We start from the raw sequence: 144179 nt of genomic DNA on the forward strand, positions 1-144179 counted from the left end.
TTTCAAGAGTTGAAAATGCATCATGACTGATAGCATATAAAGGGTGGTCAACTGATGTCCCTAAAAGCTGCCTTTGGCTCAAAATGCAATTTAATCTAACCCTGAGAGCCATTCCAAAAGTTTGCTTTCAAATAAAAAAAATGCCCAAAGCTTTACTCTGAAGAAAATGATATTGTTTTGAAAGGTAACTTGGGAAAGAAGAAAAAATAGATACCATTCTTTATCTTAATTTTTTTTCTGGGTTTATATATGTAATGTTCTAACCATGGCTGAATGGATTTGTTCCATAAATATCAAATCATTTCTATTCTATTAAAAAGCCTGGCTCCCCATGGAGGAGTGAAAATGTGTGTTAAAATAAATTTCCATTTTCAGACCCCTGCCAGGAAATCATAGCCCCTCCTCGATCCTCCAGCCAAATTCATAAGGTAGCCGTAGAAGGGGATGGAGTGGAGTCTACTCAAAGCCTGCTCAAATCCTTACCTGCCCCAGAAAATGTATCCTTCTTTTAATTGCCAAAATCCACTTTTCTCTCAGGGAAATAAATCTATTGTTACTGTGTTTAATCCTGGAGAGTAGAGGTAGGAACTTAGATGGCACAGTCAAGAAACAGGATCTTAAAGTTCCAAAAAGATCAAAAAGTTTCAAAAAGATCAACTTCATAAGACAAACTGGGATTGGGGATTTTTTAGCTTCCCATAGGAAAATGAGAAAAGAAGGAGGAACAGTTATTGGTCCAGCATCAAAGGTAGAGTCTGAATTTTATCAGAAAATCGTGGGGATGGAGGAGGAGAACTGGGAGGGAGAATTTGATGAAACTGAATCATGGCTGACAACTAAGATGGATCTTAACATCAATGATTGTTGAAGATTGGTGTCAGTTAAGGGAAGCACACAGAGGGTTGCTGATAGTGAAGATGATCAGTGCTTTGTTCCTGGGATGTTGGGATGGTAAAAGATACACACCACACACACGCACTTGTGCTGCATTCAATCCAAACTTGTGAGATGTCCATCCCCATCCCGTACATGTAAACTACTTAAAGCAAGGGTGTCAAACTGAGGGCCACATCAGGATTGTGCTTGACCCCTTGGGGCTGGGGGAGGGGCATGGCTGGGGTAGGCATGGGCAGCTTGACATCACTCCTGTTAGAAGTGCCTGTGGTGGCCCAGATGGGGCTGGAGGGATCAATTGTCTCCAGCAGAGGAAGGTGAGACCAGGGAGAGGGCCACACCCTTGTCCTCCAGAAGAGCCTCACCGTCCCTTTCATGCCATGCAGAGGACCCCCTCAGATGGCGATGCAGGCTGTCCAGAGCCATAGGCAGTGGAGGGCAAGCTCCCAGCACAATCCTCAAGCTCCTGGGACCCCAGGACCCCACAGCCCAGTCCAGCCCCACTTCCCTGAAGGGATGCCTGGCTGTGCTTACCTATTCCTCAAAGCTGCTGCTGCTGTCTTCGCTCTCCTTGGCCAGGTTGCCCATGGTGTTTGCAGGAGGGCAAAGTGTGTGGGTCAGAGGGAGGGCCATTCCCTTTCCACATGAGGAGACCTGGCTGTGTAACCAAACAATCCTCAGCAATAGGATGGGAGACCACCAGGAGAGGTCAGGAGGAGGAGACATGTGAAAGGTCAGCAGGGCTGTTGGTGGCCAGGACTTCCCTCAGACCCTCCCTCTCTCTGATTATAATCTCTCTTCCTTCCTTCCTTCCTTCCTTCCTTCCTTCCTTCCTTCCTTCCTTCCTTCCTTCCTTCCTTCCTTCCTTCCTTTTTCTTTTTCTTTTCTTCTTCCTTCCCCTCTTTCCTCTTTCCTTCCTTGCTCACTTCCCATCTTCCCTTCTTTTTCTTTTCTCTTTCCCTTTCTTCTTTCCTGTCCTTCTTGGATGCTCAAATGCAAAAGGGGAAATATTTCTTGATGTCTCCTTGCCTTGTGATCAAATGCTACTTTTGCTAGTAGTTTGTTTTGCTAGCACTCTGCCAGCAAAAACTGAGTTCAGAAAGGGTGCAGGCGGCCCTCCCCCAAGCTCTGTTTTCAGCTGTGACAGCCTCCTACAGCAGTCTGCCAGCTGCCACCAGGTTATAGATCAGCAACTGGTCAGCCTGGGCCAGGCCGAGGCACCGTTGACCAGTCCTTTGCTGTTTCCAGGGTGGCTCCACAGGCCAGATCTAAGCACTCTGCAGACTGTGTCCGGCCCATGGGCCTTGAGTTTGACACCCCTGACCTAAAGTATCCTTGTAAGAGAACAGTCACAGCAAGTTAACCAAACCTGAATAGCAATGGGAGGAGGTCTCAGTCAGAAATCTGTGGTAAGTAAACCAAATTGTTTACAGTCACTGATCATTGGTCAGAAATAGTATAACAGCTATGCTGACCTAGGAGGAAGGTCACTCAGATGGGATTATCAAAAATATTATAATTTCAGGCTGCCCACCTTACACTATATCTGCCTTTCCTTTTGTCTTGCCTTTGCAATGAAGTAAGCCAAGGGTACATGATCTTCCTTTGCTCAGGGGTTTGCAAACAAGCTGCAAATGCTTTGAGGAGACCCAATGTACATTGATATATTGTTTGCACGCTAATAATATTATGTTGCATCCTCAAAGTATTTTTGTTGCTTTAGGAGAGGTTTAGGGTTTGGGACAACATGCTGGTTCAAGTGGATTTTGAAGATTTCTGAAGTGGAAAAGGGCATAATCCAGAGAATTGTGCCAATGAAAAGGGGGATCCGTCAAGGGACCTGGTTTATCCTTTGCAGACGATCCTTAGATTGTTAATTATGGGCCATCAAGTCATTTTTGAGTCCAAGTGAGCACATAGTTTTTTTTCCATGACAAAGATGATCTTTAGTAGAGGTTAGAGATACAACTGCTATCTGCTAGGGTGACTAAAGGAAGTTGCTGGCTGGTATTTTTAAGCCCTTTCTGAAATCAAGACAATAGTGACTGAAATATTTAGAAGACTAGAAGGTCAGCATATCTCACAAAAACTCCTATGTACTTTCAGAAGTTATACTGCAGAATTCTCTGGAAGGGTGAAAAAAATGAGGCATTTTAGATACCAAGCTGAGACTGCACTCTCTTTTCTGAGTCTTATCAGCAGAAGAACCAATAGAAGACAGGAGACCCCAGGCTTGGTTTGAATAGCTGTAAATCAAGTTCCCAGGGAATGTACTTGAAAATTAAACTGCCTGTTTTATAAAGAGGAACAGTTTCTGAGGGGGGGAGGTGTTTTGAACTGACTTATCTATCAAAACTCGAAAATCCACAGAAAGCCCTAGTCATAAATACATGATGCCTTTCAGATCCACAGCAGCTACATCTTGAAAACTGGACTTTGTAACCAAGATTTATTTTAGATTATTCTTAAGATTGATATTGTTTTAGGTCCAGATAACAAGTCTCCATTAAATAGCCGGGAACAACTAGCCATTCTATGACTAGTTGTATGTCTCGGCATGTCACACTACCACAACTAAAATGGTGGGATATTTAAAAATGTGCCAGTCTGTCTCAGGTTAAGATAAAAATCCCCTAGAAAATGGAATTTTTAAAAACATTCCTCCTGAAAATACATTTTTTGCTTTCTACTCTCCATCTCAGCTATATTTACAAGCTGAATGAAAGTTGGCATGGCCAATTAATTATGCATGCTTTTCTTTCTAACAAGTTCCTTCCTGAAAGATCTTTTGCATTGTTTCTTGTGATGGGAGCACACTTTTCCCCAAATGATGGAATTGTAATTAATCTCCTGAGAAAAGTATTAACTTCAGTTTTTTATTCTAGTGCTTGGTTTTTATTAGAGCTTAGTCTGGTATTTCCCATGAACTTACTTACGTATTGTGAACTTACATATTGTGCTTGAACCATAATATGAATTGTTTCACTTTAGTTTAACATATGCAGTGCTAACCATTGTGATTACTGTAGTCAACCATGGGAAATTCCAGGTAATGATTTATTCATGGTTCATGAAGCCATGACTTACTAAATGTGTGAAGGCATTTTTTCATCTGCTGCTTCCTGATGTTTGATTTCCACCAAACCCAACCCAACCAAATCAATAAATTAATTCAGCTTATGGGTAGCATTCATCCCCCCAGGGACTGCTAGAATGGCAAAACTCCCAAATCCACTCAGAAATTCATTTCAGGAAATTGTTTACATCCCTCTTAAAAGTCTCTTTTAAAACTAATATAAAAAGGAGACACAGTTTAAATTAATTACCTTTAGCTTTCACGTATTTTGGTAGTAGATAAACATTTAAACACTCTCACTAAACCCAATCAGGTTTAGACATTCTGTATGTAGATATTTGATATTTTTACTTATTTGCATGCTTGGATTGTATGAAGCTTGAAAGGAGGCTGTGCTTTGATGAATCTTTGAATGAAATGCCTTCAAGCTGCTTCATTCATTTTTAAGGAGAAAGCCAAGGTGCTTGGTTTTTCTCTACTTCAGGGACCCTCACAGCCTTCTTCCACAGCACCTCAGAAGTCTGAGAGGGATCCAAAGCAGGGGCTGAAGTGGATGAACCACTACCTCCCTGAGGCTCTCCCTTCTTCCCTACCAGGAGGCTTCAATATGTGCAATCACTAGTTTGCCTCTCAGAACACGCCAATGTTCTTTTAGGCTTGGTGATTTTGACAAGACTTCTGCTGTGGATTGTCCACCATGATGCCACAGCCTCGTAACAGGAAGTCTCCTTTCTCCAACCAGGCAACCACACTGTGGGGAATCCCCAAACTACTCAGCCTGGAAGCACAAGGACCTTCTCTTCCTGTAACTGGTTTGAAACAGTTGAAACCCACCCAGCCCCTCCCCCACTGTTTATTGCGGTAAGTCATGTGGCCTCTTCACTTTGGTGGGATTGCATGGCCACTATGGCCTGGATTGCTTCATCACTCTCTCTCTCTCTCTTTGTGTCAGTTACTTCACATAGTCCTGTCTGAAATTTCTGCAAACTCTGTAGAGATGTGAGCAGAAATGAAGATATACCACAAGGCCACACAAGAAAGTATCCCAAAGCCAAAATACCATAAAATAGATAAAATTTAAAACTTTGGATAGGAGGCGTCAAATATCAGTATATCTGATCTTTAAAATAATCTCCAATCATTGGGCAGTAAATCTCTTTGGAGGTTAATATGCATTTGTTTTACCAGCTTATTTATGAATCTGACACTGTATGGGCTTATTGTGATTGAACTGTGCTGAGAACTGAAGTATTTCTTTAAAACCAAAATCTGATAAGTAAATGCAGCTCCAGTTAGAAATTCATTACATTTTTTTTGTCCTCTTCGGTTATGCAAGAATAAATCTATAAACCTGAAGAAGCCAGCATTCTCTTTTGTTCAGATAAAATCCAGATACCTACCTTGTACTTCAATTTCTGGAACAAATTAAATAGAAGATACTTGTATTAAAGATTCAATTTATCACACAAACCCAAACCAAGTTGCTCATTAGAGCCTTTATTTCTACAACACAATCAAGCCCACAGGACCTTCAGCTCAAAGCCACATGGCAAAGAACTTTGTGTAATGAAGAAACAGAGACTGAGCTCACACAAATAATGATGTTCTTTCACAATGAGAGTCATTTTATATGTAATATACAATATATAATTACAATTGTTCCAAATGAGAATGACTCAAATTTTCCAGTAATCTTTCCTGTTGGTGGTGTGTAGAATGTAATTCTAGTCATTTTTTCCTATGACTTTGGACTTTAGAAACAATAATTAGCAGAGTCAGCATGTTATTAACTTTGTCAGTAACCTTTCCCTTACCAGGCATCTAATGTGTTTGGACACAGATTCAGAACAGTCCTGAAAGTTTGCTTCTGCTGTTTTTCAAATGACGTGAAAAAAAGGACATATGTCACAAAAATGGGTGCAAAACATTTGGTTTAAGTATTTTGTATGTTATCCTCTTAATCCGTTGGTTTTTCAGTAGCTAAATGAGGAACTTCTCCTCTTTGTAGACAGAAAGGGGAAAATATTAAATATAAGCCTTACTAAAAGTATGTATTAAACATATCTTAAATAATTAAATAAGAAATACATAGAATTAAGTGCTGATAATTACTGTAGTGAAATAATGTAACAGTTGTTTCTCTTCTGGCTTCACCCACTTGCTAGTTGTTATCCAAGTCATTCCACTTGAAGGTCAAATCAGAGCAGTTCTTGGTCCAAAAAAGATTGCGTCTCATTCATATATAGTCTAAAACTTTTCTTAATCTGAAGAAAAGCAATGGAAAATATCAGCATATTTTGCATTCCAGGGCAAGCTTCTGTGAAATTCTAAAAAGAGTATTTTTGAGAATGTGCAGAGTATACTCCCTTTGCACAATGCAATCATACTTGGTATCCATGATAAAACTTAGGACATTGCAAATCAGTATAAGAAACCACTAGATCTAAGATAAGATAACCACTTGGAGAAGTTGATCTATTTAAACTGGATTAATATACCTGACAGAAGGTCAGATGTTCACCATCCTAATTTTGTTGAAAAAATATTTCTGTAAGCATGGTTATTTAATCTAATGAAATAGATTACTTGATAAATAGAAATAGATGTCAGATTTGAATGGATTTACATACACTGTTTTCAGACCCAACAAATGAGTTTAATGGTAGCTGGTAATGTTGAAATACATTTTATACTTGTTTAAGTCAGATAACAGATAATCAGAGTTGGAAGGTTATGTGACTATAACTAAAAATCTCAGTTACCCCAGTGATAGCCCTGTTGTGATCATTGTGGCACCAGTCATGGATAAGATAGAAAGGTCTGCAAATGAACAAACACATTTTACAGAAGAAATCCTAACTGGGAGAGGTGCCACAGATATAGCCCAGGAAAGACTGAGTATATACTCAGTGAACACTGAATGTTAAAAACTGCATGGGGAGAAAAAGAAAAACTGATGGAAGGAGAGGTAATAGAAAAACTGAGATTCTAAACATGACTATTGTTAAGTTTGGGAAAAGAGAGGCTGAACCAGAGCATGAGTGCAACAATACTTTATTATAACAATAAAGGGCTGACCGTGCTTGCCACGCCTGGAACTGGCTCGCAGCGATCAGCAACAGGTTGGACCCCGCAGCCTGCTTTTATAGCTGGCTGCTGGGGAGAACCAACCAATGGGTGAAGGGGAGAACGCCCCCGCAAAGTGAATGGACCTGAGTGAGAACTCCTAGAGTCCTCAGGACATAACACCCCTTCCCCCCAGATGCGAACACGCATAGTCTTTGAGGTAGGCAGGAGGTTTATGTTGGCGCCCGGAACGGCGCAGCTCTGGAACGCTGACTGTCCGTTCAGAGTCTGTCTGGGAAGGCAGAGCCGGGTAAGTGTCACCAACGTGCCCCTCGGTTCGGGCAGGCCCGGGACTCGCAGGGTTGGTCACTGGGGACGTGCTCCCGTAGACTGGATCGGGCTGGTCCACCGTCTGGGCGCCGCTGTCCGTGTTCGGGCTATCTGGAATGACTGTTGGTGTGCACTGGTTGCCGGGAAGGATGTGGATGTGGGGTTGATGCTGAGACCTCCCGTCGCTTTGTGATTCTGGGCCCCTGCTAGTGTGGGTGCTGAGGCGCCTGCGCAGCTGGTCCAGGTGCCTTCTCCAGACCCGGCCGTCCTCCAGTCTGACCCGATACGACCTTGGTCCGGTGATGGCCACGATCTCGCCCAGGATCCACAGGGGGTCTCCCACGAAGTTCCTCGCGAATACTGACTCCTGTAAGATAAAATGTCTAACCCCCGATGTGGAAGCGAGGGGAGAGTCAGGGCAGTATTGTGGGTGAAGTCTGTCCAATACAGTCCTCAGACGCCTGCCCATCAGGAGCTCAGCTGGGGACTTGTTGGTGACTGAACATGGCGTTGAATGCTGGCTCATCAGGAAATGCGAGAGTTTGTGGTGCCAGTCATCCTTGCTGAACCTAGCCAGGGCTTCTTTAGTGGTCCTGACAGCCCTTTCAGCCAATCCGTTACTGGCAGGATGAAATGGGGCTGTGAAAATGTGGCGGATACCCAGGTTGGCAGCGAAACGGCTGAACTCGGTTGATGCGAACTGTGGGCCATTGTCGGAGACAATGGAGTCGGGTAGCCCGTGTGTTACAAACAGGCGTGTTAATACGTTGGTGATTGCCTGTGTGGTGGTCGTGGATAGCTGTGCAACGTCAATCCATTTAGAATAGGCGTCCACGACCACTAGGAACATTTTCCCATGCAAGGGGCCGGCTAGGTCGATGTGAATTCTGGACCACGGAGCGCTGGCGCTCTCCCATTTAGTAGGGGTGGCAATAGGAGGAGCTGGACGGGATTCCTGGCAGGGGTTGCAGGAGCTTACCCATCTAGCGATGTCCTCGCCGAGGCCCGGCCACCATACGTAGCTGCGTGCTAATGCCTTCATTCTCACGATGCCAGGGTGTCCCTCGTGCAACGCTCCAGGACTCGGGACGCAGTAAGGTCGGGATGACCACTCGAGTGCCCCACAGTAGACAGCCCTGCAAACTGGACAGTTCCTGCATGCGGGTCTTGAAAGGTGAGAATTTGTTTTCAACATTGCCACCCGGCCACCCCCTCCTCACCCAGTCGAGCACCTGGGCGAGCGTTTTGTCTGCCTTGGTTTTAGCAGCAATGTCAAGGGCAGTGATGGGGAGGTCCAATTGGGTTACCTCGAAAATAGCGTGGACAGGAGCAGGGTCTTCAGCCGGAGCCGGCAAGGGACAGCGGCTGAGAGCGTCAGCGTGGGACAATGTTTTACCTGGCCGGTGTATGAGTCTGTAGGAGTAGGCTGCTAGGAAGAGGGTCCATCTCATCATCCTAGGGGAAAGGACTTGAGGGGTCTGTTTGTCCCCAGCTAGTAGACCCAGGAGGGGCTTGTGGTCTGTGACCAGCTCGAAAAAATGGCCAAAGAGAAATTCGTGAAATTTTTTCACTGCTGCAACAGCTGCTAGAGCTTCCTTATCGATCTGGCTGTAATTACGCTCTGTTGCGGAGAGCGTCCTGGAGAAAAGGCAATGGGAGCCTCGGCGCCATTGGGAAGCCTGTGGCTTAATACTGCCCCAATTCCAAAGTGGGATGCGTCTGCTGCCAGCACTAAAGGAAGGTTGGGGTCGAATTGAATAAGTACCGCCTCTGACGTGAGTAGTGATTTCACGGCGTGAAAAGCATGGTCTTCTTTGTGCCACCAGTGCCAAGGTGACTTTTTATCCAGTAATCTGTGTAGGGGTTCAGCTACTGATGCTTTATGGGGCAAGAAAGACGCGTAAAAGTTTAATAGCCCCAAGAAGGCCTGTAGTTCAGTTTTGGAGGTTGGAGTGGGTGCCTCGTGAATTGCCTTAACCTTGGACTCCAGGGGGTGAATGCCTGAGGCGTCAATTTTATAACCCAGAAAGTCCACCTGTCTAGTGGCAATGGCGCATTTTTCTTTTTTCAATTTGAGGCCATGCTGTCTGAACCTCTCTAACACTGCTCGAACTCTCTGGAAGAGTTGGGGTCTGTCCCTGGCCGAGACTAAGATGTCGTCAAGTAGGGTACTACTCCAGGAGGCCCTGTAAAATCCGCTCCATGAGGGATTGAAAGATACCCGGGGCAACACTTACGCCAAATTGGAGACGCTTGCATCGGAAAGCACCCCTGTGAGTGACAATGGTCTGGAGTTCCGCTGTTTGGTTGTCAACAGGGAACTGTTGATACGCTTGAGACATGTCCAATTTGGCAAAAATGCTGCCAGGTTCAAAAGTGTGTAATAAATGCTGAATGACGGGCACTGGGTAAGCGCTAACTTGTAGAAACTTATTGATTGTGGTCTTGTAGTCCGAGCAAATTCTCAGGCTACCGCCTTTTTTGAGGGTGTGACAATGGGCATCTCCCATTTGGCGAAATCTGTTGGCTCAATGACCCTTGTTTTAATAGTTTATCCAATTCAGCATCTAGTTTTGGCCGAATAGCGAATGGGACCCTCACGCGGTTTTAGCCTGATTGGGACTGCCTGGGGTCGACTGAGAACGATATTGGGGTACCGTTATAACACCCCAGCTCATCGCTGAATACATCTGAGTAATCAGCGAATAAGGAGTCAGTGTCTGAGGTTGAGACAGCATGGACTCCTGTTAGCCCTAGGCCGAGATGGGGAAACCAATCGAGCCCCAATAAGGTAGGGAGATTGCCGTTAACTACCACTAGAGGTAGGTGACCTTTAAAAGCTCTAAAATTGACAAGGAACTTGCCTCTGCCGATTACAGGAATGGTCTTCCCCTGGTAGTCCTTCAGGCTAAAGTGGCACTTCTGGAGCCGGCTAGTGGACAGGCTGGGCTGGAGCCTCTTGAGGGTGTTCCATGAGATAATTGAGAGCGCTGACCCTGTGTCAACCTCCATGCGGCACGGTTTACCTTCTAGGGAAACGGAGAGAGAGATTTTACTAACAGTGTGGCAAGTATGCTTGGCACGGTGGTGCGTGCGACAGTTCAATACTTGCCTCTGCGGCCCGAGTGTGAGAAGGGGGGTGCCTTTGTGTTGAGCTTTGAGGGGCTTGGCAGACTCTCGCGATGTGCCCCTTTTATGGCAGTTATTGCAGGTGGCTCCTTTAAACTTGCAGGTGGCCCTCAGATGAGATCCACCACAGGCTAGGCACAGGGTGATGTGCTTGGGTGGACCGATGTTTTCTTGTTTGGCTCCTACCTGTGGCCGTCTGTCGTTGGAGAGGCGGTGGATGTCGTTTTCATCACTCAGGGATTCCTCTGCTACCACCTCCTCGGAGTGGACTGGAATTGACGTCAGCTTGGCAGTCGGGCCATGGATTTCGGTGGCTGAGTGCACTGCCAGTTCTGCTGCTAAGGCCTCCTCGACTGCTTGTGCGAGATTGAGGTCTTTTTTCGCGAGGAGGCGCCTTTGAAGGTGTAGGTCCTTGACCCCGCAGACTAGTTGATCGAGGAGCATGTCCTCCAGGTAGGTTCCAAACCCACAATGCAATGCTGCTGTTCTGAGAGCGGCCATATACTGATTAATGGTTTCCTTGTCCGCTTGCTTCCTCATACGGAAGGTGAATCTCCTGGCAATCTGTGAGGGCCTGGGAGAATAGTGGTTAGTGAGGATTTCAAGTAGCTCTGACCAAGGAACGTTTTTCAACTCACGTGGAGCCACGAGGGCTGTGGCAGTATCGAAGACGATGGCTCCACAGTAGATCAGGAAATACGATTTTTTCCGATGCTCTCCAGCATCAGCCAGCCCAATTGCATCGATATAATGGTTAAAACGGTTCTTGTATGATTCCCACTTCTCCTCATCCGGTTTGAACGCTGGGAAGACTGGATTGGAGTTCATGGTGATGGGGCCGGTAGAACAACCTGTGGACAAAATCTCTCTGGGACAGCAGAAAAATGTTCTAGTGCCTGTGGCAGGCAAGTGATTTCAGCTCTGGAGAGGCTTTTCGCAATCCTCTCTCTCTCTCTGGGTTAGCCATGTTTGGCCGTCAGCCGTTGGCGGCGTTTGCATTCGCGCCTGTGTGGGCGTCAGTGACTTGACTACAGCACCGTGCTGTGCCTTTTAGGTTTGAAATTCAAATGACAGCCGTTTGAATTTCGCGCCTAAACAATGAGCGGCTGCGGCTCGCAGCGCTTCACTTTCCCTGTAGCTGGGCTAACAAGCGGCTACAGACGCTTCTAACTTTTCGTTCTGACCGCTCTCTCTGGCTGCGGATCAGTGTTCGCTTCTATTGCTTGCTGGCCGCTTCTCTGTCAGCGGACCAGCGTTGCTCTTTTGTTTGCTCTTTTTGCTTGCTGACCGCTTCTCTGGCTGCGGATCAGCGTTGCTCTTTATTGCCGGCCGATCGCTCTCTCTGGCTGCGGATCGGCGGCTAGTGACTCAGCGGTTGCATGGTGCTTCTGGTAGCCATCCCATCCTCGTCGCCAGTGTTAAGTTTGGGAAAAGAGAGGCTGAACCAGAGCATGAGTGCAACAATACTTTATTATAACAATAAAGGGCTGACCGTGCTTGCCACGCCTGGAACTGGCTCGCAGCGATCAGCAACAGGTTGGACCCCGCAGCCTGCTTTTATAGCTGGCTGCTGGGGAGAACCAACCAATGGGTGAAGGGGAGAACGCCCCCGCAAAGTGAATGGACCTGAGTGAGAACTCCTAGAGTCCTCAGGACATAACAACTATATTATGGCTTCTCCTTCTTGTAAATCTCACATTGCTTCCAAATTCAATTTACCTGTCAGTTTTGACTTTAAAAAGAAAGCAAAAAAAAGTCATATGCCTTTTAAATATGTACTTGCATTGTTTTAGGGTGATTTTTCTTTCCTTTTTGTGTCATTAAAAACAACTTAATACTCTTATTGTTATCTTTTACTAATGTTTTATTGAGCAATACTTTAAAAAAATAATTTTATTAAACTTTTCAAAGTATAAAATACAAATGAAAATGAAAATAATAGGAAATGGGGAATGGTAAAGGGAAGAGAGAAAAATAAGGAAAGCATTGACTTCTGACTCTTTTTAGCACAGTAGAATAAATAACATTACAACTTTTTACTTTTGCATACTTGGTATGTATTAGCCCTTTCTATAACAACAAACTTATCTAATAAGCAAAACTCAAAGTCAATATTTCTTCTTTTTTCCCCCATCTCAAGCAGAAAATCTAGAAGTGATTTCCAGGTAAAAACAAAGTTGGATGTGTTCTTTTCTTTGATTAGAGCAGTTAATTTAGCCATCTCTGCTAGTTCCATCAGTTTTTCCAGCCATTCACCCATTGTGGGAATTAAAGTATCTTTCCATTTTTGTGCATAGTGGTACATGATTATTAATGTTCAGATCTGTTAGTGCCTTGCTATTAAATTGGAACTGTTAAATTTTGATCTTGCTGCTGTCAACATATATAACAGCAAGGTTTTTTCCCCAAGTTCTTAAACTTAGAAAAAGATTTCTAGTTTAATTTTTATATTCATTTTAATAATCTTCTGTATTAAAATATAAATCTTACCCCACACATTTCTTTGCTTTATCACAAGTCCACCAAAGATGAAAAAGTTCCTTCTTTGCATTTGCATTTGCAACATACATTTGAAATACCTTCATCCGTCTTGGACAATTTATTAGATGTTAAATACAGTGGAACATCATTTTATAAAAAAAACGTTTTTCCATTGTTCAAGTACATTATACCCAAAATTCTTTACTCATTGAATCATGCAATCTTCACAGATTCATTCTCCAAACAAAATAACAATTGTTTCAATAGCAATTCATCATTGCCATGTAATACAATTCATTTTTACAAGGTCAAACGCATAACTATTTTTTATCTAGTTTAAGCATTTATTTCAGTTGTAAATATATAAACCAGTAACAAACACACCCTTATCACTCCATCTCTTGTATGACTTAAGGATAGGTTCACCTTGATTAAAAAGTAGTTTTTGATCAATCCACCAGTCTGGCCTCACCATTGTTTGTCTAAAAAAGGCTTTATGTCTCTAAAAAAAGAGACACTTTCATCAGTGGTGGAATTCAACAAATTTTGCTACCGGTTCTATGGGTGTGGCTTGGTGGATGTGGCAAGGGAAGGTTACTGCAAAATCCCATTCTCTCCCCAGCCCACTAACCTGCTCTCCAGCTCTGTTCTCCTGTGCAGGGCAACAAAAGAAGACCCAGCAGATCAGCTAGGACTCGGGAGGCAACAAATAGATGAGGATGGGGCCAGTCAGAGATGGTATTTGCTGGTTGTCCGAACTACTCAAAATTTCTGCTACTGGTTCTCCAGAACCGGTCAGAACCTGCTGAATACCACCTCTGACTTTCATAGAGAACATTGTTTTATATTTCATCCAAACAGGTGATTTTCAAATACATTTTGCTAGCCTGTTCCAGGGCAGATATAACTTTCTTTTTAAACAGATGAGATAGTTGAAATTCTTATATTTACAAAATTATTTCAATATACTTTACTCCTTATCATAGACTGACCTCAAGGAAGAGTAACACCATTGGACTTAGTTCCTATGAGCACTTGCCCTGCTTTGGGTCTGCTGGAAGAGACACTCACAAATTTGGCTCCCTAAGAGATCTGTAGCAGGATATATTTTACTCTCAAAATATCTCAGAATAATCCATTAGCATGTAGAGATAATCAGTTGGGACTGCTAATTCCCTTGGCTGTTAAAAGCATTGAACCACTGCTTATAAAACAGTTGGCAGGACAATACTCACAATTCACTGGGAACACCAGTGTGTGCTCTTGTGATATGGAAAAAGGCTTATGTAAAGCTGTCTGATCCCTTTATGTATCAGTGTTTGTGGTACCACAATCAAGTACTTTGAACTATGTCCTCAAATAGTTCATTTTATTGTTGATCATTGACGATGGGGCCACAATTCAAGGCATTTTTATAATAAAGTGACAAAATGTTATTTATATAAAAAGGAATGGATTATTCTTATTTGGCATTTCTCCTATGTAACACCGAGAAGTAAATTCAAGAGGATGTTTGCATCTGTCTTTTCAAAGGAGAGTACTGTACTGTAGTTAAATTCTACCTAAGTGCAGCAATAAAGCCATTGACTGCTAGGGCTGCCCACTGATCTTGAAGGATGTACTTTGCTTTAACAAAAGGTCAAAAGAGGGATTTGATAAAAGCTGTTTTTGCACAGCAGTGTTGACCCCTTCATAAACAAGAGCAGAGAACATAGAATAATAGCATTGGAAGAGAGCTTGGAAATAGTCTAGTCCATGCCCCTACTCAAGTGGGAGACCCTATGCCATTCTGGATAAATGGCTGACCAGTCTCTTCTTGAAAAGCTCCATTAATGGAGCAGCACAACTTCTGGAGGTAAACGGTCCACTGATTACTTGTTCTCATTGTCAGGAAATGTCTCCTTAATTTTAGGTTGGATCTTTCTTTCTTTCTTCTTCCTTCTTCAACCTCTTCTTGTCCTGGCTTCAGGCACTTTGGAGAATAGGTCAACATGTACCCCCCTTTCTCTATGATAGCCCCTCAAATACTGGAAGATTGCTAGTTACCTGTAGCTCATTAGACTAGACACACCTAGTTCCTTCAATTGTTCATTATCTGGCTGAGACTTCAGAACCCTCCTCATCTTTGTTGCTCTTCTCTGCACTCTTTCTAGAATCTCAACGTATTTTCTGTATTGTGTTGACCAAAACTGGATGCAGTATTCCAAGTGTGGTCTCACCTGTGCAGTATAAAGTGGTGCTATCACTTTTGATTTTGAAACTCTCTCTCTATTATTGCAACCCAGGACTGTGTATATACATATGCATACACACAAATAAAATGAAATAGGTAACCTGTTGCCCTTCAATGTTATTAATCTCAATCCTGCCTGTTAGCCAACATAACCATACACAATGGATTGTGGTATCTGTAGTCTTAAAAAATACATACAAACACAGGCAGAAGCAAAAAGTAGGCATATCTAAGCAGTAGCTTATCAAATGAGCTGCAAAGGTAATGTTTTGTTTGGGAGAGATCTCAAGAATATTTGGTATTTTTCTAGAGAAGAGGGAATGGAACATTATGTTTTGCATAACAAAATTGAGAATTTATCATGATCTGTTTTGCAGTCTCACAGGATAATAACAATTGCCTGAAGAACACATGAATCCATCACTGAGTCTCCACAAAAAGTCCCCAAGGCAAAAGAAAAGATGTAAGAAATATGAATCGGTTACTGCCTAGTTAAACTACTTTCACAGGTCTAGCATATAAATAGTACAAAATAAAGCTCTTCCATTTTATTTGTCCAAATTGAAAAGAAAATGAGGGATTATTCCAGAATGCCTTGATGCTTTAATACTGTATCCAGGCTGCCACAATTCTCTTACCACTTGTAACAGCCTATTCTTGCAGTTTGTAGGTCACTGTGTATCACCCATACATTGTGCATAGGTTGTGGTAGGTTTATCTGCCCACAAATTTTATAGTGACTTTCCCTAAACTGGCACCTCCCTACTGTATTAAGTCTGAAAACTTCCATGCAGCTTGGTCAGTTTCTAGGAGTTGCAGTCTCAACATAACTGGATTGAGGTAGATGTAAGCTGCTTTGTAGCATAATCTATATCTTCTCTTGTGGAAAAATATGTCTCGTGCTATAAAATCATCATGAAAAGGAATATCTCATACTAGCAATGGGTTCTGTGGCTCAAGAGTCATAACAAATGGAAACATTGCTGCTGTACTTGGTCTCAACAGTCTTCTTCTATCAAAAACTAGAGAGCATAATTTACACTGCTTAAAAAAATTAAGGGAACACTTAAACGATACAGTGTAACTCCAAGTCAATCACATGTCTGTGAAGTCAAACTGTCTACTTAGGTAGCAACACTGATTGACAATCAATTTCACATGCTGTTGTACAAATGAAATAGACAACAGGTGGAAAGCAGAGGCAGTTAGCAAGACATCCCCAATAAAGGAGTGGTTCTGCAGGTGGTGACCAGAGACCACTTCTCAGTTCCTATGCTTTCTGTCTGATGGTTTGGTCACTTTTGAATGCTGGCGGTGCTTTCACTCTAGTGGTAGCATGAGACAGAGTCTAAAACCCACACAAGTGTTTCAGGTAGTGCAGCTCATCCAGGATGGCACATCAATGCGAGCTGTGGCAAGAAGGTTTGCTGTGTCTGTCAGCGTAGTTTCCAGAGCATGGAGGCACTACCAGGAGACAGGCCAGTACATCAGGAGACATGGAGGAGGCCGTAGGAGGGCAACAACCCAGCATCAGGACCGCTACCTCCACCTTTGTGCATGGAGGAACAGGAGGAGCACTGCCAGAGCCCTGCAAAATGACCTCCAGCGGGCCACAAATGTGCATGTGGCTGCTCAAACGGTCAGAAACAAATTCCATGAGGGTGGTATGAGGGCCCGACGTCCACAGGTGGGGGTTGGGCTTACAGCCCAACACCGTGCAAGACGTTTGGCATTTGCCAGAGAACACTAAGATTGGCAAATTTGCCACTGGCGCCCTGTGCTCTTCACAGATGAAAGCAGGTTCACACTGAGCACATGTGACAGACGTGACAGGGTCTGGAGACGCCATGGAGAATGTTCTGCTGCCTGCAATATCCTCCAGCATGACCGGTTTGGCAGTGGGTCAGTAATGGTGTGGGGTGGCATTTCTTTAAGGGGGCACATAGCCCTCCATGTGCTCGCCAGAGGTAGCCTGATGGTCATTAGGTACCGAGATGAGATCCTCAGACCCCTTGTGAGACCATATGCTGGTGCAGTTGGCCCTGGGTTCCTCCTAATGCATGACAATGCTAGACCTCAGTGGCTGGCCTGCCCGTTCCCCAGACCTGAATCCAATTGAGCACATCTGGGACATCATGTCTCGCTCCATCCACCAACACCACATTGCACCACAGACTGTCCAGGAGTTGGGGGATGCTTTAGTCCAGGTGTGGGAGGAGATCCCTCAGGAGACCATCCGCCACCTCATCAGGAGCATGCCCAGGCATTGTAGGGAGGTCATACAGGCACGTGGAAGCCACACACACTACTGAGCCTCATTTTGACTTGTTTTAAGGACATTACATCAAAGTTGGATCAGCCTGTAGTATTTTTTTCCACTTTAATTTTGAGTGTAACTCCAAATCCAGACTTCCATGGGTTGCTAAATTTGATTTCCATTGATAATTTTTGTGTGATTTTGTTGTCAGCACATTCAACTATGTAATGAACAAAGTATTTAATAAGAATATTTCATTAATTCAGATCTAGGATGTCTTATTTTTGTGTTCCCTTTATTTTTTTGAGCAGTGTATAATGCATAGATTTGGGTTTCACCTCAGGAAGACTGTAATACTATCCAATCTGTGATGGAAAAAATCCACTCCTACAGAGAAACCCAGTACAAAGTGATTAAATTACCTCAATACTACTTTCAACCATTTGAATGCACTAGGACTTATTATTATACTGTAAGAGTTAATCGGACAATGCTCAACTTAGGTTAAAACCATTGGGAGACAATGGTTTTTATATTGACAGAAAAGATAGCAAATTCTATGACCCTCAGCTAAGGAATGGGGAAGCCAATATCCCAAAACAGAGCACATATAACCCAGCAGAAATAGGATAGACATGCATCATCATCCCATGGCCAAGGAGAAATATGAACACTTCCCACCAACCAGAGACAAACTAGCAATTATGTTGGTATTACAACATAGGATGCCAAAATAATTGGGATATTTGTCGGCATGTAAGCCTCTATCCCCACAAACTATATATTACAGTAGTGTTTTTACTCTATCAATTAGTAACAGAGATGGTATTCAGCAGGTTCTGATCAGTTCTGGAGAACCGTTAGTGGAAATTTTGAGTAGTTAGGAGAACTGGCGAATACCTCCTCTGACTGGAGATTTTACAGTACCCTTCCCCTGCCACACCCACCAAGCCACGCCCACAAAACCGGTAGTCAAAAAATTTGAATCCCATTACTGATCAGTAACCCACTCCCTAGGGCATCGGATTAGGAGTGGGGCAATTCCAATAGAGCAAAAGCCATCTCTAACAATTATGTGCTCCTGATACAATAATTATAATGTGGTCAAACAAAAGAAAGCCCACATATGCCTCAGTCGAAAGAAGCATTGCCATGCCCACTGGAGACTTCAAATATTTTTACACTTCTTCAGCTTGATGACCTCCTCAAGAACTGTTTGATCCCAATTCTCAATCAAGTGGCTACTGGCCAAGGTGGACAACAATGATGAGAATAGTTGTCCAGCATATCTGGAAATCACCAATGTTGCCTTACTGTTCTTTTGAATTGTTTCCTGTCTTCTACCTAGGTTTGAAAGGCCAGTGTAAAGTCATGCATTAATCAGAGGAAACTGCTTGGAATATGATTTACTTGTGGAAGGGAGGAATGATTTAATTTTAGAGAACAATAAAGTTGCACACATGAAGAACCTTACCAATAGCAGGAAATGCTATGCATGCAAGAACATATTAAGCAGTACAGGCTGAAGGAGGAAGTACAAAAAATACAGCCAAAGAATTGGTGAGATTTTCTCGTGCTCCACTTGACATCCTCTTCTTTATGCATGCTTCACTTCCTTAGTTGTGTTTATCAGATGAAGCTGGTGGTTTCTGGGTACATTCAGGGTGAGCTTGCAGCTCAGAGGTCTGTTTTACAGAGTAAAATGTGCAGTACACACTTCCTTTGTGGCTTCTTTCCTCCCTGCTTTCTTTCCTATGTCGGTCTCTCCTCTTCATGACCCACAGAAATAACCTTTCATAGAAAATAAAGTTCCATCGTCAACTTTTGGATTTTTGTTTTCTGAGTTTAAAGAGCAAGACTTCTGAGTATTGTTTTTTTCTCCAGCTGAACTTGCTAAAGAGGAGTAGATGTATCTAAGCCTTTCCTATTCTGTGACATGTTTTATTCTGGGAATTTAAACAATCACTCATGATTTGATTACTAATTATGCACATCAGTTTGTTCATAGATACAGCTTCCCAATGAACATAAATCAAGTTCTCCATATGTTCAATCATGGAACACCTGTAAAAGTAGTCTAACCCATGTTATTATTCATTTATGTCATAAATTTAATACTTAAAAGTGATTGTAGACAACTGCTCTTCCAACATCATATGCAAAGAGTTAGAATATTAGGGGAAACATATTTGGACTGCAAAACTCTAGTAGCGCTAGTTGGCACCTAAGAAATATTCCTATATAATACCTTTGAATTTGGTGGTCCTTTGAATTTTTGCAGATCAGACATGGTAGATTTACTGAAGATAAAAAAAAATCTTTGAAACTGATAAAAGTTCAAAATGATCATTAAAATGGTTCAAGTAGCAGAGGTAGGGAATGGGTATCCCTTCTTTTTTGGGAGCAATTTTAAAGTATCCTCTAATCATAACTGGTAAAAGCTAACATTACAATTAGCTTGGGAAACGAATAAAATAATAAAGAATATCCATTATCAGAGTTAAAAATAGCCATTATCACAGCTAAAAAGCTAAAAATTCCTACAGCTTGTAGCTCCCCAAAAATGTTAAAACTTAGTCCTGGTCTAACAAAATATTGCCTGTCATTTAGTAATAAAAAAGATCAAGATGGCATATTTACAGCTGCAATTTGTTTTTGATCATTGAAAAAAGGTATTAAATATATATATATCCCTAATGAGGTCATTTTTTGTTTTTGTTTTAAAAGACATCCATATTTACTTTTTCTACTCAGCGTAAATAATTTGTATTTTACAGAATCTGTATTTGTGGAACGTGGGAATAAGTTTTCAATACTCTTACATTCAGAATAACGTGTGTGTGTGTGTGTGTGTGTGTGTGTGTGTGTGTACAGCTGCTCCTCTGCAGTAGCGGTTAGGTGGAAGGAGAGAATGGCAATTGAACATACCAGAGAAGGCTTGGAACTGACCCATAATTCCTTGGTGAGGAAAATGGCTTCACTGTTGTGAAGAGGGAGTTTTGCTGTTTTCTACAGGCCCACATTTATGCAATATCTTTGGAAATATCAGCTAGATTGACACAAAACATAAAGTCCTTGTGATGGGGTGGAGAAGAGAAGCTAGCTAGCTAATTTTTGTTAACCCAGTATTATGTAGCAACAATTCCTAGTAACTAACTGAAAACAAACAATACCTCTTCCCACTTTACTTCTAGAAATACTTAAGAGTCAAGTTTCTCTCACAAGTTAAGTTTTATTTGTAATGATGGTCTACTACAAGTATAATATTCTTAATCTTAACCAAAAGCTTTAACTTAAAGACACCATTTGGGGACAGCATTTAGGGTTAGGCCAAGGAGGCAGCATTTAGTGTCCACACTTCATCTATGGATCAAGCAGAGTTAATTTATACTTCAGAGTCTACTCAAAAGGGGAAACTATGGGGCCTTCTGTGCAAAGCAGTGAAGCTCCGCTTCATAATATCTTCCTGACTTGGGGCCTTGAGATGATACTCAGTAAGAAAGAACAAGATGGCTTTCTTCCAGCCAAGGAAATTTGCAGAAATGTCTTTTTGTGTGTGTACATGCAGAAAAATTGACAAGTGCCAAACTGGTGGATAATTGGCGATGCCCTACTATTTAAAACCAGCTCTCAAGGACGGCAAGGCGATGCCCTAACCCCACTTCTGAATGTTTTCATCTGCTTGCTCTAGATTAAAACTATTCCTGAAATGCCTTGCTTGCTATATATTTGGATTTATATTTACGATGCTAATGTGCAGCTTTGGTTGCATTCGTACTCTCCTGGGAAACTAGCTAAGGGAACAGTGCAAATATTGCTCCGGCAGGAGCCCACAATCATTCTGCCATCGCACGTTTCTCACATGTCATAAGAGTTGTATAGCATAATTGCTCGGCATGAGATGCAGGAAGGTAACAGAGGTATACTGTGTTGGGATGAGATTCAAAGGCCTATTATCCTGGGACATGTCTACAGAAATGGCTTTACTTATCAACACAGGGTGGGCACACTGTCACTACCTCCATTGTAGAGAATAGTCAAAAGGATTTTTTTTAAATAATAATCAGATCCTCCTGGCTTTGGTGAAAGGGAGGAAAGTGAATGTGCTGTCACTATACCAATGAATCTTCTCTCGCCATCTTTGCCATAAAATGAAGCTACTATTTAGCTCTTCTCAGTGAGATGATTCCACCTTCATCCAAATGTGTGAGATTTATTTATTTAAAAGGCTGTGGGAAAGCCAAAGCTTTAAATAACGTAAATAAATAGGACACCTCTTAAGAATTTGGAAAGCATTTTCAAACTTTATTTACAACTGTCACAGTGACAAAAGTAGTTTGAAAAAAATGCTAGCTTTTTCCCTGAGGCTCAAAAAAGAATTTTACAGAAATCTAGAATGTAATAATATAACAGGAAAAGTTCCACTGGAGTGCTTTGTTCCTCAGACACATTCAGAAGTGACAGAAATACAAGCAACAATTCTATCTTTTAAAAAAGCAGAAAAATGATATGCAAATATTCAAAGACAAACAACAACCACACTCTGTCCTTAAGCATTAAGGATTTTTGTTTTTCTGAATCTGGGTGGTTAACATTTGACAACTTCAAACTGGGACAAAAATGGAGAAACAAAAAGTGACCTTTGAAGGAAAAAAATTGGGCAATTCAGGTTGGGTGCAAGTGTGAAAGCTCATTGTACTGAACAGCAAGACAAGAACAGGTTCAAGGATACAAAAATAACACCTGGATCCATCCATTTTAAAGCAACCTTGACAAGGCAAGGGTGCAAGACAAATTTCAGTGATGCCAAAATATCCACCAAGACAGGTAGTATATGTGTTTTACAAGTTCTTGGCTGAAAATCACACACACAAGAACAGCCAACTACATCCCTACAATCTCACATCCACATGTAACAATGATTCACAGCTGTTAAGTTATTGCCATTATGTGGAAAACACATGCGAGACGAGACTGAAAAAAGTAACCTTGCTGATTTCAACAAGCAACTCTAATCCATTACCAGCAATTTTACTACTCATGAGGTATCAAAAATAAGTGTACGTGTGTGTATGCATGTGTCTTTTATATATAGCACATATATAGAGTTCCAACGAAGTAGGAAAGGAATGGAAAAGATCATGGGAAACTAAGGATTATTTTGACTATCTTGTTAAGGCTATAATGCTTATACATTACAAAGTTTTAGCTTCTGCAAAATTAATATGGAATCATTGACTTTTAATATCTGAAAGTCATATTTGAAATTTCAACTTTGTGGAACTTCCTGCCAAGAAGTCAGACACTGTTTTTCTTTTGAACTTGAGGCTGTCAATTTAGCTTATCCGATTATTTGTTTGCCTTCTCGGAAGAGAGATATATGGGACATGAAGAATGAGATTATAATGGGGAATTTAGAACCTGTGAACAAGGTAAGTAAATTAAAAAAAAATCCTTGGTTCAAAAAAGTGTTATCTTTTCTACAATACTGAGATGCTGTAATACCTTTTGTTTTTGAAGATAAGCCCTGCTTTCGCCATCCTGCTTTTAAATTGTCTTAAAGTCTTCCTAGTTAACAGCCTTGGTTGGCCTTATACTATAATCATGAGCCCTTCATCCAGCATTTAACGCATGACTAAATCATAAATCAGTCCTGATGAAAAAGCCGTATTCCACAGCAACCAATGCATTGCTAACAGAGAAAGTTAAACAGCAGCTTCTGTAGCAGGAAAGAAAATATACTTTTTTCCATGTCAAATTCTCCTTTCTGAAAAAGCATTTCTTCCAATTCCACCTCCCAAACAAAACAAAATGTGACCTTTTACAGCCTAAACAAGATAACTGCAGAACAAGTAGTAAAGGCCATTTCTACAGTCAACAGCACAATGGCCATACAAAGCTATTCACTGCGATGTTAAAATGCATGCTTAAAGAGGTGTCAAGAAAGGAAAAGACAAAAAAATATAGTTTATGTGCAACAGGTGAGCAAGCCAATGCCAGACCCTGAAGCCTGACAAAGATGGTGCGACTTTAAGAGGGCACTAGGCTGCAGAAGGCCAACCTAGTTATTGACCCATGGCTCCTCTATGTTGTTCTGCAGAAAGGCTGCCTAACGTGTCATAGGAGCATTTCAGTGGCTTGTCTTCCAGCCTCTAAACACATGCACACGTAAAACCAGAAAAAACACTATGAGAAGGCAAGGTTTTGAGAGATGAACACTATTCTCATGCATTTTTAGCCAGAGGCAGTCCCTTACAGAACTTAGCTGCATTTATACTTGCAGTTATTTCTTCTGATACCACACACTTCAGAAGAAGCATGCTTCCTGCTGGCCTATTCCTCCACCAAAGCGCCCTCTAATTTCCTGGCTGCCCCAGGCAACCACCACAGAATTCAACAATGATCGTGAGAAGGGCAATCATTTTTGGCTTGCTTTGCCTGCCCAAACTTTCTTAGTTTTAGCTGGAGATTGTCACGTCAAGCGCTTCAGTTCTCAATAGAGAATATGAAAAAAAACTAAGATCTTGCAGGTGCAAAATTGAATGTCTTTTGTAGAAAAGACCCTTCAGAAAGCTGTTCTCTCTCCCTCAAGATGACCTAACATCCTGAGTAGAACAGAAGATCTTCGGTGCTTTTACTGCTCCTTGCTCTCTTTCTTTGCTTCATCACAGTTCTGTTCCTCTTCTTCTTGAACCAAGAACTCCTCAGGTGGCCATCTTAATTCTCCACTCTCTACATCTCCTTCTGTTGGCTCCACCACAATGGAAGGGAGGCGGTGCTTCAGCTTACAATAACGATCAAAATCCGAAGGGTCAGGGAAAATCTGAAATAAGAGATTTATAATCATCAATGTCTCCAATCCAATGTATTTTCAGTAGATTTTCATTTATTTACAGCTATCCAAGTAGCCCCCTCTAAACTTCAAAGTTGAAAAATGTTTTAAACTTAGGCCCATTCATATCCAAAATTTATATTATTATAATGAAACTGATATGATCCCTTATTGTAAGATTTAGAGCATAATAAGCAGCTGAGATTCTCAGGCATTTTTTTGTTGCTTTCCCAAAGTGATCATTTTAAAGCCCTCCAGATGTTATTGATCTACAACTTCAAGCAGCAGGCATGAATACTGGTAAGGAATGCTAGCGGCAATGTCTAGGGAGCCAGAGGTTCTCATTAGTTTATCTCTTTCCTTGCATTTACTAGTTGGCTGGCAGGTAAAAGGAGATCATTTTATCCATTTTGGCACTAATGTCAGTCAAAAGATCACCACATCATCCCAAGGGAATGCAGTCTTCACAGCCTGGTCTGAAGTCAATGCATCTTTGACTGAAAACCTTTCATGCAACGGTTACAGTTTGGACAAGATCTATCTCTAGTCTATGGGCAGGTTACAAGCTGTCAATGACATTCTTCACATTCAGGCTTTTTAAGTGACATACTCTGTTATAACAAGGGTGTCAAACTCGCGAGCCAGATGCGTCATGTGCTGGCCATCCCCATACCCCCAGTTTAATGAAAGGGGAAAAAGTTATGATACGTCATGTGACGACAACTTTTTGTTGCGAGTTTAACACCCCTGCTGTACAGGCTGGCCTTGAACAACATTTGGAAACTGCAACTGCCATGATGTAAGAACACATCATGATATCCCCATTCCATGAACTGCATTTGCTTACAGGGAGAGTTTTAGGTGCAATCTAAGGTTCTGATTACTTATGAATCCCTACATGATAGCATAGGTTATTTATGGGAGTGCTTGCCTTTGCTCATTTGACTAGACCCAATAGAATTGGTAGGTTCCCTTCTACAGAGCAATGCCACCCATAGCAGCAGGATACAGATGATATGCCTTCTCAATCATAGCACCTGCCCTCATGGAAAAAAAAACATTCCTCTCAAAGTCTAGACAATCCTGATCCTGTCAGACTTCCCCAAGGTGCCAAAGGTTTTGTTTTTCCTCAACTCTGGTGGGTTATTAGTCTGCTATTTGATAGGCAAAATAGAAGGGACTTTTTTTGGACCTCATGAACTTTGCACTTGATTGTTAATAGATTTTTTTTAAAAAAAAATGTTTATTCTCAGCTGTTGTATTTGTGAAATATTGACCATACAAATGGTTAAATAAGGAAGGCTCTTTGTACATTTTGTACACAAAGGACATTCAGAAAACTGATCTTCAAGTTACTCTAATGTCTATAAATAAATAAATATCAAATGTGATTATAGTGTACAAAGGATCCAAAATGCAACAGATGTCCTGCCCATCAACTTCCTGAAACATCATTATATATAGTTCAGATCTGGAGCTAGGGCTGGGTCAGCCATAATTTATGAATTATGGCAATGCTTGACTAACTGAATATTGTTATCATCAATCAACCCACTATATTATGATTCAAATTCTCCTCTTGGAAGGGTTGTTCATCTCTATTCTTGATAGTCCACTGGGTTCTTGCCAACATCAGATCATACACAAATACAGTTTCAGCCATTAAGTAACCTGGCATTTTACTCTGGCCTGGTTAGTACTGCCAGATGTTACTGTTGCTCTTGACAATTCCACTGTCCCACTGCATCTTGACAATTCCTTTGTCCCACTGTCTGAGCTCTTTGAAGATACTCAACAGATATCATTTCCTTAGTCAGCTTTTGCCACCCTGGTGTCTCCAGATGTTTTAGACACAAGACAGCACATGTATTTGATCTAGAAATACTGAGAGCTGAATTTCAACAAATCTGAATATTTAAATATTCAACTACTATGCTAGGTATTTTTCAAAACAGTCTTCAGATCACACTAATATCTAGTAAAACTAATATGAAAATAACTGCAATATTAATGTCTGATCTATTCCATCCTAGGTATTTTATAAAATAAGTTGGAGTTTCCATCTCACCATTAAAACACATCAGATGACCAAATGCACCCTGTATGGATTTTACAGGTTGTATATAAAGCATCAAGTTTGTATCCCCATTCAAGAGGGGGGAAATGTTGGCATTTATTAAAGGTTGCTTTCCTTAGCAGAGCATTTCTGAATTGTTCAGCACTACAATTCCCATTATCCTTAACCAACAGAATCAGGTGCCTTTGAGGGAAGAGATGAGCTGCATCCATGCCCGAAGTTCATAATTTGGATAAGCCAATATGCATCCTCAGTAGGGGAACAACATAACTCCTTTATCTACAATGAACAGCAGCACAGGACAGAATAGCATCAAACCTTCTTTGTTATGGTAAGAACATTAGGTCAAAGTGGAATAGCCGTTTTGAAAATATGCTGACCTATCCCATTTTAAAGTAAGGAATAAATAATTTCTTTAAATAAACAGCCCCCAAATATATATGTTTGTGTGTGTGATTTAAATAGCTTGAAGAATCTTATCTGTAACAGCTGCAGAGATAGAAGGGGTCAGGATTTTTCCACTAAGTCATGCTTTTTTAAAATAATCAAGGAAGCATAAAAATGAGATGTTGCAATTGCACTCAAGGATTATGGATGGCCCAATGGAAAATAAATGAAGTCACATTTCCCAGCACATGACAGAGAAACAAGGATAAGCTGTCAAATAGAAGCAAAGAAACAAGAGCCTTTGCACAATGACATTTTAATCCATGAAGATATTCAGCTGAATACTGCTTGCACTCCTCGCTTTATAAGAGGAGGAGATAGACTTAAAAACTGTCTCTGTGGTTTTCAGAGCTGAGCATTGGAGTCAACATTGTCTTCCTCTCTGAACGTTAACTGTACAGGTAGTCCTCAAATTATGACCGCAGTTAAGCCCAAAATCTATGCTAAGTAAAACCTTTGTTAAGTGAATTTGCCCCATTTTACAACTTTTCTTGCCACCGTTAAGTGAATTGTTGCATTTGTTAAGTTAGTAACATGGTTGGTATGGGATTCCCCACTTGCTTGTCAGAAGGTTGCAAAAGCTGATCACACGACCCTGCAACCGTCATAAATGTGAACCAGTTGCTAAGCATCTGAATTTTGGTCATGTGCCCACGGGGATGCTGCAACGGTCGTATGTGTGAAAAGTGGTCGTAAGTCACTTTTTTCAATGCCATTGTAACTTTGAACAGTCACTAAATAAAACTGTTGTAAGTCTAGGATTACCTGTACTTGAACCTAGCCTCTCCTGTGGCTATGGTAGCAGTAACAATTTTTTTATATAAAACTAAACATTTAACAAACTCACTCTTGGGGCACAGAGACATAGGAAGCAGACTGGTGCATTGTGAATGTGCTCTGTGGCTGCCGTAAGGAGGAAGAACCAAATGTCAGATAAATCACTTAACTGTCCAAATACAGTAACAAGTAACCATTATTTTTATTGTTGTTGTATTTGGAATATTCATAGATAAGAATTCTTATTTGCTAGGCACCTCAAAGAGGAGAGAAAAATAAAACTCAAAACTTGCAGATAAACATCTTTTCCGGTGCCAAGTGACACCCTACCCCCTTCCTCTAGAATTGACTGAACTTAGCCCCAGAATGGAAAAAAAAAAAGCTTTACCGAGCCTTGCTAGAAAGGAAACCAATACTACTGAGAAGAGTTTTTAAGCATCTAGACCGTGTCCTAGTCCATACAGCCTACAAGACCTTTACTGAAACTAGCAGTAGTCAGCAGGGGCATATTTAGTCAGTGCTATCTGAATGCAGCCTACCAGAGACATATTGAGGCTACTTTTTGCCACCCCATTAGAATGACAAAGGCAGAGGGGCCCCAGGTCACCTAGCTAGTCCATTTTGGGTTTGATGAACACCAACGGTATTAATGGTTCAGAAGTTTTGGTGTGGTGAAGAATCTCAGAAAGATTAGTCCTTAACAGCGCGTAAAACACCACTTGCAAAGACAGCCCAAATCAAAACAAATGTGTTGTGCAGTCTAAATCATGTATACCAGGATTGCTTCTCCTTCAACAGCCGATAGATAAGAGATAGAGAGATCTCACTGCAAGACATTGCCCTGACTTCATTTGCAAACAGAAACTTATTCTGGGGTACTATTTTGACAGACTTCCAATTCACTGCTGCTTCACACAACAGCTTGGGGTTGCTTTCGCATCAGCTTTGAATGCCTGATGTCATAGGGATCAATGCACACACTTACCACTTCTTCATAGCAATTTCAATTTATACATCTAGGAAAAGAATACTTGCCTCTAAATGTTGTTTATTCAACCCAATGAGAGGCTGCCTCAATGGTCATCACTTCAGATTCTATTCTGAAGGTTTTTTTATTATTGTTTTTAAAGGAATCTCAACACATTATTTTGACAGCAGAGTAGGGATATTTTAGTCCTAAGTCAACTTCAGTTTCAAAGACTATGATTAGTGCTAGAGTCAATCGTCATTAACGATCAGCTTGGGAAAAAAAGGATGTAGTCCTTTCCAGGTAGAAAGGAAAATAGGAGAACATAATGGATACGATCCCAAATTTAGGCTAAAAACTAGCATAGCCTTTGTTTCAATATTAAAAAAACATGTAAAGAATAAAAAATCACTGAACAAGATATCTACCCATCATCAAATATTTTTGCCATTTTGCTACTTTCAGCTGTATGTTGATATTAATAAAATGTAGAGGGAGAAGAGTTCCCATACATTAACATTATTACACAGTCCCAAACTTCTTGTCCTTCTTCAAATGAAGAGAGCAAAAGTCTATATATATTTTGGATGTATTTCCTGGCTTCCATTTGCTGTTTATTTAGCAAAAGAGGCCTTCTCTGACCTGGCACTTTCCTGACTGTTGGACTAAAGTCTCCAACCAGCATTGGCAATTCTAGCTGAGGGATGGCTGGAAGCAGTAATCCAGGATGCCTGCAGTTTGCCAGGCTAGGGAAAGCTCTGCTAAAGGACTGCTAATTTTAACAGTTAACATTAGTCACCTTCAATAATAGAAAAGAAATGATGTCTGTTGAAAAACTCTTTCATAGAAGAAAAGAAATAACGTGTGTTAGAAAAGAAAGCTGGGCTAGTTTCTATGTTCAGTGCATTGGGTTGGGAGTTGCTTGCGAATTTTAAATATGCAAAACCACAGCCGCTTGCCCGAAATGGTACCACTCAAGAGAAGCTAAAACTGGATGGGGGTTCCAATTTAACAAACAAAAATAACTAGAAAAAAGCCTAAAGGTTCTATTGTAAAGACAAACATTTTTATGCACTCCAGATGCTTTGGGCTACAATTCCTCATTCTGGATAAGGCTCATGAGAATCAAAATCCAACATCAAACCAAGTTATAGTCCCCAACTTACAACCACAATTGAGCCAAAAATTCCTGTTGTTTAGTGAGGTATTTGTTGAATGGGTTTTGCCTGATTTTGCAACCTTTCTTGCCACAGTTAAGCGAATCGCTGAATAAACTGGTTGTTCAATGAATTTGGCTTCCCTATTGACTTTCCTTGTCAGAAAGTTGCAAAAGGTGATCATGTAACCTTCAGTCATTGCAACAATCATAAATATGAACCAGCTTCCAAGCATCTGAATTTTGATCACATGATCCTGGAGAAGGCTGCAAACATCACAACTGTGAAAAACAATCATAAGTCACTTTTTTCAGTGCCATTGTAATTTTGAACGGTAAACGAACTGTTGTAAGTCAAGGACTACCTGTACCCTGTTGTCTTATTTGTCTCTTTCTCCTTGAAAGAGAGAAAAATAGAACAGGGTTGCTGACACATCCTCTCTCTATATGTGATTAAGTGAATTTATAATTAGTTATCAGTAGTTAATAATTAATAACTATTAGTTAATAGTTATCAATAACCTTTTTCTTTGAAAAACAATGCAAAACTTCGAATCAAAGATGCTTGTAAAGAACCAAGCCAAGATCAAGCAATAGAAAGCTTGGAGAGAAACAGAGGACAGCTTCAAATACAATCCGTCTGGATTGCTTCTTTTCTCTTTTTATCCCATTCCAGGTTATCTAAAATGTGATCCAATAGGTTCAAGTGACATCTATTTGGTAGTTTCCAGAGCGGGCTTCTAAAAAATAACAGTGTATGGCAGGGATCCCCAACCATTGGGCCACAGCCCACTACTGGGCCATGACCTATTTAGAACCAGGCCACGTGAGAGGCGGGCCAGCGCACATGGGTGCATGCACAGCTTGACTTGCAGAAGTGACCAGATTCCCCTTCCTCCACCAGGCTGCCAAGCTGTAAAGGTTGGGAACCATTTGGTAATTTCTAAAATATGCCTCCACCAAAATTGGGATTGGGGTTTAAGGGGTAAAATGGATAATTTTGCAGATTCTTAAAGCAGCCATTTCACCTTTTAAAACTTCTAAAAATTCCTGCCTGAATTGGTCCTGGCTCCACCCACTTTTAGGATACAGCCCCAGGCATGGCTTGCAAAGCCTGGCATTGTTTCTTCCTGGAGTTCTTATCCAAATCTTGAAGATAGATGCAATTCTGCAGCTTTGCTTATTAATAAATGCATTACTTAGCAGCTGATTGAGAACTCAGAACAGGAGGGAAATAACTCTCTAGATCACATTTGAGTTGTGCACTTCCTGATTTGATTGGAGCGGGCAGCTGTTACTTTGGGGAATGCTGACATTTGAAAGCGCACAAGGCAATACAATTTTTAGTAGGAGTAATAAATTAGGATGAGCAGATTTTTTCTTCTGCCTATCCCAGAAACAAAATAATGACCTGGAGAATTATTTATGTAGAATTAGAAATCATCAGAACAATACAGTACAGTACAATACAGTAACCTTCTAGAAAAGTGAAATTCTCTCTAGCTTCCAGTGGCTTCCTCTTTCAGTTTCAGAAAGAGAAAAATGCTCCTCTAACCACTGAACCAGGTGTGCGTGTGTGTGTGTGTGTTGTGTGTACTTGTGAATGCAGATTAGTATCTACCCTCTGATGTATCTCTAGATTTTTTCCAAGAGATAACCAGGAACCTACAGGTCCTAATTTTATAGCAGCAGAAACTCTGAAGATCTAAACTGGACTGCAGATTTATGTTCAGATTCACCAAGAAATTTATGTTCAGATTCACCAACCCATTTGGCATTTTCAAGTCACGTACTGTATGCCTAGAGTCATAATGGTTTCACCAGTTTTATAAATTTATATTGTAAATTTAAAAAATAAATCTGGATGTTCAGCTTTCTTTTCAATGGTAAGCAAACTTTTCAATTTAATTTTAACTTTTTAAATGTAATTTGCCCCTATTATTTAATCAGGTAAGAGTTAAAATGCAGACAATATTTCTATTTAGAACAGGTGTCCCCAGCCCCCATTTGTGGACTGGCACCAGTCTGCAAAATGCGAACAACCCAGGCTGTACAAACAAGCAAAAACCCCATCGGCGGGATGCAAGCAGCATGTGAAACCACGCCCCCTCTGGTCCATGGAAAAACCTCCCTCCACGGAACTGGTCCCTGGTGTGCAAAAGATTGGAGGGGCTGTGATTTAGAACACAGAAAGTACTATGCATACACAGTATTACTCTAAAGAATACTAGCATCCAATGATTTTGTCTTGCAAATATGTAGACAACCAATGAATCCACACTGTAGAATTTTAGATAACTATTTTAGCACCCTGCAATGATCTGAACTAATGGTTACAGGCTAGCACAAGGGAGGATGAGATCAAAGCCAAACTTCTAATCATTCTAAATGGTGATTTTTGCTAATACAACAAATGAGTTTCACAGGTTTATCTCCCTTAAATCATTGAATTCTAACTTCTGGTTTGATGAGTTATCAGTTAATGGCCACAAACTTTTTCTAGAACATGTTCAAATTACATACATACTAGTATACTTATAAGACAAGAGACTCTGCCATCTAGCTTGACCTTAGAATTGTTTTTGTTCTGTGAGATAGAGATTAAGAAAACATTCTTCAAAAACACTTTAAAATCTGAACTGTTGGCAGTTTGGGTGATTTATGAGCCAAAATATAGTCATAAAATCATCCCAAGTCCGAACATTGCCAAGTCTTTGCAGGCAGGAATAAGCAAAAAGCAATGTCCTTAAGGCTATTGATTTAACAGTGCTTCTGCTTCACTCAGTAGAAGTTGCATTGGTAGTCTAAACACACTGAACTCAATCCAGCTGGCTAAAATTATCTGAAACACAAAGTTTACTTATTCTAATACAGGTCAGTCTCAAAATAGTTAAGACCCTTGAGCCTTACACTGGAAATTCATGTGGCTTTTTTCAGTTCTGATGCAATATTTGCTAACTGTATTTTTCCATTGGGATTCATTCCAAAATCAAGCTAAAAAAACATTGTTAAAATTAGACCGGAGTAACAAAGATTCCTTGCACTACCATTCACCTAAAGGAAATTTTCTGAGATAATTGAATGTGAAAGGTAAATCAGAAGTGAACTACACACCTTCCATTCAAAAGACAGATCAGAGTTAAGAGCTGCTGAGGGGGAAAATCCTAATGGGGTTAGAAAATGTTTAAGCAAAACCTGCTATCACTTTACAAAAATCAAAATTCCACTTTATGCAGCACAACCTACATATACAGATAGTCCACAAGTTACGACCACAATTGAGCCCAAAATTTATGTTGCTAAGTGAAACCTTTGTTAAGTGAGTTTGCCCCATTTTGTGACTTTTCTTGCCACCATTTTAAATGAATTGTTGCATTTGTTAAGTTAATAACATGCCTGTTAAGTGAATCTGGATTTCATATTGATTTTGCTTGTCAGGAGGTCACAAAAGCTGATCACATGACCCTAGGACACTGCAACCATCATAAATATGAACCAGTTGCCAAGCAACTGAATTTTGATCATGTGACCATTGGGATGCTGCAGCAGTCCTAAGTGTGAAAAATGGTCATAAATCATTCCTTATGTCAGTGTAACTTTGAAGATCACCAAATGAACTGTTGTAAGTCAAGAATTATATTGAAAAAACTCAAGTAGTATTCAATTAGATCAAAGCCCTATATATTGTTAAAAACAACAACAATAACACGTCATAATGCTTTATAGCCCTCTCTTTTACAGAGTCATCATATTGCCCCCAATAATTTAGGTCCTCATTTTATCATCCTGGAAGGATGGAAAGGCTGAGTCAACTTTGGGACGCTGAGAATTGAACCCTTGGCCAGTGAAAAGTGAGTTAGCCAGCAATACTGCATTCTAACCACTGCTCTTAAACTAAAGTATACTACTAAAGTATAACAAGGAAGGCTTACTCAATGTCAAATTTATTCCCTGTTCTAAGAGGCAATATGAAAAAGAGCACAATTAGATGTTCTTTTTAAATATATCAATGGCCGGCCAGCAATGTAGTTGCTGTTCAGCGAGTGATACAATGCCTTCACCCTCTGGGCTGGTGCATCCTGGGCCAGGTGCAACCTTAGAGTCATCTTCAAGGGCCAATGGAGAGACTACAGTAATCCAACCTTGAAGGCCACCAAAATATGTATCACCAATGCTCAATTTTTCTTCTCCAGGATTAACACCAATTTATTATCCAAGGGTGATAAAATACCTTCTTGCCAATGATCTAGATCAAGGGTCTTCAAACTTGGCAAGTTTAAGATTTGTGGACTTCAACTCCCAGAATTCCTGAGCTAATTTGACTGAAGGAGGAATTCTGGGAATTGAAGTCCACAAGTCTTAAAGCTGTCAATTTTGAAGACCCTTGATCTAGATCCAATAGAACACACAAGAGATCCAACAGGACATCTAGTCCTTAATGGAAACTGCAATACCACCACATACACCCAGATTAAACCTATCACCCATATTCTGAATGAACCTAAATAGTCAGTATTGAGAGACATAGCCATAATGTTTAGTACCACTTATATCTTACAAGAAGCAGATCTTATCCTTCATGAATTTACCTGCTAGACTCATCAATAGAACTTTTTCTTTAAACTGTTTATAAATTTACTTGTAAGTCCATCCAAGATCTCTCCAACCCAAAACATTCCTTAGCCCAATTCTGTGCTTTCTAACTGCTCTTGCCAAGGAAGCATCACAAATAGCTTTGTAAATTTTAAAATATTAAGAACTAATTCATCAGCCTTTTAAAAAGATTACTATCTAATCCCAATTGAATCTATTAGCAACTTGCAGTTAGTTAGCTGCACTAAAGTTTTTTGCATGGCAGTGAACTTACCTGATAGGATAGGCCATCCTTGCGGGGGCTTAAACCAATCTCATCCATAGTTGGAGCACTCATCACTTCAGTCATGTCAGCTGATCTCAAATAATCAGGGCTGGAAACAAAGGCAAAGAGACAACTTCAGCAATTACTCTTTTATTCAGTTGCATTTAATAATAGACAAGCAAAGAAGATCTAGGACTCCATATTGATAAGGAATTCTAGTTACGGATTAAGAAACTTAACCATTTCAATGCATATATCCAGTTTTAATTCAGAGTCACCCTGAACTGTGAGATGCAGACAGCAAATGAATTTGATAAAAAATAGTTATTTTGGAAAGAAAGTACTTCAACCTATTTTGGAACAGGTTGAAAAACATGTCCTATAGATCCTGTAAAGGCTTCAGAGTTAAAAGTTTAAACCACCTAAGTCACCAAAAGGTTTCAGATTGATTCATTCTATAGCTTCAGTTTCAATTTCAGCCTTACACTCATTTTCTCCAGTATAATTTATTTTGAAAGCAAAAGTACATTTTACATTTACAAGCAATTTGTTATTTTAGCATGTACTAATTCCACCTTTCTTTAAAGTTTCATGCAACCGCTTAAGTTTTAATAGAAATAAAAACAATGAAGCATAAGGCTGCCATAAAGAAATAGCATTGAAAGGTCATTGGCTGTTCTACACAGAAAGGCATCTTTTAGAAAAGGGGTCTCCAACCTTGGCAACTTTAAGCCTGGTGGACTTCAACTCCCAGAATTCCCCAGCCAGCTGGGAGTTGAAGTCCGCCAGGCTTAAAGTTGCCAAGGTTGGAGATCCCTGTTTTAGAATACTTACTCCTGATAATCGCACACAAGAATGTCAATATAAAGAATGTGCACCCATCAATCACCAGTGGCTAAACCATAATGGGTAGAAGGTTATATTGTACCAGTCAGTCATGAGACTGGCTTTTATTCCTTGCTTGCTCTTACAACACCTGTTGCTTTTCTAAATTAATACTTTAAGTGCAAATACTGAAGGTCCAGCATCAGCTTTGCTTAGCTTAAAAACAGTAAGCCAGATCATCCCAAGAAATCACTTGCACAAGTAACAATTGTATCATTACAGCATATTATAATACTATGGTGCATATCATATTTTTAAGTTAGCTCAAGAAAATTCTGCTGCTAAGAGCTTAGACTTTATATTTTGATCAGACAGACTAAAAAAAATAAGAAAACATTACTGGAGACATCCAGAGTTGTCTACATACATATTTTAAAGAAAGAACCCCTGCTGCATTTTAATTATATATTCAAGGGAATATAGTAGAGTCAGTCTTCTTTTGCATATTCTAGATTACATAGACTGAAAACACAATTGATTTCTTTCTTCATCAATTTCTTTCCTTCCCACTCTTTGTCCCTTGGTCTTGCCTATCTTAGGGAACAAGATTTGCATATTGTCCATAGAATACATACACATCTTACTTCACTCCCACCTTTCTAATGGGGTGCCACAACTCTCTTCACAGCAAATTCAAAGAAAAATATCCCTTGAGCATTAAACAGTTGGTGAAGAAGCGACAAGTGGGTCAGAATTACCAATGAGAATGATTTAGAGCGATCAGTAACAGTGGTAAACCTTCCAGCGTCTTTGTTTGCAAGAAAATGGGGAAATAACATTGTGATAGAGATTTGAGGTCAGCCAAACAGCTAGACTTTTAAAACAATCAGAATAGAAAACAGAAAAAAATGTTGCAGCTAAATGGAACATTGATTTCTTGAGGGTTCTTTTTAACAATGTATATAAAGGTTAGTTAACTAGCCAGGAAACCATCCAAGTTACAGTGTCTGGCAACAGAACTATATATAGAGCAACAAGAAAATTTATCAAATAAGATAAGATACATCAGTTGCAGAAGATCTCAGCATTTCATCTCACAGGTTGAGAGAGGAAAGTTCACTTTGCTTACAACTGTTTCTTCACTAGCTCTTTCAGAAGAGATGCATATTTTGTGTCATACCTGCCACTTGTACTCAAGACTACTGGATTCTGCTAAAACTGCTAAGAATTTACTATCTGTCTGCTAAAAGGTATTTATTCTTCTAATGACATTTGTCAAGGGAAGCAGCAATATACAGAGACAGTAAGGATATATGCACAGCAGGGCTTAATATCTGAAGGGGGAGCTATTTCTCCCATCGTGCTCTCTGTCAAAAGGCAAAAATACTTTAAGCATCCTTACTTACATCAAGCCAGCCTTTCTTGAAAACATTCCAGGAAGGCGGTTATACAACTTTGCCGCAGCTCATTCCTCTTCTAACAACAAAGAAATCGGGCTGCACTCAGTTCTAAAGTGCAAGCCTAACCCATTGGGTGCACCTGCCATGAAATGCACATTTGGAGCCCGAGTTTTTGTGTAAGTCCAAATTTTCAAACTCAGGGATAAATCCAACAGAAACAGGAGTTTCTGAACTTCTTTCCAGAACCCCTTGCTCTCCAGTACAGCTTACTGTACCGTGTTTGGGATGATGGATCGGGGCTTCTGAGTCAATTTAAACACTCAGAAGGCAAATGACAAAATCTTAAGTTCATTTTTCTCTCCTGCCTCCATCAAGGTTGCTATTTCTCAACCAGAAGAATAATTTGGTCTAGTGATCAAGACACTAGGCTAGAAATCAGGAGACTGGGAGTTGACCTGCAGCGTTATCCATGAAAGCCAGCTGGGTGACTTTGGGTCAGTCACTCTTTCTCAGTCCAACCCACCTCACAGGGTTGTTGTGGGGAATATAGTATGAGGAAGATGTGTTGAATAGGTTTGCTGCCTTGAGTCATTTGTAAAAATAATAAAGGCAGAATACAAATAAAAAGCAGCAATTGTAGTGGGTTCCATTCCAGAATAAAGTCTGCAGCCTTTGTTGATCCGTCTTGAAAGCAGCTGTTTAGCAGCAAACTTCCTACTGCGGTTAAGTTTTCTTCAGCTTGAAATAGCGTCCCCCAGCTGGTGAGGGGAACAGGACCCCCCCCATAAGGAAACAAAAAATCTCTGGGGATCTTCATTGCTATCTGCAGAATTCTGCTAACAGGCCAGTTCTTTTGTTCGGACTCTAATAACCCTGATGCCCCCCCTCTTCCGTCCACTCCCCATCGTTGATGGGATAGTGCCCTATAGATTAAAAACAAAACCTGGGGAGCTAAACAGTTGCAATTAGGAATACCGGAAAGGGGGTGAAACAGCTGTGGTGCCGGTTATTTTTTCACCGAAACCAAAGCCAGTGGTAGTAGCCGTTTTGTTTTCTCCATGGAGCTCCAGCTGGAAGAAATTAACACTTGCTGACAAAAAAAAAAAAAAAATCCCCCCTGGGACATCATCGCAAGCAGGCAGCCTCGATCCAGACACCACCACCAACCACCACGCGAGGAGAGCTGCCGCCTCGCCCCGCAACCGAGTCTTCCACCACAGCCTCCCCTCTCGCAGGAAGCGGAGGACAAGCGACGGATTTTTTTTTAAAAAAAAGAACAAGCGCTTCGGAAGCAACCCCTCCTCTCTTCCCCCCCCCCCCCAACACCCTCAAGCAATAGGACGTGCCGAGACTGCTTAAGGAGGGTCCCCGGAACGCCACCCGCAGTTTCCGGGTAGACTTCGGGCTCCCGAGAGCTCAGCGGGACCTGCTTGCGGGATAGGATCGGACCGCAGGCGCCGTCCCCGTTTTGCGCCGGATTGGAAGGACGCGCCCACGGCTTGTGTTCGTGGCGCCCCTCTTCTTCCCCCTCCCCCGTCCTTTCTTTGTTTCTCCTTCCCGCGCCTTCACCCTCCTCTCCAACATTCCTTGAAGTTCTCCGTCCCGGCGGGCTCTCGCCAAGGTGGCGCAAAACCCCTCTCCCCATTTCACACCTCTTTTAACACCCACCCAACCGAGCTCCGCGCACCTCGCCAGCCACACCGCAGAGCCTCGTCCAGGTTACTCACCAACGAATGGAGAAAAATACAGACATGTATGTAGTCCTAACAAAGAGGTCGACCCAACGTCCTTTTGTAGCTCAGCACAGGAGTAGTACAGGAGGAGGGGGGGGGGTGACGAACTAGAACTAAGCCAGCAAAAAAAGAGAGAGCGCTAAGTTTCCCCGTGAGAAACTCTGGCCAAGAGATCTCTCAGAAGATTAAAAACGCCCCGTTCGGTTATATATACACACACACACACACACACATATATATATTGGGGTTGAAGCTGCTCGGTGAAGCGCCTTTCTCCCACACGCCGCAGCTACAGGTTTACCTCCACCACTAAAACTGACCAGCACAAAGAGTTTGAGAGCTATTTTTATAGACGAAGGGGGCGTGTCTAGGCTGACAAAAGCCCGCCCTCTCCCTCCGATGATGTCACAAAACTCATGAATGGTTTCGTGCGCGTTCGGCCTGGAAAGCAAAGAGCCCCGCCACGCAAGAAAAGCGGCGGGACTGCGGGGCGCTCCGATTGGACGGCCCGCTCTGGCATCATTCTTCGGCACGAGCCCGGCTGGCCGCTCCTGCGCCTTGTTACCTAACGCTGATCTCAGTCGATCCAAGTTTGGCCATAAACCCACCTCTGATTTCTGCGTCCTGTCTCTACCCTCCCCAACCCGTGTTTTTTTTTTTTTAAATGCGTGGCTACGGGCTTAAAGGGAAAAGTATTTAAGGCATCCCACTCTTGTGAGAAATAATTCTTTTGGGAAGGGGGAGGGGAGGGGGGGGGAGCCCTTGCCGACACCAGAGTCTCCTGCAGAAGCAGAACACGATCCTTGAGGAAAATCACCGGAAGGTGCATTCAGTTACGGCGTTTCATTCATAATAATGGATTTTACAAGCGCTCGCCGTAACCTGCTTTCGTACACTCGGAAAAGGCGGACCTTTCGCCTCCGTCAGAAAAACCCGTTTATTTCTCCCACCAGCTGCGTTTAGCTTCCATTAAAAAAAAAAAAAAACTTACGCAAATACACGCGCGGATGCGCACAGACTGCAAGGATGGAAGCGATCGTTGTTGATGCGCTGCCTTAAGGAAGGCGATGCTTTTAAACATTTTTATTTTATTTTATTTTATTTTGGTCTGGATCTGCGTGATATGGGTCAGGGCTGGTTCCTATTTTTAGTTTCCTAAACCGGGAGAGGAAAACGTCGAAATAATCCCTGGGAAAGTGGGCGGAGTTAGCAGCGTTGCAGGGCCATCAATAGCTAAACCGGGTGATTTTGTTTGGCTTCCGTCTCTTCAAAATAAGAATTATTTTCAGCGTTTGGGAGAAAAGGAACAGGGTGTGTTTTGCATGTGTGCTTTGGTGCTGCCGAATTGTTTTCCCACGAGAGGGACAAAAGGAACAAAAGAGTTGCTTTTTATTTATTTCTCAAAGGTGAAGTGGGCAGCTCTGTATTGATATCACCATCGGGCAGCGGTTTTCAAGAGCTCTTTTTCTTCCCTTCAGAAACTGAATTTGTGGGACCTTCTGCATATACGTCTGTTAGTCTCATCTGCTTTATTTTTTTATCCATTCATACATACTTTATATCCATGGATGTGGGTATGCTTATTTTCACCAGATGAGGGAGTTCACAGATCCCGTTGAGGGCGCCACCCTCTTTGGCTGTGTGCACTTCAGTTCCTAGAATTCTCAGCAGTGGGGTTTGGGGAATTTGGCGAGCAGAAGTACATGCATCTGGAAAGCTTACCTATGCTAGAGAAACTACATTGGGTGTTTTTAAACAAGAATGTTAAAATGGGCACCTAACATCAAAAACGTCATTAAAAAAGCACAACAAAGAATGTTCTGCACCAACTCAGAAAGCTCAAACTGCCCAAGGAGCTGCTGATACAGTTCTACAGAGGAATTATTGAGTCTGTCATCTGCACCTCCATAATTGTCTGGTTTGGTTCTGCAACCCAGCAGGACAGACACAGACTTCAGAGAGTAATTAGGACTGCAGAAAAAGCAATTACTACCAACCTACCTTCCATCGAGGACCTGAATACTGCACGAGTCAAAAAGAGGGCTGTGAAAATATTTACAGACTCCTCACATCTCAGACATAAACTGTTTCAACTCCTTCCCTCAAAACGACACTATAGAGCACTGCACACCAGAATAACTAGACACAAGAACAGTTTTTCCCCCCCGAAAGCCATCACTCTGCTAAATAAATAATTCCCTCAACACTGTTCAACTATTTACAAGGTGTACACTACTATTACTGTTAATCTTCTCACCACTCCTTATCACCCATCCCCTCCCACTTGTGACTGTATAACTGTAACTTTTGTCACTTGTACCCTATGACTATTATTAAGTGCTGTACCTTATGATTCTTGACTCTTGACAAATGTATCTTTTCTTTTATGTACACTGAGAGTATTTACACCAAGAAAAATTCCTTCTGTGTCCAATCACACTTGGCCAATAAAGAGTTCTATTCTATTCTAAACACAGCGTGAGATTGAACTATAATGATGGTGTTGCACCAAAACTAACTTGCAGGTTTTACAGCTGTTGATTAACCAGAATCTGCATTTAAATGACTGAAGTTGAAGTACTCAAGAGATGGTCATTTCTCCTTATCCTGGAGCTAAACTGGTCAGGTCTTGCTGCATCCTGGGTGGGAGACATTTCAGTGATGTGTAGTAGAATGGGCAGTGAAGTGTCCTGGAAAAGGGAAACACTTACGGAAACAACTGCATAGCATTTTCTCTTGGTCTCCACATCAGCCTTCCTTTAGCAAGAACAATCACCAGATTCATTTCATTTTTAGAATTTGCAACCAGAGTAGCTATTACAGAAAAAGTACACAATTCCCTCCAGTCTTGAATGGCATGTTGGAATTGCCATGCAAAAAAGAAAAGGCGGGGGGGAGCGTGGATGGGCAAAGGAAGAGAATAAGCTTGGGTTGATGCAGTCTGGTATTAAATATTAAATGTAATATAATTATTTCTACTCATGCATTCAATCAAATTACAATTTCAAATGTAATCAGGGTTGTTATTTTTTTTAGAAATCTTTGCTGCACTTGTGTAGTATTTGCCGCTCTTGACAGTATATAAATACAGGTAATCCTCAATTTACAACCTGGTTTAGTGACCATTCAGAGTTACGTCACTGAGAAAAAAAGAACTTGTGACTGGTTTTCACACCATTCCTATGGTCATGTAGTCAAAATTCCTGCACTTGGCAACTGGCCTTTATTTTTTTTATTTATTACATTTGTTTGCTCCCCATCTTGCTTAGAGGCATGTTTTTATGACAGTTGCAGTGTCCCATGATCAGGTGATCATCATTTGTAACCTTCACAGCTGGCTTCCAACAAGCAATGTCAATGGGGGATGCCAGATTCCCTTAACAATAGCATGATTCACTTATCAACTATGGCAAAAGGTCACAAAATGAGGCACAACTCACTTAACTGTTTTGCTTAGCACTGGAAATTTGGAAACTGGATGATTTCCTCACTATAGCAAGAATACTATATCTTTTGTGACATGAGCTAATCAATATTGAATAAGAAGGATGGGGGAGGGGGTGTCAGTTAAATAGTATTATGAATGATGCCATGCAAGAGATGAACATCGTTGCAAATCTTGAATAAACCATTTTTTCTGTGCCTGGTAGGAAGGTAGATTCAGAATTAAATAGGATGTTGGGACAGTTAATTCAATAACATAGAGCGGTATGTCAATCCAAACTATCAAAGTGTCAAAGAACTGATTTACTGCAGATTTTCATCTATACCTTATAAAAAGGTGCTTTTCATTCAGCTTGTAGCGATGTATGAAAAGGTGCATTTGCATTCACAGAGTCCATAAAACACCAAAGCCAAAGAAGATACTGCTTGCCAGGGTTTATGACTTTGCACATACAATTTCGGTAGTGCAATTTGCACGTCTGTCTGGTATACTTTTGTTTCTCTGCTCACCGATACGACCATGAACATTTAGCCTCTTTCCTGAACAATTTGCTATCAAAAATCCAGGCACACAGAACCAAGACTATAAGCTGATCAGAGTTGCTTCTTTATTGTTGCTTGCTTTATTCTTGCAATCTTGCCAGACTTACTACAGATAGTCCTCAACTTGCAACAGTTTGCTGACTGTTTGAAGTTACAACAGCACTGGAAAAAGTGACTTATTGCCATTTTTCACACTTATGACCTTTACAGCATCTCTATGGTCATGTGATTTACATTTGGATGCTTGGTATAACTGGTTCATAATTATGACAATTGCAGTGTTCCATCATCCACATTTGCAACCTTCTGTCAAGTAAAGACAATGGGGAAACCACTTAATCATGTTACTAATTTAACAACTGCAGTGATTCACATAACTGTGGCAAGAAAAGTTGTAAAATGGGGCAAAACTCACTTAACATATTTCTCACTTAGCGACATGAATTTTAGGCTCAATTGTAGTTGTAAGTTGAGGACTACCTATAAATTCTCTTGGAAACAGCCAGATAAAGGAACCAGAATTTTTTTGGGGGGTGGGGGGAGGAGGCTGCCTCCATTGCTTTCTTTCCTGCAAGGATTCCAACCTTTCTAGTCTTTTGACTCATCTCTGATTTTAGCTGGAGATTCCACCACAAATTTCTCTCCTCATTTTAAAAATGAATCTTTGAGACTGAGGTGGTTATTTCCCATACCTGGTTTGAAACAAAACAAGCAAGCAGCAAATGTTGATTGGCTATCATTTCTGGCCAACAGTTTACTCAATGATGCAGATTATTAATGTAAAAATATGCCTGAAAATCATAAATCTTACCTTTTGAATAATAAAAAGTGAGGAATTGTAGTAGACTTCTTTCCAGTTGTATCATCTATGCAGCATATCTCTGTTTTGTTTTTTAAAAAAGGACATCATGACAAAGTTGAATTCTTTCCTCCATATCATCTTTTTATGCAGAACTTCCATTTCTGGCTGAGCATCCTATATGCAGATTGTTTGTTAGGCATGCTTGTGTGTAGGAAAGGAGGCAGATGGTCCAATAAATCTTTTCATACCTGGTTTTCCAACTCTAAATACTCCGTTAAACTAATGAAAAATCCTGGATCACCCACATCACTAAGCTGGAATATGGTTTAATATTATGGCTTCTTTATTGCCATTGATTCCTGCATCAAACTAGATCAATCTTTGCAAGCAATAAAAGGATGGCTTGAGTCTACTTCTCAGATGCATCTTTTTCCAATTCAGTAACTGAAACTTCCTTGCTATGTGGAGTGGAAAACTCCCCACTATGACTTATGTTTAATTAAAAGTCATGAGCTGTCATTTTTGCCATATATGTATCTTCACAGAGGGTCTCCAGAATGGTGATTTATTTCCTCCTTCAACAGTCTCTGTGACAAACAGATGTAATCCAATCTATCATGAGCAGAGATCACTTTGTGCTTAATGAATAATGAGAAACAGGGATATTGGCAAGATACCACATTTACTTACATTTATTTTTAGAATTTGCTAATACTTCCTTAAGCCCAAATAATTTTATTTCAAAGTGAGGGAGAATATGTTTGTCTAGTTCAAAAGAGGTAAATAGGAGGTATGCACTTTATTTCCATTAAAAAATACATTGAACTGTTCCCACCTACATATTTTGATTCTGACAATTATGTGAGCCGGATTTCATGTGCATAGCTATTGTCCCTCACTTCCTGTGTGTTCTGGAGGGACACAAATGTTTCAGTTTAATTAGCCATGAAACAACTAAAATATATGTCAGAATGCATAAACTGGTGTCACTTAGGATTTGTGGGTACATATGAAAGATGAAATCCATTTGCTGGTGACAGCTGCATGATACGCTCCAGTGAATGGTGATAATGGGGGGGGGGGGGGGAGATGAGCTTTTCAATCGTGCAAGTTTATGAAGAAATGCAAAGGAAAAATTATTCTGTTAGATGACATGAATGGATGGGTGGGAAAAAGATGACAGTGCAGAAAAAAGGTGATTAGGCCATTTGCAAACCCTTAAGTGAACAAGAAGAGTGCCCTTTGGTATTTTAGATAAAGTACATGTTTGTTTCAAGTATATGATTTAAACATATACCCAGGAAACAAATGAATTTAAATCTAAAAATATGATGTTGCAGTTGTTCACATTGAAAAATATAGAGAATTAATGAAGAACGCAAGGGTAATGAGAAATTCTATGACCATTATTGCTAACATCATACCATAGATTCTCTTCGCTGATGATGTAAAGCTATTCAATACCACAGACAATACTGCTACCCTTCAAAAAGACCTTGACTATGTATCAGAATGGTCAAACAAATGTCAATTTCAAATCTCAACAAATAAATGCTCTGTCTTACATATTGGCAAAAAAAATATATCAGAAAATAAAATACAGGCTGAATAGTTAAGACCTTGTTGATGATCCAAACTCTGTCAAGGATCTTGGAGTGCTCATGTCTAATGATCTAAGTGCTAGAGCCCACTGTAACTACATAGCCAAAAAGGCGTTACCTAATCTTACGTAGCTTTTTCTCTGGTAATATTACACTAATAACTGGAGCATACAAAACATTTGCTAGATCAATACTCGAATACAGCTCATCAGTCTGGAACCCACATTATGTATCTGATATTAACACTGTTGAGAAAGTCCAGAAATATTTCACAAGAAGAGTTCTCCACTCCTCTACTCGTTGCAGAATACCTTATGCTACCAGACTTGAAATTCTAGACCTAGACAACCTAGAACTATGCTGCCTTCAGTTCGATCTTAGTATATAAAATCATACATTGCAATGTCCTACCTGTCAATGAATACTTCAGCTTCAACCATAACAATACAAGAGCAAACAATAGATACAAACTCAAGGTTAATCGCACCAAACTTGATTGCAGAAAATACGACTTCAGCAGCAGAGTGGTCAATGTCCAGAATACTCTACCTGACTGTGGTTTCTTCCCCAAACCCCAAAAACTTTAACCTTAGACTGTCTACTATTGACCGCACCCCTTTCCTAAGAGGTCTGTAGGGGCGTGCATAAGCGCACCAACACGCCTACCGTTCCTGTCCTATTGTTTCTTTTATTTTTTTATTTTTCTTATATGTATCCATGTATTCATAACTGTTTTTACTTATACCTATTATATTGTAAGCAATTGACTAACTAACTAACTAACTAACTAACTAACTAAATAAATAAATAAATAAATTTTGGGGGAGTGGATTTGGAAAAAAAAAGGACTGAAAGAAACTGAAATAAGAGTCATGCAGAAAGAGGCAATTTGAGTCCTGCATGAAAAGCTAGATAATGTAAGACAAGAGCAATGTTTGGTAGTAGAAAGTCACAGGTCTGTTGGCACCTTTTCTGACTAATAAATAAAAAATATTTTATTTATAAATGTTAGTGGCAAAAGTTACTAACAGATTCCTGTTGAAGCTTCTGTCTCAACAGGTTGAATAAAATGAGGATGCAAAGAATGTTGAATGCAGGTGGATAGATACAAAAGACTGAATAGTATGAAAGAAATGGGTTGGGTCACATATAAGGAATGAGGATTAAATCAGAAAATATCTGAAGAAAAATTGAATGGATTGAGGGGAAAGGGAAAATTGAAAAAGTTATGGTTTGATAGAATCTCAGAGAGAGAAAGAGATGAGAAGTTTAAAGAACAAAAGGCCAAAAATGAAGAGGTATACGAAATATAATGCAAGCAAAGATTGTTTACAAGGTTAGAAAGTATGAAAGAGGAATGATGAATGGTGTTGATTTAAGTTAGATGTAGTTCATTTCTTGTGTCATGCTTTAAATTTTGGGGCTTACAATTCCATACTTTCTTTCAGTGCTTGACATGATACTGTTTAACCTGAAAGGAAATAGTATTGTAGATATGTTGGTAGGCAGGAATGCTTGCATTTAGCCTGACTGTCATTTAAAGTGCTAACAAACAATGTTTAAAACAAAATAATAGGAAAAGGGTGGATGAAAAGAGAAGATCTAGATCGGCTTTACATTTCACTTATTTTTAAGCTCACCCAGGTGTGTTCCAATAAATGAACATAACTATTTGAATGGTTTCATTTTGGGGATGTATATTTAGCTCCCTCTCTGGGCTTTTGTTAAAATTATTATTTTTTGTTTTCTCTCTTTATAGCCAATGTTGTTTTAAGCCTTATAGATTGTAAAGAGTTTTGCTCATTGTTTGTTATAGATCTTGTTCCTTTTTCCTGTTTAAAATATGAATAAGTCAAGAGCAGATATGTGTATTGGCAAGATCAGAAAATGTCCTTCATTCAGTCAATATTTAGGATTGCATGCTATTTTAACCCAGCTGGGTAATTCTTCAAAGAAAGCAAGTGACTAGTAATTAAGAATATTATTTAATACAAGACATTGTATTAAATATTGTTGCTGCTTCATGCTGCTTCATGCAGTAACAACATTTCTCAGTTATAGAACTGATACTACCATGATTTGCAGTGTGATTGTTTTTTAACATACTATGAAGCTTAATGGGATTTAGAAAATGATTTCAATTTTTCTTGAAGACGGACTTCTAAATTTCATTATATTCAATTTCATCTGTTCGTGTTAGCATTATATGATTTTCCAGCAATGGAATGTTGTAAAGAAATAATGTGGAGGGTCTCAGGCGGACCGTGTCAGCCAACTGAATAAATCCCTGAAAACTGAACAGGGGTGGAGGTGGAGAAGTCATAAAAAAAGGTTAACAATAGGCTGGATCTGATTGGAAAATGCAGAGAAATGTGTTGCCTTCCAGTGAACACTTAAGATAAATCATCTAGGCAGCAGTTTGGAATAAAACAGACTATTCTAAGACACCACCCCCCCAGAACAGTGTATACACACACATATACACCAAAATACACATAAAACACACAAGGGGAGAGGAGAAACATATGCAGAGATTCAACACATTACTTTCTATCACAGAAGAAAGCACAGAAGTTTCCTATCGCCATTGTTGGTAAAGAGGTCATAAGGAATTGCAGAAACTATGTTCTGCATTGTTTTCCCACCTTGTTATTTTTTCCAACACAACAGAATGTTGGAGATAAAACATATAAAGGGAGTCAGGCCTCTCACTCTGTGGGTCAACAGGATTACTCTCTGAGAACTGAAAGAATGAGATCAAACATTAGAATAAAAGAAGTCATCAGCAATAAATGTGAAAATAGTCTGGATGGTTAATAGATAATACTGTATGTGTGCATGCAATTTTAATACATGTTCATTTCCATATGATTAAATTTTGCAGAAATATAACTTCTATAGTATACAATTAACTCCCACCTTTGGAGAGCAGGCAGGCTTTTAAAGAAATTAAATAATGAATAGACCTCCTACGTGTTGCATCCTTTTATTTTCCTAACAGAGAATAATTTCATCCATGAAAAGTCTTGAAGGACATCAGTGATCAGTGATGTTTATAATAACAGAGATTTAAAAAGATTTCTTGAACAAATATTAAGAGCACGAGGCTTGTTTACTTTAAAGAAAGAAGGACTGGAGCCATTAGATTGATCAAATACAAAATAATCTGGGTCTCCTTGGAAGAAAAAAAAAATCAAACAAATAAAAAGTTCAGTTTTGCAAGGGCAAATGAGAGCAAAGTTTAAATACTTCAGCTAATTGAGGTTAGTTAAAAGTTCATATCTGTGGAAATTGCTCAGCTGATCAAAGAGTGCCTAATCCTGTAAGATAAAAAGAAGGACCTATAACAAAATGCAACTCTGTGGAAAGCTTCTTAGATAGGACATGAGACACTCCATTTCACCTCTGATCTCCCCATTTTTCAAAAGGGCCACGACCAGGCTCTTTTCTGAAGCTTGCATATTTATTCAACCTTTGTGGTTCTTTTATTTTCCTTCCCCTGTAAACATGTATTTTGGGATTGTGTGTGCAACTCTGTCAAAATAGCCTACACAATAGAAATAAAGGAAACACTGGACTCTTGGGGAATGCTGAGAATGGAAACCAGAATGATGCATAGAATCCTCATAATTCAATAAAACTGTGTTTCCCACTGAGCAGATTATTTATTCTTGTCATGTTCAATTTTTGCTAAAGTTGGAAAAGCTGCTCAATGCAGGCAACATAAAGATTTTTGCTTTTAAAAAAAAAATCTCAACTGAATTCAGACAGAATCTATCTTTCTGAAAATAGATGTAAATAAATTAGTAGATCTGCGTTAGTGAATGAATTCACACATTGGGCTAATCCATAGTTGGGATAAACTATTTTTTAATACATTGCAATTGATAAGTAGAAATTGAGTATTAATTACACAAAAATGACAATGAATAAATAACAATAATGAAAAATTATTCTTCCAATTATTATTATTTAAATATACTAGATTGGTGTAATGGGAAGAAGAAATAATCTTGAGGAACAGGAGAAAGAGCTGCAACCAAAACAATGCTCTGATAAAAGAAATCTGAGTCCAGGACAACTATAACCTGAGAAAGTATTTTAGGAAAGACTCTCCCTAGCTTTCCTGAAAATAAAGAAATGGATGATTCATACTTACAAAATTCTGTTATTGTAGCTTTATAGTAAAAGTAGTATTAGCATGAATGACTTTGGTTTCCTAATCTGGTCTACTCTGAAGGGCTACCAGTTACACCTTAGTATCTGCTGCCTGTGCTAAATTTATTATATGTTCTGAATTTCTACATATATGTTTTTATTTATTTTCAATTAAGCTCCTCCACTTGGGAGGAAAAGTTATCCTGGCATTAGACCTGGGAGCAGCAAGCTGTGGTCCCAACCTACAGTAAGACTGCAGAATAGTCAAGAAGACTGTTGAGAGACACTACTTCTTGGCTGCCTTCTATCTGTTTTTTAAAAAGAAAAGAGAAAAGGAAAAATCAGAGACATGGTGTTAACCGTGTGACAATAACACTGAATTTACACAACAGGGAAGAGGAGATTTATCTCACATGCAAAATTGACTATAACATAATAATAGAGTTGGAAGGGGCCTTGTAGGTCATCTAGGCCACCCCCCTCCCCTCACTCAAGCAGGAGGACCATCTACACCATTTCTGACAGATGGTAAAGCACTCATAATTTGCACCCCTTCCTTGCTTTGCTATCTAAATAAATAAATAAGGAACATATCTAGCTACAAATGTTAATCAGATATCCATTTGAAAAAAAGGATGTAATAAGACTGAAAACATGCAAAGGAGAACAGACAAAATAATTATGGGGACTGAGCACTAGAGAAAGCTAGAGCATCTTCAACTCTTTTGCTTAGAAAAAAGGTGTCAAGGAGGCATGATCAAGGTATATGAAAGCATTCATGGCATGTAGAAAGTAGCTAGGAAGTTTTTCTTTTTATCTCTAATCACTAGGACTAGGGATCCTTCAATTAATGCTGACTGGAAAGAGCCTTAAAACAGTGAGGGAAGAGCCCAAGATACAGTGATGGCCGCTAATGGATGACCTTAGAAGGGAACTGAATACATTCATGGAGAACAAATCCATCAAGGGAATATTAGTCTTGAAGATTCAGTGTTTCCACTGGGTTGGGCAGGAGGCCCTCCAATAATAATGGCCTGTCAGCAATGGAGAGAGAGGGATATGTTTCCATTTTTGGCTTAAAGTGAAAACACTGTTGCCTACTATGGCTATTATATGTGAGAAGCCAAAATGGGCCTTGAACTAATTGAACTAATTCAGCTAAGGATTCTTCTTATATTCTTAAGAAGGGCAGAAAGAAAAGTATGTTTGCCTGTCCTACAGTAAGAGCAACATTGTGGGTCATATCAGCTAAAGAGATATATCTGGTGGGGCCCAGAAGAAAGGTCTTGTCTGTGATGACTCTCTCTCTCTCTCTGGACCATCAACGCCCCAGAGATTAGACTGGCCCCACTCTAAAACTCTTTTGGAAGACCCTGAAGACGTGGTTCTATCAGCGGGCCTGGGGAACCCAGAGCAGGATGGAGCCCATTAAATGGCTAGTATGAATGTGTGTTGTTGCTGGGGTGGGGGATCGAGGGTTATTATTTTATTATTTTTCCTTTTGTTATTTTTATTTCTTTTACATGGTGTTTTTATATCCTTGTAAGCCAGCTTGAGTCACCATGTGCACTCGGGGCAATATACATTTTCTAAATAAATAAATAAATAGGGAAGAATATACTACTGTTTCTCAAATTATGTTTCTCAAATTGTGATCACGGTACTGGGTTACCAGGTAATGTCTACTTCCTTTTCTACAGGTGGGGCATATCGAGTCTTGTTTTCATCCCTTTCTATCACCTTCAAACATTAATTAACATAAGATTACCTAAAGTACTTGAATACCTCAAGTATGAGGTATTATTTATAAACAATGAACAGCTTTGCATGTTTTTTCTTTTACTGTCTAATTCACCTTTCTTTTAGAGAAAGTTAATAAAGAGATCTAAACATGCAAATGTATTCTGTAATGTATTAGCATACATAATTAAATACTATTTTACTAAACATATATACAAAGAAATAAAATTAATGGCAAATTAAAGCTGATACAGTACATAGTGTACAAAAATGCTCCTTTATTTAGAAGCACTTGTATTCAGTGACTTTCTTTTGATCAGTCTGAGTCTTTCTTCTGGGATGGTATCTGATTGGGATCCTTTCTTCTTGATTTTCAAGTACTGCACTGAAAGAAAGTTGCTGAGAGATTAATCTGATTGACTAGGCCCAGAGTGAGTACAGGGAGACGAAACACATTTCAAATCAAGGCCTGCTTTAAAAGTTAAGTCTGCAAGACAGGAAATGCATGCACTTCTTAGACTACAATTTTAGATATTTTATTTCAAAGTCAGGAACTTTTGGGTGTGTATGGATTTGCTTATTAGAAAAGAGTTGAAAATCACTTGGATTCAAGGCAGATAATCTGTTTTTGGTTAAGTGTTACCAAGGATCAGTAACTGTTGGGTTGCAAAAGATGATTAAGCATTGTATTGTATAGAATTATACATTTGTTTTTGCAATTCAGTGTGTACTGGGCATTTGAAGAATTGATAATTTGTTTCCATAGCTACCATATGTGCTCCATTTGGCATTTGCTAAGTTTTAGTAATATTAGGAAAGTTTTTCAGAAGATGCCACACCAGTTGTGCTCATTCTGAGCTATACAGATAAACTATTTGTATGAATGAGAAAATCCAAGCAGAGCAGCCATGTATAAAAAGGCACTGGCAAAATGCAGTAATGTCAAACAAATCTGTCACCAAATGAAATCAAACTGGGCAGCATTTTTATCCATTCAGAATAAAAATTTTAAAAAGCTTTGTGTTCTTATACCAAATGCATGTTCAGTTTAGTTACAGTGCCACAAATAAGTACACTCTAATTTAATGGCAGTAGTATCATGCTTGGCATTATATGTGATATTTGAAAGGATGTGTGTATATTGCAGAGATTCTGGGCTCAGTACAATCATCTGCTCAAAGTGCCCCCTGAGATGCCTCTCAAGGTTGTAACATAGAAATCCAGCATCCCAGAAACCTACTAATTTATCTCATGTAAAATGCAGGTTTGGCCTACATTTATGCCTGAGCAAACTCAGACCCTGTATCTTACGCCTGCATTTTTCTAGCTTCTATTTAGGTTATGTCATCTTATCATCTTTTATACACAAACTTGCCAGCCTCCTTTCTTAATCATTCATCTACATGGCTCTCTTGACTGCTGCATTCCCCAGCCATTTTCCCCAAGTTACTTCAGCCTTATTTGGCACTCTCTAAATGTGTCAGCTATAGAGCTTGTTCTCACTCCAGCCAAAGCATCTGAAAAATTCCAGATTGTGAAACATGATCTGAATTTCTTTCCTGGAACCACTGATGCTTTGCATTGGCCTCCTGCGTTACCTTGATGTAGAAGAGCTGTTTTGGATTACTGGGATTTTAATGTTTGAGGTTCACTTTCTGAATGCTGTATTACTGCTATAGCTAGATGAAATCATTGACATGATAATTTCTGTCATTAAGAACTCTTAACCTGGATTATTCAACTTCCTTAGTAGTGCTCCATCCTTTAGTGACACTCTGCTGTAAAGGCAACAATGCTCGGTGGCCATTTTGCCAGCTCCAATGGATGGAAAATACATGCTGGTTGCCTAGCAACCATAGCCAGTATAAGCCAGTATTGGAAAGGGAGTGCAACCTACCGTTATTCATAAGTATGCATCCAAACTGATTAAGCGATAGGCCATTTACAAAGGTGCTTATATGACCGCTGCAAAAACATACTCTCTGTCTTTCTCACAAAATGACAATGAAAGGGCAAAAAGGCTAATGGAAAATGGAAATACTTGAAGTGAGGTTGTCCAATTCAATTCCTACAATCACCTGCCCACAGATATCTCAGGAAATTTCTTCAGCTTGACATCATGAGATTGGAAGCAGAAAGTAAAGCCAACATTATGGATATGAGTAGACCTCAAAACAGTTTTCAGTGGATTTTTTAAAAGCAATACATTCCAAATGGTTGGAACTAAAAGAAGCACTGCATGTAGATTAGGAATTATGACAGCTAAAGTCCAACATATCTAAAGAGCATCTAGATTGAAATAAGGCTGATCCTGGTGGAGTGAAAATGATATCAGTGTAGATAATTCATTGCCACTCTTCTAATTGTTTTGAATTTCCAGACCAATACTATATTCCAATTCCTTGCAATGTAAAACCTTAGTGGTAAAGAGCAGTAAAATGCTACTACATGAAGCAATTGTTATGCAATTGCTCTGTCTCAGAATTTTTAGAGTAGGTACCCTTGCTTCTTTTTTAACTCTTCCATCTTTTTTCTTATAAAAAACATTGCATTGGGAGGGGAAAGACACAAGACTGCTTTTTATTGACAACACAAGAAAAACATACAAAGAACTCATTTTCCCTGAAAAAAGAAAATCACACCTGTGTTTATGGTAATTAGTTATTGAAGACAAAAAAATCCTTTTAGTTTTCCTTCCAGGTAAATGCAGAATATTTTTTTATTTCTCCACTACTGTTGGAAATATGCCACATATCACACACACACACACACACACACACACACACACCTCCCTCCCTATTTATCTACCTATCTACCTACCTATCCATCCATCCCCATAAATAGCCCTTGTGGAATGCACCTATTTGAAGTTAATTTTCTCTGCTGTTTGCTTTTCATCATCACATTCCTTCTGCATATGATAACTTTGATGTGAAGCCTGTGACTTACTGCAGACTTCTACCTCACCAACTCCAGGGGATGGGAAAAGTCTCCAAATATTTCACCTTTGCTGCTGTTGCTTGCTACATTTTGACTTGCTGTATCTGAGCATTAACTTGGCCATATAGTTCTCTTTCCATTAAACAGAGAAATCTTCCTCCCTTGGCAAGCTTCTCCAGACCAATGTCTATCATCTTACTTCACCTGGTCCCAAAGCTACTTTTATACCAAATATCATTGTGATTCCATGGGGTATGTCCATCAATGTATTTCACTGAAAAAAGGGGGGGCACTGTCACTCTTTCCAATTATATTCTGTGGAGAGTCTTCAGACCTTTTTCAGAGAAACCTCCAGATAGCGCAGGTCTCCAAACTTGGCAACTTTAAGACTTGTGGACTTCAACTCCCAGAATTCCTCAGCCAGTCTTAAAGTTGCCAAGTTTGGGGACCCCTGAGTTGGAGTGTGAATTTCATTGCTGCTCGTGGAAAGGAAATGGCCAGCCGAGGTTTTATTCCCTTGCGCATCGCAGTCTGAAGAGCTAAGAGGGTCACAATCTTAACTGAGGATGGAGCTGGAGGTCAAGAAATGTAGCAAGAATGGTTGCTGCTTTTCCTGAGAAGCTTTTGATATGTAACATTTATATGAACATACAGTGATAGGTCCATTATACTTCTTAAAAGTCTGACTTGGGTTCTTAAAGGCAAGGAGATGGAGGAGAGAAGACAAATGCCATGAAACAGAAGAGTACAGAAAGATCAATATTATTACTGATGGAAGCAGTACAACCCCTTTAAGACGTTTCACCAGGAAAAAATAAGGTCAGCAACTGAAGCTGTTCTAGAGGAAAGACACAATGGCAGGGAATGTTCCTATCCGTTATGCAACTGTTACAGATAAGAAAAAGGTGGAAAGCCTTTAAATATCTGTTGTGTGCACATTCCTGCTCTTTTATTAGCAAATGACTGGTGATTCCTCCCCCTGCCCCTTTACAATAACAGTGTTTACTGAACACATTAAACAGGCAGGGGATGTCAGCAAATTCCTGCTCACATAGACTATCCACATGCATACTATGATGAATAGTCCACAGTTAACTAAGCTTTCTCTGAAGGCAAAGTAATCAAGGGCAGAGATATGATATCATCATATAAATGACTCCAGTATATCATTTGCAAAACTGTGCCACCCAAATAGTAAAAATAGTACAAAACATGCTGCTTCACTGGCAGAAAAGGGACCCTGCATTTTCCAATACCATTAACTTTCTGGAGGGGGGGAAGGAGGGGGGAAGAGAGATTTTTTAAAAAAAGGTAAGTTCTTTTTTAGAGGCTTAACTCTGCCTTACAAAAGCATTTTGGAAGAGGTCTTGTGCTGTTTCACAAAATCAGTGAGCACACACTAAGAAGCAAGCCACCTAAGACCTGACTCATGCTTTGGAAAACACTGGCTGGACGTTGTGTGAGCAGCTGCTTGTAGAGGTCAGGCACTGTACCTGTTACAGCAAAAACCAAAATGGCAAGGGAGGCAGCACCCAGTGTTGAGTAGGGAGGGGGATGTATGCCATATCCAGACAGATGCCATTCTCAGCCTTTGCCCATGTCCTCATTGCTGCCACTGCCAATATGGCAGGAAACCATACAAAACTACCCAACATGACACCATCTCCTTCCTTCCTTCTTTTATCTTCTAAGGCATTTTATTTTCATGGATGGGTTTCCATTTCTTCATGTGACAATAATGAACTCAGATTTATATTTCTGTCAGATGTCCCCTTAGACAGTGCATTGTTGTCAAACGTTTAAGGGAAGGTGTGTGTTTTATGAAAAAGTTAATAGATTTGTCAACTGGATAAAACGAGTCACATGAAGTGGAAAATCACAGGAAAATCAGGCAAATGATGTGTTCCCTGACTACCATTGTCTGGGAGGGAGGGAGGGAGGAGGCAGGTATTTGCAGGCTAGATTAGCTGTTTAGGAAAGCCTTTGGATAGCCCCACAGGTTGTCATTTAATATTGTCATTGAATAATTAATATTCACACACATATTAGTTGTGTTAATATGTCTATGCATATAAACCAGCTGCACAAATTTACAAATGGAAAGGTTTGGTGGTTGCGGCTGAAGCTTTGCAATATTAAAATTCTTTAAAAATCAGACCTGGACAGCTCTGCCAGAAAATATTTTTTTCCTTCCCAGCAGTCACTTGACAGGATTTTTACATCTGAAATCACCTGCATAGATCTTCTGCCAGTGCTCTGAATTAAGTTAATATACAAATCAATTTTTTGATTTGTTTTTATTGCTGATCCCTAGGTGCCGCAAAGGGACCTTCAGAATCTGCACCGTTTATTTCACATGCATGATAGCCAACACTGCATATTTTGAATGAAGTCAGCCTAAGATGGATTTTTTTTCCCCAAGTACATGAGAATAGAAGGTCACATTCAAGATTACTCTGATAAGCATATAACTCCCTTATCTCTTGCAGTGTATTTATGGATGATGTGGGGAATTTAATTTGTGCTGAGTACTGAATTAAGGAATTGCTATCATTTCAGATTCAAATGGACCAATATGAGAAGAGGAAGATTAAGTTTACTGGGAAAGAAATATGATCTGGTTATTCTGTTGTAATCTTTAGAGACTTTCAACCAATTTTTATCCTTTTGAAAAATAAAAGATCAGTGGATTTCTGTTGCTTTCTCATCAGTGGAAAATAGAATAGATCAGCTTGAGCAGGCTTCATTGTATATTTTTGGAGATATTCTAGATAAGGGTTAATTAGGGTGTGTCACCAATTAAATTTACACAACCGCTGAATCATAATCTGCTTAATTCTGTTTTAATCTAGCATGCTGTGTGAAACAGCTCATGTGGTTTGTTTATCAGATGATTCATGCCAATTCAAAACAGTTGAGCTGATTCAGCAATCCATGACTAAATGAATTGTGAAGTGGGGTCAAAGAAACACACCTGCTTTTTCTGTCGGCCTGATATAACCATGATGATAACATTCAAGAAATTCTGTCATTGTCTTCAAACAAAATCCACAGAAGAACTATATTTTTCGTTCAACTGCTTAGCAGGGCTTAAGCAGACTCTTCTGACATTCTGAATACCAATAAATGACAAGGACTACCTTTATCGCTGATTGACAGGTCTGCAGTACTTACAGACAACCGAAAATCAATTACAATTTGCTTCCCGGTTGAAAGATGAGCACAAAGATGTCTCAGCTCACCCGTGCTCATCTGCTGGCCACTAAAGACTGCCTCAGCCTGTCATTCAGTTTCACACTTTAACATAAATTGTTCCATTCCCTCACAGAAGGATTAGGATGGTAGAATTCTGTCATTCCTGTCATTTGGCAATAAGAAAACTTGGAAAGCAAGCCAGACATACCCTCCCATGGAAGGGTATGATAATATGATCCAATTCATTTCATGCAGAAGCATTGATTGTTTGCAAAACTTTGCATATGTACAAAACCTGGTGATTATAGCAGATAGAAGCAGAACTAAGAATAAGTGTTCTTAGCATCGTTATCAAGTGATTACCAGGATGCTGGATTAGCTTTGTGACTAGATCTGAACCTATACCTTATAATACCTCGAGACCACAAAGGAGTGTACAGATTTTTCAGTTTTCAGACTGTTTTATAAGGCAAGTTATAGACAAAAGGAGAAGGAAAAAGTGGCTGAAATAATGAAAAGAACATTCAAATTGCTTTTGAATTGACTTCAGGTTACAACCAGGATGTGTGTATCAGAGAGAGAGAGAGAGAGAGAGAGAGAGAGAGAAACACACATTAGGTGATCCCCCCCTTCTTAATCTGAAGTAAAACACATGAGTTCCTAAAAAGGTAGAAAACAAAAGAAAAGAGAAACAACAGTTTTTGTATAAATGAAACAAATAGTAATTTTAGTTGCTGTGTTACAATCCTCCCTGGTTTCTCATAGTTGTTGGGCTACAATTTGCTTACTATGCTGCCAGTAAGACAAAAAGCTATGTTGACTGGAAATTCAAGTATGTTCCTTGACTGAAAAAGATACTTACTACTAGGAATTAAGAATTGGAGGATGAATGTTCATGTAAACTCTCTTTCACTCCTTAACGTGAACTTATTGTCCAGCATAGATCATCACTGTCATTGTCAATGATGTGGTAATATGGCCTTAATTTTTTTAAAAAAGGGGTGGGGAGGTTGTACGGTAGCATTTTGTAAATAGGCATTTCTCCTGTGATTCTTACTTTATGAGATGCCTAACATAAACCAGAGTTTGCAAATCAAAACTGTTGGTTGAGCTAAAGAAGAACCAAATAAATTGCAGTGGGGCTTAGCCCAATATATGAGCCCAACTTAGAACATTATAATGGAGAGTTAAATGACTTTGATATTATTAGTACCTCACAGTTCTGACATTTTTTTTCCGGTCTCCCCAACACATTTCTTTACAGACTAGTGGAACTCTATAAAGGGAGGATAAATGTGAGACATACCTTGAAAACTACACATAAAACAATGGTGATGACTCACTTGCATTAGGCTGTTAAAACCAGCACAGTTATGATTTAATCCTTCTTTAGCCACTCCATTAACGTTTGAAATGTTGACAGGGGCATTGTCAAGCTGGTTCAGTCTAGCTTGTTCCAGAACTTATGGTTATTGTTTTTGCACATTTTGAGCAGAGTATGACTCCCAATATTTCACTACCTGCAGATGATAAATGGCTACACCCTGACTCTCATGCTCCCTGCAAAAGATGGAGGTATTTCTCGGGCTCTCAGGCTCCCTCTCAGGGATATGGCAAGAAGCAGGAGCAGAAGACGCAGAAGCTGTGCCCATCAAAAGCTCTTGGCAATGGCACCCAGAGGCACTGGGATTAAAAAAAGCACTGGCATTCTTCAAAAAGCCAGTCAGGAAGGATGACAGCCCACTCCCTACCCGTGCTTCGTTCTAAATATTGTTAGGTGACACATAGCAATTACGTTCCTTGCCACTAAGATAATAAACAGATTGAATCTCACTGTTTCTAAGAATCCAACACCCACATCAGGGTATCAGCAAAGCTCTTTCTTTATCATTGTCTTTAAGAGTTTGATCGCAGAGAAAATATATCTAAACCAAATAAACATGCTTGCCATTATTCCTTGATCAAATTTTTTAATTTGTACACACAAATGAAGTCACAAATGAAGAGAATACATCAGACAGAGGAGAGAGAAGTTCATGAGCTTTTCCCCATCTCTCCTTTGTGGAATTTCCCCAATGTTTTCCACTCAAACGCTCAAACATGAATACTGGTTAGAGCAAATTGAACTCTTCATCATAACTCTTCTCCTATACCACCAGACCATTTAATGGAAGACACACTCCCCCTCCTGGTGAAAGAATTAATTTGCAAAAGAGGAAAAAAAGGCATCAAATAAACAACTGTTCCGTCATTTCAGGCCAACCAAAATATCCTAAGAAAAACGTGTTCATTTTAGTTGATATAAATAAATATTATCTTACTGTTTGCTTTGAATCAGGTTATTTTAGAATCTATGGAAGAACCTTCACAAATATCCTCGTTCCAAATTTTGCACATCTTTCTTATGACATCCTCTTTTCTCTTTGCTAATATCTATTCAATCTGTCTGTCCTGCTCTGATTTTAAAACATCGAACTATTTGTCACAAATGTGCTTTTTCAAAAGGCAACTGGATTTTGGTTTTTTTCCTTGAAGACGTTTTGCTTTTCATCCAAGAAGCTTCTTCAGTCAGGCCACCGTAACCTGGATGACTAAAGATCTCCATAAATATGGAGTTATTTGCTACACAATATATTGCAATTTTAGAAATTCCCAGTTATCACCCATTTGCTTCAATGGTTTACTCTAGCCTAGTCCTCAATATTCTCTAGGCATGCAACACAGTAGACATAAACCCTATGAAAAGGACAGATAATATGTATCCCTTCTGAAATTAGTGGTCTCATTGTTATCAGCTTTAGTTAGCTCACAAGAGGTGAGGGATTATAAGGACTGTGGTTCTGCAACATCCAAAAATCTATACTTTACTTACCACTGCTAACCCCATCCAGAACCTATTTCTCTAGATATGAACTTCCACACTGGCACTATAACCTTTCTATCTTGCAGAACTGCTGTGTATTTTTACTGCATAAATTTATCTTTATCCTCTCCATCTTTGGATTATCTGTTGTGAGCATGATAAACTGTAACAAGTGCAGGTATTAAAAAGTCATCTACTGCTATCAATGATTAGCATAATCATTAAGATTTGAACAATATTGCCACTGTATTTAGTTAGTTCAGATTCTATTTAGCAGCTTTTTATTCCATATTTTTCTGGCTTCCTTTGGGTGGCAAGTAGTAACAAAATGGAGATTCTTGCCCTTCCTGAACTGAAAGTCTTGATATTAATGTTACCCACCAATGGATTTAATCTCAAAATAACAACAATAACTTTCACAAACTCTCTTCCAAAGATTAATTTGGGGATAGTACTGAAGAGCAAATATAGTTTTTCTCTATTGAACTGATCATCATGATGAGTCTTGGAAAATTGTTTTGGAATACCTGGTATTTTGATGCTGAGCAACTGTGTTGCATTATTGGAAAAGTTGTGAAAAAACAAACAAACAGTACAGCTTTACAAAAGTGCCATCCTGAAAGAATCTGATTTCATCAACAATTTTTGCTCCAACTTTAGGAAATTATCTTTTATCTGAGACTCTTACTTTGATGAAAGTAGAAAATTGCTTCCTTAAAGCAATTCCACCCCCCACCCCCCATATCTATATTTACTTAATGGTAAGATACTTTCAGTTAAGGAAGAGGCTTTACAATACAGTTATAATTAGAAATAGGCACATCGGTCCCATAGTCTTAAAAGATTAAAAATGTCCCTAAACCATTTCTTGATGCTATATCCTGTGTCTTTGGCAGAGTTTCAGCTATCTACTATTTGGTGTTTAAGAACCTTAGCAACTCATCTGGACTGATCCCAGCTTTCAGAGATGTGTCTTGGTTGGATTAATGCTATATATGCCTCCTTGTATGGAATATATGAGAAAAGAAATCATATGAGAATTATAGAACAGTCTATTGTAGTGTTGTTATCCCACTTTATGAGTGGGAAATATTTAGGTGTTCTCATACTAGCCTTTATTTCTCTATCCCACTTGTTTTAGAGCAACTGGTCTTCAAACTTGCAAGTTTAAGACTTGTGGACTTCAACTCCCAGAATTCCTGAGCTAACATAACTGGAAGAGGAATTCTGGGAGTTGAAGTCCATAAGTCTTAAAACTGTCAAGTTTGAAGAGCCCTGTTTTAGAGCACCCCAACATATTCTGCAGAGGTATTTCTTCATGATCACATTCAATTTAACACCTAGAAACATGTTTCCTTTCTTTTAATTTGTGTAATGGATATGTACCACATAGAGAATTGCTTCAAAGTTCAGGCACATTACTTGGGGAACCCATCTTAAGTCTCATAAAAGAATATTCTGGCTCTCTGAAAAAGAAATTCAGTGACAATTAAATAATTTGTGCATTGCTTTTTAACAGAGCAAAAAGATTGGGATTTTTTAAATTGCCATGTTGCTTCCAAAGCAATCTTGTTCCGAAGATAACCATTTCTGCCGTACCCTAGCTCCTATCTCTACTTTTCCAACTTGTGCCAAGGTACAATATTTATACTTTTTTAAAATAAAACTACTATAGTTGAGTTAAGAACAGAATAATGTATGGCTGCATTTACATATCATTCCAAACCATAATACATATTTTTCATTTCAGTTTATCTCAATATTAGAATTAAGCTTTGATGGTACATAACTTTTGGGTTGTTTAGCAAATTGGAAGTAAGTACAATTTAGTACAAATCTAGTACATGATAGTACAACACTTCTAGAAGTACAAGAGTTCTTTTTCGAGCTGGGATGGTGCAGTTATTAGAATTCAGTGTTACAGGCAATCTCTGCTCACAATCAGGAGTTCGATCTTGACGGCTCATAGTTTACTTAGCCTTCCATCCTTCCCAGGTCAGTAAAATGAGGCCAAGATTGTTGGGGGCAATATGCTGACTCTATAAATAGCTTAGAGAGAACTGTAAAGCATTATGGAGCAGTATATATGTCTAAGTCTATTGCTACTGTTACTTAGAGGATTTTTCTGCCTTATTGTATTGCACTAGGTTCATTTAATTTTACTTGTCTTTTATACTGGTTTCATGACAAAGTGCCTTCAGCATTTAACTGAATAGAAGGAAAAATTCAAAATGCAAGGATGGATAACTATATAGGGATTTTACTGCTAAGAGGAGAAATGTAACTGGGACAGTGGGACACTGTTTTAAACAGGCAGATGGATGGACTCATAGTTTTTGAGATAAAGGAAATGATTCTCTTCAAAACACTTAATTTTGTGCAAATTCTATCAACTACAGGGCTACATTGGGTTTTGCATGCAGCATGATGTACAAAAGCGAGCAGTGTGGTAGCCTTGTGGTGAAGATGCTTGCCTCCCACTCAGAAGGTTGAAAGTAACAGTAAATATCTCTCTCCTAAGGCAGAAAGAACTCTGCTGTGAACTCTGTGTGGCATCAGTAAGGGCATCTGACCAGTAAACACTCAGCTCCATCCAATCGTCCTGATTCTACCCTGAATTTAGAGATTACAGGATCATAAAATGATTTTTTTTTATGTTGTACAAAAGTATATGGGACCTGGGTGTATTAATTGGGAAGAGGGAAATCTCCAAAAGTTATTTTATCTGAAATGAGAACTTTAGCTTACCACACTGGGGAGCTTGGTACTCCCAGAATTTTCTGTACAGTATTTACAATTTTCCTTTCTAGTCTTCCTTGTAAAGTTTTCCCCACCCGTTCATTTGTTCTTTTTGTTTTGAACAGCAGAGGGAGGTACTGAGCTATCAGTCCTACCGCTAGAATTAACTACATACATACATACACAAAGCCTTATCAAATGACTAAATGAGCATTAGGACTAAACTAAATTGCTTCTCAAGAGACAATTGTATTATTATTATTTTCCTGTATAATACCATCTTAAGGATTAACTTATTTTTGACACTGTGTCCATCTATCAGATCCCACAATTAAAATCAATTATAAGCAGAGATGCAAGGGTGTAAATTGCATCTGAAGAATCTTCTTGTCTCGCTTTAGTTTAGCATGAAAAGCTAGTAGGGAGGAACCTGATTAATATATAGAGGGAGTTCATCAGGGAAGTTCTTGGGTGATAGATTAAGATAAATTGAAGAAAAAAAAAAACTAACGGTGAGAGTGGTAGCAGATGTATTTAATAAACAAACAATCAAACAATGTTTTGACATTTCATTTTACAGCAGTGTTTCTTCAGTATTTTTCTGTCAGGACCCCTTCCCACTTTTAAAAATTGTGAAAGAGACAAAGTTTACTATATTAGAAATTAATTTTTAAAGAAATAAAAATAATATATATATGTATGTATATGTGTGTGTGTGTGTGTGTGTGTGTGTGTGTGTGTGTGTATATATATATATATATATATATATTAAAATTCATGCATTTGTAAAATATAGTATCAGGCAAAAGTAACAATAACGTATTAACATAAATATTTTTTTCATGAAAAAGTTCTAATTTTTAACAAATAAAAATAAAAATGAGAAGAATGGCATTATATTTTTGCAAATACCTTCAGTATTTGTCAAATAATTTTGAGTTTGCAGGTCCTTCAGACCACATTTTAAGAAATACATTTGAGTACAAAATCTGTTAGCAAAAAGATCTAGTACAGGGCTGTCAAACCTGTGGGCCACGAGCCGAATATGTCACATACTGGCCATGCCCACGCCTGGTTTAGTGAAGGGGAAAACATGATGACACAAGTTTAACACCCCTGATCTAATACATCTAGGAGATAAAGCTATGCAACTAAGTTACAAAATTAGAAAAACTTCAGTATGAACCAGTGATAGGTGGTATGCAGTTCCAGGATATCAGTTAGTCCCCATGGTGCCCAAACCCCTTCTGAATGCATTTCCAAAAATTTACAAATAATGTTTTGCCATCCCTTGAGGTTGAAAATCCACAAGAATTCTCACTTAAATCTTAAAATGTAGATTTTTGAAAAAGGTCAGAGCTCCCACCCACTAATTCACAAAGGAAAAAAATGCAGATGAGACCAAGCTTGCAGGAATATTCAACACTCCAGAAGATAGGCTCAAAATACAGAAGAATCTTGGCAGACTTGAACCTTGGGTCCTATCTGACAAAATGAATTTTAACGGTGAGAAAAGTAAGGTTCTAAATTTAGGCAAGAAAAATCAATGTACATCTATATAATAAGTCAGTAATAGCTAACCTTTTGGGGCTCCTGTACCAAAAATTGCAAGCACGCCAGCGCGCCCGCACTCATGTGTCAACACCTAGAATGCAATGTGCACCCCACTCCCCATGCCCCCTGCACATGCATGCACAATTCCCCCACCCCCACCCCTTTACCTGCAGTGCGCCTCACAGCTGATCTTTTGACTGGTTTGAGGCCTTTTTCGGCCTCCCAGAGGCTTGGAAAAAGTCTCTGCAAGGCCTTTCAGGCTGAATTATATCCCCGTTTCGTCACTTCTGGTATTACAGGAAGTGATGAAACGGGCCTATAATTAAGCCTGAGAAGCCTTGCAGAGGCTTTTTCCAAGCCTCTGGGAGGCCGAAAGAGGCCTCAAACCAACCCCCCAAAAATCAACTGTGAGGCGTGCGCATGCGCAGTGAGGTAAGTTTGCCTGCAGCTCGTGTGCCAGCACAAATGGCTCTGCGTGCCATTTGTGGCACACATGCCATAGGTTCGCCATCACGGGAATAGGTGATACCTTGCTCAATAGCAGAAACTATGAGAGATATCTAAGTGGCCTAATAACAATCACTTAAGTATGAGTCAGCAGTGTGCTGCAGCTGCCCAAAAAGCCAACACAGTCCAAGGCTGCATTAACAGAGGGATAGAATCAAGATTATGTTGTTTATCTTGCCTTGGTTATAATGCCTTGGTAAGGCCATGCTTGGAATCCAGTTTTCATCACCATGATATAAAAAAGACTCTAGAAAGACTACAGAGAAGAGCAATAACTTACGAAGAACTGTTGTAGGAATTGGGTATGTCTGGTTTAATGAAAAGAAGGACTAGGAATGACATGATAGCAATGTTCCAATGTCTAAGCGGTTGCCACAAAGAAGAGGGAGTCAAGCTATTCTCCAAAGCACGTAAGAATACTGGATACGAAGCAATGGATGGAAACTAATCAAGGAGACTACCAACCTAGAACTAAGGAGAAATTTCCTGACAGAAAATTAATCAGTGCAAGGAATTGCCTACAGAAATTGTGGGTGCTCAAGAGATGGAGGTTTTTAAGAAGAGCTTGGACAACCATTCATCTGAAATGGTATAGGGTTTCCTGCTTGAATGGGAGGTTAGACTAGAAGACCTCCTAGGTGCCTTCCAATTCTGTATTCTCTTATTCTATAAAACCTTATCCCTTTCTATGTGTATTACATGGCCCCGTAGACTTTTCATCATTCCCTAGTTGTGACACTGGGAAAGTATTGAAGTATGGCTCTTGGCCAGAAATACTAAATTAAGGACAGTGCAACTGGAATGGAAAGATGAGTTGAAACTTTGTATCAGAGGAAAAGGAACAAGAAGTCTTCTCTTAGTTGCTCATAATCATTTGTCAGATTTGCTTCCAAAATAATACTTGACAATCCTGCTCTTGGTTTAACCATAGGTTGCTAATAGTTTATCCTATTGGTTATTTCCAAAGCTGTTAATCATCCTATTTGGTTTTCCAGCTCATGCAAGCAGAAATATGACTATGCAGATTCTCTCCATCAGTTGTTTGACTCTCCAAGGAAGGTTTAATCATTAAAATTGTTTGGTACAAATGTATCTTGACTGTTTGTATTCAGTGCTTTGATTAAATCTTAACATTAAAACTATGTGAATATTAACTGAATCAAAAGGAGATAGGATTAGTTCAAAAAGAGAAAATCCTCTAGCTTAGCACTAAGAAGGCCCTTAATAAAGTTCTAAAAATAATTAGACAAGAGATCAATTTCATTTGCTAAATCTCTGCCTACAGGGATGTGATAGAAGTTGTATCTACCACACAGCAGCCTCTTGCTGAGGAGGGCTGCCTATCTGTCGGCTGCGGCATCTATTTAATTATTGTGAGTGCAGGTGTGATTTGGAGAGAACTGCTTGCTTGCAGAAAAACTGTGGCTTGGGTTTGCTTGCTTTATCCAAGAATATAAGGAGAACAGTGGAAGCAGTGTGATAGAAACAGTCACACCCCAAGAAATATAAGACAGCTAAAGATAATAAGAAATACTCTACGTAACATGCTTGAAGTGTAACTTTTTAAATGTTGTGCTGTTAATTGATGCAGATGATCGTGCACAGTAGAATGTGGATTTGGGGCATAGTAAATACTCTACGTAACATGCTTGAAGTGTAACTTTTTAAATGTTGTGCTGTTAATTGATGCAGATGATCGTGCACAGTAGAATGTGGATTTGGGGCATAGTTTCAAACAGATGGCATCAGTATACTTTTTTTTAAAGAAAAAATATCAATCCATCTATCCAGGGGTGGGATTCAAATTTTTTAACAACCAGTTCTGTGGGCGTGGCTAGGTGGGTATGGCCATGTGACTGGGTGGGCATGGCTTCTTTATTTGCAGCACCCCCGCTCCTGATTTTTTTGCCTCCTGGATGTCAGGGAAGCCTCCTGGGGGGGGCATTTTTGCTCCCAGGCGGCTTCCCTGGGGCCCAGGAAGGCAAAAATGGAGCACCCCCCGCTGCATGCCTCTTTTTGCCTCCTGGGCCTCAGAGAAATCTCCTGGGTGAAGCAATAAGACAGTGAGGGGGGATCCCAGCACAGCTGATCATCAGAACAGCTGATCGTCAGGAGGGGAAAAAAGAAATACTTTAAGGAATGACTGGGCAGGGGAGAATGCAGTCAGCGATGTCAGGCATGGACGCACTGTTGAGCATGCACGATAAGGACTGACTGGGTGGAGAGGGGAGGGGCAGGAGGAGAGGGGTGGGGCCAGCCAGGGGCACAATTTGCTAGTTCTCCAAACTGCACATAATCATAACAACCGATTCTATAAAACCGGTCTGAACCGACAGAATCCCACCCCTGCATCTATCCCAACACAGTGCTTTCCCTAGTTCTGTCAGGCAAGATCTCTGTAGTTATTTTAAATACTAGTTATGTCTTATGCTATGCCTAGCTTTTTAATGTGTGTTTGTTTTTAACAAAAGATTTTAATACCTTCTATGATATGACTCTTATCGAGCAAAAGGAGAGTTACACACGAGACCATTTTAGCAGAGATAAATTTGTATTTACTAGAGAAAACCCCCTTTTAGGCAGCAGTGGGCTGCTGCAGATTTGGACCGGTTCTAGTGAACCCTCACGAATGACGATCAGTTGGCCCCGCCCACCCGCCCCTGCGGTATCCTGTCTTACATTTCTTTCTTTTGCAGCTCAGCTGACTCGTGCGCCAAAATGGATTACTGCATCTCAGCTGTTCTACTTACCGGGGAAGGCTAGAAGGTGAGCTGAAGAGGTTCATATTGGTGCTTATTGAATGCTGCATGCGTGTGCAAAGCACACGTTCACAGAAACTGTTGTTAAACTGGTTGCAGCCCACCCCTGCTTTTAAGGTTATTGTTGCAAAAGTTTGGAAAACTGTGAACCTGTTGACGCTTTTGCTTACAGTCCAAAGCAGTAAACTTCAGAGAAGAAAGATGGAGAAAGAAAAAGAATGACTGAAAATTTTAATCCCATCTCTAGCATTTTCCCTGAAAAAGATCCAATGTACAGAAGTGCTAAACTGCCCCATAAATCTGAAAAAAGATGGATCTTGGATTTCAACAGAAACACAACTGAGACAAAATTAAAAGCACTCTTTGTTCCTCTTTAGGTGGAATGTGTGTCAGGATTTCAAAGAGATTTACAAAAATTCTGATAATATTTCCACAAAGTGTGTGACTTCAGTCAGAAAGCACATGCCATCATATCTAGGTTTAGCAATAGAAAACTGGGCTTGAGGCAACAACCTCTAATACTTTATTCACCCTCCCTCAGTAATGGATTCAGTAATGGATGTTGCCAGAAGGGCTGGCCAAAACTGATAAATCAAATGAAGCTGCTAAATGCTTTTCTCAGGAGACCTGCTTTCTTAAAACAACATTATTTGCTTTGGCTGTCCAGGACCTCAGATGGAGTGCTTTATCATTATTCATTTTTTTTTTTAACTGGAGATGCCACAGATTGAAAACTGCATCTTCTCCGTGTGGGTTTTAGTCGTGTCCTCCCCCACCCCCGACCTACTGATTTCCATCATTATCTGTGAGTGGGGTTCACTCTCCCACTCAAAGTCTGTGCACTGTCTGGAGGTTCTTTTGTACTCATAAGTCCTGCTTGAGAAGCCAGTAGAAGCCATGGCCAGGAAAACTTTTTTTACATATATATCTTGTGGGCAATTATGCCCATTCCTCACAGACATTCATGCCTCATATCTCCCAATTGGACTGTTGCAATGTGTTCTTTGTGGGGTGGCCCTTAGAGCATTTGGAAGCTTTGACTGGTCCAGAAAGAACCGTAGTGGCATGTGTAATTAATGTACACTACAATAGGCCAATGTAACTCTACTGCCTTATGAACTACATAGGGTTTCACCAGGTTTCTGCGTGCAATTTAAGGTGCTGACTGCCACCATTAAAGTCCTACATGGCATGGAACCAGGTTAGTTAGGGGAATGCCTTGCTCTGGTGGTTTTTGACTTCCCCAACAGATGGGGGCAAAGTGGTTATGATCTGGATGCCACTGATAAAACAATGTCATTTAGTGGGTTGCCACAAGTATGTTTTCTTTGTTAAGGCACTACCTTGTGAACCAACTGTCCACAACCACTCTGAAATATACAATCCATTGTCCTTTTACAAAGTGGAAAGAGCTGGCTCTTTCTCGAGGCATTGGAATCAGGATATTAGTATGCAATCTCTGGTTCAGGTGAATTTTTGTCATGGTTTTGTGTTGTCATTAAGCCTCAGCTGGTTTTTATGTCTTAATATAAACATCTGATTGTTCTTAGATAGAAAGGCAGGCATATAAATTAGATTAGTAAATATAAATAAATGAAGAAAGCCATGCATTATATTACAATGCTACAGAAATTCATTGAAATACAAAAACCCAGCCCTGGGTAAAGATAACCTATTTAGAAAGCTATCCAACTTGATGATAACAAAAGTCAACAATCAGTCCAGAAAAATAATCAAACAGAATCATACTTCCCCATTCCTCTTCTAGCAAGGAGTATATATCAGTTGATTTCTACATCAAACCAGAGAAGAGATTGAATTAAAATAAAAATGAGAGTGCTTAAAATGATATACTGTAGTAATCTTACTCTATCAAATATCTTATGCATATCTGATATGAGAACAGCTCCTTCCTATCCATCAAAACCTCCAACACTAAATCCCAATGTTTAAATCATAGTGAAATCAAGGGCTTTCTTAACTGTATCTTTAAAAATATGGCTGCAGAAGACAAAAAAAATCACTGGAAGTTTCAATGAGATGACCATTCAAGGGATGTCATGAATAATATTTTACTTGCCTTGGTAGCTACATGGCATAAAAGAAAGAAATAAGTTTTATACATTGTTCCACCACTTACTGCACTATGTTGTTGTAAATTGAAGAGAAGTCCCATTAAGAAACTTGATGGCTATGTGTCTATGGCAGAGATTCCAATCATTCAGTCATAGTTGTCCCAAAGGTACTCAGCCACGTGAGACATAGGCAGTGCTTGTGATTCTTCCTTGACCGGAACAGGAAAAATTCTTTCCTTGCTAGCAGGTTTGAAAGTTAATCAGCTTGTCTTTAGAATCCTTTAGCCTTCTAATCGCATTGCAATCTCTCGACGTTCGCTCACATTACAGAGATCGCTCGCATTACAGGGAAGCGCCAATTCGCATCCCAAAGTGGCGGGAGGCTTTGGCGCAGCTCTGCGCCCCCTCCCCACAACCAATCTTTCTACCCCTGCCATTCTGACAGATTGCTGCAGAGTTTCTTTTACCCGAACAGTGGCGTGAGCTCTTTGCTCACAAGAGACTCTTATCGCTTTCCTTCCCACTCTGAACGCCACTTGGGGTGGAGGATTCAAACGCTTAGTGCCTTCCACCCTTCCCTGCCATTTAGCCTTATAGGAAAAGCCATCGGAGGCTATTCCTTCATACGGCGGGAGTTTGCTGTTGGGGAGTGTGCCAAAAGATTAACAGCCAGAGGCCATCTTTTCTTACAAGACCTCGTCGCCGCGTGCCTGTATTCCATTTCATGCTGTGTGAGGTAACTCTGTCCCGAGCAGAGGTTCCCTTCAGGAACACTGGGGACTATTATATCCTTATCTTGTTTTTTTTCTACATTCGAGGCTATTCTTACAGTTAAATTGTTGGCTTAACCCTCACAGCCCAATCAACCCAGCAGCACAACAGCGAGCACCTAGGCCTGTGTCCGCCTGTGCAGGGAAGCTGTTGAAGGCCTTTACCCTTATCAATCTGGGCCTTTAGGCATTCTCAATTTGGCTGTTTGGTTTCTCAGCACTTAACATCATGCCACTTAATTAATATTCATATACATATTGATATATATATATATATGGATCTTTGGTTGTTCGGGTTTTCTCCCGCGTAAGATTCGAAGTATCTAGGCAACGTTTCGATGAAGTCTCATTCATCATCTTCAGGCTTCTGTCTCCGGCTCTGTGCTTCTCAGAGTGATGTGAGATTGCAGCTGCTTCTTCCTTTTAACTGCTAGTGGGGGTGGGACTTGATTGGGTGGGGGCTTGGCTGTGTTCTGATTGGGTGGGGGTGTGTTCTCATTGGTAGGGGGTTTGGCTGTGTTCTGATTGGTTGGGGGGTTGGCCGTGTTCTGATTGGTTGGAGGCGTGTTCTGTTCAGGTGGGGGCTTGGTTGTGCTCAGGTTAGTCTTAGTTGCTGGGGGATTTGAGTTGGTGAGCTGTGATCTTGCTGTTTGGCTTCGAGTTCGTGGTCGTGCTGCATCTTCATAGTGGGTGTCGGTTTGCTTCATGTATGGCTCGGAGGGGTTTGAAGTGAGTAGTGATGCAGCTGCAGTGCAGCTTCTGGTCCATAGTCGTGTCTCATCTTCTGAGTGGGTATGAGTCTGTTTTCTACATGGAAGTGTGGTGGTGGCATCTTGTGTGGCTCTCATGGGTGTGGGTCTGGTGTCCTTCTTCATGTTAGGTACTCGTCTGTTCATGAGGGCGGGTTTCCAAATGGCTGGAAGGCGGGAGGTGTCATCTCGTTTGTTCATGCTGTGTGGGCGTTTTTCTATCTCTATGGCTTCTCTGATTATTCTGCTGTTGAAGTGTTCGGTTTTGGCGATAGTTCTGATATTTTTAAAATCAATTTCATGTCCTGTGGCTTTGAGGTGTTGGACCAGGGAAGAGGTCATTTCTTCTTTTTTGATTGAGTTCTTATGTTCTTCAATGCGTGCACTTATTCTTCTGTTAGTTTGTCCAATGTATGTGGTAGGGCAGGCAGTGCAGGGGATTTCGTATACTCCTTGGTTTTCTAATTCGATTTTGTCTTTGGGGTTTCTTAGGATGGTGGATATTTTTCTGTTTGTGCAGAATGCTGTTTTGATGTTGTGTTTTTGGAGGATCTTGCTGATTTTGTCTGTAGTGCCTTTTATATATGGGAGGAGGGCTTTGCCGTTTTCTTGTTCTCTGTCGAGATCATAAAGAAACAAAACTTACAACCTAGCGACCTACTAGTAAGCTTCGATGTCATATCCCTCTTCACCCAAGTGCCAATAAAAGAAGCCTTGACAGCCATCCAAAACAAATACAACCCCCCCAAGCAAATCCTAGATCTGACCAACCACTGCCTATCCAATACATACTTCACCTACAATGGACAAAAATACAAACAAATAGAAGGAGCACCCATGGGATCACCCCTCTCACCTGTCATCGCAAACCTCTACATGGAACACTTTGAAACACAAGCTCTAGAAAAATACGACCACAAACCCAAACTCTGGCTCAGATACGTAGATGACACCTTCATAATCTGGCCACACGGGAAAGAAAAACTGAACAACTTCCTCACACACCTCAAAAGCCTACACCCCAAAATACAATTCACCATGGAAACAGAAGCCAACAATCAACTTCCCTTCCTAGATGTCTTGGTATACAAAAGATCCAATGGCTCCCTAGGACACACCATCTACCAGAAGAAAACACATACAAACCGCTATCTACATGCACTCTCACACCACCACCCAGCACAGATCAATTCCGTAGCCAAGACACTCATCTCCAGAACAAAATGCTTAGACGATGAGATCTCACATCACTCTGAGAAGCACAGAGCCGGAGACAGAAGCCTGAAGATGATGAATGAGACTTCATCGAAACGTTGCCTAGATACTTCGAATCTTACGCGGGAGAAAACCCGAACAACCAAAGATCCATATTTATATATATATATACATATACATACACACACACACACACACACACACACACACATATATATATGTGTGTTTTCTTAAATTTTCGCGGGTACTTACTATAGTCTGTAAAAGTCTGACTCACAGATGTACACTATACAGAAGCCTGATGATGGCAGATGAGATTCTGCCGAAACGTTGCTACAACTTTAAAAGCACAACTACAATGACGTAGGAAAATACCTGAACAAAGCTGAATGCCATACATACATACATACATACATACATACATATTAGTGGTTATATAATACAACAACAACAACAACAGTAATAATAATAATAATAATAATAATAATAATAATAATAATAATTGTTATTATTTTCTATTTGATATAATATTTTAATATCAATAAAATATTATTACTGAGATATGACTCATTATAGATAGGTATTATTCAAAAAACAAAAAGAGGAAAGGGGGCAATAAAAACATCATCAGGGCAACCGGTCTTTCCTTAGATCAGACCCCTGGGTGGTCAAAGCCAAATCTCAGCACAAACCTAAGCAGGCTAAAGGAAATTCTAAAACTTCAGAAAGGGATGCCATCAGGCGCCATAAAGCTTTACAAAAACAGATAGATAAGTGCACACGGGAGGCGCACAACGTCTCACAGGACTTTCCCTCCTCCAGTCCAGGTCCGTCTACCTCTTCTCACCCTCCTCCTCCCCTAGATCTCTCCCTCTCATCCAGGCGCAGCTTGGCTCCCCAAGGCCAACAGGCCCAAGTACCTGGGACACTGACCACGTGAAGGGCTCCCGAAGCTACATTCACTCCGACGGCTGCAGGTCGTCAGGACGACATTCTTCCAGAGGAAGTTCCAGAGAGGATGAAGGCCTAGATGGAGCTGGCAATCCGCCAGGGAATCGCAGCAGGTCTTCAACACACGGTTATGACCAGGGAACATCCTGTGATTGCCGATTATGATTCCCAATCACTGAGGTCGTTGACCAGGTCGGAGCAGCACTGTACCCAGGTACTTTTATAAAGGGAAGTCCCTCTCCAAGGGCCGACTGAGGAGGAGGAGGAGGAGGAGGAAGTGGATCAAACTGATCAAATGGAAGAGATTAAATCAGGATCAATACATGACAGCGAGCCCCTGTCAGAAGCAGACTCCTTAGAAAGGGGAATTTCTGAGGATGAGGGCCTTCTTCTTCATCTTCAAGCAAAAACAAAACAAAACAACAGTTCAGTTGCTTTTTTTTTTTTGAAAAAAAAAAACCTTTGAGACTTGATGGCTATGCTTCTTATTTTTTTCATGAACAAAAAAATAATTGTCTTTATTAAAATGCAAACAATGCTATCATGCAAAGTTTAGTCTCCAGCTCTACCAATAAATATAACTGAAACTGGTGGGATAGTGAAGGGAGAAAACAGGAAAATTAAATAGGTTTTTCTGAGATTTCCAGCTTGCATTGCTGGTAATCTAACCTCAGCAACTCATTGCCAAGATGTGTTCGTAAATAAGAATGTAATCATCTATTATATAGAATTTAATTACATATTATAGTTGTAACATTGTTCTCTGTGCTTTTTATATCCCATCAGCTGTTCCCTCTGTTTCTTAACATTTTCATTGGTATCTGTGAAAACTATCCCACACTAGGCAGAATCAATTTAGTTTTTATATTTTCTGAGCAATGTATTATTTTAACTTCCATATCTATCAGCCAATTTAGGCAAAAAAGGAAAGAACATCTTATCCGTCAGGAAAAAGCAATCAGAACCTCTGGTGAAGTCTCAATAGTAAATTATTGCTAGTCAATTATATTACAAGAATCTCCCTCTTGATCTCTCCCTCCAGTCTAGCTGGAGATTCCACATTATCTCTCTCTATATATATATTAAGCACAAAAGGCACAATATAACCCAGGTTCAGTCATATCAGTTAAATGCAACTTTATCTCCATCCAATTATATTTGCTTTTAGTCACATAGAGCACACATTTCTCAGGTTTCATGATTCCATTTCAGAAGAAATAACTCTTATATTTTGCCAGAATAGGTTAAATAAATATACAGTAAGGAAAAAGTAAAAGAAATATGTAATTCATTTTCAAAATAGTAAGAGAATTCCAAAATTATTTATCAATATGTGCTAAGGATGAATTAATTGATATAAGAATAAATGAGGAGTCCTTGGTTCTCTCTGAGTTTGGTTGTTTTCTTGCAGACATTTTATTACCAAAATTAAGTATCATCATTAGTGCTAACATCATCAGGACTAGCACTGAAGATGCTACCTAGGTAAGAAATATCTGAGAAAACAACCAAGCTCAAAGAGCACCAAGGACCCTATATTTCAACACTGAGCTACAAATATTATCCTTTATTGATAAGAACAAACATATGGAAATGATGTGAATAAGCTGTTTAATGTTGAAACAGATAATTGAGTTAGTACCGTCTGCAGGCCTTAAATCGATGGGATTTTAAAGTACAATTTATTCCAACCCAATTGGAAGCTACAGGGATTGAATCTAAGGCCTTTTCTATGTTTTGCGGTGTTACTGAGTTTTCCCTTAAGCTCTCAGGCTCTGGTTTTGCTGCAATGAACTAAAACAATTCTTTGTCTAGACTGTCAACTCTAGACTGCTGAATGAGCATGGAATACCAGCTTTCTGCCAACAATATTCACTCTCTCTAAGAAACAGTTCCAGTCAAACCTCATTTCTTTTGCTTGCAAGGAGTCCAAGAAGATTCAGAGTTAGCAAAGACCATTTAAAACTAAGTTTGTAAGATCCTGAAAGATGGCTGCCCATCCTCTGTTTGAATGCATCCAGCAATGGAAGCATTCTCAGTAATTGCTTTCACTGTCAAAGTGTTATTAGAAAGTTTTCCCTGACAAAATCTGTACTGTGTTATATACCAAAAGGCAAGAGTAAAACTGATTTTGTGGCACTCTATCAGGTACTTGATGAGTGTTATCATATCCCCATCACTCAAGGTTAAATATATTCTGTTCTACAATTTTTCTTTATGGGACTGTAGTTCCTGCTCATATTTAAGGGAATTAAGTTTACTTATATCAACTATTTGGTTTTGGTTAACCAAATCTTATACTGACAACAGGTAGTCCTTGACTTACAACAGTTCGTTTGGTGACCATTTGAAGTTACAATATCCCTAAAAAAATTGACTTATGACCGTTTTTCACTCTTACAACCAGAGGTGGTATTCAGCAGGTTCTGACCAGTTCTGGATAACTGGTAGCGGAAATTTTGAGTAGTTTGGAAAACCAGCAAATACCACCTCTGACTGGAGATTATACAGTATCCTTCCCCTGCCATGCCCACCAAGCCACGCCCACAGAACCAGTAGTAAAAAAAAATGAATCCCACCACTGCTTACAACCATTGCAGCATCCTCTCAGTCATGTGATTAAAATGTGGATGCTTGGCAATTGGTTCATATTTATGACAGATGCAGTGTCCTGGGGCCATATGATCCCTTTTTGTGACCTTCTTACGAGCAATCAATGGCAAAGCCAGATTCACTTAACAACCGGATTACTAATTTAACAGCTGCAGTGATTCACTTAACAGCTGTGGCAAGAAAGGTTGTAAAATGGACCAAAACTCAACTTAACAAATGTTTCACTTAGCAACAGAAATTTTGGGATCTATTTTGATTGTTAAGTCGAGGATTACCTGTATTTTCAGTTGTCTTCCATGGATTACAAGAATGGATGGATTGAGAGGTCATCTTATTATAGGTACTTGCTGTCCAGATCTTCAACTATAAGCTGTTACTGCTGTTGATTTGCCTTTGTGTGCTTCACGTGGTTTTAAAACTATGGGAGTCCTTTTTGCATTGAAAAATTTTTCAGGAAGAGTTTTACTGTATATAAAAGAATACTATAAACTGACCAATGTAACTGGTAACTCAGTAATAATCTATGACTAGTTGTAATCTGTATATTCTTTTTTTTTTTAATTTTAAATTTCCATAAATTTTATAATCTGAATAAATACTAGTACTGAAACTGAACTGGAATTACATTTTATTCAGATGCAAGCTTTATAATAATCTGCAATTGATAAAACATTCTAAGATGTTGTGTGTGAGAGAGACATTGTGTTGTAATAAATGGATATAACTGTTTTTCTTCCCATATTTTTAATGGTCATATTTTCAAAAGGGGACTGGATTTCAGATGACCATTGCATCTGATTGATGGAAAGCCCAACAGTCATATTAAATAAAATTCAGTGTTGGAAGAAAATATCCTTCTGGGTTCAGTTCCAAGTGGAGAAAAGGACACTGGAAACATGGTGGCTGTTTGGAAATATGGTTTAACGGTGGACAGGATCACATCATGCCTTGGAGCTCCTGAGCGAAAAAGGGGAGATGCTGAGAGTGCCTGGGTTTTATGCCCTCTGTGGCTTTGAACTTGAGCTTGTGTTCTGATTGGTTGTCAGACTCCTATGGGGCCATGCAGGGGAAAGTTGTCTTTTGAGTCCCAGGGTTGGTTGACTCTTGCTAGGTGATGATGTAATGAAAGGGTTTTGGGCGATTCCTATTATGACTCTACCTGAAGGAGGTAGAACTTTGTAATGTAGAATAGACTGGCCCAAGCCTTAATGGGGGGTTGAGTTTCTGCCTCTCTGAATTTCTACTTCTCTTTTAGGGGAAATATTCTGCCTTTTAATATATCCTAAGATATTTCATTTCTCTAGGAGGGGGGTGGGTTTTAACTTCCAACAGGATACTTGTAAAGGTGAGCATTATAGCTGCATTGAGGTGGGAAAAGCTACTGTTCAAGTTCACAGGTTCTTACAACAGAAGAACTTAAAAATATCTATTCAGAAATAAGCCATTCATTTATGAATACATTTCTTATTTGGTAGACAGGGTGGATTCATGATGACAGCATTCTTGGCAACATTAAGGAAGTTGGCATTGATGTCTGGAATTTTTCTTTTCAACTTCCAAATTTACTTTACACCCGTAGGTTTTTTTCCCCTGCTGTGCCAATATCTGTCCAAGGATCTGTTAAAAAGTAAAAGCCTGAGAAAAAGTTATCCATGAACATACTTATTTTCATTTAAGATGCATAGATGTATTTATCTGTAAACATATTCAGGCCATGAAAAAAGTGTGGATGGAAGATTTGGTTATCCCAAAGCATCCTCAATTCTATTTTTATAAAGTGATGGCAGAATTCTAGATCACCCATCCACCTAAGAGCTTTGTCTTGTTGCTGCTTCGGGCACAAATTCTATCAATGTAGGGGTGCTCACAGTATGTTCACATTTTGATTTCCAGATTGTGTTTATTTAGATGACAAAGGTGGACAAAGGAGTCACATCTACTCCAGAAAAGATAACTGGCAATCTCTTCCAAGGCAGGCTTGTAGTGTGCAGAAAAGTCTTTGAACACTAATGCCAATATAATTGTTCCAGAAACCCAACTACATTCCTTGCTTGCTAGCAGGTAGTTGTGTCCATTAGTCTGTGCTTTGTTTCATGAGATACACTGTACAGCCCATCCATTTACATTACCTATATGTTTACAATTTATTATGGATATTATCCATAGCCACACAAAGCCTCTGAGACGGTGACGTAATATCTTATTTTTCAGGGCAGCAACTCTCCAGTCTATTGCAATTAAGTATATAATATACATGATTGTTTTTGTAAGCAAACAATGGAACATGTACATATAGCTATTGCACTACATTATTAAGTTGAGGCCCTTATTTTCTGTTTAAGAATGAATACACTTAATTAAGACCTTATGTCTTCATTCTCCTTTCCCACAACAAAACTGCACCGAATGGATCTTTCTTCCCTCCTTTCCTTGTGACACGGAATCTAGTAATATTTTTCTATACGGAAAGGAACAAAACAAGGGCTTTCCCAGGCGACGAGCAAGCCCCAACAAAGAGACTCGAACGGGAAGACCCGACGACGCAAAACGCATCGCCTTCCCAGACTTCTCGGTCCAGCCTCTGGCCCTTTAAGGAAACACCTCCCCCCCCCACACACACACCACCGCCCCCACGTGGCCTCAATGTTTGTGCGAGGCTCGAGCCGCGTCAGCGGAGGGGCGTGGCTCGCGCTAAGAGGAGACCGCCCTCCTCAGCTTAGCATGGCCACGACTGACACAGTTGAAGGGGGGAGGGGGGGATCCTCCTCCCGGTGGGCGGAGCCAAGCCAGGGCCGGAGAGTGGGACCTGCCTGGCTGAGTGGGGAGAGCGACGCTCGGAGCTTTCTCGGGGACGAAGCAGGTAGCCGGCGCCGAGGCGGCTCTTTGGCTGCCCGCTTTTTCCTTTCAGTCCAGGCTGCCTCGGAGTCGCGGGTCACTTCTTGGTAGGTAATGGCTGCTTCTACTGTTGCTGCTCCGCGGGGCTCTGGAGACGGGGGTGGGGAGGCCAGTGGCCGAAGGAGCTGCGTCCGGGGGCCTTGGAGAGCCTCTCCTCTTCGTCTCAGGGCCCTTTGCATCCCCTGTCTTCTTCTCCGGGCTCGCTGTTTTTGCTCGGCGACGGGCAGTCCGGCGCGCCTCTTGTTTTCTTTCTCCCAAACTCCCCTCCCCCCACCCCCCACAGCGCAAACCTCCTTCCCGTTTGCCTCTCCTGCCTTCACTTCCTCACTCGCCCTGCCCTTCCCAGCAGCCAAACAACCCACCCCCCAACTGGCCCCGCCCTCGCATTATCACAATAACACTCAGTTATGGCACAATAACACCCAATATGGCACGAAGCTGCGCGCCCGCCCGCCCTCCCGCCTCTCCTGTGTGTCGGGCCGCCGCCGCCGCCTCCCCCTGCCAGCAGCCCGCCGCCCTTGCATCCTCTCCTCCTCCTCCTCCTCCCCCTCCGGCCGCCACAGCGAAAGGGCTATGTTTTTCGGCTCAGCTACCCAGCCTGGACCGGCCGTGGTTGGGCTGCTGCCCTGAGTTTCAGCCATTCCCCCGCTGGCTGCCTTTTGTCCGGCGCCGCAGAGGAGATCCGTGAGGAGGGATTAGCTTTTCTGCGGCAAACGGGCTAAAAGTGCGGCCGCGATTGTCCCGCTCCGGTGGGACTAAGAAACAGAGAGAGAGAGAGAGAGAAGCCTGTGTGGTGCGTGTGCTTCCGTCCTTTTTCCACTCCATTGTTTCCTCCTCCACCTAGGACAACTCTTGAGGGTGTCGCTCCTGTAAGGAAACCAGTTTTATTTGTGTTTTGCACGCCTACGCGTTATTCTGAGCAACCCGTTTAAAGCTCTGCGTTGGTCCTGCTTATTTTTGTTTTAGCGATGTGCTGATTCCGAAAAGTGACAGAAATCCTTAGGCTTGCTGCAGTTCGCTTACTGAGGTATGCTTCTTCTAGTTAAAATGTTCCTTTAGAGTCTTGTTCTCCCCCCCCACCCCAAAATACAGCCACTTCACTGACCGCATATAAATTTTATCCCTGTTGCCGTCTTGGATACCTATAAATGTATAAGAGGTTCCTGAATGTAAAAGTTTCTAAATCTAATAACAGCTTCCTTTTCCTTCCTTATCCTGTCTGTGGAGATAACAACAGGAGGCCTTGCTGGTCTCTTTGTCAGCTGTTTCTTTTTCTGTGTGTGTTGTCAAATCATCTGGGTTCACCTCATTCTCCCATGTGAAGGAAGTAGGCAGAATCCTTGCTGATTGGAGGGGGCGAGGCACGTGATCAGGTTTCAGGTCTATTTTTTTTCCTCTTCCATGCGCTGTCGGGATGGGTCTTGGGTTTCTGGCGGAGGTGGCAAAAGTAACTCCTGGAGTGTTCTCTCATGATTGGTGGGAAGGTTTGTGGCACAGCTGCTCATGTGATGGAAATGCTATCAGGAAACAATTCTGCTTTTCTTTTTCTTTTCTTATTTCTCTAGTAGTTCATTCTTTGGTTCGAAATGCCTGATCGTTGTGTTTCCACAAGTTTGCATTCATTGGGTGGAAAAGACAGATTTTAACCATGCTGGATTCATTCAGTAGTCCACTTTTGTTTAAAAAAAAACTGTACTATTTTATCCAGTCTTAATATAGATTAGAATTGCATTAAAATTATTTCTTCAGTTATGTCCTGACAATACGCTGTATTCAAAATGTTTCTGAATAAAAATAAAATATATACTAAAAAAAAAATTTCTTCAGATTCTATAGAATTTATTTCACATTTGTTTAAGGAACAACAAAATGTATTCCAATCCCCAAACAACTGCCCACTAAAAGAGTAACTGGCCCAAACTCACCGATTTGGATGTCATGCCTTAAAGGAGGACTAGAACTTATTTTCTGGCTTCTAGTCTGGAATGTTAATTACTATGTTGATGGTACTGCATTTAATCATCTCTGCTAATTATAAAGAAGATATATTCATTTTAGAATTAAAAAGTTACCTGAATCAAACACACATACAGATCTCTTCAATCCATTCTTTTAGTGTATTAAATATGTTTTTGAAAGGATGCTTCTCCAAAATAACTAAGGCATATCTTTCTTTGCTAATAAATATATATAAGTGGGAAAACTTCATGGCAATCAATAAATCTAACAAATCCAGACAAAGAATGATGGTAAGGAGAGGGTTATATCTTGAAATACTCTGAAGGTGGTCAGTGAATTAACTAATAAGACTTAACCATCTGAATTAACCTTGGGCTTTCCTATAATATCAGGTCTTCATGCCTGATAGGATGTTAAATCATTGTTTTAAATTGTCTGCATAAAATTCTGGAGTGGGTGGGATCAATAAAGTATTACAATCCAGTTATTGTAATGGTTGTGCTGAAAAGTACTAATGGGCAAGTGATTTTCCTTTAAAAAACTAGACCCATAATAACTACATAAATTATTCTATAAGGAAGAGTATGCTAGGTTTTTCCATATTCCTTGTTTTGTTAAAAATGGGTAAAAAAAGAACAGTGATAATAACAGTATCATTTTCATGTCTTTTCAGATTTTGATATCTAGTGATTTGTTAGTTGAATATTCTTATTTTCTGAGCTGCCACCTGGTCTCTAGAAGACAATGGAATATAGGCCACAAGCAGAAATGTCGTAAAACATTTTGGAATAGTATAATAGAGAATATTTTCTATAAATTGTTTTACTTTCTCATCTAAAATAGTTATACAGCTAGACTACAACAGTATATGCCATAATAAATGTTTTTGAAATTATATATTTTTTCTTTCGTTATATACTGGCTTTTGGTGATTGTTTTCAGATTTCAGCTTGATTTATCTTTTGAAGAATGATGTTTGCAATCTGAAACTAAGAATTATATATTGCACTGTTTTTTAACATTTATTTTTGTACACATATCTCTCTAAATAAGCGTATAGGCTTTGTAGACAGTGAGGTGTAGGAGGCTGGTTTTATCAAGTTCTTAGGAATTTAATAGTAGCCTATGTAACAAATTGATATCGCTGTCAATGAACCAGTACGCTTAGTGACAGGTTGCCTCAAACCTACACCAATTGACAAACTATATCCTCTTGCTGTCATTGTTCCACCTAAGATCAGGAGAGGAGTAGCTGATTCCGAGAGAACTAACAAGAGAATGATTGTTGAATCCTATGGACAGATGCCCCAAGCACGCTGACTTAGATCTAGAAACAACTTTATGGCAAAAACAAACCTTCTTCAAAATCGAATTAAAAGATGGAGGAAGAAGGCCATTAAGCAAGGACTAACATTAGTAGCTGAAGGCTCTGATCTCCTTTATACTGCTTGGAGGACCTTGAATTCGTTTGAGTTAGAATGCCTAAATGTAAAACCAATATGCTCAAGTGGAAACTCTTTGCAGATAATAGCACACTGTGTGAATGAGGAGAGATAAAGAGCCCAGTCCATCTGCTGATATGCCAGCTACTACCAGAAACTTGTACCAATAATGATTTATTTTTGGTCAGTGATAAAGTCAAGAAGGTGGCTTCATTCTGACAGTTTAAAGTTTTCTTCTTCCACATCCTTCTTCCTGGTGTCCTTCCTCCATCTTTTAATTCGATTTTGTTCTTGTGAGTCCTCATGGAAAAAGAAGTAGCTTATGTCCTAAGTATAGTAAATAAATTATCCTGATTAATTTACCTGGTCTATTTATCCAGATTTATCTGGGGCTATTTTCCATTTACAGTCTTTCCAGTCAAAGGCTTGCAGTTTGTTCTCACATAAGTGTAATATTGGTACATAGAATCATGAAAGTTCGTAGGGAGATTTAATGGTCATGTACAATTCGTTTCAAATACAACCTTATGGACTACTATAATTATCCATGACAACTTGTCTTTATTTAGAAATTCTAAGTAGAATATTTTGTTTCTGCAGCAAATATCCTCCTGTTCTTTTCATTTAAATCCATGGTTCTTTTATCTTTGGACAACAAAAGAATGTTCTGATATTTGAAAGTATCAATTATATTTTCTTTTCAATATATACATAACTCTAAAACTTTTCATATAATACTATATTTTTAGTTGATTTTGAGTATTTTAATGTGTAAAATATATTAAATGGTCAAAATATTTTAATGATACATTTTGCAACTTTTAAAAGTTCTACTGACAAGTTCTATGGTCAGTGGTTCCCAGGGTTGCATACTAAAGAAAAGCCTACAATTGGAGCAATTTGGAATAAAACATCTGAGATGAGATGAATGGCTCAAACATACCCTGGTTTAATTCAAAAACCTTGGTGAAGTTCTGGTACTGATTAGGGCAAAGGTACAGCTTGCATAAAATATCTTAGTAGGAAGGAAATAAAGCAGAAATATTGGATTCTGGAATATACAGAAACATATTAGATCAGATTACCCTGTGGGATCAGAGTAGCATTGTTTTCCTCATTATTCAATCACAGCTTTTGGGAAAACGAGCAAAATGGGATCTCTCAAGCTGTGTTTGGGGAATCAAATAGCTTAAGAGAGCAAGGGCAAGCAGGCCAGGGACAGGTCACAGGCAAATTGCCATAAAGAATTGTTTGAGATTTTGTAATAATACAGAAGTAATATGATTAAGGGAACGCTAGAGTCAAAATCAAAATCACAGAATGAAATTACTATGATGGGTCAAGCTAGGTTCAGAATAAGGATTGTGATCTAACTTGGAAGACCCCAAATAACATTGAAGCTAATGGCATGGAGAGAATGTCTGAGTGGGTTTATAGGAGATGAACATCACCTTTCATTTTGTTAAAGAAACAACAAACCTGTTTCACCTACATGGAATTATAGACTTACACAGCCTTGTGGTACAGATGGGCAGCTGGCTATTCAAAAGGTAGAGGGAAAAGAATCTGGCTGCATTCAGTGCTCTTGGTTATTTTCTAAAATAAATAATAGAAGTAATGAAGAAGTGATTTTTCTTGCTTGCTTTTTCGTGTTTGTAAAGCAGCATAGGGAGATGGATTGTGTCTGAGCTATTTGCAAATCATCTGATTTTGAAAAAATCATGATTTTTTTCCTCCCTCTTTTTGAACATGAGGCCAACTTCTATAGACATAGTAACAGAGAGTTGGATATGAAGGTGGCGATATCTAGTCATTTAAGTAGCCACAATGAATATTTATGAAAGTTATTACTGATATTATGCACTCTGTCAACATTTTTTAAATATAATTCTCACCAGTATTTTGCTTTACTTTGACTTTTCAACATTAATACAATTTGTTTCTGTTTTTTAGGGCTCTAATAATTTTTAAAATGGGCCGCATCTTCTTGGATCATATTGGTGGTACTCGCCTATTCTCCTGTGCAAATTGTGACACAATTTTGACCAACCGCTCAGAGCTTATATCTACCCGTTTTACAGGAGCTACAGGACGAGCCTTTTTATTTAACAAGGTTAGTTAAAGACATCTAAAATTAGTTAGTGTGATTTCAGTATTCCTGCAATATATGGTTAGGTGAAGCAGAAATGTCCATTTAAGAATTCTAACAATGTGATAATAACAGTCACCTAGGGTTCTTTTCAGATGTAAAATTTGCTACAATATCGATTTTTGTTAAAGATTAGAAAAAGTCAGCTTTCAATTGCTGAAAATGTTGAAAATTTGAATGTAACAAATGGGTAAAACATTGGAGATAAAGTGGTAACTAATTTATGTTCTAACAAACTATAACTTATAGACCAAGTTCATTAATGTACTTATATTTGCCTAAATAATACAGATTATAATATGTGTAGGATTTGCTGGACATCGTTAGACCTTACTTTGGGCTGAATTCTACCTCCTTAAAATGCATAGCTTGCTTAATTTTGAAGGGTAATTTGTCTCCAAAATAGAGAACATTATTAGGGGAAGAAAACATGTTGAAGGAATTGTTACCATAGTAGTGTTTATCAACAGAGCAAAATTCCAATTAAAGCTATTGTGCTGCTTATACAGAGTAGTTAAGGAGTGACATTAAAAGTTGAGAATTATTTTTTCCATAGTTCTCTAATGATCATAAGTTGTCACTGCAAATGTAATAAGACTGAAATATAGTGCAATGGGAAAGGTGTCTGACTAGTAGGAAGATCCAAATGTTAGCTTCTTTGGCTATGGAAGCTCACTAACTTTCAGCCAGTACATTTTTCTCAGTCTAACCTACCTCACAGAGTTGTTACTGGGGAAAAAATGTGACAAAAGAGTGTTGCATTGAGCTCCTAAAGAAAATTCGGGATATAAATCAATCAGTCAAATGCTTCTCTCTTTTTAACTTCCTTTAGGTAGTAAATCTGCAGTACAGTGAAGTTCAAGACCGAGTTATGCTCACTGGCCGTCATATGGTTCGTGATGTTAGCTGCAAGAACTGCAACAGCAAACTTGGCTGGATATATGAATTTGCTACTGAAGACAGCCAGCGCTACAAGGAAGGCCGTGTTATCCTGGAAAGAGCTTTAGTCCGAGAAAGCGAGGGTTTTGAAGAGCATGTTCCGTCTGATAACTCCTGAATGGAAATCTCTTCATCTTCAGGCTTTCTTTGTTGAAACTTAAAAAAAGAAAAATCAACAAAAAAAACCAACCCTTACTTACATACGCTGTTACCTTAGCATCTGCGTTGGATTCATGAACTTACAAAGAGAGGGAAAGAGGGAACTACAGAGAGGGAAAGAGAATTCCATATGGAGTGTTCCTTTTTCTTTATTATTTTTCTTTTTTTAACCCTTGTTATTCATAGAGAACGTTATCTGGATGCTGTAACACTTTTTCAGTCTCAGCTATGTAAGCATTTGAAGCTACAAATCATCCAAAAGGAATTTGGAAATTTCTTTTATTAGAGAAATCAGTTGTATTTTAGTTTGTAAAACCTGTTACATCATAAGGATGCCTTTTAATTTATTTCCATTTTGTCCTCAGTTTTTATTTCATTTTTAAGCCAGATTTTCCACCTTACGTGACTGGCTGACGAAGAGTTCTGACCTTGTGAAGAATGCTGAAAAGATTCAGTGTTTTGTCCAGTTTGTGCTGGCCGCTGATTCATATTCTTGTTGGGGTTCATTGGTAGAATGGAATCTATGCTTGTCTTTCTTCGTGTAACCCAAAGTTGTTTTCATTCGTCATTTACTTAAGCAACACTTTTACCATGTGGCTGATGTTCTACTACTTGTTTAAGCAAATAGGACAAAACTATGTCTCTATTTTTCCAAGCATAATTTAAAATATTGAGAAATGACTGTATTGTATTGGTTCAAAAGTATGTTGATAATTATGGGGATTAAGCAGTTATCTTATTCCTTTTCCTTCTTAGTTGATCTTAAATAGAAACTTAGTCTTGGAGTTTATTCCCCCCCCTTTTTTGCTTAACCTTTAGTTCTGCATTAAAACCTGGCTATCAGGAAGGAGGGCACGTATACATTCAGGCATTTAATCCATGCCTGTTTAAATAGCTTACAACTTGTCTTCAGATGCTGCTTCTGATGTCAAAGCTTAGATCTTAGATGCATCTTATCTTTGTGATGCTGGGCCTTTGCTGCTTTTACCAACACAGGAAGCTCATTAGGCTGTACCTTGTAAGTGAATGATCTGGTGCTTCCTTTAGCAAGTTACTTGTGTTGCAGTACTGATTCTTCATCAGAGCAAATATTTCTATATACTCTCCTTAGTCACAGGTACCCAAATGTTGCTGCTGGCATGGCCTTCCCTCAGTGGCATGTTTTTGGAAATCCAAGAGCTGAATCTTATAGGACTAATCACAACTTTGTACTCTTCTTGTCAGTACTAAATATTTCATAAATAAGGACATATATGAGATGTGCTTTACTGCAATAGATTCCTAAGCGCTTGTTAAATTCTATCATTGAGCAAAGAATACACAAGAGTATTTCTATAGTTGGTGAGATATTGGTAATAACTTTAATCTTCCTAACCATACTGGTAATGGCTGGGATAGGAAGTGATACCATTGCAAGTGTCTTTAAGAATTATGTTCTCTGAAGATGTCTGTAATATCATACATAAGTAGCAGGCTGAAGGGGGATGGGATTGTGGTTATATTTTTTGCACTCCAGAGGTGGCACTTTGCCATCCCTCTTAGTTTGATCTTTTAAAAATTTCTATTACGCATTTTAGAAGGACAAGATGTACCGGTAGATGTGTATGCTGCATCTAAGTTCAGTAAGGATACTTAAAATAGTGTAGTGAATAGTCTTTAATATTGATTTCAGTAATATCCCCTTTATTTTACTACTCTGATGATCTGTCATTGGCATGGTCTTTGATGTACTCTTCATGTGTTTTGATGTTGCAGTACAATAAAGTATGTTTCGTCCTGCCTGGTCTCTAATTACATTATTCACATTACAAATATTACAAGTGGACCTTTGAATAATGCCATAGGTATTTTAATGATTTTAGTCAATAATGAATGTACATAGCTGAAATAATTCATTATTAAATCGGACTAAGATAATTAATTGAAAGTAAATATATAAACTGCCCAGTACTGCCTTGTAACATTTAGATAATAAAATCCAGTGGAGAATTTTGTTTCAATCCACATAATACTTCAGGAAGTACATTCCATGCCTGAGTACTTGAATTTGAAAAATAATTATCTGCAAGCATACTCGATCCTAGTTATTTGTATTGTTTTTAAACTGATGTTATCAACATTTATGCTATGATACGTAGTTTTGGGACAGAAATTTAGAATCCATATAGAATTAATAGGTGGGCTGAATGTGTAGCAATAAATAAAAGTTGGTTTTGGCTTGCTACAGTAGTTTTATAATGCTAACAAGTTAAATTATGTTGAGTAATAATCTCAACACTTAAAATATGTTCTATTTGTAATATTGTTAATCCACAAATGTAAAATTCTATTCTGATCATTGTGTTACGTGGTTGCTCCTCCCAAAGTTACTATTTTAGGCTGCATCAAAAAATACAGTGTCAAGATTAAGAATCGTTGCTTCTGTTCTAGAACATAGCCTCCAATTTTGGGCTCTCGTTTCAAGAAAAGAAAATCTGATGGGAAAATTTCATCTGTTTCTGGAGAAAAAAATGTTGTGAGGCATGATAGTACTCTTCAAATTTGCAAAAGGCGATCAATGGAATAGGACATAAATTTGTTCAAAATTATTTCACAAGATAACAATAAGCTTAATTTTATAAGGAAGTAAGATTTTGGTTGGACTTTGATTGGATAGGAGAGCGATCTGGCTGCGACATCTGTCTCCCCGTTGATCACCAGGGTTGATTTGGCTGATCTGGCTGGCTAGGCGGGTGTCTCCTTCCTCACCGCTCCATGTGTATCCCTCCCGTAGCTCTGCGCTCAGTGGAAGAGGACGACCATCCAACACAGAAGGAGTGTACCTATCTTCAGTCAAGGGTATACGATAGCTGCGCCCCACTGCTAAGCTCCAAACAAGCTCAAGGTTGGGCTTTCAAAACAAAAATGTAACAAAATTTCAACAGTGGAACAATCTGCTTTAAGGGATAAGGAACTTCTTAATGTTTGTAAGTGTATAAACAAAAGAAATGGCTTCTTGTCAGGATTGTTGAAGCAATAGGTACTTGGACTGGGAATGGGTTGGACTAGCTGATCTCCAGTGGTTCTTGAAACTTTTAACATGTTACGATTATAAGTAGGCTTTCTAAATTAAGGCAAATAATTGTTCCATTCTCTTATGGCTGCTTAGACAACATCTTGAGGGACAAAGTCCAGTTCTGGGATCCATGCTTTAAGAGAAAATGAAGCTGGTTCAGAAAAGGGTACAAAGATGATTAGGGGACAAAAAATTAAAGGCATATTAAAACAGCAGGATATATTAAACTTGAGAAAGAATGGGTGATATGATGGAACTTAGAAGGTCAGGACGCACATTTAAGAGTGTAGAATACAAAATAATGGAAGCAGAATTTGACAGCATAGGCTAAGAATGGAACCAATTATCCAAAGAGATGGCAAGTTCTGTTAGATGTTTTTAGGTGGCAGCTCAATAACTATGCCTGGAATGCTTTAATTCTTGTAATGAGCAAATGGTTAAACTGGTCTTTATTATTTCCCACCTTTATTATTTTTAAAAATAAGGTGGCAAACATCCAACACACCTTCCTCCTATTTTCCCACAACACCCTGTGAAGTGAGTTGGCGTGACAGAGTGACTGGCCCAAATTCACCCAGTTGGCTTTTATACCAAAAACAGGACTAGAACTCACAGTCTAAATTACTTCTTCAAACTTTATAATGTGGAGATCTCGGTGGTCTCTGAACTTAATGTTTGCTGGCAGACATTTTAACAAGCAAGCTTAGTACCAAGAACTTCACTGTTCAGCCCTGAACTATATATTCCCTTCTGTTGAAACAATAATTCCAAGAGAACAACACTGATTGCTAGAGTTGCTTTCATCTCTACACGGGTGCCACCTTTCTGAACAATCGACCATATTCAATGAGAAAAATCTGCCTGCAGATTATTCATTTCCTGCTCTAGAAAGCAGTGGTTTAGTGGAAGATTACTGGAAGGGTTGTGTAAGCCTAATTAAACTCTCCCAGCAATTATGTGCTAGATTGTTGGTTTCTTATTACTATTGTCAACAGGAAATCAGCAATACTGAATTTCTCAGAGGAAGCAAGATTTCTTTCAGTATGCCAGTGTAGATTGTTGATCCCTCGCTGCCAATAGCAGCAGATACAGGTGACTGCCCATCTACTAGCTCATCATGCTGCAGATACAGGTGACTGCCCATCTACTAGCTCATCATGCTGTGTAATTGGACAATTTAAAAAAACAGCCTGTTCCATTCATACAATGTCTATGTCAGATAAAAGTTGTGTGCCTAAAACCTACGGTAGTATGTTCGCCATCTCTGGGAGTGGGGGGAATAATTTGTACTGTCTTACTCTGTACAGGTTTGCTGCTTTCAGGTTTTCTAAATCTTTGTATCTTTATCACTGAATGTTATTAGAGCTTTGGTCCTATTGATATATGAACAGAATCTGTGTGGAAGAAGTACCGCCAACATTAGGTGCTTATTTCATTTATTTCGTAACATATGCCAGTATGAAAAATTGCCAATACAATTAAAGGAGGCCAACTGTATTTACTTAATCAAAACTATCTGGAGCCACCCTCGTCCTATATAAGAACCATAAACTTTGGCTCCCCTTGTTAGAGTGAAATTATTGTACAGTTTTTAGATATACATAAGGCACTGCTCACAAGAAATATCTAAATAGTTGTCTTAACATAATCTTTTATGTCCTTAATCAAACTGGGAATCACATTTTTATTATTGGAATCCATAATCTTCTTTGTCATTTTTAGATGACCCAATACTTTTAAAAAAATTAGGAAGATTGCCATGAAGATAATCAGCAGAAACAGTCTGGTCTTTTCTAATTCAGCTATCTAAAGCTAATTGGATAATTTAACATTTGCAATAAAATAGGATAAGTGTTTATGATTTGTGTATTTGATAGACTCCAGTGTGGATGTAGATCTCTCTTGCCATTAATAGTGAACATTATGTTATATTCTATAATTTAAAATTCCTGACTTGTCCATTTTGGTATTGTTACAATGAGACAGAGAACTCCAATTGCTCTAAAGTAATATTAAGCACCATAGTATATATTCAAATACACTGAAAAATCCAGCAATAAGTGCTTAGGCCAATCTGCTTACAAGTTTATTTCAGCTGTTGTGAATTATTTGGTATTGTGGATGATCAGTTTGAAAGAGTACTAAAGTTGATTTGAGATTTGTATATACAGAATACCAATTCAAACTACTGGTCTATTGACCTAGAGTTATTTAAATTAACAGAATCATACAAGATAATCTCTGTTATAAGGGATCACAAGGAATCCAAATACATTTTTCCTGCTCTAGGCAGTCAGGCTCCTATTAAATTTCTAAGCAGCTACTGAGAACCTGGTTTTCTATGAAAAGGAATAAAATAAGAAAACAATTCCATAGAATTATACTCCCCAAGTCTTAGTAAATAATTGTGTAGTGGCAGTCAGAATTCTGTTTGTGCTGAAGCAGAATCTTGCAAAGGGATTTATTTCAACACATGCCTTCCACAGCACAAATGGGCTCGTGACAGCCAACCAACAATGCCCTCTTGTTTCATTAAATGCATTTTGCTGCCTCTGAGCCCATTACAGGAGCAGAATATAATGTGCTATGGGATCCTTTTGAATTGTAAAACAAGATCCAGGAACATCTAGTATGTTGACATATGATATCATCATTCTTACCCTATTCTAGCCTTGGATATGAGAAGCAAGAACTGAAAAAGTATAGGGAAAATTCTAGATAATGATGTATCTACTTTGGGTTTCTAGTATAGAAGATGACTTTTCAAGCTGAAGTTTTTTGAGTTTGCCAACACCTTGCATGAGCTGGAGAATCCATTCTCCTTTTCACCATACAGGTAAAACTCGAAAAATTAGAATATCGTGCAAAAGTTCATTTATTTCAGTAATGCAATTTAAAAGGTGAAAATAATATATGAGATAGACTCATTACATGCAAAGCAAGATAGTTCAAGCCGTGATGTGTCATAACTGAGATGATTATGGCTTACAGCTCATGAAAACCCCAAATCCACAATCTCAGAAAATTAGAATATCGTGAAAAGGTTCAATAGTCTAGGCTCAAAGTGTCCCACTCTAATCAGCTAATGAAGCCATAACACCTGCCAAGGGTTCCTGAGCCTTTAAATGGTCTCTCAGTCTGGTTCAGCAGGAATCACAATCATGGGAAAGACAGCTTACTTGACAGTTGTGCAGAAAACCATCATTGACACCCTCCATAAGGAGGGAAAGCCTCAAAAGGTAATTGAAAAGGAAGTTGGATGTTCCCAAAGTGCTGTATCAAAGCACATTAATAGAAAGTTAAGTGGAAGGGAAAAGTGTGGAAGAAAAAGGTGCACAAGCAGCAGGGATGACTAGCCTGGAGAGGATTGTCAGGAAAAGGCCATTCAAAAGTGTTGGGGACTTTCATAAGGAGTGGACTGAGGCTGGAGTCAGTGCATCAAGAGCCGCCACACACAGACGGATCCTGGACATGGGCTTCAAATGTCATATTCCTCTTGTCAAGCTGCTCCTGAACAACAAACAATGTCAGAAGCCTCTTACCTGGGCTAAAGGAAAATAGAACTGGTCTGTTGCTCAGTGGTCCAAAGTCTTCTTTTCTGATGAGAGCAACTTTTGCATCTCATTTAGAAACCAAGGACCCAGAGTCTGGAGGAAGAATGGAGAGGCACACACTGCAAGATGCTTGAAGTCCAGTGTGAAGTTTCCACAGTCTGTGTTGATTTGGGGAGCCATGTCATCTGCTGGGGTTGGTCCACTGTGCTTCATTAAGTCCAGGGTCAACATAGCCGTCTACCAGGAGATTTTGAAGCACTTCAAGTTTCCTTCCGCAGACAAACTTTATGGGGATAATGACTTCATTTTCCAGTAGGACTCGGCACCTGCCCACACTGCCAAAAGCACCAAAACCTGGTTCAATGACTGTGGGATTACTGTGCTTGATTGGCCAGCAAACTCGCCTGACCTGAACCCCATAGAGAATCTATGGGGCATTGCCAAGAGAAACATGAAAGACATGAGACCGAACAATGCAGAAGAGATGGAGGCGGCTATTGAAGCATCCTGGTCTTCCATAACACCTCAGCAGTGCCACAGGCTGTTAGCTTTCATTCCATGCCGCATTGAGGCAGTAATTGCTGCAAAAGGGGCCCAAACCAAGTACTGAGTGCATGCTTATACTTTTCAGAGGTCTGATATTGTTCTATGTACAATCCTTGTTTTATTGATTGCATGTAATATTCTAATTTTCTGAGATTGTGGATTTGGGGTTTTCATGAGCTATAAGCCATAATATCACAATTATGACAAATCACGGCTTGAACTATCTTGCTTTGCATGTAATGAGTCTATCTCATATGTTAGTTTCACCGTTTAAGATGCATTACTGAAATAAATGAACTTTTGAACAATATTCTAATTTTCAAGTTTCACCTGTATATTCTAGACATTTGGTGTTAGAAACAAATGAATTCATACTCAGCTGGAGTTATCATACTTGGTTATAGACGTTTAGATAACCATTAAGTTGCAGCAAAGAGTTACTGTATAGAAAACACTTGTAATGTTACACAAGGAAACTTATTTGGACAAACATTAGACAATTTAAAAAAACAAGTAAAAGGAGAAAAACAGGTGGAACTTAAAGGAAAAATTGGGCAGGATTAGTTGAAAAGAAGCTATTCTTTTCCTTGATTATAAAGTATCATCAATGCAATGGACATAAGCTTGGCAGACAGTGGAGGACAGGGTGGGGTGGGATTCTGTGATCCATGAAGAGTCCACAAAGAGTCAGACGCAATTTTGTGAGTGAATAACAACAATTACTGTGATTCTCACAAAATAAGGCTGGGCCCTTTTTTTTTTTTTTTTTGACCTCTGAAAAAACAGCTAGGCCGTCTTTTCGGGAGTGACTTAATTTCCTCCCCCATCTAGAGCGGCCCATACACACATACCTCACCGCGAGGCCTCTTCTATCAGCCAACGAAAGCTCCCTGAAGGCAGAGTCCCCAGCTGCTTCGGGGTGTTGTGTGGCTATCCGTGTCCCTTCGCCATTAGGCAGTCTCTTTTGGGCGATGGAAGCTCCCCAAGTGCAGTCACCAGCCACTTCTATCAGCCTGTAGAAGTGGCCTCGTGGCGAGGGGAGTGTGTGTGCACGCTTGCCCCAAGGCCGCTTCTACTGGCCGATCGATGTGGCTGGTGACTGCATTTGGGGAGCTTCCATTGCCCGAAAGACACTGCCTAAAGGTGAGGGGACACGGGTAGCCACGCCATGCCCTGAAGTGGCTGGGGACTCTGCCTTCAGGGAGCTTCTATCAGCTATCGGGGTATTCTAGCCTAGGCTACCTGCAGGGCACTCCTAAAGGCAAGTTTTCTCCCCATCCCCCCACCCTTCCCCCCCATTTCTCTTCACCTCGTGTAGTTCTAACGAACAATGTGAGAAATGGCGGGGAAACACATGGTTTAAATAGGCCTAAATTTTGGGGGTGGCGCTTAATTTCACCTCATGCCTAGAAATCATGCTGGGCCTTCCTATTGGTGGAGGCCGTATTGTTGGAGAAACACGGTATTTTCCTTATTATTGTTTTTGCTAAAGCAGTGGAACATAGCCCATAATGCAGAGAATTGTCTATTTAAAGAAGAATGAAAACCATGGTAATAAAAGGAAGACACTCTTGGATAGTTGAATTTACTGAGTTTGGCATGCTGTATTCTACACTGCATCACAAGGACAGAGAAAAACCTAAGTGGTTTCTATAAATTGGCTTATTATGTTTCTTTTACAGTTGATGCCACTCACTTTAATTAGCTTAGTACTTTGCAGAAGGCAGATTTTGTGAGCAGACTTTCCCGCTTGCATTGAGAGTTTTCCAGGTTATGTTCTTATCTGCATTATCATAGTGACTCTGCTCTGCAAAACTTGGGTGTCTCCACTGGTGGAGAGTAATAGCACTGTATACAGCTAATAGAAAATGTGTTTGAGAAATGCATGAAAAACTGACTGTTAACTCCATAAAAATGTTGTGTCATAAGTGTCTTATGATGAAGATTTTTATGTTGGGTATTAAAGTATTGTACTTTATAATATCATACTAAAGTAAGCTCCTTTCAGTGCTTATATAACATTGAGAAAAGAGGAGGAAAGGAGCAACTGTAGGGAGTAACTAAAATATTTTTATATATTTCCAAATTTCAGCAAACTAATATAAGTTATAGATGAGAAAAATGAGGAATGCTCCGATTCTGTTCTTTTTTCCCCCAGACATTAAATCAGTTTCTTTTTTTCTTTTTCTTTTTTGTATTTATATTTAGTAGTTAGTCTTCAAACTTATTTTGGATTTGTCTTATTTCTATGTAAAAGTTCCATTCTTATATATATAATATCCCTGTAATAAACCAGAACAATCTAGCAGAAATGAGCATCTTTTCTAAGTTAGTGTTCACTTAAAAGAAAAGAAAAGGAGCTCTTGGAGTCTTCAAGGAGTGTGTGTGTGTGTGTGTGTTCTGTGGTGTGGGGGTGGCAAAAGAGGGTAAGGCAGAAACACTTTTTGGTAGCATTTAGAGCAGAGGTGGTTTTCAGCAGGTTCTGACCAGTTCTAGAGAACCGGTAGCGGAAATTTTGAGTACTTCGGAGAACCGGCAAATACCACCTTTGACTGCCCCTGCCCCTGTCTATTCTTTGCCTCCCAAGTCCCAGGTCAGCTGGGTCTTTTGTTGCCCTCCACAGGAGAATGGAGCTGGAAAGCAGGTTAGTGGAGAAGGGAGGGAATAGAGATTTTACAGTATCCTTCCCCTGCCATGCCCACCAAGCCACGCCCACAGAATCAGTAGTAAAAAATTTTGAATCCCACCACTGATTTAGAGGTACAAAATAAACACTTCAATTCTACACTTTGAAGAAAAGCAAGGAAGCAGAAATCATGGCACAAAAATCAGTGATTTTGCCACCAAATTTTGGTTGTGCAAACTAGGGGCATTTGAGGACCAATAAAATGACTGCTGGAAAACCTGTTTAATTTAAAAATGAAACAGTGAAAAACTCATTAACTCCCTTCCAAATCCAGGGAGATCCAGAATGTTATCCTTGCTTAACAGCCTCACTTTGCATCTTGCCCCTATACATTGCATCACCAAAATCTTAATTTTACTGGCTACCTCTGTCACTTGTTAAAGATTTGAATATCCAATTTCCCAGAGCAGCAGCATTTTCTCAAACCCACAGCTACTGTAGCCAGATGCATGCAAGCTTGTGCTAGAGGGCTATTATTCAATAACCTGTCAGGCTAAGATGGAAGTTTATATTTCAGTTCACTAGGTTGGATCACAAAGAGACCAAATTATCATGGACTTTGTTTAGGGAGCATCTTTAAAAACAAACAAGGGTTTTCACCCAGGCCAAACAATGGTTTTCATTTCAAAGGCAATCATAATCCCCTCTAAACAGATTCCTTGAATCTGTTTTCTTTGTTTTTTTTTAATCACAACTGTTGGCATTAAATCTGTTACAGAGCTGATTTCATATGCTGCTTGCTTGCATATCAATGGTTAACTGAGCTGGCGTGAGATTGCTTACCTCAACAAAATCACCGCAGTGAGAAAGAGAAAGCAGTGAATGGGTGGAGATGAGCAGCCCCATCAGAAGAGAGCTATGCATTCTGGCTGGTGCAGTCCAGAGCAAGCTGCTGCAATGACAGCCTGAAGGTGTCAGGCAGCCTCTGGAGCCTGCACTGAACCTGAAAGCCAATCTTCCGCTGCGCCGAGAGCTGTTATTACTGCTGCTACTGTTGTGCTTCTTCGTTTTTGCACAAAAAGAGACTCAAAATATGGCCAGTAGTAATGTATCCAGTTTACAGGATGCCCAGAGCAGGCATTGCAGATTTCTATCTTATATGTTCTACCAGGCCGTCCGAGATCACAAACCTGTGTGGTTGCTAGAGGACATGAGGACTATGCAGTATTTCTACTGGGAGGCGAGTGCTAACATCAGGACATATTCCCCTTCAGAAGCACTGCTGTATGCTGTGGTGCACAATCACCTGCCTTATGCCCAGTATCTGCTGTCTCATTTTCCGGAGGAGGCTCTCAAAGTTCCCGGAGAGCATTTTTGCTATTGCCCGTCCTCTGCTCCTCATTTAGCCATGGCTGTAACTTATGACAGGAGGGACATCCTGGGGCTGATCATCAGCATTGCACACAAGCTGCCTAGCCTAAACTCTTACATCAACAGGACCGGCTGTTTTCATCTTGAAGATGGCAAGACCCCTCTGCATCTCGCCTGTGAGCTCCTGAGATCAGAGACTGTTCTCATCTTGCTAGGAAACGGAGCTTCTCCTAAGATAGAAGACAACAAAGGGCTCACTCCACTGGATGTCGTCCTGGAACAGATGTGGGATTCCAAAGTCAATGTGGCTTCCAAAAAACTCTGCCTTGACTACCTCTTGCTCTTCATGCCTAACCCGCGCTTTAAGATGAAGAAGGTCTTGCGGGAACACCCTGAACCCTGGGCAATGCTGCTTGGAGACGACAAGTTCAACAGCCTGGTGGGGAACACGCCTGCATCCTTATACCTGCAAGCCATGCAAACCATCCTCCAGATTCTCCCTCCCTCTCATTTCCCTAAAAGCATCCAAGAACTACCTATACCTCAAGCACTAAAGCCCCTGCCTTGCATGGGCAAGCAGCATCTGGCAAAAAATGGGGTAAACAACTTTCCATGATCTATCTATCTATCTATCTATCTATCTATCTATCTATCTATCTATCTATCTATCTATCTATCTATCTATCTATCTATCTATCATCTATCTATCTTCTCTCTCTCTCTCTCTCTCTCTCTCTCTCTCTCTCTTTCAGGGTTAAAATCAAAGATAAGCAATCAGGTAGGATTTTCAATGACGTGGGAGGCTGCAAACTAAGCCCTTGTATAATTTTATTTAAGCTAAATAAAATGACTTTGGGGTCAGTGGTAAGGATTGCTGCCTATGGAATTTTTAAATTTAGACATGTATTTATCCCTGGTACCCCTGAAAATCCTGGTAATATGATTTGTTAAATGCTATTGCTGTTGTTGTTGTTGTTCTTATTTCAATGGTTTGCAAGCATTGGATTTTTGAAAGAAAGAAAATCTATATCGTTTTATGCATGTGAAAAATTAAATTGCCTGAGCTGTTTCCCTTTTGTGTTTTGCCTACTGAAATCTGGGTAGTACCATAATGCCAATTTCAAAGACTTAGATAAATCATCCCGGTTTTAAAAAGGCAAGGTAGCCATTGGGCATTATGTGGACTCAGACTGCTGTGTGATAAGCTGGTAAATCTAACCATGCTGTGGTTTTATTCTCCTATGGGAAAACTCCCGGTTTCGTGTTCTCCCATGTCATTTTCCCCAAGGAACATATGGGACTGAGCCAAGGATTCATCTATTGCCTTATAAACCAGCAGTTATCATTTTCACAAGGAAAACAGCAGTCCTCAATCCCTTTGCTCCAGGTTGCTATTGTTATGGTAGTGAAATCCTGGGCTGTTAAAATAAAAATTGGTTGGAATCTTTATTTTGGAAAGGCTGAGAGGGTTTAGGAACACCTAGAGTCGGCATGTCTGCTGGAAGCTGTGTGCTGTGGAAGGCCCATTGTCATTCATCAGGAGTGGAAATTGCAAGTCACCATGATTTCTTTTCCACTATGGAAGTCTTCCTCAGGAGCCAAACTATGTTTGGTTGCTTTATTACATTAAAGCAATTCAAAATCCAACTCTGCTTTGTTTTTTGGACGGAGGGGAGGGTCAGATATAATTCCCTGCTACTCCATTTCAATTGCTCAACCTCTAGGAGAGAATTGCTCGAATCTTTATGCTGTATCATGCTCAAGCTGTGCTAATCAAGGAATGATTGGCAAGTGAAGCTTTGGGAATGGTCTTCTGGCAGACTTTATCACAATGAAACAAGCATGTTTACCTACATATCATCCTCCCCTCTCTATGGTATTTTCATTCCAGTTTATTGCTTTAGTCACTGAAGCACCATAGTTAAGAACTGTTCTTCACACTGTTCCATTCTATCAGTACATATTAGTTTTGCACATATAGGCCTGGAGCCATGTTTCTCAACTCAGCAATTTTAGGATGGGTGGGCTACAACTTTCAGAATTTCCCTAACCCTAACTCTGGCTGGAAACTTCTAGAAGTTGAAGTCCATCCATCTGAAAGTTCCTGAGGCTAGAATAATCCTGGCTTGCTGACATGATTTTTATCTTTCCAAAGAATTGTAACTTTTTAAAGCTAGTGAAATGTTCACATTTTAAATTGGCCACATGTCTTCCTTTGCAGAAGTCTGTCCTCCTTTTAAAAGGTTCCCCAAAACATAGACTTCTGAAGTTCTCTGAAGTTCCAGATCCATTTAGAAGAGAGAGAACCAGAGGGCTGATCTAAAAACTGTCCTCTCTGTTAGGCATACTTTCCCATTGATGTTTGGATTACCAAGATGATAATGCTAGTACAAAACAATTATTCAAAATATTCTACTGCTTACCAGTGGTCTCTCTCTTTCTCTGTCTCTCTCTGTCTCTCTCTCTCTCTCACACACAGACACACAAATACACACACAAATACACCCACCCACCATGCACGCACACACAGAGATTTAATTTGGAATAATTCTACCTTATAATAAAATATATATTTCTGAGAAATTTTTACCACACATCTGCTAAAGAAACATAAAATAATCTTTTAAAAAGTTTTTGACCACTATTTTCTTTTATACAATATCTTCATAACATCTCATGGTCTCCCTCATACATCAAGATTCCCAAGTTAGTGAGGCAAGAGGTAGAATGCAGTATTGCAGGCTAATTCTGCCAATTGCCACCAGTGAGATTCTCACCAGCTTAAGGTTGACTCAACCTTCCATCCTTCTGAGGTTGGTAAAATGAGGACCCAAATTGTTTTGTGTGTGTGTGTGTGTGTGTGTGTGTGTGTGTGTGTGTGTGTAATATGATGACTTTGTAAACTACTTAAAGGGGGCTGAAAAACACTCTGAAGCAGTACGTAAGTCTAAGTGCTATTGCTATTGGAGTTTCCAGCTTTAATTTAAAGAATTTCCCCCCCAACGCCACTACATCACAGAGAGTTAAAGAGTCAGCCAGCCATCTCGCTCCCACCCACACATGCACACATTAGAATAAAACAGTGTAAAGTTACAGGTGAAGATTGTTGAGAACATTTCAATGCTAAAACTTGACTTTGTACGATATCTCTCAGAGGCATCAGATCTCAGTCAATATTTCTAAGTAACTCATCAAAATTCTCTTTCATATCTTGTTTCCAAATTAAAAGGAAGATATATATATATAATACTGTATATTGCAGAACCAATGTCAGGTAATACTGTAGGGTCTCCCCTAAGCAATACACTCTGCCACATTGGCAATTTTCCCTTGATCTGGAATATTTTTCTTTCCTGCAAGAAGAAAAAAATGAACAAAAAGGCTTCCACAAAAGCCTGCTCAAAAATCCTGCACATACTTCATCAACATCTTCCAGCCAAAGGTCCTATTTATCTTCAAAGTCAGGGAAAGCACAAAACAAGGAAGCTTTCTTTCTTTCTTTTCTTTTTCTTTTTATGCTATGGAACAACAAAGAGATTGATGGCATTGGTCTCTGGCCAGTGCCAAGGAGACTTTGGCTGCTGATAAATGCAGGGGAAATGGCTGAGCCTAATGTTTATGTACTTCCCATTCAACGTCAGCAGAGAAAAGACAGGTCAAGAGTACAAATAAGGAAAATGACTAACTCCAGATTGTGCAGTGGACTGACAAAAGTCACCCAATTAAATAGTCCTACTAACCCAAACTTCAGAACATTCCAAATACAAAAGGATCAGTCAAGAGGCTGTTCCATGTCCTGGATGACTTTTAAGGATTGTTGCCTGGGAAATCAGGAGGAAAGGTCAATGTCAGAGCTGTCAAATAGAGAACTGTACAATAAAAAGGTTCAGGGAGAGGAAAGTTTGTCCGTATGTGTATATGTGCAAATCACAGTCCTCAAGTACCTAATGGCTAGCAGTCTGTGTTAGCTACAGTCATAATAGACATGGGTAGTTTGTGCCGATTAATTATCACTATTTTTTGCTGCCTAGAGTTGCTAAACTTAACCTGTCTGACATTAGAAGACAAGCATATTGTTGATTATACTGCAAAACTGCAGTCTTTATTATCTGAGAGATGATAGCAGTGCAGGAGGGGAGATGAGCCATTCTGCAATGAGCCACTCATCATCCCAAAAAGGCACTTACCAATTTTGAATTAGTCACAAAAACCCCCAAAATTCACACTAACCAATGTGCACATTTTTTTATATTAATGATATTCAAGATTTTGCAGGAATTTCTCCTGCAATAATCCACACTCATGGCTATTGCAAAGCCATCTGGGAACTTCTGGATGGGTTCACTAATTTATGAGAAAAATACAATTTCCTGTTCATATCTATTTACTACACCTTGATGAGCAGAAATCAGCAAGTGAAGTTTTTGATCCATACAGAGGTAAACATTGTTATAAGTGTACACTCCTATTTCAGAAAATGAAAAATTGGAGCGGTTGCATTGTTTACCACTGGGTGGATCGCACATTTACCTGGATCAGAAAGAGGATTCATGTGTTGTTAGAATATAAAAAAGTAGTCACTTGATCCAGTGAACTAACCCACAGGGGTTTAAATTCAATGCTGAGCTGATCCGAACATATAAAGGATTAAAGTTATGCTATTTAGTGAGTCATGTTGTGGAAACACCCAACCCTATGACATGATATATTTTGTGTATTTAAAGAACAGTTCAAAAAGCAGGGGTATTTATTTCTAAATTTCTTGCATTTCTTAAATCCTTGATGCAATGGCCAGGATATATCAACTTTGTTGATGACTTCATGCTTGTAATGATGTGAAGGCTTGCCAATATATCTATAGCTATATCTATATATATAGCTCAAGGGACACTGGACACTTTCTGAAAAAAATGAATGGGAGTTCTGAGTTTCCCAAAATGTGATTTTGGGTTCAGGAGGACGGCTTGGGTTAGTGTCAGGGGAAAGCAACCAGATCTTTTTGTGAAGTGTCTAAGTCAATAACTTTATTGTGTACTACCTATCTCCCCAGAATGCTTGTCTTCTCTTGGGAACAAACAGGTAAAGTTTTGTGGGACGGAGAGGGAGTATGCCTCTTGCAGCTGCACAAGGACTCCAGGCTAGTTCCAAGCTTGATCCCTCCTGCTTGGCTGGCTGGGAGCTTACCAACAGTTAGCTGAAAGTTATGGGAATATGAGCTTTTTTTAGCACACTGTCCTTAAATTTTCTTTCATGGATCTACTACCTCATTTTCTAAACTACATACATTTGGTAATTCAAATTCAAAATATGGGTTGAAATTTCTCATTCACAATTAATGGTTGTTCAAGTTGTAAAATGTAATCCTCTTCCTATAGTTGACACTCTTTAATCTCTGTGTTGTCAATATTCAGGAGTTATGTTTACATTGGCAAATATTGATTTTGTTGAGTAAAATAAAAGTAGATAAATCTACTTACCATTGATGGTAGATGACTTACAAAGAAAAAGCCATATTTTATAATCAAAACTTCAATTAATGTTTCCTCTTCCTCCCCCTCCCATTTATAGTGGAAATAATCTTTTTCCTCATGATTGTATGTTGGGCATGCCAAATAAAGAAAAATGTAGCTATATTTCAATAATAAATGAATGGGATATACTCTTAAGTTGCTTATATTTTTTTTACACATTGTATTATGCCTCCAGAATAAATAGTCTGTTTAAAATTACCCACTGAACTGTCTTTGAGTTTTATTATCCTCTGAATTTAAAATTTGTGTTAATTGTTGTTCCTGTTGTTATTTTTACCTCTATGCATTCTGTTCTTTTTCATTATTGGAAAACATAATGATATTTTCTTGGGGGAGAAATCATTATCAATGAGCCACAAGCTGTAGTTTAAGTTTATGAGAGTTCCAGGAAAATAAATGGATTGCATTTTCATTTCTGATTGAAAATGAAAGAGCCATAATAACTCAGCAGTGGAGAGTATTTCAGTTTTCTACATTAAAATCATATTTCAGATATGGCATAAAGATATCACATCCAATACTAGATATTTGTCTTTTAAAGCTAACGAGTAAACAAGCATCTTCAATGCAAATTAAGGTATGACACTGAGATTTCAAATATTATTATTTATTTCATTCTTGGGGCTCCTTCTTTATGTTATTCCTGGTCAAGCTGTTTCCTTCAACTGCTTTTCAGGATAAAGTAGTATCTTAAAAGTAAATGAACTTCACCAATAATTAGTTCTCGCTTCCAAGGGGAACTCAATAGTATAGAGTACTAATTGGTCCTTGTAAAAAAATAATGCTATCTAGTAATCATCTGGATTTTTGCACTTAGATATTATAACTCTGGTTCAAATTTTTAAGCACTGAAAAATCAATGCTTAAAAAAAAAACCCTCATACTTAATGGCATATGATATACTGGCCTGGCCTGGATATTCTTGTTAGTGTGAGTTAGACATTGGAATGAGAGAAAGGGAGAAAAGAAGCTCACCTCTGACCTTGGAGGGCAGTTGTGCTGTCACAAGACTTGATGGCGGCACTAGAGGGCAGTATTTTTAATATTAAGGAAAAATCAAGAACACAGGATCATAACCTCAAACTATCAGGAGGAAAGTCAAAAGTAATATTAGAAAGTATTAACTTCACAAAAAAGGTAGCGGAAGCTTAAAACGAATTTCCAGCAGAGATAGTGGGCCTTTTTCTCCTGTCAGTATTCTATGTTTCTATTCTATATTTTTATGAACTGACCTGGCTGCTAATCAGGGCTGGTATGGTGAGATGTCCCTTGGTCCTGGCTGGTATATACAGGTGTTGAGACAGAGACAGACAGACAGACAGACAGACAGACAGAGAGGACTAGAGTGAAAAAGCCTGTGCATGGAATGAACAAAGCAGCTGAAAAGAAAAGTCAGAGATAGAAATGTAGAGAGCAGTTGTTGGTTCCTGGTCAGGATGAAGAATGGGGGCTTCCCTGATGAAAGGAAGTCACAAAAGGAAAAGACCTCCACCCAAGATACAACAATGAGAAGAAGGAATCTGGTGAATTGCTGATGGCAGCTTCACTGAAGATCCTCAGGAAGTTTGGATCAGGCTGTTGGTGGAGAAGACTTGAAGGAGGCTCTTTCCCAATGCAGTAGGTGTTTGGTTGAGCAGTTCCAGGCAGAGGTCAAGCCACGTCCAGCACATTACAGTAAATTCAAGTCAATTCCTTTTATTTCACTCTCTCTTGTCAAGCCAGGGAGGGAGATAGAGAAGTGGAGGAGTATAGTCTCAGGGAGGAAACGTGACTGTAGGTGAACACCCACTAGTGTGTTGTATGTATTTGCTCTAAATAATATCACTATTTATAGTAAAAACATAAAAGCCTACACTATCTTGTTTTCCTTTGTCAATTGCTATTCTTGCAAAACAGTACACCTCCAGTTCAAAAAACTGACCCTGTGACACTGTGACATACCTTTCCACTGCTGAGAGGAGAGGTTTGAGATGGCTTTTCCTCCAAACTAGGACTTGTGATCATGGCTCAAGAAGGAAAAGATGGGATAAGCCCCACAAGAAAATGTATGGAATAATATCCAGGACTGGCATATCGCGTTGCTAACTTCAAATCCTCAACTACAGAGACTGAGTGTAGAGAAAGGCTACATACTTTTGTTAGGAAGTCCACAATCCCAGTTCTATAACCCTTAGAGGAGCTGGTGATTTGCTGAAGTTCAATTTTCAATTCGTTAGTAAGGTCTAGTGTTTCTGTTTTTGTCACCTTTGTACTGCTGATTTTGTCTGATTTCCCTTCTGAGTCAGGAGCTCAGGCTCAGAGATCTGTCTCTAATTTTTTTCCAAGAAAACAGTGGAAAAAAAGTAATAATTGTTCCACTTCTTTGCAATTTCCTTTTTTCCTCTTAGCACATCTTTGACTCCTTCTTCATCCAAATGATCAATAGTCTTCCTGGCGGATTCCCAACTTCTAATGTATTTGAAGAATCTTTTGTTATCTGTCATCACAATTTTGGCCATTTGCTCCTCAAATTTTCTTTTTGTCTCCTTCAGTGAGGACCCAGATTGTTGGGGGCAATATGCTGACTCTGTAAACCGCTTAGAGAGAGCTGTAAAGCACTATAAAGTAGTACATAAGTCTAAGTGCTATTGCTATTCAAGGTCTCTATGTGTTTGTTTTGCCAGAATGTATGCTTCTTTTTGTCTTCTTCACTAGGACAGGTCTTACACTTACTAAATGGTCCTACTTTGGGACCATTTTCCTATTTTTGTAGAGTCTAATCTGAACCCTCTCACTTTTTACTTCGAAGTATATCGGATTGGCTGTGCTCTATCAAACCTGAAAGGTTTGAGATCTTACACTATAGTAAGCTGTGAGAACGTGGAACATGACAGTTCTTGATTAATCAAAGAAATGAGTTTATTTGAACAATTGCAATAATCGATTCCCATTTACCCTCCCATTCCCTCACCCTTATAGACTGTCCATTAACCAGGATGATTGGTCACTTGTTAAGGTTTTAGGGGAATAGGTCGATGACTGGATCAGAAGTCTTCCAGTGAACCTTGTGATTGTATTCTAATTTTCTAGCCTGCGCAGAGTGATAAACTTTGCCACTGAATAAATCTACCCTTCCCTGGTAGAATCTACCACAAAACAGTTTTTTAAGTGTACATTGGCTTTTCCAATGTAATGTGATATTATTCCCAGTTACTTACCTACATTACTTTCCATTACTTACCATATTTGAATCATTGATTCGCTAGCAATGTAAATTGATATTCGATTTCCCTTGGTCACAAATAGTAACTCAGATAATTTATAACAATGCTAGAAGGCTACAATATATTAAAAAGGTGCAAACCCAACATTAAGGGTGAATGTTTTGTTGCACTGAAACTAAAACAAAAGTACTGTATATTTGCTTAGACGTTCACAAATCAAAGTATGCAAATCCCGTTGAGTGTGTTTAAATAAGAGTAAAAAAAAACATGAGGGAATTGAAAATGACACCATCAAGGATTTCTAGCTGGTTATTATAAGCTGCTTGAGCAGGCAGAATATATGGACGAAGCCTTTCTGGGTGCAATGTCCAATATTTGGGGGGGGGGGAGTTATGAATTAGGGATAATGGAGGAATTCAATTATCTTGACATCTGCTGGGAAACTATACCTGCCAAGAATCAGAAGTCTAACAAATGTTGTCTTCTTTTTCTGCCAATATCATTTATCAGAAACTGGAAGAAAGAACAAAGGTGTCTCCTCTTCTGGATTTACTTCTCCTTAAGATGGAGGAATTTGCATACTCTCCCTGTGGAAAGAAGAACCTGTTTTCCTGCTGGTGGATACAACCAAGTGCTACAGCAACAGGCCTGGAAAATCCCCAAATGACATAAACATGGAATGACATATACACAATTGTCTTGATAAATCAGGGGTCCCCAAATTTGACAACTTTAAGACTTGTGGATTTCAACTCTCAGAATTCAAGGGAGTTGAAATCCACAAGTCTTAAAGTTGCCAAGTTTGGAGACCACTGGGTTAAATGGACATGTCCCTTCCATTTTGTATTGTGTTGGCATTTGCCAGGTTTAGGGTGCTGAATTAGAATTTTCCCTTCTCAAAATTTCTACATCACGTGAAATTTATGTCGATGTTATAGACAATGCTATTAGGAGATTACGAAGAGAAGTCTCCTTTGTGTCTTTAAATAATATTCAGAACTGCAAGACTCTAGACCAGGGATCTTCAAACTTGATAGCTTTAAGACTTGTGGACTTCAGCTCCCAGAATTCCTCCTCCGGTCATGTTAGCTCAGGAATTCTGGGAGTTGAAGTCCACAAGTCTTAAAGCTGTCAAGTTTGAAGACCCTTGCTCTAGACTTTTTATGGGCAGATCAAGGAGGAGTTTGTGTGCTCAACATTTCTGGTTGTTGTGCCTATTATCAGAGTCAGGAGGTGTTTTGTTTTTTGTAGATTTTGTTGATGCCTCTTTTTCTTTCATTTTTAAAAAGGTTATTGCTTTATAGTTACATGACTTGACATAGTTGAAATCATTTTGGGGGTGTTTTTATTTTGATCGTTATATTAGGGATTTTTATTTGTTTGTTATTACTCATAGTGCCTGCAATATTACTCATAGTGCCTGCAGTATTACTCAGAGTCTCTGCTGCAACTTTTGAGAGCTTTCTACAAAAAAAAATCTATTACTTCTTTTCTAAATTGAAACTTCTGTGCATTTGGCCTCTGTTACTGTTGATCCAAATTTCTGAAGCTTTTGTTTTTCCAACATTTTCTTTTATGGTGATGCTGAAAGGATTCATTTTTTTCACCCTATAATCTCAAAGGGGATAAACGAGGGCTATGTGGGATGGACTTTGTAGTACCAACAACATAGGCTTTGTAGTATTGTACTTGCTAACAAACATAGTTATTTTGTATTTTAATTTGACTTATTTTTCTCTCTTTTTAAAATTATGTTAATGGTTTGATTAATATATTCTGACATCGTAAACTTCAAGATTATAAAAAAGCTGTCTTTGTTCCCCAGATGAGGCTAGGATGGGATATCTGGATTTTGTCTCCCGAAAAAAGAAAGCTTGTTAGCACTAATTGGTATCTGGTTTGTCACTTCATGAACTCCAAACAACCTTATGACTTTTCCCCCCATCAACATCTTACATTTTATACCCCTGTGTTTTCTCAGACTTCATTTAAATGGACACATGTGTCATCACATGTAATGTTTAACTTCATGTAAACAACTTTCTATGCAAAGGAGGGCTTACTTTTGTCCTGTCCAATCAACTTCTCTCTTGTAACTTTCTTTGTTGTGATGACTATAAAAGGGACTGAAAGCTGGATCTCGAGGTTGCCTCTTTGAATGAGAGGAATCCTTTTTAATCAGAACATTCTTAATAAATTGGAATAAAATGATCTTCCTCTCTGATCTGTTTCATTGGAAAATAGGCACCGAGGTACGAGCCTAAGAACCATATTTTGGCTCTCATTACAGAGATGTAGGCCAGCAAGGTGGGATGGGTTCAAAATAGTCAAGATTATGGCAAAGACCATCAAAGCCCTGAACCCTTTATAATATATAAGGATTGGGCACTGCACTGCCCAGTTGTGGGTGCCATCTTGAGATTTTTAAATGCCTCACTCCCACACATACCCCACAGACCTTGATTGTATTTACAACAGGACTTTTAGTTGTTTGGTTTTCAATTACTCTAACCTCGGATAAGCTTCATGAGAATCAGTCAATGGAATGTGCGCCATAACTCTTCAAAATAAACATCCTTGCTTAGCAACTGTCTTTCAAACTGTGGTAAAGTAAGGACATCACTTTTGAGGTAAGTGAACCATTCCCCAGCCCCTAATCCACAACTGTTAACAGGCATGTGGAGAAATAGCAAGAAACTATATATGTGTTCTGACCTAGGTTTCCCCAACAGCACGAAGCTGAGTCCTCTTCTCGATAAACCCCTTTTATTTAATTTGCAGTGAATTCCTTTCCAGCAAAGTCCTGGACAACAGTCTTTCAAGATAGTTCACAATTACAGACCTTTATCAGGCTTGGAAAGTGGCCAGACCGATATCTTTCAGACACCAAAATACTTGGCAAGAATACAGGAATGAACTAATTGTTTCCTGAAAAACCCTACTCCCCTTTCGCTCCTGTTTTATTCCCTATGGGAGGGGCCATTCACCATCCACCTGTGGCTTTACTCCCAAGTCAACCCTTGTTCCTTAGCTGTTCTCTTCATCTGGCAAATCTGCACATGCGCACACTGGGAACAGGCTCCAGCTGTTCTACTGCTTCACTAACATCCAACTTCGAAGGCAACTGATAACTGTCAGATGGCTTGGTCTCATCTCTGCCTCTGATGCAGAGCACTCGTCAGAGCCTTCCCCAAACTCCAGGACTAGCCCATATTCCTTCCCAACCTCCTCACTGTCTGAATCTGCTGGCGGGCCACAACAATATGTAAAGGTTTATGTGCTTCCTCCCTCTCTCTTTTTCTCTTTCTCTCTGCCTCTCCTCTCCTTCCCCCCTCTCTCTCCTGTATATAAAATACATAATTAATAAATTGCTGTATGGGTAAAAATGGGCAAAAAAGGGACAAAAGCCATGGACAAATAGACACAAACACACATGCACCAAAGTAATACATATTTATATATATGCAATTTCTCATTACTACTTAATTGTTTCTGAAACTCCCTAAACTGAATCTTTGCTTTGTTATATTGTTTCTTTCTTTAGAAAGCTTTGCAATGTTTTCATTTCCTGCTCTTAGTGAAGAGAAGAAACAAAGAAAAAAATATTTAGAAAGTCAGGGCCTTCTCATACTACAAAGTATTCATCTTAAGACCATATAATGGGATTGAGTCATTTGACAATAGAATAGTTTTATAAATCAAATCAAATTAAATTAAATTTCAATCAATTAGACTTGCAACATAACCCTTATTCCAAACCACTTCATTGGGCCTCATTTACTAACTGTTACCATCAATACTCCATTTCTAAGTCCTAGAACAGTGACATATTCAGAATTTTCTTAGCAATTATATTAGTAATGGATGCCCTGCACTTTAAAGAAGTGGAAAAGAAAAGAAAAAACACCACCTGGAACATTTTATAAAGTAGCAACTTTTGCTTTGTAAAATATTGGCCCTTGTAAATGTATATCCAGTGAAATAAAAATAAAGAAAAACTGAGAAGTAGACTATGTTTTAGCCACCAGATGTCATACTTGTTCCAAGCATCTTTGATGCATCACCTAATTCAACAGAAATGGAATATCACAATCCAGTGTAGTATAATATAAAACATTGTATATCACAAATATCACAAATGTGTGGCAGTACATGAACAATAGAACTGTGGGAACATTTCTTAGTATACCTATCTCTTCCAGGCACTTAGTATACCTGTATCTTCCCCACAACAGGGTGTCAAACTCAAGGCCTGCAATCCAGCCCATGGGATACTTAAATCTGGCCCATGGGGACACCCTGGAAACAGTGAAGGACTGGCCCATGGTGCCTTTCCAGCAAAAATGGATCTTGGCAGGGCCTCATTTGGCCCTCCTGAGCTCCATTTTTGCTGGCAGAGGGTTGCAGGAGGCCACTGCAGCCAAAAGCAGAGTTCAGAAGCCTGTTTTCACTGACAGAGCACTTGGGCCACCATAGGCACCCAGCATGAGTGATGTTGACTTGGCCACACCCATCATGGCCTCCCAAGGTCAAACATAACTCTGATGTGGCCCTCAATGAAATCGAGTGACATCCCTCCTCTACAATATCTACTATTCTTGAAAAGTTAGTGCTGGTTGTGGATGATGGAAGTGGCCAATGTACTCTGTAGTTTCCTCTACATTTTAACCCAGTACTGTAATATCAGTCGCACTCAAGCTGTAGATGATACACTCTTCAATGAATTGTCCTGGTTCTATTTCTTGCCAAATATTCTGGTTTTTTTTTTCCTACAGTGTTGTTGTGACACCATTTACAGCACAAGTTTCTGTGTTGCAATTTATTATCATACAACTCTTTTACCACAGATCTTTAACACTGAGCAAGGGGATATGGGATATGGAATTCCATGATTGCCTCCATTCAAAACTAATTCATTGCCAAAGTATTTTGCTGCTCTGTATAATAATAAAATTATTTAAATTTCTGCGCAGTTGCCAAAGCATTCTTTTAACTGAAAGAAAGGAATCAGTACGGGAAAAAATATCTGCACCCAAAATATCTACCAGCTCTGAAGCCTGAATAACTGGAACTAAGAAAGTTGCATGACTTGTCATGTAGCTACTAGTTATCAGTTTTAAAACAGCAACTTCAACTTCAAATGAAAGCATGAACCAATTCCAATTTATAAATGGCTTATAGGGTGTACTCACCTTACAAACACAAATGATAGAATACACACACACACATTTTCCAGTGTTGCCTATTTCTCTCACAATTAGCATTGATATCCAGCAGTGGCTCACATTATAAGCACGATAGATTTTGAAGTGCATTGAATCTTAACATAAGTCTACATTGCATTGGAGAAGTACCAGAATAGGAGGGCTCCCAAAGCAAAAGACATACAATATGGGGAATCTCTGTTTTTCAAGGACACAGAAGTTATTTTAGAAAAGATACAAGGCTATAAGTAAGTGGAGGAGATAGTAGAAAAGCAGAAGTGCGTAAAAGAAGAATATGCAAAGACAATACATATAATTAAGTGGAACAAAAAGACGAGAACTGTTATGGCCACTAGATGTCAGACCTGCAATACATATGGTGGCTTTTATAAGGAAATTCGCAAGCTTAATTTGCAGTTCTTTAGCTCTGACATCTGAAGAAATGCCTATGCCACAGTTTTCCACCTTCAGCAGTGCCAAAATGAAAGGGAGAAAGGGAGCCAGTTCCAAGATAAACTTAAAAGGGGACCCCATTAAAGCGGGGACAGAATCCAACTCTTGATGATTCTATGGGTCAGGTATCTCCACATCTTCCAATCTCACACTATTTCGTTGAGTTCTTCTATGCTCTAGATAGTATCAACTTTGATAGTGTCTAGCCACTGCGTTCTTTGGCAGCCTGGTTTCCTTTTACTGCTAACTCTTCCAAACATAATTGCTTTCTCCAGTGAATACTTCCCGTATGTTTTCAGTAAGATGATACTTCTCACTACTTTCACTGGGTGAAAGTAGTGAGAAGTCATTCAAGCGTTTGTATATTTGAACTTCCATCCAGCTGTCATCATAGTTGCACAGCTGAGAGAGAAACATACCTAAAACAAATGCATATGAAATGTATTCATTCTTTTGAGCAAATAACCAATGAATATTAGGTGTATACATTTTATTATAATTAACCACAGTGTCATGCCCCTATTGGAATCTGATTCCGAGGGGGAGGCCAAGCAGCTGGCAGGGAGTGGGAGTGTTGCTCCATTGGCTGTGGAAGGAACTGGGGAAGGGCGAAGTCCAGCTGGGCAGAGCAGGAGAGAGGTAAAGCAAGGCAGAGAGAAATCAGAGAAAGATCCAGGCCCACCCCCTCTTCATCCTAGGGCATACAGGGAGGAATGGAAAAGGGACCAACGTGAGCTGTGTGGTTTATGGGGGGAGGAAAGGGCCCTGCTTCCCTTTATTAGCCACAGCTGGGAACACAGTATTTCAAAAGGGAGTTTGCCCACAGCAATTTGTTGGAAATAAATCATGTATTATCTTGTTTTGTCGAGGCTTATCTGGGTTCCTGGCGTCTTCCCAACTGTGTGTGTTTTGTTGGCCTTTGAAGTCTGCAAATCCTTATCCTGTTCTGTCCAGTTAATTGCTGCAGCATGGTTTGTGTGGATTTTTATTTACAGTTTATATGTACTTTGTTTTCGGACTGAATTTCCTCCACTGTTCTTGGAAGAGTTTTTCTCTCCAACTGAAGGTAACTGGACATTGGGGGCAAAGTTGGAGGTATTAAAGGGACTTTTCTTATGTGACTGTGTTGCCTTTGTGCCATGCCCCGGGTCATCACACACAGGCTGTTCTGAGTGTCCTGGCTTGGAAGGAAAAATGCATAAGAGTTATTATTATTACTATTAGAGGTATGTTAACTGGGGATAGGAATCCACATGTACTTTTATAGGCTGACTATAGCAATAGCACTTAGACTTATATACCAATCCATAGTGCTTTACAGCCCTCTCTAAGTGGTTTACAGAGTCAGCATATTGCCCCCAACAATCTGGATCCTCATTTTACTGACTTTGGAAGGATGGAAGGCTGAGTCAACCTAGAGCAGGTGTGGATCGAACTCCTGGCAGTCAGAAGAATTAGCTTGGAATACTGCATTCTAACCACTGTGCCACCAGATTATGCTTGATGATTGGTTGGAAAATTATGAATAACTTGAGAAAAAATAAAGAGCAGAGATTTTTAGATGTGTGAATTCTATAGAAATGTTCAGAATAATATTTGGTCTATTATAAGAAAGAAATGTTCAATACAAGGAAAATAACTATGTAAGTTTGAGTTTCTGCACACTTTGTTACATGGAAATGAAAGGAAGTATAAAAAAATGGAGAGCTAGATCTAGAACTGGATCAGGGATGCCCACTTTGTCAACTTTAAGTCTTGTGGACTTCAACTCCCAGAATTCCCCAGCCAGATATGAAAGCTGCCATGGTTGGCCACCTCTGAACTAGATACTGTAGATGGTTAAGTAAGGTTGGAATAGGTTTCTGTTTTCCTACTTGTATAGCAACAAGGGGGAACAACAGATGAACTGAAGAGAATTGAAAATAAAGAATATTAGAGCATTTAAAAAAAAAACCGCTTCCCTTTTTACTAATAAATAAAAAAGAGTGAAATCCTGAGTTGACATGGAACTTCTTTTTCTCTTCTCCCATCAATATCTGTAACAAGTCTATTTTAGAATAGAATAGAGCTGGAAGGGACCTTGGAGGTCTTCTAGTCCAGCCCTTTGCTCAAGCAGGAGGCCCTATACCATTTCAGACAAGTGACTATCCAGTCTTGTCTTTACAAAACCCCACAACTTCTGAAGGCAAGCTGTTAATGCTACTGGTTAATTGTCCTCACTCTTAGGAAGTTTCTCCTTAATTCCATGTTGCTTCTCTCCTTGATTAGTTTCCCACCATTGTTTCTTGTCCTGCCCTCTGGTGATTTGGAGAATAATTTGACCCTCTCTTCTTTGTGGCAGGCCCTCAAATACTGGAATAGATAAAATAATAATATAATTATGCACAAATTAATATTTGTAAATATCACACAAATGATTGTTACACGATAAGCACAACAAACAGCTGTTCTTATATATTTTTTATGTTTTTAATGTAATAAAATTCAATAAAGTTTATTAAAAAGAAATACTGGAATATTGCTATCATGTCACCCCTATCCCTTTTGTTTTTGAGCCAGGTTTTGCCTAATCTATACTTATACCTTTGGTTTTTCCTAGAGACTAAAACGTATGAAGAATGGTTGCAGGATTTCGGTTTGGCTAGTCTAGAGAAAAGAAGGTCTAGGAGTGACATGATAACACTATTCCAGTATTTCAGGGGCTGCCACAAAGGGGGTCAAATTATACTTTAAATTAGTGACTCTCTTACGCATGAATTTCAAAGGTTGTTTTCAAATCTGCAGGCCAGCTAGTGTTACAAACTACTGTATTCTTATTTTTCTTGCTATCACTTTTGTACCCTCCATTGCTACTCCCAAATCTGCCCCACCGTTCTACACTCTCTATAGTAGTGGTTTTTTTTTTCCAACTTGGCAACTTTAAGATATGTGGATTTCAACTCCCAGAATTCCCCAGCCAGCATTCTGGGGATCTAAAAGTTAAAAACGTAAACACCTTAAAATCGCCAAGTTGGAAATACACTGCTCTTATTACAACACAGAGAAACAAAGTGACTGCCAGAGAGGGAAAAAGTTTTAATGGAATATTTGGTTAGAGGATGTCAACCCTAGTAGATAAACTAAATCATGAAATGAACTCCACATAATGACTACAATTACTCTAATTGAGGTTCACAATAATAATACAATCTTGCAAGTCTGGTTGTGCTATACTCCTCCTCCTTCTAAAAGATCAGTGAATTACGAACATGTCTGTCTGACCCATGGTTATCTAGATGTTGTGGACTTAACCAATCTTTTAGTCTTGATGACATAGGCTGCATATCTCTGTCAGGGTGCATATCTCTTTACATTGAGTAAATAGAGTTGGACCTACTCTTTCAAAGTGGTTCCTCTTGCAGGGAGCTTTGAATCAAACCCTCCTTTGAAAGAAGCCCCCGAATTGCCTCACCATGAATGCCCTCTCTAAGTAGTTGGATGGTTGCTCTGCTTTCTTCATCTGCCTGAAATGGCTTCTGTGTTCAGAAAACGCTATTTTGGAGGTCAGACTGTTGACTGGGGCAAACCAGCTTATAACAGCATTCTGTGAGGCACAGTGCATCAAACATGGAGTGAAACCTTGAGCAGTAATGCCAGCTTCATATATCCCCATATCTTCTTGTTTGCCTTCCTAGGAATCAGTTCATAGAGAATGGGTCCTCATATTTGTAAAATAAGGCGAAAATAGAAATACAGCTTGCATATGTAGACAAAGACAGTAATGAAATCTTGGCATATATTCCTACCCCCACTCCATACACTATTACAGGGCCATCATTGTATCTTTGCCTGCAAAGTGGATAATAGAGTTCCTTCTCCAGTATCCTGCAACATTCAGCTTTCTCCCAGTATGTGCTGCCCACCCATGCTGATGGCGGGCATTTGACTGGTACAAATCATTCCTTTTCTTTCTGCCTGCATACATGTAAGTGAGTGAAAAGGTCAAGGATAATGAAAGCTGCTAATTAGAAAGCATCTGGTTATTCAAACTAGCCCCTTCCCTAAAGCATACAATACTTCTAATGATGTTCATTTTGAACAGAACTTAGCCAATTTTCTGTAATATGATAATAAGTCCAATGTTCATTTGCCAAGTTGTAACAGATGTTTAGGGCTTTGTGATTGGATTCCCTGAAGAAGAGAAATCAGCCACCTTGATTTGGAGGTCATCTGAAGTGCAATTGATTTACTTCCAGACAAAGGACATCTTTTTTTCTTCAAATGCAGTATCCCATCCCAAGCCAAGACTGCCAGCTTTCATTGCCTTCAATAGCATCTCAAGAGATCGTACAATACTGTAGGTCACATTTTCCACTCTGTTTAGACATCAGCAGTTCTTCCCTTCCCATAATTGTAGGAGAAAAGAAGGAAAAAAGAGGAAGAATGGGGTTGTACAGTATGGATTGGCCAAGGGCCTTCCCATACCTGTAGATCAGTCATCACTTGTAAGAAGGAAACTAAAGGAAACAGAGACAATGATTGTTCCATCAGCATCCTTTTCGGCAAGACTGTGTCCTTAAATTCTGTAGGGCTTAGAAATCTGCCTCCGCTAGTGAATGTGCTTCCCCACTTTCCCTCAGTGATGGAGAGCAATGCTGTTCCATTTTTTCTGCCAGTAAGACCATTATATTTTGTCATCAAGTCAATAGTCCTTGAAGAATGCATCAAGTTCTTCTGGAAGCCAGATGTAGTCCATGATGCAATTTTTCAGCACTGCCCTAAGCTCCTGGTGCAGATGTTTCCAGTTGCAGTACTACTCTATCCTTTTCTCCCCAAAAGCATCCTTACTCTGATTTTGTATTTTTATTCTTGTTTGTGACTATTAATTTATTTATTTAGTTAATTAGTTACTTAGTGTAGTTTTGGATATGATCAAAACTTATCTTGAATTCGATATCTTTAGCCAATATATGCAAAAGTGCTTATCTTAAATGTATATTCCAAACTGCAGAAACTGGAAAAGTTTATGATTAACTAATACAATGCATTCATTGCTTCCCTGAAGTCATCCAATCCTATTGGGTCCTGGTACGTCACAAAGAAATGGTAGGTATGCCTAATATTTTAAATAGATTAATTGGGCATGTCCTTCTTATACATTACTTTTCCTTTCAAGGAAGATTGCATGAAATTATCACTTAGGAGATGACTCTTCTTCCAATTAGATTTGTTGATTAGCAAGAACTTAGTCATTTCAGAAGAGAAACAATTGCGAAAAAGATATTAGAAACTACAGAGTAAACATAATCATTGGATTAGTCCTTGCAATACTAAACTTTAACAGAATTCAAAATCAAATCAAAAGTAGTTTAAATATTTATTCCTATTTTGAACACATGTTTACACTGTATCAGATTTTACAGTACGTCTCTCAGGTAGTCTATGAATTCCTAGTCTTTCACTGTATATAAAATGTATTTTCTTTTAGCTCTGTTTCTACAAAAACATTCCAATAAACCTCATAGGATGATTATTTGCTGTTCCAATTAAAATAATTAAGGCTACCAGTAAAGGACTGTTTTACTCATCAACTGAGTGTTTCTTAATTATCCACATGTGAAATCTTTTAATTGTTGCTGCTGGTTATTTCTGCAAATGCTTTATTTGAAAATCTTTAGTATTCAACCCATGCACAAAAGACATAATGAATCCTGTCACTTTGGGATAATTTATCATTTCTGAAATACTTTGGCAAAGAGGAGAAGTAAAGAATGTCAAATCATTATACAAGGGGGAAAACATCTCTAGAATGTTTTGAAGGAAGCAGATACTCAAGGAAATTGTGTACATACATTTGAACAACTGCTTCAGCATCAGCAGCCTATCCAAAACAGACCTGTTCTGAAATCTGATCATTCATTACTTGGTCATGGTTACGCATCATAAAAATGTCATTTGTATTTCATAAAATATTTTCTAGATGCTGAAAATACGGATCAATATCAACTGACTATTATTTCTTTCTTTTTTGTTGTTCCTTCAGCTGAAAGCTTTAAATTAAACCAACACAAGATGGAAGGACGACTAGCATGTATTTATTTATTTATTTATTTATTTATTTATTTATTTGATTTGTCAATCGCTTACAAGGTAATAGATATAAGTATAAACATGAGTAAGAATACAGGAAATAGATATGAATAAATGGGGACAATAGGACAAAGACAGTAGGCATGATGGTGCATTTATGCAAGCTCCTTACAGGCCTCCTATGAATGGGGTGAGGTCAATAGTGCTTAGTTTGAGGTTAAAGGAGTGGGGGTTAGAGGATTTAACAAGAGAGTCAGGTAGTGCACTCCAAGCATTGACCACTCTGTTGCTGAAATCGTACTTTCTGCAATCAAATTTGAAGCGGTTTACACTGAGTTTGTATCTGTTGTGTGCTCTTGTATTGTTGTGGTTGAAGCTGAAGTAGTCATTGAGTGGTTGGACATTGCAGCAGATAATTTTGTGTGCTACGCTTAAGTTTAACCGTAGGTGGTATAGTTCAAGGTTGTTCAAGCCCAAAATCTTAAGCCTGGTGATATAGGATATTCTATTGAGAGCAGAGGAGTGTAGTACTCTTCTCGTGAAATACTTCTGGACTCGCTCGATTGTATTAATGTCTGATATGCAGTGTGGATACCAGACTGATGAACTGCATTCAAATATTGGTCTGGCAAAAGTTTTGTATGCTCTAGTGAACATTTGATATTTCTGGAGGAGAAGATTCGTAAGTTTAGATTTACAACTCTTAATGCCTTTTTGACAATGCTTTTAAATAAGCTGTATCATTAACAAAAGAAAAAAATCCCCAAAAACTATTTATTCTTGAGGAAGAGCTGGATGACTTCGCACAATGTAATGGTGAACTTCTCAACCAAGTGGTCTTTGGTAGGATTAGAGGCTATGACAACTGGACAGATGTGCAAGAGGTCAGAGAACAAAATAAGTAAGCTCAGCAGAACAAAAATCTAAATAGGGTTAGGGTCACACTTGATTGGATCTGATATAATTTAAATTTATTGCCAATAAAACAGAACTATTTATTTATTTATTCCATTTATATGATACATGTCACTTCCCCTACTCCCATATGCTGAACAACCTTTCTGTTCTAGCATATATGCTTATGTATGTGAGATGGGTAGCTTTTTATATGGAAATAATAAAATAAAATAGTACTATGTGATGTTGTGCACCTTGAATGGAAAGGTCAGTACAGAGTTAATTATAGGAGAGAAGGCAGAACATCTTTTTGGAAGGCAGAAGGACTCTGGGATCTTTGCCTAAAAGGCTCTGGCAAAATAAAATAAAAAACCTGATGGCAAAAGCATCCATGCCAAAGATTCTGGAGAACCAATCTCAGTAAGAAGAAACAATTCTTCTGGCTAACCTGGGATAAATCATGTTCTTCTGTTTCTTCTACTTCCTCTTGTCTGAACTGCTAACAGTACAAAGGAGGCATTTGGGATTCACAGGGAGTCATACTTTCTTGTTAACTGTGATGATTAAACTAAGATGGAGTTATTGGAATCTTACCGTTTTGCTTTTTATGAACAACAAAATGAGGTCATTATGAGAAATACACATAAGAAGTTCCTTCTGTATTGAAAAAAAAATAAAACAAACAATGCGCAAGCAGAAAATTAACCCATCTTGGAGAAAGAATCTGTTTGTCTTTCTGTACCTTTGTCTGTCTGTTTCCCTGCAAGGAATTTCATTTTTATGAAAGAGAACTTCCTCACTCTCCTGATATGTGAGAGATGATATAGGACAAGGGTCTTTAAACTTGGCAAGTTTAAGACTTGTGGACTTCAACTCCCAGATTTCCTGAGCTAACATGACTGGAGGAGGAATTCTGGGAGTTGAAGCCTACAAGTCTTAAAGCTGTCAAGTATGAAGACCCTGGATATTGGACCTAAACATTCCATCATCCACCTGTGTATGCACACTATTTAGGTCTTAATGATTTATTTACAGGAATTTTTCTCACTGGTTTTCTTTTTCCATTACCATCCCATCATTTAACAAAAACTTTCCACCATTCTACCCAATGTAAACATTTCCCTTTCCAAGATTCTCATCTCATCATAAAAGCTTCATGTATCCCAGCCCTTGGTGCAAAGGTAGAAAGTTCCACCAGGAATTCTGTATTTTGTCCCGATTTTTCTCTTATCCTTTGTGTTTTGCATACAGAAAACTGTGAGCTAAAGCTGCATAAATCATCATGTGGGAATGAGACAAGCCCAGCATCATGGAGACAATTGGGAAAAATAGGCTTGCAAGGCCATTAAATGACTTTGTAAATAACTAATGAGGAAAAGCTGTTAGAAAAGGTTCTTTTTTTTCATGCTCTTTTGTATCCTTTCCAATTAGCATAATATATTACTTTTTGTTTGATTTCTTTTAGAGATAAGATGCTATTTTCAGATCATTGTCCTTATGCCTAGGACAGCCAACATTTTTGCATGTTCTCCCCTTAATTTTTTAGCATTTCCTAATGAAAGCCTTTTCCCCCCATACAAAATGCTTCATTATCATAAGCACTGTAGTTTACTTGCTCCTTTAAGATTCCAGAATATTTGCTTGGCAAAATTGAGTCAGTAAATAAAGTTCTACCTGGATGTGGTTTCAATGCTGTTAAAGTTCTCCACATGCTTAAACAAAGTTCCAAGCATTAGAAGCTTTTAAAGAAACTTGCGCACTACAGGGATCAGTGGTGGTACGCTACCGGTTCGGCCTGGTTCTGCCGAGTCGATAGTGGTGATGAGCAGTGGAGAATGAATCGATTGTCTTCACTGCTCTGCTGTTGGGCCTGCCCACCCGCCTGGGCTCCCATCCTCACCTTTATCTTCTGCTTTTGAAGCACAGCTGCTTTGCACAGCACAGAAGAGTGCCATTCAGCAGCTGCTGAAGCAACCAGGAGAGTACAGGCTTGCAGGAGGTGAGTTGGAGCACCTCTGCGCCTGCGCAAAGTGTGTTTTTGGCATGCGCATGCACGCAATGTGTGTGCACGTGTGCAAAGTGCGCCCACCAAGCCACGCTCACCGAACTGGTAGTAAAAGTTTTGGAATCCCACCACTGACAGGGATCCATAGTACCATATTCATAAACACTGTCTTTGATATACATTCATGGAACCTGGGATACATAACTTAGATTTTCTTTCTTCCAAATAATTGCAATAGAGCTGCTATTTGTTGGTTTTTCAATGTCTCCTTGCTGCTATCTGGCAAAGATCTGGATTTTTGCAGCCCAGTTAGGATAGCTTTAGTTAAAAATCCATTTGCCTAATGACTTTGGAGGATTCCCTAGCACTTCTTCAACCTTCTCTCCCATGAAAAAAGACTAGAAGACACAGGGAAAGAGGAGGAAAGCCATTTCTAGGAAGATTTGGGGAGGAATTAAATCAGAAATTCTAAAAAGTTGTTCCAATCAGAGTAAACAATGCTAACATGGATAGTCTGATTGTGGATTCCATATTTGTTAGATTCATAGGCTCAAAAGAACCTTTATGAACTCCTATGAGAAACCCTTTTCCTTGTCCTGTCTAATTCTTAAGACATATCAGTCTATACATTCCCTCTACTGTCTTTCCTCTTATTCTGTTTATTAACTGTCTAGCCTCATCCTATATGTAGGATGTTCTGTTGATTCCAAAACAGCAAGCAATTGTGATTTCCTTTATTCTAGATTTTCTTTTTAGATGAGCTTCAACGTACCAATTTTAGGCATATTCAATAGTAGAGAATGTTCAAGAATTTCCCTGTGAAATATAGTTCACACTAGGAAATAAGTAAATAGAGCAAATAGAATACACTTTGAGCATTGTCAGGACTGTTTGAATTTAAAATGATTGTTATAAATTATACCATACTCCCTTGTTATTATTCTCTCAAAACAGATTGCAAAGCAACATAAACCCAGGTTAGTATACATAGACGGAAGCAAATATTAGGTTTCCACCTATGCAAAACAATAATACAGAATAATAATAATATGGGTGCCTTGGTGCAATCCCAAAACATTTGGTGCACCACTTGACTATTGACATTGACAAAATCACCACTATCTTTTGTAATCATCAATTACATAAGATAATTTTACTTGGAATGGCTTACATCCTGCGATCCCAAACCTTTAATACCATCAAACAAAAGCATTTACCTGTCCCAGATCTTGGACAGTAAAGAATATGCACTGAAGCTAGTATACTAGGAGGGCTTACTGAACATTGAAGAGACCAAACTGGCCACAAGAAAGACCAAATGAAGAATAGAAAACACACAGTAAGACAACGTATGACATGATCACTACAGGAAAAAAAAGTAGCAAACAAAGCAGGTAACAAGAAGACCTAGTAATAGCTAATAGCAGGAAAGTGAGAAAGAGACAGAGGAACTAATTCTGGTGCACAAGTGTTAAGAACAAATTCATATAAAGCCAGAATTGAGCCAACAGCAATAGACAGCAAATGTCATTCTGCAGAGAAGCTGAAAACCATTAAACATCTTCCTATCCAAATCCTAGGGGAGGACTCAATACATGGACAAAAATGCCATATCCAATCTAAACATCTGGCTGACTGAGCAACCAACCACAGTGATAATAATAAAACCTAAACAGAGACAGAAGCAGAATAAAAGCAATTAATATCTGATCTTTGTTTTTTCTGGGTTTTCATATACTTATTGTACTGCCAATGGCACAGTGGTTAGAATGCAGTACTGCAGGCTACTTCTGCTGATTGCTGGCTGCCTGCAATTTGGCAGTTTAAATCTCATCAGCCTCAAGGATGACACAGCCTTCCATCCTTTGGTCAGTAAACTGAGGGCTCAGATTGTTGGCGGCAATATGCTGACTCTGTAAACTGCTTAGAGAAGGCTGGAAAGCAGTGTGAAGCAGTATGTAAGTCTAAGTGTTATTGCTACAAAAGAAATAAATGACACAGGAATGGATTCTTCCAAGCAAAAAGTTTATTTAGAAAAATGGAAAGAAATAAAGGTCTACTCATGTTAAGGATCCTTGTGGCATTCATGTACTGTATAAGCATCCAGCCTTGAGCAAGATATATTACTGACTGACTTCTTTCTATTAATAGCAACAAGACATCTCTGATCCATAAGCCACATTTGTTCTTAGTGAGAGCTATCTGTGGCTTTCCTATTTTTCATCTTTTTCAACACATCCAAAAGAATTCCTCAACATCATTTTCTATTCCTCATCACCACACTTATACAGTAGCATGCAAATGTTCTGTATCTATGATATGCCTGACTAGGTAGAAAAAGTCTCCTCAGATACATAGAATTAGCATGCTTCCAGGACCTTTTAACATGCATTTAGCAGTCTTCTGAAAAAAGCGCTAAATGTGTTTTTTAAAGAAAGGACTAATGCTGCAATTGATTTAAACTGAGAGAAAGAGCCTGCTTCTGCCAGCTTGGTTTTGTGATTCTGTTACCAGTGAATGCATTATAGGTGTTGTGTTGTTAACAAGAGATTTTACATGGTCATGCTTACATTGCTGTTATTCCTTTGGGGAGAGAAGTATCATTTTGTGTATTACATGGGGTGTTCCCAGGTGCTTCTAGTCACAATTGCTGTTATTCCCTTGAGCATATCAGTTTGAGGTATATGGGAACTGGCTTGAAATTGACAAGGCTTCTACTTGTCTTCTCTGAAGAAGTGAGAGAAGATCTCCCAGTGTTCCTTTTTTGTGTGCTAATGACCAGTCACTTGACTTTTGGGGGAGGGAGGATCTTGTTAGTGATCTTTTCGAAGTCTGCTAAACCCATATAAAAATAATATATGAGAAGTGGATAAAGTTGAAAAGGGAAGTAGGATGGAGTGGATCATTCAGTGAGCAAGAAGAATGCCTTCCAATCTTCCTTCATTCCTGTAATCTGTCAACCATGTTATTTTTGGCCATACGTTTAACAGTCTTCCAGAATTTTGCTAAATCCATGTTCAGAAATAGCCTGAAGCAAGAAATCTCCAGCATGGATAATTTCCATGTCAGCAACGTGCCATTCAGGCAACCTGTAGACTGGCTAAAAATTTTGGTTCAGATATCTATCTAAGCTCATTCCATTACATGCTAAAGTCAGCGATTGGTAGTTGATTTTGCTACCAACAGATAACACTGGAAGGGAGATGAAATACAACCCACCAATTCCTTCTTTAACTTGACCTATATTAAAACTGTAAGAACACCACTAGTTGCTCAGCTATCAGAGCAGTACAAATTATGCTAGGATACTTTTTGAACAACTCAGGGAAGGGAGGAATACATGATAATGTGGCTGCAAAGGAAAGATCATAATCTATTAATTATCCATTAACCATTTACAATAGGTTACTATAATCTAAAAAAGCATCTTTAGCCAATTGCTATGGAAATTCAAAAGGGATATAAATCTTATCTGTGAAAATATAAACACCTTCAGTTTTATCTCAAAAGGTCTTATATGCGTGTCAGAACTCAAAAATTCTCTTTGAGCCAGCACAAAATACCAGATGCATCATGGATTGCAATGGTAGTTCACTTTTCTAGCTGAACATCTAGCATTCCTGCTTCCAATTTCTCCCTAATAAACTTCTCTCTTCTTTCACTTGCCTGATTTAGCTGGATCATTCCAACTCATCTGCATTACAAAAGAACTACAAAGACCCCACAATAATCCCCAGTGCCACTTCTCCTTGAAAAAGTTTCCTGCTGTCTAGTTTGTTGGCATTCCATTTAAGATCATGTAGCCCCACAGCAAATAATGGGCCTGCCAGTTGGCTTTAGCACTGGATTATTCAGCATGCCCCTGATGAGACAGTTATAATTTCTGGAGTGAGTCATGTATAGCTCATCACAAAAATATGACACCAACCTTGTGCTCTTGGCAGTCATTACATGCATGAATTGCCACATTTATGCTTCTCAGTGGAATGCAAAGTGAAGTCATTGGTTTGATGAAAAGGGAACATTCAGCACAAGGGATGTGATCCATTGATACTGCCTTGCATAAGCATGTGGTATTCTCCCATAGCTAAATGCAGCCTTTCCTTACCTCCCACCTGCCATTTTCAATGATCATCACAAGTTGTGATAAAAGCAGTACTGTTCTTGTTATATTGTTATTTCTGTTAAACCTTTATGGACTTTCTGCTAGCACCAATACTGAAAATATGTTTAATGGATTTCCCTATAAATAAAGGATGGGATATGGGGTGAAGAGATAATTGTTTGTAACCTTAGAGGGGGTGAAGGCTCATAGAATTTGTTTATATTTGTGATGAAAGTTGGAAGTAATTTCCTTATGCATTGCTTTTTTATAATATCCTTTTTTCTTTCTTTTTCCTCTTTCTTTCTTTCTTTCTTTCTTTCTTTCTTTCTTTCTTTCTTTCTGTCTGTCTGTCTGTCTGTCTTTCTTTCTTTCTTTCCTTTCTTTCCTTCCTTCCTTCCTTCCTTCCTTCCTTCCTTCCTTCCTTCCTTCCTTCTTTCTTTCTTTCTTTCTTTCTTTCTTTCTTTCTTTCTTTCTTTCTTTCTTTCTTTCTTTTTCTTTCTTTAAGTTTAGTTTGCATTCAATTTTATAATATAATCACAATTCTTAATAAAAATGTCCCTGTGTGTATATCTCAGTACTGTTTAGTACTCTGGCTTGGTATTTAAATAGATGTGGACATATTAAATAGCAGCTTACAAATGGATAGGACAGGAAGCAATCAAACAGTGCAATAATACAATACACATATTAAATAAGTAGTAACACCTAACAATTTTCATTGCCCTGAAAACATGAAGCTGGGCGATATCTTGAAGATATCACTAGGATCACTTGAGAAATAATCTAGGCAAGCAAATTGAATAAAAACTCCACAGGAAGGAAACAGAAAATTATTATTCTTTTTGTTACTAAATAGGCTACATGGATGTATCTGCTTTGATACTAGGAAGGCTCTGCCTTACTATGTCAAGAAAAAGGTCTTTAACAACCAAGATAGCTTTAATGCAAGGTTGCATTCCCCCCTCCACCTGCTGTCCACAGATTTTGGAAGGCACTAATTGCCATCTGGGTACCTGGGGCTATAATTCTTTGAACATTGACCATGTTACCAGGGGCTGGTGAGTTATAGTCCAAAATGTTTGGAAGGCATCTAGTTGTCTAATCTTAATGTGGTACAAAAAATGTTGCCCTTTATTTGGAGAAACCTTAGAACAGATCTTGCTAAGTTACAAGCTATACGGTGTACCCTTAGACAAAGTATTGGCTTCCTCCTTTTTTCCACTGCCTTCCACTCTGTTTTGATTCCTGGTGACCACATGGACAGGTCCCTGAAGTTTTCTAGACAGCATTTTCAGAAGCAGATTGTTATTGCAACACACACACACACACACACACACACACACATACAAAGCCAAAAGTCTTCCTCCTTGAATCCCTCAAAATGAAATGGATTTATACATTTTTGTCTGCCTTAAACTAGTTTAAGATGGAGAAAAGATGGAGTACAAGAGTTAAACATAAATCATGAAGTCTCCCAGCCCATTGCTCTGGTAAAACGTGGTGCTATGAAACATTTGTCCTGATCCAAACATTACTGGATTAAGTTAGTGCTATTTCCATTTCACAGATCGTGGACTGGACTGAAGATTATGGACTGTACTAAACTATATCAGCAATGACAGTTGACAAATGTTTCATTTTATAAGTCTGTTCTATTCTTACTTAAACTGGGAGTGATGAGGTTGGTTTATTTCAGCACTAAGAGAGGATGGAAATGAGCACCAAGGGAGAAAAGACACAGAACTCTCACAATCCTTACTTCCTAGTCCAGTTCCTTTCCTTCTTTTGTGGATCATGTCTACTCTCTAGGACTTCCTTCTTTTGTGGGTCATGTCTACTCTCTAGGACGTCTGGGAATACAAAGAGACATGATACAGAAGGATGAAAGGTTTCAATGCCACGTTCTAAAGTGCCCTCTTTATTTTCAAAATCATTTCCTTCTCCTTACTTTGGATTGACAGAGTGGATCAAGTGATGCCCCCCCAAAAAAATGCATATTCAGTTCTTTGAAGCTCTATTGCCCAACTGATCTACTGCAGAAATGGAAATCGGTACCAAGGTTTTGCTGAAGTAGCTAAAATGATCTAGCTTTTGAACTGGTGTCTCTCCTCCCACCTTTTCTGCATATATGCATATGCATATATGGCCGTGCACGTGTGTAATAGGCACACCAGTGCACCATATATATGTCATTCCATTTGTCAGATTTCAGAATTGTTAGCACGAAGTAGCTGGATTATTTCAAAGTGCAAGGAAGCTCATTCTTCTCTCTGACAACCCTGAGCACTTTGTCTCTTCTCCCTGCTCCTGGCTAGTCTCAGTTCAGGATTCTCACACTAAATGAATCTGCTCTCTTTCATTATTCAGCATATTAACACAAGGTCATGCTATGCAGACATTCGAAAGAGGTGACAGTCAACCTGTCAGTCACAGTTATGCTCAGAGGCAGATTGAAAGGAATTTCCGGCTAATGGTGTGAGGATGTTAGTCACAGACCACTTGAGAGAGCACGTTCTCATTTATGTATGGAGGCACTGCAGAAGTAGGGACAGCTGTAGAAAGATGCAAGGGAACGGATCAAAAGGGAATGCTGGAAAATGTTCCATAAGCAACACTTCTCTGGCCCTGGGGAATAGAATATTAAATGAATGCCCTACAAAAGAGATGCTAATTGGTATCCTGGTTGGGAAGGAGAAAAGTTCTCTAATCCTTTTCATTCCTCTAACTTATCCAAATGTTTTTGTTTCAAGTCCTCTGTTCAGCAAACCAGCTTCTCTTTGGTTTGGACACATATTGAAAAAGCAAGATATTGCTGCTGGCATACAAGTATGTATCTAGGTTTTGCTAAGCGGAATCACATCCTTCCCTGTTGTTCATCAGAAGTATGTATGGCTTCTGCATATGGAGATTCCATTTCCTGCTACAGAGGTTGACTAACTGTATTTATTTATTTATTTACATTTTTAAAAAGCATAATCCTTCCTTTTCTTTTCCAAGGATATTTAGCATGGCTAAAATATACAAGTCTGGATGTTTTTCTTTGAAGAACCATGAAAAATTCATGGAAATCCACAACTTCACAATATGCTACCTTATTTTTTTACACTTCTAATTGTCTGAAAAATCTGCCCTTTTTGACGTTTGATCAGTCCTCTTTCTTAGTTTTAATCTGTTGCACTATTGTTGTACAATATATATACATATTAGTATATTACAAACTGTCAATTATTGTTACTTAAAACTCTCCGTTGATTGAGCAGAATTTTTGAGAATAGGTAGTTCTCATTGTATGACCACAATTAAGCCAAGAATTATGGTTGTTAAGTCACTGTGGTCATAAGTCAAGTTGTCGTTTGACTGAACTCAGTTTTAAAACTATTTTTAATGAAAGTTGTTTAATGAGTCACCATGGTTAAACAAATCACATGGTAATAAGTCCAAATCCAACTTATCCAAAAGATAGGCATCTTTTGCGGTTTTCTGCTAGAAATTGTGTGACCATGGGATGTTGCAATTAGTCATAAATGTGACCTGTCTAGATCTAGATGACCAGGTTGAGCCTGAGGGTAGGGTCAAACACATCGTCAGTTTGCAGTCTCTACATCATCAGAAGAGACCTAAGACCACGCTCCCCTTGAAGTCCATTGACTCTTATCTGGCCCCTATTCATGTTGACTATTAGTACCGTATTTCTCACAAAATAAGGCCGGGCCTTATTTTTTTTGACCCCTGAAAAAATGGCTAGGCCGTCTTTTCGGGGGTGACTTAATTCCCCCCCTTGCATCCTCGGGTGGGCAGGCGGCTACGGCTTGGATGTTGACCTCGGTGTTGGCGAGGCACTTCATATCGGAAGACCTTCCAACACCATTGCTTTCCCTTCTCCCCATGCTGCCGTGGTGTTTAGAGCAACGCCGTGGCATTTGACACAGCCTTGTGCGGCCAGCCAGGGCTCCTGCCTGCAACCGGAGCCCTATGGAGACACTTGGCTTCAGGCACTCCTGTTGTTGCCTTCCCTTCACCTTCGAAGGGAAAGCCAATTCTTTTAAATATGATGCCCTTCTACCTGTACGACAAAGCCTCTCCTGCCTGAGAGGGCAGCCCAACCCCACGTGGGGAGGTGAATCTCCCGGGGCTGCAGCACAGGATTGGCCCACCCCAAGAGAAGCGCCCAGCTGCCATCCCTGCCTGGCGCCAGGCAGAGCACGAAGAGCTTCACCTGGGGCACCCAGTGCAGCTGACAGGCGGGCCCTCCTTGTTAGGAATATAAGTCACCTAACAGGTATTTGGGTTAGAAATATATAAACATTTTAGTACTATGTCTTTAAGAGATTGCAAAAACTGCAATTGAGTGTGTTTTCTCAAACAGCCATAAGATGGAGCCAGAAACCTAGCTTGTTTAGTCTTAATCTCAGAAGAGAGTGTGTCTTCGTCTCTGTTTCCTTCTGTTGGAAAGTATTGCCGTTGCTCCATTTCTTCTAATTGACTGATATTACTGGATTTAATGTAAGTCTGTTACTGAACTGTTTTTGACACTGGGCTTTGATACTTGGATTATCCCTGGATTGAAAAACTGACTGATTTACTTGTGAATGACTTTGGACTGCCTATTTTGGACTTTGCTTAAACCTTTCTGGAAGTAAAAACCTACATTTACTGTACAGTGTATCTGTGTGCTCTGTGTGTATTATTCCAACACTACTCTCAAATACGTCTCCCTGTATGCACTCATTCTCCTAATAGGGAATTACCTCAACACTCCTGCCCGACGGCAGAGCTCTCACCAAGGCAGTGAGCACCTCCCTGCTGGGCCCTCCATTCATCCCGCCAGGGCTGCGGCAGAACTGTGATGGGCTGGGCAGAGCCGGGAAAGTTAGCCGTGGGTATGCACCCACCTGCCAAGCAAAAGAGCCGGGCTGACCCAAGCTTGGCTTCCTTCCCAAGTCCCTCCAGCCTGAACCAGAAGGGGCCACCAGGAGAGGCTGCTCGAGGCAGCGATAGCACCCACCCATCAGCGGACAGGGAGGTGAGGTGATGGCAGCACTGCTTCCCTGGCCAGCGGGTCTGGCGGAGAGAGCCTGAAGCCGCTCGTCCTTTCTACCCTTTGCCCAGCCTGTCCCTATCCCTACGGATCTCCAAATGCACCGGTAGCTCCAAATGCTGCAGCAGCAGTGGCATCGGGCAGAGGTGCTGACTCGGCGGGGCTCAGCTCGGAGGAGGACATGTCTCAGGCCATCACCTTGCCTCCCTGTCCACGGATTGGTGGGCGCTATCACTGCCTTGGGTGGCCTCTCCCAGTGGCCCCTTCGGGTTCGGGCTTGAGGGACTTGGGAAGGAAGCCAAGCTCGGGTTGGCCCATCTCTTTCACTTGACAGGCTTTGTCAAGCCTGCACAGCTCTGGCGCAGCCCTGGCAGGATGAGCGGAGGGCCCAGCAGGGAGACGCTCACTGCCTTGGCGAGAGCTCTGCCACCGGGCAGGAGGGCCTGCCTGTCAGCTGCGCTGGGTGCCCCAGGTGAAGCTCTTTGTGCTCTGCCCAGCGCCAGGCAGGGATGGCAGCTGGGCGCTTCTCCCAGGGAGGGCTGATCCTGCACTGTGGCCCTGGGAGATTCGCCTCCCCTTGTGGGGTTGGGCTGCCCTCTCGGGCAGGGGAGGCTTTGTCATACCGGTAGTAGGGCATCATTTTTAAAAGAATTGGCTTTGCCTTTGAAGGTGAAGGGAAGGTGGCAACAGGAGTGTCTGAATCCAAGTGTCTCGCAGGGTTCCGGTTGCAGGAAGGAGCCCTGGCTGGCTGCGCATGGCTGAGCCAAATGCTGCGGCATTGCTCTAAATGCCACAGCAGCATGGGGAGAAGGGAAAGCAATGGTGGCGGAAGGTCTCCTGATACGAAGTGCCCCACCAACGCCAAAGTCAATGCAGGCAGCACCATATCCGGGTATGCAACAAAAGTACTTCCTAACGGCAAGCCTCCCTGCCATTTCCCCCCAGTTTGCATGTTTAATATAAGCCTTAGTTTGGGGGGCGGGGCTTAATTTGATTTTATGCCCATAAAACATGCTGGGACTTCCTATTGGGGGAGGCCCTATTGTTGGAGAAACACGGTAGATCAAATTCTAATGTATCGGTAGCATGAAACAAACTTGTAGTATTTTGCAATGCTATCCTGGTTCCTGAGTTCTTGCACCTGATAACCTGGTTGCCAAGTGCCCAAGATTGTGGAATGGGGGAGGGGTGAGGTGCAAGGCAGTTGTAACTTCAAGAGCAGATCATAAATATCTTTTTCAAGTCCAATAGAAAATCATACACATTTTCTTCTTGCATATTCCTTCATTAGTGTAATTCCCCCCTTTATGTCTTTTCCATTGAAATAAGTGGCCCAATCACTAGGAGCATATGTGAAATACTATAATCATTCTTGCATTATATTTTAATGGATTAATTTGATGCCTTGCGTGAAAAATAAATTGATTTATTGATTCGTTTCAGATGCTGGTTTAGAACTATATCTCACATGTCTTTGCAGAGGCAAAAATGCCTCTTTTGCCACAAGTTATCTTTTTTAATTAAAAGAGAAAATATCAGGCAACTCTACAGAACAGTATCCTGAAGAGACAAACAGTCTGATGAGGTTAGTGTTGAATGTACTCACAAATTCATCTTAAATTTCTTTCTTCTTTTTTTCCTATCAGCCACACAGGTGAAAAACATGCCTGTTGAATACATCAGTGCTTTCCTTTGAATGACTGAGGACATTTGCATTACTCTCATCTCATTAAGATATTTATGGCAACGTAGGATCTGTACTTGACTCTACCTTGAGAGGGTAATTGTGTGTTGCTAATGTAATGGCTGGAAGTGGTGATCCAAATGGAGGTATAGGAAAGGACACTGTCTGTGACACAAGGACAACTTGAACAAGTGGAAGAGAAGCAGTACCTGTTTCATTCATGGACAGTACTAGAAAAATTTCTAGAATTATAAAAAATTGCTTGAATTCCTAAGGACAGTAAAGAAAACACTTTTTCTGAAAGAACAAAAGAATGTATCAGTGGAAAGTGATATTAGATGTCATCTAGTCCATAGTTTTGCTCAGTTCAGGAATCCACTAATCCATTCTGCAAAGATGCCCATCAAGCCTGACTTTAAAAATCTCCATGGAGATTCTAGATTTGGTAGCTCCTAGAATCAAGAAATCCATTCTATTATTCAATATGTGTGTATATAATATGTGTGTGTGTATGTGTAATGTCAGCATGAAATAAAGCAGATCTACTTAATTTCAAAAGAGATCTACCTCTTTTTTGCATGCACAGTATCAATCTTTTAAACGTTTATAGATTGATATTACAATATGTCTTCCTTTAAATCTTCTCTTCTGCAAACTAAGTCTGCCAACTGTTATAACCATTAAGTTATCTGTCCTTGTCTGTCAGTCTCCTCATCAACGTACTAGTCATTCCCTAAATCTACTTCAGAATCTCTTTCCTTTAGGAGTGCCCACTATGGACAAAGCTACACACATAGGCTAACAATCTTGAAATAGAGTGGAGTAATTACCTCCAATGATCTTGATGGGATACTTCTGTTAATGTGATCTAAGACTACATTGGTATTTAACTTCTTTGTTATATTAGTTTTTCGTGTTATTGATGATCCACAAGTACTCTGAGAAATTTCTCACACAGAGTCCATCAAAACAGGTTTCCTGTTGCTTTGCTACTTTGTCAGTTGTATAGTTATACACTAACGTCATTGAACAAATACAAAACAATTCTGTATAGGTCTCCCCAGGAAACTAGTTAAATAAATTATCATGTAAGAGCACATAGGGCTTTAGCCTCAATTTATTGGAAATAAGCCCCACTGAAAACAAAATGTGCTCATATCTTTTCTATATTATTGTTCTTGTAACTTTTGGATAATAAAGTAGGTTAATAAAGTTGCTGTTTTATTTTATCCAAAACTGAATTTCAGTTGGAAATGATTTTCAGAACCAAATCTAACTTTTAGTGCTTTCTGGAAAGAGCACCACAACCAGCTTCAGAACAGTAGGCAACATCATGTTACACATTTCTTTTGTGACATTTACAAGCTGTCGATTGCCTTTTGAACTTACTTAAAGCTTTTGTTGCTGATTTACACAGCCTTAAATGGCTTAGGCCCAATTATTTCCAAAAACACTTTTTCTGGTATGTGCTCAGTCATTAAAATCTGTTCAAGGCAGTTTATCTGTTATGATGTTTTTGATATGAGGCTTTCTGTTTTCAGAAGTTTTCTGACATCTTCAGAATTGTAATTTTGTTTTTTATTTATGACACAGCTCTCCACCTAAACAACAGATGATGTTTTGCTATTGATCTGTCTATGGTTTGATCATTCTAGTTTCACTATATATTTTGCTCTTTAATGTTACAGACAATTTTGTTAGTTCTTTATGAGTGACTATATCTAAATTCATCAAAAACCTTTATTGCAAGATCTGGAATGGTGATCTATATACAGTCTGTTCATGGAATTTGTGCAGCTTTTTAATGAGACAATGCTTATTCATTTTCTTTGCTGCCTGGCATAAACCTTTGGTCCTATTCTTATAGTTTATTTTGAAAAGAAAAATACAATGTAAAGTACATTTTCTTTGATTACAAGGTAGAGTTATGCTACAAATGAAATCTTGCCACATCAGCTATCCTGAAAGCAGCTTTTCCTATTTTAAAATGAGATTACATTTGTATAAGTTTAGCTAAGAATTTGCTTATGTGTAAATGTTAAATATATTGCAAGTGATGGGAAAATATAATGGTACTTAGGTATACTGATATAAATAGATATATTGAGATAAAAATATATACAGAGAGAGTGTATGTGAGTCAAGAAATGTTGTATTTAACTTACATGTGAGTTTTGATTTAGTAGATATTTTCATTAATTTATGTTTCATTAGTTCTATTTATTTATAGAAAAACAGATCAATGAATAAATTCTACATTCAGAAACTTAATATGAAAAAAATAAACAGAATATAGCAACAGTAAGAAGATCTCAAGCTTACAAGATCTACCAGAAATCCAGAAATTAAAATTATAATATCTTGTAAACTGAACAGCCCATCTTTTATGCTGAGCTTCTTTTCTGTTTTAATTTTTCTATGTTTTTTTTACATTATTTGTTCATTGATAAAATAAGAATTATGTTGTGAACTACTAAACATTATTATGTGATGAGCAGGTAAATTTGGGTGTTGTGAAGATTAGCCATATAAAAAAATGTATAAACACACAATTTTTATTATATAATGAAAAATATTTATTTTGTTTCATAGATCGTGGTAGTACATCATTTGCCTTGGGGCACTGGAAGGTAATGCTAAGAATCCTTAATATATGACAAAATATTAAGTTTATTTATTTAATAGTATTTCTTACCCCTTTTAAAAAAAGAATGTTGATTTGTTATAATTAAAATTTGAAACTAGAATTAATAACTGCAGAAAATAGGTGGGTTCCCTTTCAATTTATAAATAGTTATCAAAAATGAACTTAGATCTCAGCCACATCTGGTCTTCCTTCTTAAATTTCTTAAATTCTGTTTTTCTATGTGCTGCAATCTTGTCTAAGAATCAAAGACAATAAGAAAGAAATTTCAGAACAAATAGTTTTGCCAGTGAACTTATCTTTCATTTCAAATATTTCCCTTGATGGTTTCTTTGGGTATTACACAAAAATACAGCTATGGAAGAAATTGAGGACAAGAAAGAAACAAAAGGAAACTTTTTTGGGCTTTTCTACTTGCTCTTTTAACAGATACAGTTCATTTTACAAACTGTGTATATGTCTTAAAGACAATATTTCTGCCTACCTTCATTTTTCCTGGATGACCGTAATGGTAAATCATGTTTTTGCCAGGAAAAGTACACGGTCATCTCTGTGCTACCACTGGAAGCTAGCTGAATTAAGGGATGCTTAATTTTCACTTTCCAATTTCTTTGAACAATTTGGATTAAAATAAAAGGCAATACATTTGTGGGAATTAGCAATGGTGAACAGTCTTATAGTCAGACAACTCTAAGGGTCCAATTCAGCAGTGGGATTCAATTTTTTTTACTATTGGTTCTGTGGGCGTGGCTTGGTGGGCATGGCAGGGGAAGTATACTGTAAAATCTCCAGTCAGAGGTGGGATTTGCTGGTTCTCCAAACTACTCAAAATTTCTGTTAGCAGCTCTCCAGAACTGGTCAGACCCTGCTGAATACCACTTCTGGTCCAATTTTTATGAACTTTATGGGGTTGATGTTGTTAATAGTAGGACAGTGATACAAAATTATAATGCAAAACAAATTTGCTTACTTCACACATAACAGTGCTTTTAAAAGGCAAAAACATACATACATTTGGAATGTCACATTCAGATAGTTTTCAGAGGAAGTTAAAAGATCGATGAGAATTGTGAATTGCCTAATTGTTCTTTCCTCCCTGTCAGAATATGTTTCTGAACAGCAACAACAGTAAAAAGCTGTTCAAAATAGGAACAGTCAGGAAACAGGAACAGTGAGTGTTTGAAGAATGTTCTTTATTGTTTCTTGAAAGCTTGACAAAGTTTGACTCTCGTTCATCCTATACAAGTGATGAGTGATGGTAAACTTTTTGGACTCAGCTTGTTGACTATGCGCGCTTTCTGTCTGTCACTCTTTTTCTCTGTCTCTCCCTCTCTCTCTTTGTCTCTGTCTCTGTCTGTCTATCTGTCTGTCTGTCTCTGTCTGTCTCTCTCTCTGTGTGTCTTTTTCTCTCTCTCTCCTTCTCACACACACACAATGAATTCACTATCTCTCCCTTCCAACTCCCCCCCACCCCCAATGGCATATCTAGGCCATCCTAGATCTGGACAGCAACACTTGGTTGCAGCACTAAAGTTGGCAGCTGGCCTGAAGTTGAGACCCAGGCATGGACTTTAGGAAACAGTCTGATTGCCCTCATGACCCAATGCTCTCCAAGATCTGCCACACATTGCTTACCTTCTTTCTGTTGACAGCCTCTGTGGTCTACCTGAGCTTGCTCTGGGTTGCATGAGGCCTTCATTCTTGAAGTGGCTTTGGAATATGCTCTTCCACATCCTATGTAGCCTCCAAAAACTGCACAAAAGCACACCCCTTTCTCACATAATTTTAGAGGCACTGGAGGCCATGTGAATTTTTTTGAGTTTCTTTTTTGTCTTTTCTTCTTTACCAACTCTGGAAAATATTTTTTTTTATTTGTTCTCATAATAGTTTGTTTATTCCTTTCCCTAGGGCCAAGTTTACCTATCATTGCAACATCTAAGACTTGACTATTCACCTCCTGCCAGACTCTTACTAAGTAGGTTATTAAATATATCCTTGATGAGATAATCCCAAGCTATTTGTTGGGCAGTGTGAATTACAGTAGTAATCCATTTTTGGGTGGGGGTTACTTACCTTCCCTCCATACCAACAATCTTGCTTGTAAAATCTTTTTTGCCTAGGAATGGAGGAAGAAATGTACTCCAGGACATCTACTCATCAAGAAGTTGTTTTTTTTACGAAGTATTCTCAAGATTTAACTACCTTATTAGTATGCTTTAGTTAATTAATTCTACACTTTGTTAAAACCAGCTGGTCATTTGCAAGCTTTTCTCACCTTGGCTTTTTAATAAATATTGTCAACTGAAAACTGTAGTTGATTACTTTATTTAGCCAGCAGTTAGTGAAATTTAAAGCACCTTATATATCATCCCATATCTTAAGGATATTAAAAATAGTTCAAGGAAAAGATCGTATTCTTTTCAAAAAGTATAAGCTGTACATCTGGATCTAGATGACTTGTTGGAAATTAATCTGATAAATAATGAAAACGTTTCATTTTGTAATCAGAGTTGAAAGTTCAGAATCCCATTTTTCATGAAACAAATTAGAAGTATGTGATGGAGTAAACCAAAATTAGAAACCCTCAAGGGCAAAACATCAGTGAAAAGTTGGAATGATTTATAAAAAAATAAGATTAAACCTTAAACAGATTTATATAAGTTAATACTGTTAAAAGCAACAAGCGTACAATTTTTGACGTTGACATCTCACTCTATGATGAATATGTCCTATGAATTCAAATCCAATTGGTTATCTGGCATTGTGACTTCAACCAGTTCACCGTATTGCTTTTAATTTAATAGGATCACTAGTAAAAACTAAAAAGCAGCAGCTGAATTTATTGGAAGGAAACTGAAACTGAAACAACAGCAAGAAAGGAAAACAATGCAAACATTTACAATCTGAAATACATTTTTAGAGAGGAACAGTTATATATACATTGTTAAAACAATTATCGAGATGGATAATGCCCTGTATTCAAATATGCTGGAATTCATATTTGAAACTGGCTACAGTTCTATATCCACTGAAGTATGCACCTCTTAAGTCTGGCATAATTGTGTGTGTGTGTGTGTGTGTGTGTGTGTGTGTGTGTGTTGTTTAGAGGACTGGAAACTAAAACATATGAAGACCAGTTAACAGGAACTGGGCATGGCTAGTCTAGTGCAGAGAAGGACCAGGGGAGACATGATAGCAGTGTTCCAATATTTGAGGGGCTGCCACAGAGAGGAAGGGGTCAAGCTATATTCTAAAGCACCTGTAGGCCAGACAAGGAATAATGGATGGAAACTGAACAAGGAGAGATTTAACATGGAAATAAGGAGAAACTTTCTGATAGTGAGAACAATTAACCAATGGAACAGCTTGCCCTCGGAAGTTGTGGGAGCGCCATCACTTGAGACTTTCAAGAAGAGATTGGACTGCCATTTGTCAGAAATGGTGTAGGGTCTCCCGCTTGGGCGGGGGGTGGACTAGATGACCTACAAGGTCCCTGCCAATTCTGATTATCTGTTATCTGTTATTTATCTGTTGTCTGTATGTGTATGTGTATCTGTATGTGGAGAGAGAGAGGGAGGGAGGGAAGGACAGGGAAGGAAGAGGGAGACAGTCTGGGAGAGAGGATATTCTTAAGGATCAGCAGATAATCGAATCAAATCAAATCACATAGAATAGAATAGAATAGAATAGAATAGAATAGAATAGAATAGAATAGAATAGAATAGAATAGAATACAATACAATGCAATAGAATCTGAAAGGGACCTTGGAGGTCTTCTAGTCCAGCCCCTGCTCAAGCAGAAGGACCTAAGTGATTGTCTAGTCTCTCCTTAAAAATCTCCAGTGATGAAAAGCCCATGATTTCTGAAGGAAAGCTGTTCCACTGGTTAATTGTCCTCACTGTTAGAAAGTTTCTCCTTAATTCCAAGTTGCTTCTTTCTTTGATTAGTTTTGATTAGATTTGAGGTGTCTCTGAACAAGGCTAAATAAATAAATAAGCAAATAAATAAGATGATCTCTGCCACCAGCTGCCACTGAATCCTGGTTCTATATATCCAGTTGCATCCAAGCTGTTCGATTGCTCTGCTGTCTCTTTCCCTTCTGACAAAGGTGTGGGGTGGGATCAAAAAAATCAAGATGGTGATTTGCACCAAGAAGCTCACCTCTGCCACAAACATAAAAGTGATAGGGGCTTCAATTTCATCTTGACTGTTTTGGCCTGTCCCAGGGCTAATTTGCCTCTTCAGCTACTTCTCACTTTGGATTTTCTTCTCTTTATCATCATCATCATCATCATCATCATCATCATCATCCACATCATCACCACCACCACCACCACCACCACCACTTCCCTTCTTGTTAGCCTTTATTCATTTATTTATTGGTTTGTTCGTTTGTTCTTTGTGTGTTTGTTTATATTAAATTCATATGCCACCCATCTCTTCATCAAGCAACCCTATTGCTACAAGGAGGCTTAGAACAAACTAAAAATGACAATATAAAACATTAAAACAATAAATTTTGGCATTAAAATAAACAAAGATAGCTAAGGAGTGGGGTAATACAGTGGGGTGAAGATTGCTTTAGCAGTAAAAATAACTTGACCTTTAGAAAGAAATCACAGAACTTGTCCTTTAACAAGATTTCTTGTTCTAATAGTTGGCATAACCAAACTAAAGCTAGGTTCTTATCTACCCAATATCGTTTGTCTAAATCTGACCATTGACTTTCCAGTTGTTGTAGACTCTGAGGTTTGATCAACCTCAACCCATGATGGCCAATGGGAAGCAGTGCTTCAATATGAAATTAAGCAAGCCTGTGTTAGGCAAAAAGAAATCAGGAGCCAGGATAGAGTTCGGAAAGCACTGTGAGTTTATTCCATGCAACCTATACACAAGAATCTGAACTACTAATGGTCAAGGCAAATTGGTGCCAGATAAGAATCAACTAACTTCCAGCAGGGGCTGTACTTAGGTCTCTTTCAGGATCAGAGAGCCTCCAGACTCCTGGTGTGCTTAACTCCACCCTCCAGCTCAGCTTATCTCCTTCCAGAAGATCATTGGTTGCCCTCTCCCCTCTTTGGAAGAGCTTTGTAGCTCCTGCTACCTTAAGAAAGTTCAAAACATTCTCAAAGATCCATCTCATCCTGGGCACCCCCTTTTTTTAACTATTACCATCTGGGAGATGGTACAGGATAATAAAAACAAGGACAAATAGGCTGAAAAACAGCTTCTATTCCAGGGATGTAACTCTATTGAATTCTGCTGTATAGTGCAATATTAATGCAATATCAGGGGTTTTCAATTCAATGTATAGAATGTGAAGGATGTGTGTTTGTGTTTATTTTCATAGTCATAATGAAGATGATATTTAATTTCATTTTACGAGGTGCAATGACAATAAAGTAGAGTGAACTAAACTAAACTTCCTACCCAGTGTACTAAAAAAGTAGTATGTTCTTTGCCCCATCTAAGAAAATCATTGTGTTTAAGTCTTCCTGTTGCTACCAGTGGTCTGAATTCTTAAATGCAAAGGTGATTTGTTTTGGAAAAAACTTTACGCTTGTTCATTTCTTCCCGTAGTACTGATTGGGAATTTGACCAGGACAATACCAGAATTATCCTCAGGAGAAAGCTCTTTCATTCCAAATTAACAAAACATCTATTTTTTAAAAAAATCTTATTTTATGATATGCTCCATTGGTACTGCAGCCTTCTGCCTATGTGGGCATATTTCCTAACACATTATGCAAAAATAAGTCAGGAAAGATGCTGAGGATTGTAATTTTCTAATTTAATTCTGCCATTTCCGGTAATGGAAAGCCATACTCTTTCCATTTATCTTCATAAGTGGCAGATGCATTTCATTAAGACTTCCTTAAATAATTTCTCATGACATTTGAGGAGTTTGGGTGGGGGGAAGAGTGAGGATATCTCCACTTTGCAAGCACACTCGCATCAGTGTTTTGAAAGCTGTTAAAGCCATAAATGATCTGAAGCAGAACATTAAAAAGGTCAAATAAGAAACCATTTGTCTGGTATTTTGAAATGTTGATGTCTGTGGAACAAATTATGAAACAGTATAAAGTTGTTTCTGATGGGGTAATAGTACACCAATAGTGCTTCTATAATGCTGTTTACTATGAAGGATCTCTCTAGTATTTTGCATTTGAGGCCAAGGAAAATGCTTAGGTGATTACCCACATGGGAACCAACCTAGAGTGGTAACTACCACATCAGTAACTTTTGGAGTTTAACTCCGCTAATTATGATTGTTTTGAATTAATTCTGGAAATCAGATTTTTTTCAATCTAATGGCCATGTGTTTTTTTTTTTAAAGCCCCTAAAACACACTGGTGGTAATAGCATTTAAAAATTATATATTTTGCCAAAATTCAGTTTGTAACTGAATTAATTATTTGGTATAGCTAGTCCTCGATTTATGACCAAAATTGACCCCAAAATTTCTATTGTTATGTGAGATTATTGAAGTGAATTTCGCTCATTTTTCAACCTTTCTTGCCACAGTTGTTAAGTGAATCATTGCAGTTGTAAAGTTAGTGTCACGGTGGTAAAATGAATCTGCCTTCCCATTGATTTTGCTTGTCAGAAGTTTGCAAAAGGGGATCACAGGATCCTGAGACACTGAAACCAGCATAAATACGAACCAGTTGCCAGATGTCTGAATTTTGACCACGTGATCATGATCATATGGGGATGGGATGCTGCAATGGTTATAAGTGTGAAAAATGGTCCTAAGTCACTCTTTTCAGTGCCACTGTAACTTTGAATGGTCACTAAATGAATGGTTGTAAGTGAAGGACTAACTGTACTGAGTTGGTAGTACAGTCTGAGTGTCCAAGTAACAAACTCCAAACCAATAAACTCCGAGATAGGCATTTTCTCAAAGTTCCATATTATTAGAGTTGTCATATTGGCACATCTGGGAAAACCTGAATCTGAGAGTTCCGTGTTTTCCCTTCCCAATAGAAATTCAAAGATCCATCCCCCGCACCCATATGTCCATCACATGGTCCAATCACCATCCGTCCCAACTGGAGGCATCCCTCCAACCACTCCTTTCCCAGGTGCAGGTTGGTTTGTCCTTGATTCAGAAGAAGAATGTTGTTATGTCTAAAAGTTCCACCTCCCTCTAAAAATCCCTCCTCCCAATTTCCCAGGCACCAAAATGTGGCAGCGTGGAAGTTGCTAAGTAAAATATGGCTTCCAAAGCTGACACTGAGGTTGTTCTGGAGCCCTAGGAATTGGGCCCTAGGGAGCTACATGTAGCCTCAGGGCTTTAGGTTGTTCATCTGGGTGAAGAAGGGTCTCCCTTTATGATGGCAATGGTTATCCAAACTGATGAATTCTGTGCCTGGAATGGCATGGGGATTCCTCCATGATCAAGGAGGTTAAACTAGGAGACCCCCAAGGCCTGTTGGAAATCCCTTCTTCTGATCCATCAAAAGATCCTGAAGTCAGCATCACTAATGTATGCATGTTTGTTGGTTTGTACGTGTATCGTTTATTCTTTTCTGGCCCACTTTTTTTTCTAAATCTGTTGCCAGGTGACTTGAAAGGATAAAATGCAATTTAATCCAAGTTTAGTCACATTTAAAGTAGGCCACTAAAATTGATGGTACTTAATCAGCCAATAAATCCGATTCCTTTCTTTGAGTCTAGCCTAAGTAAAACCATATCTGAACTGATGATAGCTCTAATGAATTAAAAAATAAAACAAAACAATGCAGCAGAAACATTAGAAGGATTGGTCAACATCTAAATAAGAATGCAGCTGTTATTAGGTAATGCTTTTGTAAAAGTCTGCAATTTGGATAACAATATAAGCAAACACTGATGGTATATGTTCTTATCTTCTATATTTTACCCTTATAGTATGAACATTTTCAAGTTTCTGAAATGTACTAAATAAGTAGCAAAATATCAGATTGAAATATTCAACAAGTATTCAAGAATTCAACAAGCGTTTGGAGAATAGAGAAAAGATTTACCAGGCAAATAAGCACATTCATTCATTCATTCATTCAATCAATCAATTTGCTGCACATCTGGTATATAAGGACTCTGGGCAGCTTACAACATAAAACAATTTATTACACATTATATAAATATTGACAAATAACTTGTTCACCTAGTAAGAAAAGACTTGATCTGATTCCTTTAAGACATAAGTTCAGTTCCTATCTGATTCTGCAGAATTTTGGTTAAGATCTTCTGTGATTCTAGTAGATTGCCTCCTGAATCTGCTCCTTTCACTATTGAGAATTGTTTAATGACAACAGATGATGTCCAGAACAGATATAAATCTTCCTAAAGGTAGATGTGATAGACTTATTGTCTTCTGGACATCTCTTTATTTACCCATTACTTTTGCTTGTCACAACAACATACCATTTCTCACTGGCTATGCCTGTTTTAAAAAGCAATTTTATTAAAAATTACAATTACAAAGTAAAAAATCAAATAAAATGTTTTTTAAAACATGAAAAATAGAAAGTGTAGAGAAAAAAATGAGAAGCAAAAGGAAAAAGAATATAGTAAAGGAAAAGAAAGGAATATCTAAAGAAATGACTTTCCCCTTCCCTTCATCACAAGTTTAGGCAATTTTAATAACTTATCGCCTTTTCTTAAAATACAACAAATGCTCTCTTCTTCCCATTTCCAGTCTCTTATCTATGAACAAAACCTTAAAGCTTCATTGTTTCACTTGATTATCATCAGAGATAACAACATATCTATTTTAAACTTGATCAATTTTATATTTCTTCTTTTTACTTTTAACAAAATTGATCTTTAATTCCTTCCAATAATGTCCTAGAACTTGATATTGTTTTCTTTTTCTTTGTCCTTTCTCACAAACTTTTCAAAGCATTAACAACAAATCTCTTTTGTAAATCCGATACTGGAAAATTACCCAGTTGTGTGTTTTTTTTTTGGTTTGTTAGTTAGATATCCCTTTCGATAAGGACATCAGATAGATTCTTTAGCATGGCAGTATAGCAGCTTTTCCATTTCATTCTGTAGCCCGTTATTTTTAAATCCACTTTTCAATCAAGTCTCAATCCTGTGAGGTAAAACTTGTTCTTTTTCCTTAATGTACATTAAGCAGTCTATCTATAGAGGTAAAAAGTCTTAAAATTAACTTCTGTATATGTTTTGGCAGAATCTCATCTGCCATCATCAAGCTTCTCTATTGTGTTCGTCTGTGAGTCAGACTTTTACAGTTGTTTCAGTTTTAAATTTGGGGCTAGCCTACTGCTGTGCCAGAATGGTTTTTTCTTCATCCTGATTGGTTGGGTGTCTTGGTCTGTGATTATTGGTCTTGGGGTTTGCTGTGTTCTGCTTGATTGGTGTTTCTAATATCTTCTGTCTGTTTTGTGGCTTTTTTTTTGTCTTGGTTGGCTGGCAACATTGTGTTCCTGTATTGGAGGCTTTTAGTGTAGCTTGGCTCCGAGTAAATGAATGGCTATCATTTGTTAGGAAGCTAGGTTTCATCTGGGTGCCTGGTTGGGGTGTGTTTGAGCTGGAGGTATCAGGGGGTATCTGTTTGTGCCCAGGTGTTTGCCTGGCTTGTGATGTGGAGATTTTTTTGTTTGTGAGTGCAGGCTTCCAAATAATTGACAGTCTGGTGGAATCATCTCTTCTATTCAGGTCTTTTTTCAATCTCTATGGCTTCTCTGATAATTCTGTGGCTGGGGTTTTCTATAGTGGCTAGGGTTTTGGTGCCATTGAAGTTGATGCTATGACCTGTGGCTTTCATGTGTTGGACTAGTGAGGAAGTGTGTTCCAGCTTTTTTACTGCATTTTTGTGTTCATCCAGGCAGGTACTTATTCTTTTATTGGTCTGTCCAATGTATGTTGCTGGACATGATGCACAGGGGACTTCATATATGCCTTGGTTTTTCAGGTCAATTTTATCTTTGGGGGTTTCTAAGGATGGCTGCTATTTTTCTGTCTGGTTTGAAGGCAGTCTTGATGTGACGCCTGTGTGGTATCTTACTGATTTTGTCTGTAGTACCTCTTATGTAGGGCAGGACAGCTGTTCCATAGGTCTATTCATCTTCTGGGTCTCCATTATGTCTCAGTGTGTTTTTGTGGATCAAGCCGGTGATTTTGCTTTTGTGGAAGCCGTTGGCTGTCAGTACTTTAGTCAGGGTGCATAGTTCAGTCTTTATGTGTGTCTTGTCTGCCAGGCATTTGGTTCTGGCAATTAATGTTTTGGCCACAGAGTTTATCTGTGTTGGGTGGTGGTGGGATTGGGTGTTGAGGTAGAGGTTGATGTGTGTTTTCTTCTGGTATATGGTGTGTGAATACCATATAGATAGATAGATAGATAGATAGATAGATAGATAGATAGATAGATAGATAGATAGATAGATAGATAGATAGATATGGATATGGATATAGATATAGATATAGATATAGATATAGATATAGATATAGATATAGATATAGATATAGATATGTATGTGTATATGTGCATATACCCAGGAATTTAACTCAAAAATTTCAGAACTTAATTAGAGAAGATGATTATACACACTTAGACAAGACTTAACTATTTTGTATTTAAAACATTAGGCTAGCACTAGACTAAGATTAATGCTAAATTCTTAACTATTTTTTTCCATATTGTGTTTATAATCTTGAGAAAAATTGTATTCTGAAAAAGAAATGTCCATCTTCAATTACCTCTTTCACAGCTAGGGGGAGTCAGAGGATTAATGATTTTACATTTAACTATTCAATTTTGTCCCCAAGTAAACCCTCCAAAAGTTGTCATTACAAAACATCCTTAAAAAAAAAGAAAAAAATTCCACCAATAAAATCACCATTCACCTGCTTTACAGCAGTGTTTATTTTATTGAATAGCATA

At 39.2% G+C, this 144179-nt stretch overlaps 3 protein-coding genes across 7 annotated transcripts; 2 read left to right on the forward strand and 1 right to left on the reverse strand.

Annotated features, from left to right (window-relative positions):
• Nucleotides 1-21750: 21750 nt before the first annotated feature.
• Nucleotides 21751-69636, reverse strand: LBH (LBH regulator of Wnt signaling pathway). Of its 2 annotated transcripts, none has more exons than XM_087934693.1 (3): nucleotides 69524-69636; nucleotides 34590-34689; nucleotides 21751-24289 (listed from the first exon to the last, which is right to left on the reverse strand). In XM_087934693.1, exons 2-3 carry the CDS (start codon nucleotides 34662-34664, stop codon nucleotides 24101-24103), a joined length of 264 nt encoding a protein of 87 aa, XP_087790819.1. In that variant the 5' UTR covers nucleotides 34665-34689; nucleotides 69524-69636; the 3' UTR covers nucleotides 21751-24100. The 2 variants fall into 2 exon arrangements, with proteins under 2 accessions (XP_087790819.1, XP_026551415.1); XM_026695630.2 differs by lacking the exon at nucleotides 69524-69636 and adding an exon at nucleotides 38533-38863.
• Nucleotides 69637-78468: 8832 nt separating this feature from the next.
• Nucleotides 78469-87078, forward strand: YPEL5 (yippee like 5). 4 transcript variants are annotated; one of them, XM_026695629.2, is made up of 3 exons: nucleotides 78469-78698; nucleotides 84006-84165; nucleotides 85034-87078. In XM_026695629.2, exons 1-3 carry the CDS (start codon nucleotides 78478-78480, stop codon nucleotides 85256-85258), a joined length of 606 nt encoding a protein of 201 aa, XP_026551414.2. In that variant the 5' UTR covers nucleotides 78469-78477; the 3' UTR covers nucleotides 85259-87078. The 4 variants fall into 4 exon arrangements, with proteins under 4 accessions (XP_026551414.2, XP_087790839.1, XP_087790830.1 ...); XM_087934713.1 differs by having other exon boundaries at nucleotides 78528-78616; XM_087934704.1 differs by having other exon boundaries at nucleotides 78545-78702.
• Nucleotides 87079-95857: 8779 nt separating this feature from the next.
• Nucleotides 95858-97067, forward strand: LOC113433075 (ankyrin repeat domain-containing protein 9-like). The gene has a single exon (XM_026695411.2). It carries the CDS (start codon nucleotides 96174-96176, stop codon nucleotides 97065-97067), a length of 894 nt encoding a protein of 297 aa, XP_026551196.2. The 5' UTR covers nucleotides 95858-96173.
• Nucleotides 97068-144179: the final 47112 nt, after the last annotated feature.

This window comes from Pseudonaja textilis, chromosome 1 (genome assembly GCF_049901715.1).
Source record: "Pseudonaja textilis isolate UNSWEBS1 chromosome 1, rPseTex1.2, whole genome shotgun sequence".
Lineage (NCBI taxonomy): Eukaryota > Metazoa > Chordata > Lepidosauria > Squamata > Elapidae > Pseudonaja > Pseudonaja textilis.

Bases quoted from the DNA above. Each gene is read 5' to 3' on its own strand.
- LBH (XM_026695630.2), bottom strand. From the start codon at position 38,558: ATGTCTGTATTTTTCTCCATTCGTTG. The intron at 34,690-38,532 runs GTGAGTAACCTG...CTTTGTTTCCAG, and splicing joins GTATTTTTCTCCATTCGTTG to CCCTGATTATTTGAGATCAG. The intron at 24,290-34,589 runs GTAAGTTCACTG...CTCTTATTTCAG, and splicing joins AGGATGGCCTATCCTATCAG to ATTTTCCCTGACCCTTCGGA.
- YPEL5 (XM_026695629.2), top strand. From the start codon at position 78,478: ATGGCCACGACTGACACAGTTGAAGGGGGGAGGGGGGGATCCTCCTCC. The intron at 78,699-84,005 runs GTAGGTAATGGC...TCTGTTTTTTAG, and splicing joins GAGTCGCGGGTCACTTCTTG to GGCTCTAATAATTTTTAAAA. The intron at 84,166-85,033 runs GTTAGTTAAAGA...AACTTCCTTTAG, and splicing joins GAGCCTTTTTATTTAACAAG to GTAGTAAATCTGCAGTACAG.
- LOC113433075 (XM_026695411.2), top strand. From the start codon at position 96,174: ATGGCCAGTAGTAATGTATCCAGTTTACAGGATGCCCAGAGCAGGCAT.